Source organism: Pleurodeles waltl, chromosome 8, assembly GCF_031143425.1.
Source record: "Pleurodeles waltl isolate 20211129_DDA chromosome 8, aPleWal1.hap1.20221129, whole genome shotgun sequence".
NCBI classification, from domain to species: Eukaryota; Metazoa; Chordata; class Amphibia; order Caudata; family Salamandridae; genus Pleurodeles; species Pleurodeles waltl.
Genome location: NC_090447.1, coordinates 14222549 through 14353687, shown reverse-complemented (window position 1 = coordinate 14353687; position 131139 = coordinate 14222549). Strand labels below are relative to the sequence as shown.

Here is a 131139-nt window from a genome sequence, read left to right as displayed (position 1 = left end):
ATTAGTAGGTTTGCTCCCACCACCACTGCTATTACTAGGGGCACTAGGTGTAGCAGCAGGGGTTGTAGTGGTAGGAGGCTTGGTGCTTTTCTTTGGGCAACTGGGATCAGTTGTCCAATGGCCTTTTATTTTACATAAATAGCACCATGGTTTCTTTTCTTTGTTTTGATTTGAAGAGGATTTGGGCCCACCACCCCCACCAGAGTGTTTTTGTGTGCCTGATGAAGACTCATTTTTAGATTTGTCCCCACCCTTGTCAGAAGACTTACCATCCTTCTTCTTGCCATCCTTGTCACACCCTGTATGAACTTTTCTGTTCACCCTTGTTCTGACCCATTTGTCTGCCTTCTTTCCCAATTCTTGGGGAGAGGTCAGATCAGAGTCTACCAGGTACTGGTGTAACAAATCAGACACACAATTATTAAGAATATGCTCTCTCAGGATTAAGTTATACAGGCTTTCATAGTCAGAAACTTTACTGCCATGTAACCACCCCTCCAAGGCCTTCACTGAATGGTCAACAAAGTCTACCCAGTCTTGTGAAGACTCCTTTTTGGTTTCTCTGAACTTGATCCTGTACTGTTTAGTGGTTAAGCCATAACCATCAAGGAGTGCATTCTTAAGAACTGCAAAATTATTGGCATCACTTTCTTTAACAGTAAGGAGCCTATCCCTACCCTTTCCACTGGAAGATAGCCATAGGATAGCAGCCCACTGCCTTTGAGGGGCCTCCTGTACAATACAGGCCCTCTCAAGTGCAGCAAACCACTTGTTAATGTCATCCCCCTCCTTGTAAGGGGGAACTATCTTATGCAGATTCCTAGAATCATGCTCTTTTACAGGATGACTATTTGGAATACTGCTGCTGCCACCATGGGGTCCTAACCCCAACCTCTGTCTTTCTTTTTCTAAATCAAAGGACTGCCTTTCTAAATCCAGCTGTTGCTTCTTGAGCTTCAGCCTGGATTATTCCACTCTCAATCTATTGAGCTCCCTTTCTAACACTCTGTCATCAGGGTGGGTGGGTGGGGCATCCCTTGAAACAGAAGTATGGTGAGAATGAACTGAGGGAGACCTGGCCCTAACTGATGGCACTCTAACAACCTGGCTAACAGAAGTAACACTCCTACTGTGGTGAGAACTCACATCAGTACCAGCAATGCTAGGTGGCCTGCTAATGGGCAGGTTGGGAAGGTTCCCTTCTAAATCTTTTGCTAGGGGTGCCCCAGGGTCAGATTGGGAACCATCAGCTAATTTCTCAACAAAAGTGCCAACTAAGGTCTTATCTTGTTCAATGAGCATATTAACCAACAGTTCTCTAGAGGGATTCTTCCCTACCCCTAAACCTCTTTCAATGCTGAGACTCCTTGCTCCTTTCCAGTTAAGGTGATCATAAACAAGTTTGGACAGATCAACAGTTTGACCTGTGCCTGACATTATATAAAGTGTTTAAGGGACAGAAAAAGAAAGAAAAAGTTTTTGGGAACTTTTTAAAGAACAGAAAAAACAACTTTTTAAACGTTTTAAGAACTTTTGAGAAAGTTTAGAGGTACTTTTCAGCACTTAGCAAAGAAGTGAGAGAAGAAAAGCAAAACTTTTTGTTTGGTTAGGTGTACATACACTGAACTTGTTTTGTATATTTTTCTCTTATGAAAAGTACAATATGACAAAGTGGTAAGTAGTTGCAAAGTACTTATCCCGTCGCTGCTTCCAATGTAGGAGGCTGGACTGGCTTGTAGTGGGTACCAAGAGGTACTTACAACTTGCACCAGGCCCAGGTATCCCTTATTAGTGTAGAGGGGTGTCTAGCAGCTTAGGCTGATAGAAAAGGTAGCTTAGCAGAGCAGCTTAGGCTGAACTAGGAGACGAGTGAAGCTCCTACAGTACCACTAGTGTCACTTGCACAATATCATAAGAAAACACAATACACAGATATACTAAAAATAAGGGTACTTTATTCTTATGACAATATGCCAAAGTATCTCAGTGAGTACCCTCAGTATGAGGATAGCAAATATACACAAGATATATGTACAAAATACTAAAATATGCAGTAATAGCAATAGAAAACAGTGCAAACAATGTATAGTCACAATAGAATGCAATGGGGGCACATAGGGATAGGGGCAACACAAACCATATACTCTAGAAGTGGAATGCGAACCACGAATGGACCCTAAACCTATGTGACCTTGTAGAGGGTCGCTGGGACTGTAAGAAAACAGTGAGGGTTAGAAAAATAGCCCACCCCAAGACCCTGAAAAGTGCACCTAAGTTCCCCAAAGAGCACAGAAGTAGTGATAGGGAAATTCTGCAAGGAAGACCAACACCAGCAATGCAACAACGATGGATTTCCTGACGAGAGTACCTGTGGAACAAGGGGACCAAGTCACGATCAAGTCGGGAGTGGGCAGATGCCCAGGAAATGCCATCTGTGGGTGCAAAGAAGCTGCCACCGGATGGTAGAAGCTGTGGATTCTGCAAGAACGACAAGGGCTAGAAACTTCCCCTTTGGAGGATGGATGTCCCACGTCGTGAAGAGTCGTGCAGAGGTGTTTCCGTGCAGAAAGACCACAAACAAGCCTTGCTAGCTGCAAGGGTCGCGGTTAGGGTTTTTGGATGCTGCTGTGGCCCAGGAGGGACCAGGATGCCGCCAATTGCGTGAGGAGACAGAAGGGCGTCCAGCAAGACAAGAAGCACACTCAGAAGCAAGCAGCACCCGGAGGAGTGCTGGAACAGGCACTACGAAGTGGAGTGAACTGGAGCTCACCCGAAGTTGCACAAGAGGGTCCCACGAATCCGGAGGACAACTCAGGAGGTCGTGCAATGCAGGTTAGAGTGCCGGGGACCCAGGCTTGGCTGTGCACAAAGGAAATCCTGGAAGAGTGCACAGGAGCAGGAGTAGCTGCAAAACACACGGTTCCCAGCAATGCAGTCTAGCGTGGGGAGGCAAGGACTAGGACTTACCTCCACCAAACTTGGACTGAAGAGTCACTGGAATGTGGGAGTCACTTGGACAGAGTTGCTGAGTTCAAGGGACCTCACTCGTCGTGCTGAGAGGAGACCCAGAGGACCGGTGATGCAGTTCTTTGGTGCCTGCGGTTGCAGGGGGAAGATTCTGTCGACCCATGGGAGATTTCTTCGGAGCTTCTAGTGCAGAGAGGAGGCAGACTACCCCCACAGCATGCACCACCAGGAAAACAGTCGAGAAGGCGGCAGGATCAGCGTTACAAGGTCGCAGTAGTCGTCTTTGCTACTTTGTTGCAGTTTTGCAGGCTTCCAGCGCGGTCAGCAGTCGATTCCTTGGCAGAAGGTGAAGAGAGAGATGCAGAGGAACTCTGATGAGCTCTTGCATTCATTATCTAAGGAATTCCCAAAAGCAGAGACCCTAAATAGCCAGAAAAGGAGGTTTGGCTACCTAGGAGAGAGAATAGGCTAGCAACACCTGGAGGAGCCTATCAGAAGGAGTCTCTGATGTCACCTGCTGGCACTGGCCACTCAGAGCAGTCCAGTGTGCCAGCAGCACCTCTGTTTCCAAGATGGCAGAGGTCTGGAGCATACTGGAGGAGCTCTGGGCACCTCCCAGGGGAGGTGCAGGTCAGGGGAGTGGTCACTCCCTTTTCCTTTGTCCAGTTTCGAGCCAGAGCAGGGCTGGGGGTTCCCTGAACCGGTGTAGACTGGCCTATGCAGAAATGGGCACCATCTGTGCCCATGAAAGCATTTCCAGAGGCTGGGGGAGGCTACTCCTCCCAAGCCCTAACACCTTTTTCCAAAGGGAGAAGGTGTAACACCCTCTCTCTGACGAAGTCCTTTGTTCTGCCTTCCCGGGCCAAGCCTGGCTGGACCTCAGGAGGGCAGAAACCTGTCTGAGGGGTTGGCAGCAGCAGCAGCTGCAGTGAAACCCCGGGAAAGGTTGCTTGGCAGTACCCGGGTCTGAGCTAGAGACTCGGGGGATTTTGGAATTGTCTCCCCAATGCCAGAATGGCATTGGGGTGACATTTCCATGATCTTAGACATGTTACATGGTCATGTTCAGAGTTACCATTGTGACACTATACATATGTTGTGACATATGTATAGTGCACGCGTGTAATGGTGTCCCCGCACTCACAAAGTCCGGGGAATTCACCCTGAACAATGTGGGAGCACCTTGGCTAGTGCCAGGGTGCCCACACACTAAGTAACTTAGCACCCAACCTTTACCAGGTAAAGGTTAGACATATAGGTGACTTATAAGTTACTTAAGTGCAGTGGTAAATGGCTGTAAAATAACGTGGACGTTATTTCACTCAGGCTGCACTAGCAGGCCTGTGTAAGAATTGTCAGATTTCCCTATGGGTGGCACAAGAAATGCTGCAGCCCATAGGGATCTCCTGGAACCCCAATTCCCTGGGTACCTCAGTACCATATACTAGGGAATTATAAGGGTGTTCCAGTATGCCAATGTAAATTGGTGAAATTGGTCACTAGCCTGTTAGTGACAATTTGGAAAGAGAATGAAAGAGCATAACCACTGAGGTTCTGGATAGCAGAGCCTCAGTGAGACAGTTAGTCATAACACAGGTAACACATACAGGGCACACTTATGAGCACTGGGGCTCTGGCTGGCAGGGTCCCAGTGACACATACAACTAAAACAACATATATACAGTGAAATATGGGGGTAACATGCCAGGCAAGATGGTACTTTCCTACAAATATGGCACCTTCAAAACCAACAAGTGGTGTGAAATTGCTGAAGATCTTGAAACTCATCTTTAAATCATTTGGAAACTGAGCCAACACAGCACCTGCATTCTGGGATCGATTGCATTTGATCTGGGTTTTCTCATCGGTTTGTCCACTTATAACTGCTTACCACCTTCAAAAAGCTACTGTCTGGCCTAAGCCGAGTGTCTGACATCCTGGAGCCCTCACCAGATTAAAACTTTAAACCCGCTGGGTGAAGTCTGCTTCCTAATGTAACTTTGCATAAATGGCCAAGTAAATTAGTTATTTAATGACTTTTTGAAGCCAGTCAAGCAAACCTGAGGTGAACGCATAGGTAACCGTGTAATCTTCTAGATACAAGCAAGTTATGTGGCGTGATGGTGGTGAGGGTCCTTGAGATGGTAGTGGCGATAGTGGTGTTGGTGGCAGTGGTAGAGGTGGTAAAATCGGTGGTGGTGACAGTTATCTGTATATGTGACCCCTCTCTGTGTGATTCAACTCCTTCATATTAGTACTAGACTGTAGTAAAGACCTTCAGACCAATTAATTCCTGATAAACTGGCTCCTATTAAATAGGTTAATATACTGCGCCCCCCTATCACCTGTAGACACTCTACGATGGATATGATAGATGGGTGAACTGTCTGAATAGAATAAACATATCAAAGTAGTGTTTCAAGCTTGTGAAATGGAACAATGATGACAGCACCACGTTTAGACAATGCTGTAAGATGCTCATCTCATATTAAAATGGGGTTATGTGGACAACACAAACCATATGAGCAGTAATTTAAAATTCTTGCAATGGAAAAATTTTCAACATTTACAAGAAAAGTTACCAACTGAAAGGACATCAGATTACTCCTTTGTCATTGAATTTTCCCTCATTTAAGTTTGTAATAGTTGTTGTTAGAAATGCGGTCTGTAGTTGGCAATGGTTTACACCCTGTCCAAGTAGGGACCCTGACTCTAGTCAGGTTAAGGGAGCCACATAGCTAAGTTAACCCCTGCTCACCCCCTTGGTAGCTTGGCACGAACAGTCAAGCTTATCTCAGAGGGAATGTGTAAAGTATTTGTATACACACACACACAGTAACACAGTGAAAACATCACAAAAATACTCAGCACCAATTTAGAAAAATAACCAATATTTATCTGATTAGAAGAAGATCAAAGGCAATAAAAATCCCACATACACAAGTAAAGATACACATTTTTGGAGCTTAGATCTTAGGATAGTACTTAGAAACACAATAGCTCCAACTGGGGCTATCACAGTGTCTTGACAGAGCCATTCCTAACAGTCCAACGCCAGTCACAAGGGAGTTCAGGTTGGTCATGGAGTTGCATGGACCCCATGTACAGCACCTTTGAAAAGAATCAGGAAACAAAGACGTTACACAGAGTCAGGGAGGTGAGGCGGCGCTGAAGCCAGTGTGGTGGTGGTTCCTTACTGCTACTGGGGACGTGAAGCGTTGGTTCCTTACTGCTGGACATGGGATGTGAGGCATCAGTTCCTGGTGGTTGCCTGATAAATGGTGAGGCGTTGGTTCCTTATGACTTGGCGGGGTCAATGAATCCAGCAGGTCAGGATTTGAAGCATCAACTTTGCAGTGTCGTGATCACCCCATGGGGCCACAGGTGCTGCAGCAGAGTAGGGTGTCACAGGCGTTGGTGACACACCACTCAGGAATCACTCTGTGGTGGGGCTCCCGAGGTGCTGTAGTGGTTTTGGGCCTATGTTGTTGTCACGGTCGTTGTTCTCAGTAGGGACAACAGCTCCTGTGCAGGCAGCAGCGCTGAGTCGGACAGTGGCGGCGGTTCCTAAATAGCGCTGAAGTCCATGTACTTGGTTTCTTCTTGGCTGGAACTTAACTCTCTTCCAAGGGCCCAGGGACTAAAGCCCAGATTTATACTTGCCGGGCCAGCGCCTTGGAATGGCACTAGCCGGCGTTATACTTTTTCACGCAAAACTACGCTAATGCAGTTTTGCGTGAAAAAGAATAAATATGCCCCTAAATGTGTCACCACTTGGCAAGATCATGTGCTGGCAGATGAAGTCCCTTAGTCTTCTTAACAGGAGGCAAGCTCAGACAAAAACCCTTGGAGAACCTTTGGAAGCAGCATGTAGAAAGTCCAATCCTTTCACTCCAAGGACAGAATCAGAAAGCAGCAGGCCAGCACAGCAAAGCAACAGACAGAGGGGCTGATTCGGAACCGCCAGAAGACCGTACCGCGGTCAAAAGACCGCAGAGGTCATTCTGGGTTTCCCACTGGGCTGGCGGGCGACCGCCAAAAGGCCGCCCGCCAGCCCAGTGGGAAACACCCTTCCCATGAGGAAGCCGGCTCCGAATGGAGCCGGCGGAGTGGGAAGGTGCGACGGGTGCAGTTGCACCCGTCGCGAATTTCAGTGTCTGCTGAGCAGACACTGAAATTATTTTTGGGGCCCTCTTACGGGGGCCCACGACACCCCATACCGCCATCCTGTTCCTGGCGGGCGAACCGCCAGGAACAGGATATCGGTATGGGGTGTCTGAATCCCCATGGCGGCGCAGCGAGCTGCGCCGCCATGGAGGATTCAGAAGGGCAGCGGAAAACTGGCGGGAGACCGCCGGTTTTCCTCTTCTGACCGCGGCCGAACCGCCGCGGTCAGAATGCCCTGCGGGGCACCGCCAGCCTGTTGGCAGTGCTCCCGCCGACCCTGGCTCCGGCGGTCTATGACCGCCGGGGTCAGAATGACCCCCAGAGTGTCAGTCCCTCCTACAGCATCCAACTCTTCTTCCTGGCATATCTTCAGTACAAAAGGATTCTAATGTTGTGGGGTCAGAGGTCCAGTACTTATACCCATTTCTGCCTTTGAGGTAGGCAAACTCCAAAGAAAAGTCTTTGTAGTGCACAAGGCCCTTCCTTTCCTGCCCTGGCCCTAGACACACTCCAAGGGGTTAGAGGCTGCTTTGTGTAAGGACAGGCCCAGCCCTATTCAGGTGCAAGTATCAGGTCTCCCCACCATTCTAGCCCAGAAAGACCCACCAGGATATGCAGGGCACATCTCAGCTCCCTTTCTGTGACTGTCTAGAGTGACTTTGAAACAGCCCAACTGTCATTCTGACCAAAACCGTGCATTCCTCCGACAGGCAGAGGTACAGAATGATTAAGCAAGAAAATGCCGACTTTCTAAATGTGGCATTTTCAAACTTACAATTTAAAAAACAACTTCACCACAAGATGTATTTTAAATTGTGAGTTCAGATACCGCAAACTCCATATCTCTATCTGTTCCAAATGGGAAATTACACTAAAAAGATATTTCAAAGCAAACACCATGTTACCCTATGGGAGAGATAGTCCTCGCAATAGTGAAAACCAAATTTAGTAGTATTTCACTATCAGGACATGTAAAACAAACCAGTACATGCCCTCCCTTTTAAATACACTGCACCCTGCCCATGGGACTGCCTTGGGCCTACCTAGGGGTGACTTACATGTAGTAAAAGGGAAGGTTTGAACCGGGCAAATGAGTGCACTTGCCGGATTAAAATAATAGTTTAAAACTGCACACATAAATACTTGCAGTGGCAGGTTTAAGACATGTTTGCAGGGCTACTGATGTTGGTGGCATGGTCCATGCATCAGGCCCACTAGTAGCATTTGATGTACAGGCCCTGGGCACACATGGTGCACTCTACTAGGGACTTACAAGTAAATAAAATAGGCCAATCATCGATAAACCAATCACAAAACATTTAACACAGAGAGCATATGCACTTTAGCACTGGTTAGCAGTGGTATAGTTCCCATAGTCCAAAAGCCACCAAAAACAGGTCAGAGAAAAAGGAGGAAGGAGGCAAAAAGTTTGGGGATAACCCTGCAAAAAGAGCCAGGTTCAACAGTTGTGTATTCAAACAAATGTTTATTCAATGAAACATAAGGACAGTTCTAAGATCCTCATTGAGACATAAGTTCACAATAACACAAACATTTCTCCTTATCATCTTGAATGTCATTAGCTCCAAATACGATACACAAGTGACTCTTTCCATGGTAGCTAGCTTCGCAACCCAATCTTGATCATGACAGGACTGTTGCATTTCTCTTTTCGCAGAATTATTTTTTGGACCAGTGCACTAGGCTTTTCAATCCATACAGCTTTAGCGTAGCTCAGTTTCTCTTTCTTATGAATTGTTATTCCGAAAACACAGAAAATAGAATACCACTTTTCAATTAATTATTTTTCGCAATGTTAAGCTTATATCTCAGCCTTAAATAATAAGTGACAGGATGTATCTAAGTATAAGGTATTTCCATAGTGCAAACCTAGCCTAAAAACAGAGAAGAACTATACATGGTCAGAGAGAAGCATAAAGTCAACGAGTGATATACGAGGAAGCTGGGCTGTGGATAGTCAATGGATTGTGATGTAGTATTTTTTTAAAGAGGTGTGTTTTCCTCTTACCTAGATTGGAGTGACTTTGGACCTCACTACTGTTGGTAGGGTTTATTCACTGGTACAGGTGAGGTGGGGTCCCATTTGAGTCAGAAGTAAAATGTTTCTGTCTTTCCAGTGGTCTATAGATAGGCGTCCCTCTAGCAGAGGGTCAATGCCAATGCAAATTTGGGGCTGATTTAAATATTGGCGGAGGGGTTATTTTGTCATAATGGTGACAGATATCCCACCTCACGGAATCTAAATCCTTAGCATATCATGGGATTTGGATTTTGGCATACAGGATATCTGTCCCCTCCACTAGGCAGACACCCTGCACCAGCGGTCAGCTTCAAAGGCTTTACTGCCTTTGAAATCTGACCTTATATCTGCTGCTAGCAGCAGATGGCAATCCAATGGTTTTGCCCCCACTTTAGTTAGGCAAACTAAATAGGAGGAGTGGCCATCCCCAGCCTGCACATCCCTCAGGTGTGGAAGGCAAGGTGACCACTCCATTTCATTTTCCTCCATCTTCGATGGTCAAGAAAATAGCCAATTAGGTTTATGGATCACTTAGTGGGTGAAGCCAACCTGAGGTAGGTGGCCCTTTGGCCACTACCATGTACTCTCATAATGCCCCCTAAATGCAATATTTAGTTGGCATCCCTAGACCAACAGATCAGATTTGATGGACATAAGAAGACTAGGAACAGAGTAGACCCGAGTCACAAGAACAGAAATCCTGCTGCACAAAGAAAAAAGCGCCAAACTCTGCCTGCTGCTCCAATGACTCAACAGTCACGGCTGAGGTGTTGCCTGGTAACCTGAAGGACTCTACAAAACCCCAGCACAACCAGCCTTCTGACAATTGCCAGGAACCTCTCTCAGAGTGAAAGTATCACTCTCCTGCACCCTGCACGCAAGGCTCCACTGAAGTCCAGTTCACTGAACAGCTGCTGATCAACTAACTGGACCCAGCAGCCTGACCAAAATCCACACGACAGACCCGAAGGACAATACCTACCAATGTGCCAAGCTTGGTGGTATTGGGACTTTCAGGGCCAGAGATGTTATATTACCCAGGGTACTGGAGCCCAAATGTCAGACACCAGAATCAAAGTTCCCTCCGAACTCAGAAACGTCCAGAAGCAAGCACTAGTCGAGGGACTTCAGGACACCCAAGAACCACCCCCCAGAGTGGCCATGCTGACTTGTACTCTTCCCTCTAAGTGACCTGCTCCTGGTTCCAAGCACTCCAAGTTGCATGGCTCCTGGAAGGCCTGTCTGTACTGCACCCGGACTCATTGGCCCCTGCATTGACAAACCAGCTGTGCTCTAGGAGACCCAACCTCTTGCGACCTCCACCCTCCAAGGGGGCCCACCAGGCTTCCCTTTAAGTCCACCTGTGCAGTGTGTGTTTCCAAGTTGTCCCACTCTCCATTGTGCACCGGCTACAAGACATTCAGCCGCTGCTCCCGCTTGAACCGGGAACCACCCAAACTTCTCTGGCTGGCCCACAAGACATCTCAATGACCTCAACCTAAAAGTAGAAGGTGACACTTGTGAGAGCATTGCCTGATTTTATTCACATTTTTAAAGATTTTCCCATTGATTCCTTTGGTACGTAATTACACGCAAAAACAGAACTTTGAAAAATCATATGGAAAAAGATTACTTACCGTATATTGATGATTTTGGTCTTAACAATGTTAATAAAAATAGAAAGTATTTTTGTAAAGTAGTCTCACGCTATTCTTTTGCATCTATAGCCAGATTTATTGATACTGTGAGCACAACAAATGCTTAGCAGATCTCCAAGATAATCCTAACTGCTAACCCACAGTACCACAAAAACAGAGCATTAGGTGGTCGGCTTTTAACCTCTCGATACCAAAGTGGGATTGATTGGACTCTCTGCACAGTGCATGTCATTTTCTTACACCATATAGAGATCCAGCCTCCTACAGCGTCTAGATGTCTTATAAGGCCCCATAAATGGCCTGGTTACAATCAATGCATGGAGTAGTAACTACCTCTGAGAAGAGGAAAATTCCTGTTATTTGCCAAGAACAACAAGTAACAAGTAGTCCAAACAAGTTGTACAACAAGTAACTGATACGTGTTTCATGCCCAACTCTCACCCAAAGGTAAATCCCCTAAGGAATTTATTGGCAAGAAACTAAGGATAACCTGCTACCAGCTCTCAGGAATGCAAAACTGTTCCTCACACAAAGTGACTTAAGAACTGCTGTTCAAGCATTTGTGCAATTGCATCTGGATGATGGCATTACACTACTCCATGGCCTCCTTATTCCCACCCTTGCACCCTCCTAAAGGCACCCTACATTTGATAAAATGCCCCATCGAAGGCTTGAAGAAATATGATCATGTAAATCTCACACTGATGGCACTCTACTAACTTACTCTTTGCTGACTCGCTCAATTTTTAAAAATCGCTGCTTCATATTCAAACCATTCTGACTGTCTCTTGGCTGGCACGTTCATCACATCCAGGGGCATATTTACTAATCTTTCACACAGCGCAGGGCAGCAAGCAAAGTTGCTGTACTGGTTTGTGTGAGAGGGAGAGAGCAGAAATGCTCCATATTTACAAAGATATAGAGCATTTCTGCTCTCTCCTTGCTCTGGCACACTCGGTGCAGCATAGCTCCAATGCAGGCACCTCTACTCCATAGTGCAGGGATACCTGCATTACAGGCAGTATTGTTTTTGTGTAAGAAGATATACCGTCCTGCACAAAAAACAATCCTTAGAGGTGTTTTCCTCTTTGTATCTGTGCTGCAGAATTCAGCTCACATGAAAAGAGGAAATTACAAGGTGAAATAAGGTACTTGTATGCCTTACTGGGGAAGGCATCACATGTTTACATATTCTAAGATTTACTAGCTTTAATCATTCTGGAAATGTGCCAAAATCCATGGATCAATACATGAGAATGCACAACCCATGGAACGCCTCCCAAGTTGAAATGTACTGTAACACAGAACAAGCAGCTGTGCTGAATTACGTTTCTTTACAAAGCTACACAAGGCAGCCCAAATCTGGTCTCACCTTTCACAGTGCAAAGGAGATGCAAATGTTTAGGAAATTTAGACTGCCAGTGACAGTCTGCACATCCACAGCCAGGGCACCATCTGAATGTACACAAAGAAGTGCACAAATAAAAAAAAAATGCACATAAGAGCTGGAGCAACATCTGCATCCTTCATAGTTGCTGGAACTATGCCTCAATTTAGAAAACAACTGAAGACACATATTTGTTAAGAACGCTGGCCCATATTTATACTTTTTGACGCAAAACTGCGCTAACGCAGTTTTGCGTCAAAAAAATTTGCGCCGTCTAACGCCATTCTGAAGCGCCATGCGGGCGCCGTATTTATGGAATGGCGTTAGACGGCGCAATCAGACCGGCGCTGCCTGGTTTGCGTGGGAAAAAACCACGTAGACCAGACAGCGCCGGCGTAGGGGGAAAATGGCGCATGGGCGTCTTAAAATGGGGCAAGTCAGGTTACGTCGAAAAAATCGTCTTAACCCGACTTGCGCCATTTTTTAACGACGCCCATCCCCCATCAACATGACTCCTATCATTGTAAAGATAGGAGTCATGCCCCCTTGCCCAATGGCCATGCCCAGGGGACTTCTGTCCCCTGGGCATGGTCATTGGGCATAGTGGCATGTAGGGGGGCACAAATAAGGCCCCCCTATGCCACCAAAAAAAAATATAAAAAATAAAAAATTATACTTACCTGAACTTACTTGAATGTCCCTGGGGTGGGTCCCTCCATCCTTGGGGGTCCTCCTGGGGTGGGCAAGGGTGGCAGGGGGGGTCCCTGGGGGCATGGGAGGGCACCTGTGGGCTCATTTTGAGCCCACAGGCCCCTTAACGCCTGCCCTGAGCAGGCGTTAAAAAGTGGCGCAAATGCGCCGTTTTTTGCCACGCCAACTCCCGGGCGTCTCTTTTGCCCGGGAGTATAAATACCACGTAAAGGCCTGGGAGTCATTTTTTAGACGGGAACGCCTCCCTTGCATATCATTAACGCAAGGAAGGGGTTCAAGCTAAAAAATGACGCACATTCCGGGAACTTTGGCGCTATTCGCCTCTAACGCCATAGTATAAATATGGCGTTAGTTGGCGTTAGTTTTGCGTCGAAATTGCGTCAAAAAAAACGACGCAATTTCGGCGCAAACGGAGTATAAATATGGCCCGCTGTCTCTTATTTCACTTACAGCTTCCACACCAATCACTATTTGACTGTTTTGATGCATTAGACCATGTACAGTGCTATTCTGCCTTTCAGCTGTGACTGTGCTGCACACATTCCACATAGACACAATCATACAAGGCAGTCCAGCAATAAGGATGGGTACAATGCATAGCTGGTTGCCCATGTGGAAGTGGATTTTTTCTATGCTTATCGTAAGGAGAGCCCCATCTCTACCACATGTTTGCAACGCTAAATTACATCACATACCTTTGCCTATCACCTTCACACTGTCTTGTCAAGCACATGAAAAACTTACGTCAGTGTGTGGTCAGTTACAGGAAACATGCATGATGTATTTGTCTCATCACATGATGAGTAAATCATCTATGCTCAACGTGCAATAGCTTGCCTTTTTTCACCTTTCTTTTCTTCACCTGCTCTCCCTGATAGATTTTTAAATTTTTATATTCTGATGTATGTATTATTTTTGACCTTGTCATTATTTGTATTTGTTTGCTAGCAGCCATGGCACACATGCTTCTTCACAAGCTGCACACAATGTTATTCTGAGCAGCACTCAGAAGTCGACAGCACTGTTTGTTAGGTGCACAAACAAGTTCCCAGCAATTTACGCGAGGCATCAGGCCTGGGAATGGGCACACCCTCCCAGAAATGTTTGTCCAATAGGGCTACATGCATTGGTGCATCCATTGAATAACCGGAATTGAACACTGCCAGGGTCAGGTCCAACAATGCTGGGCAGACATGGTAAGACTGTTAGAGGACCTCCTGAAGAAGCTTTCAACTGCGGGGGACATGCTAGCTTGTCAGGTATAATACTGTTAATAAATTGTCATATATTGCCTTTGTGAGAAATTGAGCTACTTGTAGGATGAAACCATACTCAAGCAGCTACCACAATCCTTGTCAGGGAAAACTCCAAATTAAATGCTCAACCCTCTGTTAGCTTGGCTCAGAGCAGTCAAACTTAACTTAGAGGCAAAGTGTAAAGTACTTAAGCAGCACTTTAAATAGTAATAAAGTAAAAGCAAAACACAAGAAAAATCCCACACTAATTTAGAAAAATAGAGCAAAATTCAAATAAATAAATGCAGGCCAACAATGACAATAATCCAATCAATAGAACCATAGATTTGCAATTTTAAAGATTTAAGTGAAAAAAGCACCAAAAACCCCACTTGTGGCTATTTGGCTGTGTGAGACAGGGAGAAAAGCCCAACTTCAGGCCAACTGTGATGAAGCACGAGTTGGATACAGGGACCAGGTTAGTCCTGCTGAAAAGTTACCTTCTCAGTCCGGAACAAAGACATTCCATTGTTGATGTGAGTGGTCTGGCTGCAGCTTTGCGGTAGCACTCCAATGGACTGTCGATGCTGTCGCATAAATGTTCGGATAGATGGATCATCAGGTTGGCAGGCAGGCAGTGTCAGTGACAGCCTTTTAGCACCAAAAGCCCCGTTTGTGGTTGCAAGGAGCCCAATAAGCCCAAGAACTTCAATTTGGCCTCACTGAGGCCACACCAATGGTCCAGGACTTGATGGGCTCCCCTTGGGCATCAGGTGCTTACTCCAGCTGGATCTGAGTGCTGGTTTAGATGATTGGGAACCTGTTATGTCCTATGCCTCTGAACATAACAAGCCCTTCAAGTCACAATGGTTCAAGTGCAGGTTCAATCCCTTTGACAAAGAAAGGAGGGAAGCAAGGGCAGCAATACAGCAAGTGAGCAGTTCAGCAAGGCAGTAGTCCCACAGGGCAGCAGTCCCTCAGAGTGGAAGTCCTTTAGCAGCACACCAATATTTCGTCCTGGCAAGGTCTTAACAGTTCCAGAAGTGGTGTATGAGGGCCAATATTTATACCTGGTTCCTCCTTTGAAGAGGGAGAAGATTAAGAGTGAAGAGGTAGGTGAGAATGAATATGAATTGATGAATGTAATCAGTTTGATTGATTTACAATGTGGTGTTATGCTCACAAGACTGTTTTGGTCCTGGCAATTGTTGGCATACTGGAGGCAATTATTAACTGACAGGGACCTGGCATACTAGAGATAATATTTGATATATGGAACATCCATTGCAAAATGCTGGCATAAGCATACTGGCCGTAAGTGCTGGTACTAGCACATTGGAGATGGTTCTCCGTATGAGGGAGGACAGTTATGGCATATAGGATGGGGACAAACATGACAAAATACTGTCCCATTCATACTAGTGGTACAGTTTGACATACAGGTCACCCATTATTCAGGTTAACACTAATAGCAAAATTCTGGAAGGCAATTAAATGTAATTGGTAGGATAAGCGAGAAACCCTGGCCTATAGAGGGCACCAATTGCATAATTCTGGCCCTGGCACAATGGAGGTTATTTTGGCATATGGGGGCACACATAATACATTTTGGAAAAAAGGGGGTCAACTCCTCTGAAACGTCAGGTTTCTCTGGCTTTGTCATGCCATGAAAGGCCCATGGCTTGTGGTCCCCTCCCCCAGTCCAAAAAAAACTACTTTGCCCTATATTTTAAAACTAGCCCAGGGGAGGTGGTGGTCTCTGGGGCTCGGGGTGGGGGGACTCCATGCAGCACCCCATATATTTTTTTGATGTTGTCCTGGGGAGATTGTAGTCCTTAGAACTCTGGGTGTCTGCACAGCCCCCTAACTTTTTCTATGTTGTAGTCCTGGGGAGATGGTGGTCCCTGGGGCAGGAGGGTCCCACATGACCCCTAATATAATCATACAATGTAGCCCCCAGGAGATGGTGGTCACCGGGCCCAGGGGGGTCTACACAGACCCCTTATTCTTTTGAATTATGCAGTCCCGTGGAGTTGGTGGTCACCAAGGCCTGGAGGGTACCCGGGGCTTTTAAAAGGCCAAGGGGGATGGGGCCATGTACCACCTTCATTATTAATCTTAATGGCAATGCCCCTTGGGCCATGCCCCTCGGTAGAAAAATGAATAAGAAGTGCAGGAGACTTCAAACAACAATTTCAGCGAAATCTGCTGATTCACCTGCGGATTTTACCCAAATTAAAAAAAATAAACTTTTTAGCCTGGCGGGGCCCTAGGGGGGCTCCAGGACCAAGGCAAAGATGTAAGTGTATATGTACCCAGCTCTCCTTTTTTTTTGGTGTGTCACGAAGACCATGCATGGTGCAGAGCTGGGTGGTTATAGGGGGTTGGCTGTGCATGGCACGGGGTTGGGTTGTTACAGGCCAGGTCCTGTGGCCAACCTCCACCGTGCATGGCCAAAGGCCCTACATAGAGGTGGTTGGTTTAACGTATTGTAATTCACATTAATTTACTTTAAGAAAACCATAGAAATTCACTGAAAAAACTAAGGCCCTTATTTATAATTTTTTTGCGCCGCATTACCGTCATTTTCTGACGCAAAAATGGTGCAAATTTACAAAATACAATTGTATTTTGTAAGTTTGCGCCGCCTTTGCGTCAATAAATAAAGGTAACGCGGCGCAAAAAAAGTATAAATCAGGGCCTAAGATTATAGGGACATTATAGTTAAGGAATAGAATTTAAAAAAAGCATATAAATGTAATTAAAAAACCAAAGGCTACAGGGACATTATAGTTAGGTTCTGAACTTACTTGCACAAAACAAAGGGAATTCAGCAGTTATAGCTATGGTTAACTCAAGTAACTATAACTCTAAGGTAACTATAACCCACACCTTCGCTATTCACTGCTAATTTCCCCACATATTACATCAGTCATGACATTGTTTATGACATCATTGATAATATCACCACAACACTTTATTGATGAGAAAACTGTGTATGGCAGGGGCGCTTGGTCAAAGATTGTGTGCAACGGGGGTTGACTTTTCGTTGACGGTATGGCCCAGGGCTTGGTCAAAGGCAAGGCCCTCCAGCAAGCCCCCACTGCTAGTGGCACAAGATGTGGAAGCTGGGGTTGACCAACTGTGAAGGGTTGGTGGGGCCTCTACCAGGTCCAAGACTGTGCATATGGAGTATTTACCCACCAGCAGAGGTTTGATGGCCAGTCCCTGTTGGCAACCCCTGTTGCACTCAACCAAAGGCCTGCCTCTGTGGCCGATGGCCATACACAGTATGCTGGGTGCATGTTCTGCCCCCAGTCCCCACTGCACATTGCGCAAGGCTTTGGGCAGTAGGGGTTGGCTGTTCCCACTTAGTTAGACATAGGGCCTAGCTGTATGCTAAGCCACCTGGCTAACCCCCACTGTGTGTAGCTAAAGTCAATGTGTTTCAGGGGTTGACCCGCCACAGCAGTTTGGGCACAAGGTGAGGCCAACTGCTGTTGCACATGGCCACGGACCTGGCCGAAGGTTTAAGACAGAGTCCAGGCCCTGCTCGCATTCCCCTGCACAGGGTTGAGTGCAGGACGAGGCAGAAAGAATTTACCCACATCTTCTGCATCCCTCTTTTCTTCTCGACTTTGATATGTTATTCATGCCAAGATGCATGTACATTTATGATGTTCAGTAGCAGTATTTCTCTCAAGTGCCTCTGCTCAGCTTCTTTCGGCCCAAAGTGCAAGTCACATTCTTCAAGTACAATTGTTTTTTCAACAGGTGGAAGAGGGAACGTTTTCCAAAGGATAGAGTCTGGTGGTGACTTGGAACACTCAGCATTTACATCTTCCAGTTCATTTTCTTTGTGCCATTTTCCAACTGTCTTTCTTGTCCGGAAGCAATTGCAAATGAATCAACAATTTAGCTTCCCTAAAAAAGTCAACACTAGTCAATAAAGCAGTAAAATATCCTGTATTACAGACCTGTGCAGGATTGCAGAACTATTCAGTGGAAAACAGATCAAGGACATGCTTCTGATAGCCAAGAGCTATTTAAATGGGGATGAATACATCCTCAGGAACCAAACCTAAAAGGGACTTAAAGTTTGTTAAAAACAATGTATATTTTTGTATCTTTTCAAGTAGTTACAACATGGCTACTTGCAAATTAAGTAAAACAGTAGGTGAGGGCAGGGTATTTGATCAACCCTGCTGTACAGAGCCAATGGTTGTGTGCTGAAGGCATTGGTGGCCAGCAACAGGCTGTGTTCATGGCTTTGCAAACAATTCCAGCTTTGCAAGACAAAAACATTGTTTACTGGGGATTAGCAGTCCATGCCAGGTTTGGTCGTAGGTCTGGTCCTGTAGACCGTCCAGGCTGCGCATGGTCAAATGCCCTATGGTTAAACTCCTTTGGCTGAGCACAGTAGTGTTGGCTGCCCATAGCTGGTTGGAAGAAGGACCCTGCTACTATCCCGCTCTCCCCTCTTTGCACACCTAAATTCCCTCTGGCCAAATATGCCTTCAGGGGTATTTGTAGGGGTCGACCACTCTTGGAGGGTTGGATGTCAAAGTCCAGGCCCTACAGCCAACTCTTGCAGTGGGTTGGATGCAGGGTCAAGCTATAGGTCGGGTCTTGCAGCCAACCCCTTCCCCCCAAGAAAAGTACTGTGAGGGTTGGCCTCCCAGAGCTGTTTCACAGCAGGCCTGGCAATAGTGCAGGCCCTGTGGCCAAACCCCTGGAAGAACGGCCAAAGCCATGCTCAGCAGGGGTAGGCTGCCTGCACTGGGTTGGGCAGCACACCCAAATCTCTGAACATGATCAACTCTCACTGTGCATGGCATCAAAGATGACCCCGTCTCCATCTTTGGTCCTTCAATGTTCTCTATTGCCCAGAGTAGTCTCTTGCAGAAACATCTCAGAGATTAATTTAGATTGCGTTTCCGGGCAGGTGAGAGTTCCTGCTCTTTGGGGCCTGCCTAGTATTGGTGCAGTACCTACATGTGAATAGGGCACCTTCAAAGATCCTTATGCCAGGGTCTAGGTGAACATCTAAAGAGACATATAAGGAAACTTTAGGCAATAGGGGATGGCAAATTGAAGCAAAAGACCCTTCAGAGGAGTGAGAACTACTGCATAGTTGAGTACTGTTTGTTAACAAACTTACAATAAGTGGAATTCAGAGTAAAGTGTGAGGGGAAATTTAAAAATATGCTGGTTCAATAGTGTTGGGCAGCTTTTCAGCTTTAACCAAGACTCTGGTGAAAATATGAAGAGCATGCAAAGAGAAAGGCACCATTGTAATATTAGAGCTACATACTACGTGCATGAGTGTAGAAAGTGGTCCATCAGGTGTGAGGCCCATCCCCTGCAGTGAGGCTCTGCCAGACCTTCATTTACTTTCTGAAATGCCAGTGAGACTTGACCCTCATGGTTGGCGTTTCTAAGGTTGAGCACCTGTGCTAACAATGCACTGCTCTCCCAGATGTCCACCATGGCAGCAAACCAGAAGCTGCTTAGCTGCTGCAGTCACCACCTCCACCTCATGCTGCCATCACTCGGAGAGACAAAGGACCTGATTTACAGTTTGTCAGATGGGGTTACTCTGTCACAAATGTGATGGATATCTCATCCGTTGTATTACGATTCCATTATATCCTACTGGAATAGTAATATGGTGGACGAGATATCTCTCACGGAGTAACCCGCCCGCCAAAATCGAAATCAGGCTTATCATGGCAAAGCCCCCTTCCCCAGTCATGGGTTGAATATCATCTGACAAAATATAGAATGTTCTAAATATCATTCATAAAAATATCCCCCAAAGGAGCAGTATTTTTTTTATATTTGGGGCATAACAGCTATGTCAGGTGATATTTTTGGCATCAGAATTCTGACATGGAACCTGCCTGGGATTGCCATGTGCAGCATAGAGCTACCATCATGCTCTGTAGAGAACAATTGAAGAGAGTATGTGAGTTCCTCTTTGTCCTACATAATACATTCTTTCATCTCCATGTTCAGATGCTCACTTGACAATCCCACTCTTGTACTCAGAGATGGTGTGTGCTGGAATGGGGATGTGACTGCCCTACACCTGTTTGTACTATGGGCACAGGAAGGTGGCACAGATGACCTCTTGGAAGCATATTCTTTTTTGTTGCATCTTGTTAATTGTTGTCATATAAAGGAGTAACAGGTCAAGTTCAGTAGCTTCATGATACTGTATGTTTTTAAGTGATTGTTCAGCCTTACCACCTTGGTCTGCAGCAAAGTTAGCAATCAGGTGACTTGATGTATGGTACCATCTTGTCTTCTGACTTCCTGTGTCACATCCACAAAGGATGTGCAGCTGCCGGAGCCATACCTTTGGCAGACGCACCAGGCGTTCTCTTAAAAACACAGTCACTGAGGACCTTGTCCTGCTCGGGCAGGAGTTGTAGCGTGCAGAAGGTGGAGTTACAGTGGGTTACAACCCCTAGATAGATAACAACACGCTACCTCAGCATGACTCAAATCTATAAAAGGGATATTTGGAGGATAAAGCCTGGACGTGTAGAGTCCATCTGAATGTCTACTTAAAAGGAGTGTTCTTGGTGAACCGTAACCATTTAACGAACAGATTTAGCTGCCAATATTAGTTCACACAAATTAATTAGGGTTACAATTTCCTCCACATAGTCCCCCTGCTGATAGCACTTTATCCTTTGTCAGGTAGCCACCTTTGTTATGCAATATGGGGATACATATAGTAACCTGACACTCCTACAAATAGCAGTGGTCCCTGGGGTGCAAAAGAAAACACTGGTCTCTCTGAAAGAGGTGTAATCGGTACAATATGGACATTTAAAAGGTGTGTAGCTTCTAATCAGACGGCCATTTTTCATTGTTCTCCTGCTCAGTGGCCTGCTCCTATGATGCGTATATACAGTTCTAGGCACTACACTTGGATTTTATGAACTGCATGGCTCCAGCTCATGTAATCCAATTTGATTGCAGATCACACCATAATTTCACTTGTGTGGAGGTACCCTGAATGTCTGCAAGGCACCATCTGCCTTACTGTGTCTTCTGTGATCAGCACCACCTCTCCCTCATCCCCATTGTTCCTCTGGCTGGTCTGGCACTTTGCAAATATCTATATATAAACATCTTTGCAGCCTTCGTAAACAGAGTATCTAGATTTTTACCCAACAGGACACACATTCAAAATAATAGAGACTCACCACATGGCTTCTAGTGGAAAGGGCTCATTGGAACCTTCAACTTTAAAATGATGGCATGAAACACTTTGCATTACATACCTCTGGAATGGTAAGAGTCTGCAAGACCCAACCATGTGTTCAGTTAGCAGGAAGGCTATGTTGATACAGTGGGGCATAGTCACAAAGGCATTTTAGAGGACGTAAATTCCAAGCCCTGTAGTGCCTTTACATACACTTACATGGATTTTATGTTAATTATTTTCAAAACATCTTAACTGTGAATATCCAATTAATATGCATGTACAGGTGGTACAACTATAAAGGGCTCTATCCTCCTAGCACTCTTACTAATAGGGATGTGGATGTTTCAGGCTGGTTTACAAAGTTGAGTAAGAGTATGTGAAAGAGTACTCCTGTAATAACTACTTCCTAGACTTGTGAATGCTTTTGTAAATCAGCTTGCGTGAATACTCCAGGAGCATTAAGGGTAGCTATTCTCCCACACATCTGCATGGGGGACATTTGGCCAGATTTCGTGGAGGAACAGCTCTCCAGGACACATACACAGGCCCATCTAATGTAATCCCACATAGCTTATCTGCTTACCAATGCCCTATATGTTGTACCCTGTCATCTCTGAGTGGGCTCATCGTATACAGCCTCGGTGTGTACCAGTGCCTTCAGGGCTTGTGTTGCTGTCACTTTTGAGTGGACCCTATCAGAGTATATATCCTCGGTGTGTACAGTGCCTTCAGGGCTTTTGTGGCAGTCACTTCTGAGTGGATCCTATCATTGTATATAGCCTGGGTGTGTACCAGTGCCTTTAGGGCCAGTGCTGATGTCACTTCTGAGTGGACCCTACTATTGTATTTAGCCTGGTTGTGTACCAGTGCTTTCAGGGCTTGTGCTCTTGTCACTTCTGAGGGGACCCTATCATCGTATACAGCGTGTGTGTGTACCAGTGCCTTCAGGGATTGTGCTTCCTTCACTTCTGCGGGGACCCTATCATCGTATATAGCCTGGGTGTGTATCAGTGCCTTCAGGGCATGTGCTGCTGTCACTTCTGAGTTAACCATATGTTGTTTATTGCCTGGGGGTGTAACAGTGCTTTCAAGGCCTGCGCCTCTATCATTTTTGATTGTACCTCATTATTTGATAGCACAAATGTTTCATTGATCATTTATTGTATTTCGGAGGCTGTTATGCGACATGAGAACAGAGGCCTGTGGTTCTAGAGGAGCAAAGGCTCCAGAACAAGAACATTTACTAAAATGTTGCATTAGAGTTGCATCATTTTTTAAAATAGCAAAATACAAAATGAATTTTTAGATTAACTAAGCCACGCAAAACCCTATGTGTGTGACTTAGCATGGCTAAAAAAAGTAACGCATTGTAGTACATTGTTCTGACTTGCATTAATTTGTATCAGGAAAATGTTCAATGGGTGGAGCATGGGAGTTCCAAGTACCACTAAGTATTGTTTTTGTACAGGAAAGTATCTCTGTCTGCACAAAAGCAAGCTTGCCAGTAAAAAGGCATCTTTGGACTGTGGTGTGGGCGTGCCTCAACTTGCTCTAGGCTGCCTGAAATCTGCTGGCACTATAAAAGAGCGGAAGCGCAGCATATCTCAGTAGATACTGCACATTTTTGCCCTCTCCCTTTCACGTAACGCAGCACAGCACGCTGCCTTGCTGCACTGCCTTGCATAAAAGGTTAGTAAATCTGGCACCAAGGGGCCAGGTATAGTCGTTTTGCGCCAAATTTGCATCATTCTTTTACGCAAATTCAGTGCAAAACTAACTCCATATTTACACTTTGGTGCTAGACCTGTCTAGAGCCAAATCTATGGAGTTAAAGTCATTTTGTGGACATGGAAACCAACTTTGCGTCAATGAGATGCAAAGTAGTCGTTCCCGTGCAAAGAATGACTCTATTGCCATGATGCCATATTTATCTCCCGTGCTAAAATCACTCACGGAGGAAGAGGAGTCAAATAATGGTGCAAAGCTTGCTTTGCACCATTATTTAACGCCTGGTCAAGGCAGGTGTTAGGGGACTTGTGGGCCTATTTCCTTGGTGGAACACCATGGAATAACCCCACAGGTGCCCTCCCCAGTCCCCAGGGACAACCCCACCCACACCAGAGGGACAGCGGAGGATGGGGGACCCCATCCCAGGTAAGTATAGGTAAGTACAGGTAAGTACTTTTTTTTTAAGTGCCAGTGGGGACCCTGAAGTGGCCCTCCCTACATGGCACTGGGTGCAACGGCCATGTCCATGGGACCCTGGTCCTCTGTGCTGGCCATTGGGGTGGTGGGCATGACTCCTGTCTTTTCTAAGACAGGAGTCATGCGGTATGGATGGTTTTGCGTCAGAAAATGACACCAGGCTGGTTAGAGTTATTTTTTTCCACTCTAACCTGCCTAATGTCATTATTTGGTGCAAAACCCCCTTCTTCCATACCACCAGCCCGACCCGGCGAAAGTAATTTTCTTTTAAGCTAGCCTACACTTTGCACCGGCTTGCACCTTTCCATAAATATGGTGCCTGGCTGGTGCTCAGAAATGGTGGAAGCCAGTGCTAAACATTTTGGTGCAAGACTGCGTTGGTGCAGTTTTGCACCACAACGTATAAATTAGGGTCCAAGTGTGCAAACATGGCAGGCAGAGTGAGTAATCCACCTGAGTGAGTAAGCTCCTAAAAAGGCTAATAGAATTGTTTGAAATGAGATCACCGGTTTGTTAACTTTATATCAAGGTAGTTAAATAGTTGATGTAGTTTGAACTGCCGAAGCACAGAGGCACTATGAAGTTGAAAGTTACTTCTGCAACCTTTAAACATAAAGTGAATGGGACTCCAATAGATTTGTTTTTCTGTATATTCATTTTTGGTGTTTGATGGAGTACAGAATGGATGTTTCCCTTTTACAAATAAGTCCTACAGGTTTTGCTTTGTATATAATCAATCTTTTACGTAAAAAACTGTGCACACAGGTGATTGGACCAATAGAAAGCGCATAACGAGTCTAAGGATGGATTTAATAAAGGGGCTGATACACACTGGCAATCCTTAGCAATATTTGTGCAGTTACGTTTCTCATAATTCAGAGTGGATGGATAGATTCAGGCTGTATGTCTTCTGATGTGGAAGTCTTTAAGGTGACATGTGGCAGCTGAATTTAATGATGATTAATGTTAAATACCAATAAGAGTGCAGCTGTTGGGGTTACATGTCTGAGTTAATGGAGGCATTTGACCAAGATTATATAAGCTTTCGCATAACTCCACTCAGAAGATACAACACGAAAGCTGACTTCATGTGAAAGACACAGCTTGAGAAAGAGTGCATTGACAAGTAATATTCTTCCAGTCATCTCTCAATATCTTAGTCACATCTTCTCTAAAATAGGAAATGTAATGGCAGGGTGACAGGTACTCCAGAGAAGCACCTGCTCACAGACAGGTTACTACTCTATTTCTTGAGTTTGGAGTATATAGGGGAGGCAGGCGTGGGGCCTCTTCCACCCTCTGTTCTTCTCCCCTGTGTAAGTTTGTAACATAGGACCCTCCAGTGCCTGTAGATAAGGAGAGCACCAAGGGGCATATATAAGAGCCCCTAGCAGCATTCTGAAGCCACATTAGCGTCATTTTGTTTACACTAATGTGACGTTGGAAGGCCAAAAACGCTGCACCATATTTACAAAGTGGCACAATGCATGTATTGCACCACTTTGTAACCCTTTGCGCTACATTATGCCTGCACCAGGCATAATATATGCAACGGGGGCATTCCCCTGTTAGGGGGGCTGAAAAAAGGCGTAAATAATTCTTACAGATCTCCTTGCGTCATTTTTTTCAGCACTTTTAATGTCTGCTCAGAGCAGGCATTAAAAGGGGGCATGCCATTTAATACAATGGGCCCCTCTGTACTTTGTACTAACATGCTTGTTTCTGCTGCCCTTGAGCATCTTTAAACTAGGGTTATGTTTTTGGGTGATTTTCATTGAGTCTATAGGCTCATTAATTATGATCTATTCCAAAGAAGCAAAAGGTTAATTTTAATATTCGCTCACACGATTTTGAGTTTGTGCAAGAGCTCTTACATATAACAAAGCATTTTAACTTAGTATGTGTAAGACGGGTACATTTACACTTGCTTTCTCCCTTTTAATGGTTTCTTATCTTTGTTATTGAGTATGGAAATGTCAATAATAGGTCAATTGTTGCCAAATTGGTCCAGTATATAGTCTGAGCCATGGCGTTCAGCAGTTTCTGAGAATTAAAATTGGAGATCATTATCTGTTCAGTTGTGTCTAGTCTTCTAGACAAACCCCCCTGGATGTTCACAATATACAGAAGAGCAAGACCAGGGGTAAATAGAGATTACAGTGGGTATTTCTGGATGTTTATCTGTTCACTCTGATCTCCATAATAACCCTTTCTACACTCTTCCTTCCTCCAACCCTCCTGGCTCACCCCAAACATCAGTTAGTACTATGATCTCCCAAAAGCTCAACTAAATTCCTCCCTCATTTATCTCTCCTTTGAGTCATCCCAAACCTCATCTTACTACTATGATCTCCCAATTAACACTTTCTAGATTCTTCCCTCTTCTATCCCTCCATAATTCTATTCAATCCAACTAACAGACTCACATGTCCACTGCTAAAATTAACTCACATTTCCCTATACTAATTTACTACTAATACTTTTGGGTTGTGTAGTAGCGTGCTACTTGCCAAAAAGTGTTTTGATGCCTTGTCAGAGGTAATAAGTGGTGTAAAAGATACAATTATAGTCTATTAAACTTTGATTCTATCACCAGAGAAGTCTCACGCGTCCATCCTCTGAGATCTGACCATAGTTGCTTAAGATCAATATTTCAGAAGTTGTATCCAAAATCACTGTCTTTAGCAACAAAGGGCAAATCCAGCCACTATCAATGGCACCACCACTGCGCTTCTGGAACCAAGAAAAAATTCCATAGCCCGTTTAAAAAACATTACGGATTGAGGTGTTCAATTCAACCACATCAAAAACTTTGGTTGGATGCTGTGAAGTTCAAAGTAAAATCAGGCATGAATGGTTATAACTTTGTGATGGACAAGCTTGTTTGATGTAAGGAGACCGAGCTATATATGCAATGCAAACAAATTAGAGATCATGAAAACAGTCTGTGCGGGGTATGTTTGTAATTTGGGATACCTAAAGACATGTTTTTGGTACTATGCACTTTAAAAGAGGGCATCCCGCATTTGCGGGGCTTGGTCTGTATTGTGTTTAGTTGGTGACCATGACCAAATATGATGATGGTTTAGCTTGAAAACGTTGATTGAACTTTTAAGGTTTAATGTAGAGTCATAAACGGATGGTTACAAATTTGTGAGGGACATGCTAGTTTCACACAATCAGACGACGCGCAATGTTACAAACAGACAATATAATAAGTAAATAGAAGGGGTGTGTAGTAAAAGGTTTATGACGCTCTTTTTAGTTAAGTTACTATATAAACAATGATGAATAACATAGTTATTGGGAATGTCATAATGAGGAAATGTCTCTGTTTACTGAAAAGCAATAATGCATATTATGACAGAAAATTATCAAGTCTCGCTTTGAGTTATAAAGCAATTGCATTTTGTTAGTAATATATTTCTGTGCTCTATTGCTCGTTTGAAATGCACTGCATGTATGCACAGTCCATGCTGGGATGGGGATGAGGAGGATGGATCAAGTTAAGTTTAATTAAGGTTTGAAAACACTGCCACCTTATATTTTCAGTGAGGATGGTCAGGAAGAGACAATGTTATATATATATATATATGCATATGTATTTTTTAGGCCCTCACGAAGTCCCTGCATTTGGGATGAACTCGTTGGCTGGCTCTGCCTGTACTGGAGAGAAAAAAAAATCTGAAACTAAAGACACTTGAAAATTCCATCTGGAGAATTGGATTTCAGTGTAAATCGATTCGCTTTTTGACTATATGGCTTTAAGTGATGAGTGAGTCATAGTCCTGTTTCCATGGATCTTTGCAGAAACTTTAATGTATTATGACGGGAGCCCTTTTGCTGGCCTTATGTTTGGGACAGTCTGCATTTCATGAAATCAAAGGTTCATTTGATGGTTTATTTTCCACTCACATTGGGATTTCATAATGAAGGTTCCATTTTACAATCTGAAGATCATTATTTTTAAATGTAGGGTGCAGTGTACCTTCACATGAGAAATGATGTTTGTTTACCGAGGCATTTTATTTATTCTCTCAAATGAAAAAGTCATAAGAAACTTGTCGATCGAATCCCCCTATTTCAGAGAGGAGAGTGTAGAAAGAAGGAAACATTGAAATTGCAGCCAGTGGTAATATTTCTCTTTATAAATAAATACATTATTAGAATCATTGCAAACATTTTACTGCTAGCTACACAAAGGAGGGCTTCCCTTTTCTGTTGTGCTCCCTTTTTTCCAAAAGATCTTTTGTGGGGTACTAACATATCTCAACACAACTGTTGGATCGACTCCTAGGTAAATTAGTGGGATCCTGGAAGATCCATGATATTTTAGTAGGAGCCTCACCTACAGGTACCCCCTGTGGCACGCTTCATCACCGGATCCTCCCCACTACACCTAATATGAGTGGGTGGGCTCAATGCAGTTTGTAAGCGTAGCTCTTAACTAAGCATGAGGAATTTAAACTGCAGATTAAAATCGCCTGCCGGATCCTAACTCCATTTTACCATTGCAGTCTTTTGACAGCGATAAAAACAGAAAAAGGTTTCTGGGTATTATGACCCATAACATCAGTGGGTTGACATGTTTCAGACCTCTGTGTTCCACTAAGGGTCAGCAGGTTTTCGTCAGTACCAAAAATTATGTTTAATCCATACTATTCGTCATTGGCATTACCAACACTATAGCAATTGCACTGAACATATACCATGAATAATGCACACAACATGCAGACCATAATGGACCTTTTCCTCTTTACAGTATATGTAGCATATATGGCTGTATAGGGCAGTGGGGTGGGTGATTCATTCATTAAAGGACATCATCCTCCCGTAGCACAGAGTTGGCTCTCAACACACCGATGTACTTCAACATATTTTAACTATTCAAAACAGTGCAAATTATTTTAATTTTGATTCTTAAGAAACACCATTTTTGCTCTATGTGTTTTTTACTTTCGGTTTGGTTATGTTCAACTGATTTGTGATCCCTCTGCTGCTGCCCAGCCAATGCGTAATACGTTATCTCTCGTGTATTCTTCAGCCAATGCCTGTTTCCTGAGTGATCTGGCATTCCTGAGCTCAGACGATGCCTGATTTGTGATCCATCTGCTGATGCCCATCCAATGCCTGATTTTTTTAGCTAGATGGTATTCCCAGCCAATGCCTGGTTTGTGATTCCTTCGGCATTGCTCAACCAATGCCTGATTTATGATTAATCTGCTACTGCCCAGCCATTGGCTGAATCATGAGTGATCTGACTTTCCTCAGCTGATGCATTATTTGTTACCTGTCTGCTATTGCCCAGCTGATGCCTGATTTGTGATCAATTGGCTGCTACCCAGCTGACACCTGATTTGTGTGCAATTGGCTATTGACTAGCTGGTGCCTGATCTGTGATTCTTTGGCTATTGTCCGGCTGATGCTTGTTTCGTGATCCTTCTGCAGTGTGAAGCAGTCCTTTAGCCTGACGATGATGATCATGAGGACACATCTTCATGATGCTTGCTTGTTTTTATTGCAGTGAATAATTAGGAGTGTGTTTGCCCCAGGCTTGTTCCCCTTTGTGCCTGGGCTAACAACAGTACATAGGTTTGGTGGCACAGGAACAACTAGCCACTGTGAAACTTGCATCATCTATCTATCTTACTGGCTGTGCAGAGACCACCTTGTAATCACAGGGGCTCCAGCATGTCTCACAATGCACTTTATATCCTGCACTTGATGCCATGTATGCTGCTATTATATGAATTATTCTGTCATCAAAACAGATCATTTGTGCGACTTTAGAGCATTTTGCAGTTTGTATATACTGCACAACTTGTTTTAAAAATGAGATGCCTTGCCATTAATTTGGACATCAGAATGATACCTAGTTTCTGCTACTGGAAATTGAAACGAATGCCTATCTCTTATACCTAACTTGACCTTTTTAAAAAAAGAAAAAGAAAAATGTTTTTTATTGTTTTTAATTTTTATCTTGATTTCAAATGTTACAATTGTCTTGTGAAACTTGGATGGCTAAAATGGCCAAAATAAAGTTTGAAAATTGCATATCACCTCACAGGATCCTGTACCAAGCACACAGGGGAGCTTGAAGAGTTCTATTATATTTCTGCTTCCTTGTGTCGTATACCCCATCTTCCATGAGGCTCTGATTAGACAGCATCAGTAGTATGATTCTCTTTAGTTCCATGAGAGCTAGGCTCCAGAAGGGACAGATGGACAACAACTCGGGGCATAATTATTATTTTGGTGTACATTGCAGTGCAGCAAGGTAGCTTACTGTGCAGCGATGCGTGACATTGAGAGAGCAGAAATGCTTCATATTTATAAAGATTTGGAGCATGTCTTCTCCCTCTGTGTGCCGGTACACTTTGTGCTGTCTAGGAACATATTTATGAGAAGGGTTACATCACTGTTGAACCACGCAGTGGGGTGTATGCATGAAACAAGCCTAAAATACATTTTATCGCACCACTCAAGACCAGCTTGCATGGTCGTGAGTAGCTAGATAAAACCAGAGTGATGCAATGCAACGTAAATCACTGCAGTGCCTTACTCTGCCCCAGGGATGCATTCAATGGGTGCTGTGTGGGTCTTCCCACGCAACACTAATGGATTTTGACCCATTCCCAGATTTACTAAAAGTGGTAGACCTGGGAATGTGCCAAAATGTTAAGCCTTCCAGGTGAGCCATAACAAGGAGAAATATATTTATGCCTCAGGGACTGTTTTTGCGCAGGAAGGTTTAATAAGGTGATAAGAGTGTCATTTATCTGTTTACTGACTTAGGCAAGGGGATGTGTGGAAAGACTTAGCCCCGTGCATGTGATAGAGTAATTTTGTTGTCCTGACTAGTACAAACCTCTTAATAAATTGAATTCTATGTTGTTCAGTTCAAAAAGGCATTTATTCAAATATACTAAAAAGAAATAAACCACACAAATTAGATCATTTACAACAAGATGCAATCATTTTGCAAATATGCAATTCCTTTTCTTTAACACATGTAGAAATAATCTAAAAAAGGAATAGCATCAACAATCTCATAGTTAGAAAACTGATATCAACAACAAATTGCATCATTATGAGAATTAAAAAATATATTTCTAACAAGGTAATACATTCTTTTATCAGTGTACATGGATAGTTCCTTAATACATATGTCACTAGTTAAAGCTGACATACCTAGCATAAACCAGCTATCTGCCTTTGTCAACTGTTCCAGCAGCTGTTGACCTTACAACTAGCAGCTGGCCAAAGCATATATTCAAAGGCTCGCAGTCCATGGCTTTAGTAAGAAAATCTAGATGGCAGGGGTCAGATCTATGATGGCTGTACATGAGATACATCAGCCAGAGAGTTTTGTTGGTAGACTATTCTTCAGACCCTTTCTGCTAACACTTTGCATCATGTTTCAGCACAACTTGCGAACAATCCCATACGCAGTGTCATGTGAGCATTACAAGACTGTTTTGGTGAACTGGATACCAAAACAAGACAGATATCCCATCCATCATAGTTCATGTGCCACAGGATATAATGCTCTTGTAAAGTGGCTGCCGAGACAACAGCCAGGTTTGTGCTTGAGTATCCAGTCAGTCAAACTCTAAATGAGACTCAAAGACATCCGGAGAACTATTGCTCTTACTGCTTTAAGACAATGTTATTCTACCTTCCCAGATTCTTTAAGGATAGTGCTGCTTATGGCTTTAATTAGACATAGCAAATTCAATTGTCACCTAGTTCAGTGGTGGATTTGTCTCCTTTGAGATATTATGCACAGTGTCACTTGCCTACCATCTCTAAAGTCATGTTAAATGCTTCCACATTTCTACCTGCTCCTATGCTGTGGACAATCGGGCCTGTCTTAGATCTGGCAAGGGAGTAGTTTGGGGTGTGGGTGCTCTAGCATGCTGGGAAAAGACCACACCTCAGGCCAGACTACAAATTCCTGCAAATGTAGGACAGCATTGTAAAGCTGCATTTGTAACTTTATCTCATGGGACGACGCAGCTCATCCTTTGACCTGGGTAGATCCTCATGGCAGTGGGGACATTTTCCACTGTTGTAAAGAGCCTGTGAATTGCCTATTTTTTTTTTACTTCACAAGCTTTGCAAAGTACATCGCTCAGAAAATTATGACTTAACTAGTAATGTAGCTTCAGAGCATTGCACATCCTCTGTTTAGATGTACTTAATGTTGAAATAATTGGTAGAGGCTACTTGTCTATTGAAAACACTCATAAAAACAAAACGTACTACGGTACATGCATCTGTTTGACATTGGGAGTACCACTGTCAATATGCTCCTCCTGTCTTCTACTAGCTTGTGAAAGTTCCACTCAGTGGGTGCATTGCTGGACTCTAGTCTACTGATAAATTAATTTTATCTATAGTTATGTTCCCTCATGCAGCAATTTTAGCATATATTTTAGGCGTGTTCTGTCCATGCCTTCACCAGCTAACTCCTTCTTATTTTGTGATCTTCATGTTTTCTGATGGTGCCAAAATGTGTTCTTCCAATAATATTATGTCTGTTGTTCATTTCAGGCGTGAACAGAATAATATAACACTTTGGAAAGAATATACACCCCAGGAGTCCAGCACTGGAGCACTGAATCGCAAACACCTCCACAGCCACCATGAACTTCCCCTGTGTGCTCAGGTACGCCGGGATGAATGAGATCCACACACTGACAAACACCAGCATACTGAAGGTAATAAGCTTGGCCTCGTTGAAAGTTCCAGGCAGATTCCTTGAGAGAAAGGCCACAATAAAGCTGACTGTGGCCAGGAGGCCCATGTATCCCAGCATGCTGTAGAAGAAATGTGTTCCTTCATTACATTCAAGAATTATCTTTCCATTATCAGAAATGAGGTCAGGCTCTGGAAATGGAGGAGCGTTCACCAACCAAAGAGCACAAATAAGAACTTGTATCAGAGAGCAAAGAGAGACTATGAAACTTGGAGTCTTTCCTCCCAACCACTTCCTCGCTGGGCTGTTGGGAAGTTTGGCTTTAAAGGCAAGAACAGCAAGTATAGTTTTTGCAAGTACAATGGCGATGCTGATGGAAAAAACAATCCCAAAGACAGTTTGACGCAGCATGCAGGACAGGTTTGAAGGGTGGCCGATGAATATGAAGGAACAGAGGAAACAGAGTATTAAGAAGAAGAGGAGGAGGTAACTGAGCCTCAGGTTGTTGGCTTTGACGATGGGAGTGGTACCATATTTAAGAAAAATTCCTAGAATGCAAGCAGCTATGAAAGCCAAGAAGGCAGCAGTAAAGGAGAGTGTAAGTCCAAGGGGCTCATCAAAAGAAAGGAACTCTATCAACTTTGGGATACATTGGTCATGATTATCATTGGGCCAGTGGTCATCTGGACATTTCATACATTCATCTGTTTCTGAAGCAAAAAAACACATGTTATATGATTCCTTTCAAGAGTTAAGTAAACATATCTGTTTTATTGATTTATAAATATGCAGTTTTTTTACAAAAAGTTTGGACATAGTAGGCACTTTGACTTTTTTCCTCTCACAGATTTGTCATTAAGGAGGTCATTAGAAAATCTCACCTTGATGTGCACATAGTTTGGAATAATTGGGTTTCTTACTTTTACAGAATTAAAAATTGGGATCCAGATCATATTTCTTGAAGGTGTTCCCAAATTGAGTATTTCAGAAGTAGGTTTATTTAGCACTATGTTTGACAGTGACTGAATTCATCAGGATGGAAACAAGTAACAGTGGCCTCTCGTGTTTATATTCCTACACAAGTGGTGAGGGACGGTGGGTAGTCAGGTGGAAGTGGGTGTGTAGAAAGAACGAATCCACTTTGTTCAGAATACTAAGCTTTAAAAACAAGCTTGGGTCTAGCTACATCACTGTATAAAAAATGTATGTAATGACAAATATTGCTCTTTCTAGGATTAACCTTTTGCTGGTGAGATGAGAATATTAGATGAGAATATGATTCTTTCCACCTGGCAGTGCCGATAGCTCGTCTTCATCAGAAATTAGTCCCAGTCATTATGAAAACCTAATGACAACCTCTTTATTAACTTTTGATTTCAGTGTACAGCAATATGCCTTGTTCACATCATTTATTAGCCTTGGCCAAATGCAAGCCTGTCTGCACCTGTCCAGGCCTGGACCACACCCAGCTCCACCCCTCTGATCAGGCACAGGTAAAGACTCTCTTGTGCTACCTGGAGCAGCTTCTCTATTTTAACCTTGAGAGCCGGTCTTTGGATAAAGTGGTGATATTAAAGACTAATTCAGCCCCCTAGCACAGTACCTACCATAGCCTCATCTTCACCTCCATTTTCAAAACCCTCTCATTCTGGGCGACCTAAGGAACGTATCTTTAAATGTTCCTTATAAATATCTGTTCTTTACTGAATAATAAACTAGATAGTTAGGATTTTATTAATGGTCATAAGCAGGGTGTTATCTTCTTAACTGAACTGCGGCTTAACTCTATCGCCTCTACAGATGTTGGGGAAGCTATCCCTGGCTGCTCCATGATTCAACACAGCCAATCAGTAAGACAGGAAGGAGGGGTTGCTATTGTTTTTCAAAAAGCTTTTTCTCACTCCACTGTGCTGATAAGCTCAGTTAACAATGTAGAGGGATTGATCTTTAAGTGAATGCTAGCTCCCAATTTATTTTTCTCTACCTCTGTAGTCTACAGGGCTCTGGGATATGATTCAACCTTTACTTTGGCACTGATCAAATTGATTTTTTCATATGCCATTAACCCCTTCGCTGCCAGGCCTTTTCCCCCTCCTGTGCCAGGCCTTTTTTTGCCTATTTGGGGCAGTTCGCGCTTAGGCCCTCATAACTTTTTGTCCACATAAGCTAACCAAGCCAAATTTGCATCCTTTTTTTCCAACATCCTAGGGATTCTAGAGGTACCCAGACTTTGTGGGTTCCCTTGAAGGAGGCCAAGAAATTGGCCAAAATACAGTGAACATTTCGTTTTTTTCAAAAAAATTGGAAAAAGTGGCTGCAGAAAAAGGCTTGTGGTTTTTCCCCTGAAAATGGCATCAACAAAGGGTTTGCGGTGCTAAACTCAGCAGCTTCCCAGCTTTCAGGAACAGGCAGACTTGAATCAGAAAATCCAATTTTTCAACACAATTTTGGCATTTTACTGGGACATACCCCATTTTTGCAGTTTTTTGTGCTTTCAGCCTCCTTCCAATCAGTGACAGAAATGGGCATGAAACCAATGCTGGATCCCAGAAACCTAAACATTTCTGAAAAGTAGACAAAATTCTGAATTCTCTACGTTTTACTCTGTAACTTTTCCCTGCAATGTCAGATTATCGAAAGCAATATACCGTTACGTCTGCTGGACTCCTCTGGTTGCGGGGATATATAGGGCTTGTAGGTTCATCAAGAACCCAAGGAACCCAGAGGCAATAAATGAGCTGCACCCTGACGTGCGTTTTCATTCTATACCGGGTATAAAGCAATTCATTTGCTGAAATATAAAGAGTAAAAAATTGCTATCAAGAAAACCTTTGTATTTCCAAAAAGGGCACAAGATAAGGTGTTGAGGAGCAGTGGTTATTTGCACATATCTGAATTCCGGGGTGACCAAACTAGCATGTGAATTACAGGGCATTTCTCAAATAGATGTCTTTTTTACACACTCTCCTATATTTGGAAGGAAAAAATTTAGAGAAAGACAAGGGGCAATAACACTTGTTTTGCTAATCTATGTTCCCCCAAGTCTCCCGATAAAAAAGATACCTCACTTGTGTGGGTAGGCCTAGCGCCCGCGACAGGAAACGCCCCAAAGCGCAACGTGGACACATCCAAATTTTTGGAAGAAAACAGAGGTGTTTTTTGCGAAGTGCCTACCTGTAGATTTTGGCCTCTAGCTCAGCCGGCACCTATGGAAACCTACCAAACCTGTGCATTTCTGAAAACTAGAGACCTAGGGGAATCCAAGGAGGGGTGACTTGCGGGGCTCGGACCAGGTTCTGTTACCCAGAATCCTTTGCAAACCTCAAAATTTGGCTAAAAAAACACATGTTCCTCACATTTCTGTGGCAGAAAGTTCTGGAATCTAAGAGGAGCTACAAATTTCCTTCCACCCAGCGTTCCCTAAAGTCTCCCGATAAAAATGATACCTCACTTGCGTGGGTAGGCCTAGCGCCGGCGACAGGAAACACCCCAAAGCGCAACGTGGACACATCCTAAATTTTGGAAAAAAACAGAGGTGTTTTTTGCGAAGTGCCTACCTGTAGATTTTGGCCTCTAGCTCAGCCGGCACCTAGGGAAACCTACCAAACCTGTGCATTTCTGAAAACTAGAGACCTAGGGGAATCCAAGGAGGGGTGACTTGCGGGGCTCGGACCAGGTTCTGTTACCCAGAATCCTTTGCAAACCTCAAAATTTGGCTAAAAAAACACATGTCCCTCACATTTCTGTGGCAGAAAGTTCTGGAATCTGAGAGGAGCTACAAATTTCCTTCCACCCAGCGTTCCCCCAAGTCTCCCGATAAAAATGATACCTCACTTGCGTGGGTAGGCCTAGCGCCGGCGACAGGAAACACCCCAAAGCGCAACGTGGACACATCCTAAATTTTGGAAAAAAACAGAGGTGTTTTTTGCGAAGTGCCTACTTGTAGATTTTGGCCTCTAGCTCAGCCAGGACCTAGGGAAACCTACCAAACCTGTGCATTTCTGAAAACTAGAGACCTAGGGGAATCCAAGGAGGGGTGACTTGCGGGGCTCGGACCAGGTTCTGTTACCCAGAATCCTTTGCAAACCTCAAAATTTGGCTAAAAAACACATGTTCCTCACATTTCTGTGGCAGAAAGTTCTGGAATCTGAGAGGAGCTACAAATCTCCTTCCACCCAGCGTTCCCCCAAGTCTCCCGATAAAAATGATACCTCACTTGCGTGGGTAGGCCTAGCGCCGGCGACAGGAAACACCCCAAAGCGCAACGTGGACACATCCTAAATTTTGGGAGAAAACAGAGGTGTTTTTTGTGAAGTGCCTACCTGTAGATTTTGGCCTCTAGCTCAGCCGGCACCTAGGGAAACCTACCAAACCTGTGCATTTCTGAAAACTAGAGACCTAGGGGAATCCAAGGAGGGGTGACTTGTGGGGCTCGGACCAGGTTCTGTTACCCAGAATCCTTTGCAAACCTCAAAATTTGGCTAAAAAAACACATGCTCCTCACATTTTTGTGGCAGAAAGTTCTGGAATCTGAGAGGAGCTACTAATTTCCTTCCACCCAGCGTTTCCCCAAGTCTCCCGATAAAAAATGATACCTCACTTGCGTGGGTAGGCCTAGCGCCGGCGACAGGAAACACCCCAAAGCGCAACGTGGACACATCCTAAATTTTGGAAAAAAACAGAGGTGTTTTTTGCGAAGTGCCTACCTGTAGATTTTGGCCTCTAGCTCAGCTGGCACCTAGGAAAACCTACCAAACCTGTGCATTTCTGAAAACTAGAGACCTAGGGGAATCCAAGGAGGGGTGACTTGCGGGGCTCGGACCAAGTTCTGTTACCCAGAATCCTTTGCAAACCTCAAAATCTGGCTAAAAAAACACATGTTCCTCACATTTCTGTGGCAGAAAGTTCTGGAATCTGAGAGGAGCTACAAATTTCCTTCCACCCAGCGTTCCCCCAAGTCTCCCGATAAAAATGATACCTCACTTGCGTGGGTAGGCCTAGCGCCGGCGACAGGAAACACCCCAAAGCGCAACGTGGACACATCCTAAATTTTGGAAAAAAACAGAGGTGTTTTTTGCGAAGTGCCTACCTGTAGATTTTGGCCTCTAGCTCAGCCGGCACCTAGGGAAACCTACCAAACCTGTGCATTTCTGAAAACTAGAGACCTAGGGGAATCCAAGGAGGGGTGACTTGCGGGGCTCGGACCAGGTTCTGTTACCCAGAATCCTTTGCAAACCTCAAAATTTGGCTAAAAAAACACATGTCCCTCACATTTCTGTGGCAGAAAGTTCTGGAATCTGAGAGGAGCTACAAATTTCCTTCCACCCAGCGTTCCCCCAAGTCTCCCGATAAAAATGATACCTCACTTGCGTGGGTAGGCCTAGCGCCGGCGACAGGAAACACCCCAAAGCGCAACGTGGACACATCCTAAATTTTGGAAAAAAACAGAGGTGTTTTTTGCGAAGTGCCTACCTGTAGATTTTGGCCTCTAGCTCAGCCAGGACCTAGGGAAACCTACCAAACCTGTGCATTTCTGAAAACTAGAGACCTAGGGGAATCCAAGGAGGGGTGACTTGCGGGTCTCGGACCAGGTTCTGTTACCCAGAATCCTTTGCAAACCTCAAAATTTAGCTAAAAAAACACATGTTCCTCACATTTCTGTGGCAGAAAGTTCTGGAATCTGAGAGGAGCTACAAATCTCCTTCCACCCAGCGTTCCCCCAAGTCTCCCGATAAAAATGATACCTCACTTGCGTGGGTAGGCCTAGCGCCGGCGACAGGAAACACCCCAAAGCGCAACGTGGACACATCCTAAATTTTGGGAGAAAACAGAGGTGTTTTTTGTGAAGTGCCTACCTGTAGATTTTGGCCTCTAGCTCAGCCGGCACCTAGGGAAACCTACCAAACCTGTGCATTTCTGAAAACTAGAGACCTAGGGGAATCCAAGGAGGGGTGACTTGCGGGGCTCGGACCAGGTTCTGTTACCCAGAATCCTTTGCAAACCTCAAAATTTGGCTAAAAAAACACATGCTCCTCACATTTTTGTGGCAGAAAGTTCTGGAATCTGAGAGGAGCTACTAATTTCCTTCCACCCAGCGTTCCCCCAAGTCTCCCGATAAAAATGATACCTCACTTGCGTGGGTAGGCCTAGCGCCGGCGACAGGAAACACCCCAAAGCGCAACGTGGACACATCCTAAATTTTGGAAAAAAACAGAGGTGTTTTTTGCGAAGTGCCTACCTGTAGATTTTGGCCTCTAGCTCAGCCGGCACCTAGGAAAACCTACCAAACCTGTGCATTTCTGAAAACTAGAGACCAAGGGGAATCCAAGGAGGGGAGACTTGCGGGGCTCGGACCAGGTTCTGTTACCCAGAATCCTTTGCAAACCTCAAAATTTGGCTAAAAAAACACATGTTCCTCACATTTCTGTGGCAGAAAGTTCTGGAATCTGAGAGGAGCTACGAATCTCCTTCCACCCAGCGTTCCCCCAAGTCTCCCGATAAAGATGATACCTCACTTGCGTGGGTAGGCCTAGCGCCGGCGACAGGAAACACCCCAAAGCGCAACGTGGACACATCCAAAATTTTGGGAGAAAATAGAGGTGTTTTTTGCGAAGTGCCTACCTCTAGATTTTGGCCTCTAGATCAGCCGGCACCTAGGGAAACCTACCAAACCTGTGCATTTCTGAAAACTAGAGACCTAGGGGAATCCAAGGAGGGGTGACTTGCGGGGCTCGGACCAGGTTCTGTTACCCAGAATCCTTTGCAAACCTCAAAATTTGGCTAAAAAAACACATGCTCCTCACATTTTTGTGGCAGAAAGTTCTGGAATCTGAGAGGAGCTACAAATTTCCTTCCACCCAGCGTTCCCCCAAGTCTCCCGATAAAAATGATACCTCACTTGCGTGGGTAGGCCTAGCGCCCGCGACAGGAAACGCCCCAAAGCGCAATGTGGACACATCCAAATTTTTGGAAGAAAACAGAGGTGTTTTTTGCGAAGTGCTTACCTGTAGATTTTGGCCTCTAGCTCAGCCGGCACCTAGGGAAACCTACCAAACCTGTGCATTTCTGAAAACTAGAGACCTAGGGGAATCCAAGATGGGGTGACTTGCGGGGCTCGGACCAGGTTCTGTTACCCAGAACCCTTTGCAAACCTCAAAATTTGGCTAAAAAAACACGTTACTCACATTTCTGTGGCAAAAAGTTCTGGAATCTGAGAGGAGCCACAAATTTCCTTCCACCCAGCGTTTCCCCAAGTCTCCCGATAAAAATGATACCTCACTTGTGTGGGTAGGACTAGCGCCCACGAAAGGAAAGGGCCCAAAACACAACGTGGACACATCAAATTTTTTTATAAAAAGCAGTGCCTACCTGTGGATTTTGGCCTGTAGCTCAGCCGGCACCTGAGGAAAAGTAGCAAACCAGTGCATTTTTGAAAACTAGAAACCCAGGGGAATCCAAGATGGGGTGACTTGCGGGTCTCTGACCAGGTTATGTTACCCAGAATCCTTTGCAAACATCAAAATTTGGCCCAAAAAACACTTTTTCCTCTCATTTCGGTGACAGAAAGTTCTGGAATCTGAGAGGAGCCACAAATTTCCTTCCACCCAGCGTTCCCCTAAGTCTCTCGATAAAAATGGTACCTCACTTCTGTGGGTAGGCCTAGCGCCCACAAAAGGAAATGGCCCAAAACACAACGTGGACACAACATATTTTTTCACTGAAAACAGAGGTGTTTTTTGCAAGGTGGTGGTGTTTGGCCTGTAGCTCAGCCGGCCCCAGGGGGGGGGCAGAAATGCCCTAAAATAAATTTGCCCCCCCAACCCCCACCCCCTCCCGCCGGGAGCGACCCTTGCCTACGGGGTCGCTCCCCCTGCGTGACATTGGCGCCAAAAAACAAATCCCCGGTGCCTAGTGGTTCTGCCCCCTTGGGGGCAGATTGACCTAAACTCTGCCAATCTGCCCCCAGGGGGGCAGAAATGGTCTAAATACAATTTGCCCTCCTGGGGAGCGACCCTTGCCTGATGGGTCACTCCCCATCTCTAAAAAAACAAACAAACAAAAAAAAAAAAAACACAAAACAAAATTTGCCCTGGCGCCTAGAGGTTTCTGCCACCCCCCGGGGGCAGTTCGGCCTAATAATAGGCCGATCTGTCCCCCAGGGGGGCAGAAATGGCCTAAAATAAATTTGACCCCCCAACCCCCACCCCCCCCCCCCGGGAGCGACCCTTGCCTACGGGGTCGCTCCCCCTGCGTGACATTGGCGCCAAAAAACAAATCCCCGGTGCCTAGTGGTTTCTGCCCCCTTGGGGGCAGATTGACCTAAAATCGGCCAATCTGCCCCCAGGGGGGCAGAAATGGTCTAAATACAATTTGCCCCCCCAGGGGAGCGACCCTTGCCTGATGGGTCGCTCCCCATCTCTAAAAAAAGAAACAAAAAAAACCAAAAAAAAATTGCCCTGGCGCCTAGTGGGTTCTGCCCCCCCCTGGGGGCAGTTCGGCCTAATAATATCCTAATTTAAATCTGCCACCTTAATTCCAATAGAATGCCACTTTCACCACCCCACCATCAGAGTTGCTGGCTGGCTAACACAATTCCCAAAACAAGACAGCCACAGACGAGAAATAAAATATAAGGGTCGCCCAAACATATCAAGAGTGTTGAAACATATAAGAATTTGAGCATGTGTAAATGTACATTGCATAAGATGACGTAAACATTTAGTAACACGGATTTTGCACATACTAACTTTTTCCCACATGTAAAATATTAACCCCTGTGGGGGAACATTTTTTCTTACGTCCGCCAAAAATATATTTCCTGGTCTGGAACGTCACTTTCCACCCTTGGAAGCAGCTTTACACAACCCTGCCTTAATATTCCGTGCGAGTAATTTAGATTTATGGACACAAATTAAACTTTTATGAATTTTGAATTCGTACAAATGTACACATTGCTTTCCCTCTGTGAACTGAAATGTGTTGGAAAGACAACAAACACATATCAGCCGAGATTGAATCTTCAAAAAGTATGCGTTTGCTTGTGTGACCTAAAAGGTCGTTTCGCACTGTTTTAAACGGGCACGCATTTTTTCCATTAATCTTGAGAACATTAGGAAACTGCTGAAAATGAAGACGCTGAAAAATCCAGAATTTCCATTGAAAGATACAATTGCAAAAAAATTACAAACACAGGTGCCGTTGAAAAAAATGCTTGCAAGGTAAAATAAATCAAATCTATCAGCTCCTTCCGGCTGCCTGCTTCCTAATCCTGCAGGATGCCTCTTCTCACGGTGGGCTGGTCTCAATGTAAATATTGAGCTCATTAAAGATTCTTGTGTACATTTCGCAGCAGCGCGGGCTATACACGTTTAATAGGTTAAACCCGTCCTTAGCGGTATTGCAGCCATGATTCTGAAGGTTTAATTCCCCTTTCCAGAAGGCAGGATGAGCTGTTCCGATGCAAGGACCCCCCAGTCCTCGTGGCGAGCAACCAACAATCTGTTCCAAAAGCTGCAAGAGACGGAGGAACGCCAACACCGCCGACACAAGGAGCTGCTGCCCCCACCTTCATGGTGGGACCTGGCCGCAAGTTGGCACAGTGCTAAACATACATAAATAAAAGTGCCTGTAGGCTAGAAGCGAGGTTTACAGAGAGGGAGGTTTCTTAAGGTGTACACTAGCCTTTTGGGTTGGATGTGGTTTAAACAGGCGAGTGCCCATTAAAAGCAGATGACCTTCCTCAGTAACACGCTTGTGGCGGGAAAACACCCTGAGAATAACGATACAAATTCAGTAAAAAGATAGGAACGAAAAAAGTCTGACAAAATATTAGGCATTCATGTCACAGTGTGTGTGAGGAGAATGGAACACGTAGATTGTATGCAAGTACTAAAGACAAGTCTCTCAAATATGCTAAAAAAAGCATGCCATCTTTAGTTTCCACTGTGTTTAATGTTGACATATTTTTGATAACAAGATATTAAATGGTACATACCTAAAAAAGAACCAAAAAACAGCACTTCAATACCACCGCTAGAGCTGGCGCTGTTAGCACCATGGCCACCGTCAGGGTAAAGGGTACAGACAAAAGAGAACAAGCATTTACAATGCAACGGGTCTCGCGTTTGCTCATGTTAGAGCTGATAGCGTTGTAAACTCCTAACCCGACTTTTCACCTATCGGCAAAAGTGCATTTATGTACGTAAGCCGAAAAGATGCAATTAACTATATAAAGCGCTCAACTTCTTCCAAGCGAAATCGAGCTAGTAAATCAGAGAAAAAGTAGTCCAAGAGCTGGACAGAAAAAAGCGAGCCTCGCATGTTTTCTGTACTTGGTCGATGCACTCGAGGAGGGCTAGCCACCTGAAAAGGCATGACGTATGCGTGCCTTCGACTAATGAAAGCAAGCAGATTTAATTAGGCAAGCCCACGAACCAATAAAAAACACTGACGAGAAGTTGACAGGGCTCCGAGCCCTTTTCTAAATACAAAAGAGTCTCCCTGCGATACGCATGCGCGAGCGCATGCAACGCAGGCTCGACCCTAAAAATGAAAAGTAATGCAATTTCACATGTGAGCCAATTTAAAGAGCTACGCCATGAGCATGAAGGAGGCTAATCAGAAGAAAAAGACCAGTCCAGTTTCGCCTTTTCTGGCCGCCCATCATTAACTGCAGCTGTAATTGGGACCATATGGAAAACATGGATCTTCATATGTTTTCAGTACTTGATCAGTGCGCTTGAGGAGGGCTAAACAATGGAAAAGACATGACATATGCATGCCTTTCACTAATAAATCAAGCTAATTTTAAAAGAGAAGCACACAAACCATAGAAAGTGATTGGCATGACATGGGCATGGTTAAAAGCCCACAGAGAGATTACAATAGGGGTCAGAGCACTTGCACGCTCGACCCTGAAAAGGCTAACACGGGTTCTTGACTTCCAAGGAATTACAGGGGCATCTCATTAGCAATAACTGACATGCTGCAATCGTATGTGAACTTCACCCTCACTCAATATCTTGACACTAACAATACTTTGGGTGCCACACAATGTGGCTTTCAAAGTACTCATTCAACAGAATCAGTCTTGTTCAGGCGACAGACAGTTTGAAACATCAGTTGCATGACAAGGGTAATACATTGTTTATATTACTTGATCGCTCAAGAGCCTTCAACATCACCTCCCAGGGAGAAAGTTGACGAAGGTGCCCTCCTGGATTGCAACAGAATTTCTAAAACACCAATAGCAAACTGTAAGAGCTCTCGCCTATTCTTCCACTCCTATACTCATTGACTGTGGGGTACCACAAGGCTCTACCCAATCCCGACACTCTTTAAGATCTGTATAGCCTGCTTGCTAAACTTGTAAAGGGATATAGCTTCAAACGGTTCTCCCATGCTGATGACACTCAATTGTTCTGCTGACAGACGATGGGCAGATTACATGTAAATTCATCCAATGTATTATATCAGTGGCCACCTGGACGTCTCAAAAACATCTAATGTCCGTCCAATTTAGTATGTAATCTGGGAGTCAAATTTGACTCCCAATTATCCTTTCAACCACAGATTCTTCTTTGCCTTCACCTCTTTCGCCCAGGGAAGCATGGTAGAGGTACTGGTCATCTCTAGGTTGGACTGCTCCAATGTCCTATATTTAGGGTTTGCTAAAATACTCACTGACAGACTGCAGCTTGTTGAGAATGCTGTAGCTAAGTTGTTGCTTAGCCTTCCTAAATACTGCTCAGTCTCATCTAGACCTTCACTGTCTCCCAGTGTTGAAACACATTCAATTTAAAACACTATAGCATATCCACAGAACGGTCCATAAAGTTGGTCTGACAGGTCTATAGAATATCTTTTCTGTTTACATCCCTTGCCTTTGAGGTTGGTGAATACTTTTGTTTTACAAATACCTAGACCTTGAAGGGTTAGACAGGGTCAATGAATCAGGAATTTGTAAAGTGCACTTCTCACCCGTGAGGGTCTCAAGGTGCTGAGGAGTGGGGGGGAGATGCTGCTACTGCTCGAACAGCCAGGTCTTGAGAAGTTTCTTGAAGGTAAGGATGTCTTTGGTCTGATGCAGGTGCGTGGGAAGAGTCTAACACGTTTTGGCGGCGACGTGCGGAGCGGAGATGCCAGGTTGGGGTGTTGAAGGAGAGCCGTCTGTTGAGGTATTCTGGCCTGGTCTTGTGCAGTGCTTTGTGAGCGTGGGTGAGGAGTTTGAAGATGATTCTCTTGTTGACTGGGAGCCAGTGCAGGTTTCTCAGGTGGTCTGTGATGTGGCAGTGGTGGGGGATGTCCAGGATCAGGCGTGCAGAGGTGTTCTGGATGCGTTGCAGCCTCTTCTGTTGTTTGGCCATGGTTCCTGCGTGAAGGGCATTGCCATAGTTCAGTTTGCTGCTAACGAGGGCTTGAGTGCCTGTTCTTCTGGTTTTGGTGGGTACCCATTTGTAGATCTTTCGGAGCATGCGGAGGGTGTTGAAGCAGGAGGAGGAGATGGCGTTGACTTGCTAGGTCATGGATAATGAGGAGTCCAAGATGAATCCTAGGTTGCGTGCGTGGTCGGTGGGAGTCGGAGCGGCTCTGAGATTGGCAGGCCACCAGGAGTCATCCCATGCGGAGGGGGTGGAGCCGAAGATGAGGATTTGAGTTTGAGGCAGCTGCTCTTCATCCATTCTGTGATGGCCTTCATTCCTTCATGGATGTTGGTCTTGGCGGAGTCCTTGGTGAGGGAGAGGATCCTCTGTGTGTCTTCGTTGTATGTGATGATGTTGAGGTTGTGGGATCGGGTGATGTTAGCGAGCGGGCCATATAGATGTTGAAGAGGGTCGGGCTGAGGGACGAACCGTGGGGTACGCGCCAGGTGATTTTGGTGGCAGCTCTTCTGCGTTCCTGGGAGCAAAATTATGGAGTAGCCCGTTGGCTCTTATCTCGGTCCCAGAACAGTCCATCTTTCTTAAGGACTCCTTGTCCTATTAGGATTTTATTTGTATTTTTGGGTCCCGGTCGGGGGTTTTATCATGTAACAGGACCTGGAAGCTCATCCTTGAGCATATGCTTGCGCTTTATAAATTCAAGTTTTATGTAATTTCATTTTCCACTGGCTGGAAAACCTAGGACAATGACTGGCAAGAGTGAAGGAGTCCTGCTTGAAGAGTTAAGATCTGGGACCCCAAAAAGTGTTAGTAGTTCTAAAGAATTCACCCCTTGCCTCTTTAAATAATCATGTCTTTTGTTCCACATTCTCTTGCATCTGATTAGAACAGGAACAGTGCAGGATTTTCAGTACTCCTGGAAAAAAAGTAATATCATTTATGGGGTACTCCCAGTAGAATGATACTAAGGCAGTTTGTCAAGACTTTTGCTGTCCTTTGTCGACAAGATGAGGAGAAATCCTGCAGCTGCTGTGTTTAATCCCCTTTGGGAAGTGTTGAATGTACCCAGCATTGGAGACATTTTAGCTATGCAGTCATCAGGAGATTTAAAGGAGCTGCAACACAGTGTTGCCGCTAATTTGCTACAAGTGTTTATCTACTTTGTCTTTTAAGACATAAAAGATTGTGGAAATAATGAAATCTAACAAAAGTATCTATTGTGGATTACATACAGTTCTAAATATCTTACCTTCAGCAAAATGTATAGGAACAAACATTGTCAAAGTCAACATTGGAGAAGGGATCAAGAAGCAATAGTAGAACTTGTCTAAAAACAAGCAGCAAACACATGTAAGAAACATTAACAGTTCAACAAAAAATAATAATAAAATCAAACACAACCTAAATGAATGCATAATAAACATTGCAATTCAAAGGGAACAAGTGACAATTATTGAAAATGAAGATTAAGCAAGTGAATGACATATGAAGACCTGATTGATAAATTATTAGATAGTTGTTATCAACATTTACACTTCTATTTTCCTTGTATTTTTCCTAATACAACAGGCAGCATTATTCCAATATGGTGTGTTCAGTGTGTGTTTCATTTAGCCTGGCATCCACATGCTAGCTCTTATGTGGCGTACATTTACATTGTTCCTCATTAGGGAATCAGACCAAAATCTCACTGTTTGTGCCATCAGAGTTAGTAACTTGTATAAATGGTGCGTCAGTACTTTCCTTATGCCATTTTGAGAACTGTAAAACTGCACATTATGTCCCATCCATGCCTATTACATCATATGACCACGGCTTCCATGGAAAATCTGTAGTAAAAGTCCAGCTGCTAGCAGCCCTTTGATATTTCATCAATAGAACCTAGTGTTCAGGTCTTGCAGTTTCACTTTTCCTATTAAATGTACAGGTCTACAAGTCCCAGCATGGCAGCCAGTTTACTGCTTTGTGATTACCAATCCTCACCTTGAGAAACTGTGTTGTTGGCCGACTGAGGTGTAAGGACTTGTCTAGCAACAGCCACAATCCCTGCAGGGTGAACCACAGAAATGCACTAAATGAACCTGTGCTTAACCTTGCCTAGGCTTGGCACAAAAAACCATCAGGCTAAACTTAGAGGCAATGTGTAAAGCATTTATGTAGCACACACACAGTAATAAAGTGAAAACACAACAAAATAAAAATCCAAATCCAATTTAGAAAAATAGAGTAAATTGTAATAAATTATCACCAAAACTACAAAACTTTAATTAATAGAACCAGAGTTTAGAATTTTAGCACCGTGGGCCATTGACATCTGGTTGCGGTAGGCTGGAACAAAGTCAAAAGTTAAGATCGTCTGCGATAGAGTGCAGTTCGAATATACAAAGTGGATAGGGTCAGAACTTACCTTTGGAACTTTTTAAACAAAGGTCTCTGAGAAGGTAGAAGTTTAGTGGAACAAGGCTGCAGGAGTGCCCAAGGAGGCAGCATTGTTATCAGAAAGCCACAGTGAAGATTTTTACTTTCTGACTTAGTTGTTGTGATGGAAGTAGAAAACCTGCAGCGGGATGAACCAGAAGGCTGTAGCTAAACAAAGTTCCACGAGGTTGGAAACGCCTTTCATGAAGGACTGCTGAAAAGGATTTGCGGCTGCGGAGAAGAACAAAGCGGGAGAAGCTGCCGAGTTAACCTGACCAGTGATGCACCTCAGGCAGATTGGCGAGTAGGTTGGTCCTGGTCTCCTCCTGGTTCTCAAAGCATGTTTTGGCCACAATTTGTCTAAATCCTCAGTGTTAGAAATTAGCCATATGGGCACATTTAGAACCAAAAACCAAGGGTCCAAGCATGATTGAACACCTCTTGGGGGTTCAGGACTTTCTCAGGCTAGGTCTAAGTGCAGGTTTAGGATGGTGGGTGCCTGTTATGTCCCTGTGGCTCTGAACAGGAGACCAGTAAACTTACCCTTAGAGCCACATGTGGAAGTCCTGCATGCAGGTGAAGATGCAGGTCTCAACAGCAGGGTGGTCCGCTGAGGGTTCAAGGCAGGCTGCCGGCAGTAAAGCAGTCCTTCTAGGTACAGCAGCCATCTGGCAAAGAGTACCGCAGATAAACAGAGCAGGCAGTCCTATGAAAGTCCTTCCACAGGCCCAGTAGTGAGTTGAAGGTTAGTTCAAAAGCCCTATTTTTATACCCAGGTGCCCTACTCCTATAAGGTAGGACAAGTTTCCTGAAAGGTTCTTTAAAATTCCAGGTGTTTCCTGCCTCCCCTGCTCTGGTTTCTAGCTGGCTGCACTGACAATACCGAGTCATTAAACCTATTGTGTGGTGGCAGGACACAGCCTATTTAGGTGCAAGTGGGGCTATGCTCAGCTCCATCCCCATCCTTCCAGTTGAAGGGCCATTCAGGATCAGCTAATCCCGCTATTGTGTGACTGTCCGGGGTGAGTCACAACTGTCAGTTACACTGATTCATATGACTTAAGACAGGCAGCAGACAGAGAGGACTAAGGGCAGGAAAATGCCAACTTTCTAAAAGTGACATTTTCAAACTTGTAATGATAAACTTTACCATCAAAGAGGGCTTATCATTACAAGCTCATAGTACAGAGTGTGACATAGCTACCTCCTCTGGTTTAGGAATTACAGTTTATTAAATCTAACAAGGAATTTTGACTACTTCAATGCTAAGATTGCACATCACCCTATTATCAAAGCATCAGTTAATTGGGATGTTTATGAAAATACATTTGCACAGAGACTGTGATCGATTTCGAGCCTTAGCAATGTTTTGGAGGAATACATTGGGACAATTATGAAGATTCATCTGCATAGACACTGGGATCTATTTTGACTCTTAGTAATGCCTAGAGTAATTGTGTGTATACTGATGACTACATATACTTCGATTACAGATGTATTATTCACTATTATCAATGGATGTAATTAATTTGCTTTCGGCAATATACAAATATTTAATTAAGTAATTTCTTAGTGGTTTAGTTTGCATGCATGGTTGCCTCATTCCTTGCCTTTTAGTCACCACAGTAAAATTGACTTGGTGAGTGAGTGCACAAGGACATTTCTCAGTTTACCCATTCATCTATGTTAAAGGTATTACATTTGTCACAAATAAAGAAATCCATTCTCTTACTATCCAGCTAGTTTGACTGCTTCTTCTTATCAAAATGACTACGTGGAAAAATATTGTTGAGAGTCAATTTTAACATGTGAAAGCTTGTGAAGACCATTATTGGAGATCTGGATCGGCATTATATAATGTCCAATGTTTATTTGAAATATTTCTTAATTGCTTGTTATCACACATAAATTTAGCAAAGATCTAGGTTTGCCATTCTTTTGTTGCTGTTCCTGTTTAGTGCTAATAGAGTGCACCTACTAAGAGATAGACTATGGCCCTCATTATGAACATGGCGGTCCGTTCCGCACTGCTGGCGGTGGCAGCAGAAACCGCCAACAGAGGAGCAGTCCGGACTGCCAAATAATGTACCAAATGAAACTCACGCATCCCGCGCACCACCCACCGCCAGGAAAGGATTCCCGCTGACGACGGCAGAGGCTGCCCACAGGCCGTCGGAAAGGCCCAACCCACCCATCAAATTATGAACAACCATTCCGCCGCCAGTTCTGGGGTGGGAACCACCGCCACACAAAGCCAGACGGAAATGAAACAAATAGAAGGAAACACTCACCGGAGCTCAACAAAACGTGCAGTGGCAGCCATAGACAGAGAGCTGCAGATCATGCCAGCTTTGCTCCTTGCCATATATCTAAATGACCGAGACTGCCGACGAAGACGACGATGGTAAGTATCGCAACCTACAAAACAAGGGAGGAAAGGGCAAAGTTACATACCCACCCACTCCACCCACCCCACAAAGCCCCCCAACCCTACCCAGCAGCAATAGTCAGACACCCCACACCAGGAGGGACGTACCCGACCGAAGGACACTGCAACTTGGCCATAGGACATACAATAGCACCACAGCCATAAATTATATAAACAAACACCATGGTGGAACTGCATGCAGCCCAAACACAGGCCACACCGAAACTTTATTATGAAGCTCACTGAGCGAAATGATGAAAACAGGGCCAATGGCCAGTCCATAAAAAGTCCATTTTTCTTGGCCACAACTGGCCACACCTGACTCCCACAAGTGCTGGGTACTCCACTCAACAGGGCACCATAGGGTGATCCAGGCACCTCACGAAATGTGGGTAGAGGGGGGTGGGAGTGGGAATTTATGACAGGGGTGGGACTTTGACTTGTGTGAGGAGGTTAGGGGGGTGGGCTTCTCCTTAGAGGGGTGGGGGCTGTTTGGCAGGGGCGGAGCTGGATGCCTTAGGCTCAGAGCGGGCCTTCTTCTTAAGTGGAGAAGGGGCACGGGAATGGGAAGGCTGGACCGGGGTGGGCTGCGATGTGGAAGGAGCGGAAAGGGCAAGGAGGTGGGCACATTTCTGGACAAGACGGAGTGGGCCAGTGGGTTTGAACAGGTCTACACGGGAGAGGAAAAGTTTCTTGGGAGCAATTGGGGTTGGCGTGGATGAGGGCGTGGGAGTGGAGGCAGAGGGAGTTGATGTATGGGGTGTAGGTGTGCATGTAGTGGGTGCCGGTGACTGCTCAGTATGCTGTGGTGTGGTGGATGTCTGATGGGTGGGTGTCTTGCTGCGTTTGAGTGTTTTGGGAGTTGTGGTGTTCACAGTGGGAGAAGACAGACAGCTAGTGTGGATGTATGTTGGGTGGGTGTCTGCAAGTCGGATGAGTGTGCTGCATGTGTTAACTACAGTGGAGGTGGTGAGTGCAGGTGTGGTGTTTGGGGTGCATGTATGGCTGTCTGCTATTGTGGTGAGTGCAGGAAGAGGAGCAGTAACAGTGAGTGACAGTGCAGTGCATGAGGGTGTGCATGTAGAGGGGACAGACAGGGAGGCGAAAGAGGCAGGCACACTGGGGGAAGTGGACGTTGTTGTGTGTGCAGGTGTGTGTTGGCTGTATGAATGCTTGTGGTGGGAGGTGTGGTGCTTCTGTTTGGAAGTGTGTTTTTTGTGTGATGAAGTGCCTGACTGCGTGTCTGAATGTGTGCCTTGGACGGGTGAAGGGAGTGGGGTGCTGGAAGGGGTAGAGGAGGTTGGAGGGGGGACGGAATGGCCAGGGAAACTGGCTGCCGTCCAAGAGGAGGCCAGAACCTGAAAAGATCTCTGTAGGGCAGACACAGCACCGTGAATGCCATCCAGATAGGCATTAGTCTGCTGCACCTCTGATGCTAGCTCCTGGATGGCATTGACGATGGTTGTCTATTCTACAGAGATGGTTCTCAGGAGGTCAATAGCCTCCTCTGAGAGGGCAGCAGGGCTGACTGAAGCAGGGGAGGAGGTGCCTGGGGCCAAGGAGACGCCCACCTCTCTGGGTGGGCTGGCACGGCCTACTCGTTGGGGAGCAGAAGGGAGGGCACTAATGGTATGGGTGGTGGCGGAAGATGTCACGGTCGTGATTTGTCCACTAGTGTCCGCCACCGCTGGAGGACCCCCATCGGAGGAGGTTTCAGAGTCACTACCACCGGTGGTGGTAGCCTCCCCCGTGGAAGTCCCCTCGCCCTCCCACCCACTGGTCCCCTGGGCGCCCGTTTTCTCTGCCTCCGAGGATATGTGGGCCGTTGTCTCCCCAATAGCCGGTGCCTCAGCTCCCTCGCCTGATGTTGATGCTGTACCAGACACACAAAAGAGAACAGGGATGGGGAGACAAAGCAGGAGAGAAACTTGTAAGTAGCTGAATGCTGATACACAATGGCCAGGCACACACCTACCCAGCAGACACACCCAACAGGCAGCACCGTGTACTAGGCCCATGACCATGGCCCTGACTACTGAGCAGTATATTGACCTACACCCATATCCTGTCATTGCATTGAAGCTGAGGTAGGTGAAACCTGACAGGGACACCCCTACACCCTTTGGGGAGCAGACAGTAGCTGGACACCAGTCAAAACCCTGCTCTAAGCCCCATGAGCCCTATTGCACACACACTCATCCTTCCAGGCTGAAGTATGGGCTGTGAGTACTCACCCCCTTGTGACTGCTGTGCAGCCTTCAAGCGCCCATCCAGGTCTGGGTACGCCACTGCCAGAATCCTTCGCATTAAGGGGCTCAGTGCTCGACGGGCACCCCTACCACGTTGGGAGGACTTCCCCAGCTGGGCCTCACTGATCTTCGGCGCCCAGTGCCGCAGGTCCTCCCACCTCTTCCGACAGTGGGTGCTTCGCCGGTTGTAGACCCCCAGGGCCTGTACCTCCTTTGCGATGGCATGCCAATGTGCCCTCTTCTGGTGGGTGAGTAGGGAGACACAGAGAAGAAACACAGAGATCAGGCACCTGCACGCTGGCAATAGCTGGCTGATTGTTAGACATAGGACAGACAGTACTCCCAGACATGCAGGACAGTGGCACGCAGCATTCCATGCACCAAGCCCCATCCTGGCTCACAGAAAAGCACATCAGAGCAATCCACTCCATCCATTACACACACAGTGCCCCCCAAACCCTGACTAAGCTGTACCTCTGGCCGGCCGTAGAGTCTGCTGTACAGGGGCAGGATCCCTTCCACCAGTTTCTCCAGTTCTTCCTGGGTGAAGGCCGGGGCCCTTTCCCCTGCACCACGTGGAACATCCATAGCCAGAGGCAGGCCACAGTAGTATACGGAGTGGAGTACTTGTCCGCACAAGATCAGGGAGTGAAGTGAGCACACGATGACGAACGTGCGTATGTTCTTCGGCGGAATGCACCGTCACCGCCGGAGGTGATCATGATACGCCAAGATTCCCCATTGGCATCCATGTTATCCAATGAGGGTGCGAACAGCGGTAAACACCGCCAAACGTTGTGACATCAGCCGCTAGCAGTCTTAGGTCACTTCCACAACGAAGGGGCAGAACTACAGTGGGCAGACATTTTGCCATCACCCATGCATCTTGAAATTCAATTTAGTCACAATGCTGGGCCTACTAGCCATCTGATTCACATATGTCTCTATCCATAGAGTATATTATTACACATGATTTACTCCGTTCCCTCTCAGTGATGACAATGTACATCTGTCAGGTATCAGTTATTGTACAGACACTACTATGAAGAATGCAGTGAATGTGTTTAGCAAATATGCCTGTGTATGTGTGCACATGACTCCTCGTTCTTACCCCTCACAAGTACAGACCCTTATGGCGAGGAAGGGCACCTGTGTACAGACCACTTGTGGATATGGGGACCATGGTGGAGCGTCAGATCATTATCCCTTACAGACTCACACGTGCACCTATTCAGGATCTATGTGCATTACTGGATCCTGCACTGACCGGAAATTATAATCAGCATGCCATTCCAACAAAGGTGCAGGTGCTCTCCGCACTCCATTTCCTGGCCACAGGCTCCTTTCAAGTGACAGTGGGCATGGGTGCTGGTTTCCTCACAGCCAATGTTCAGCCAGGTACGTAAAAGATTTCTAAATGCATTTGTGTAACATCTGCAATCCTATGTGTGATTCCCCCAAAGTGCTGAGCTCCCTGCCATCAAGTCAGACTTCTATGCCTTTGCAAACATTCCCCATGTTATTGGTGCCATCGATGGAACCCACATACCCATCATCCCCCCAAGAGTGAGTGAACATGTGTACAGAAACAGGAAGAACTTTCAGTCCATGAACATCCAATTGGTATGTACAGCAGACCAGTACATATCCCATGTGAATGCCATGTTTCCTGGTTCAGTCCGTGATTCATTTGTTTTGAGGAACAGTAGTGTGCCACAAAAGATGGAACAACTCCAAGAGGACAGAGGGTGGATCATAAGTAAGTGTGCCTGTCACTAACTGACACATTGCTGAAAAACAGCCTGTCAGACTAAGGACATTCCAATGACGACTCTGTATTGATCATTTCTCTAGGTGATTCTGGCTATCCAAACTTGCGTTGGCTCCTAACACCAGTGAGGAATCCCAGGACGGATGCAGAGAGGAAATACAATGAGGCCCATGTACTGTAGTCAGTGATAGAGCCTACGATAGGTCTCCTGAAGGCTAAATTTCGCTGCCTACATATCTCTGGGGGTTCCCTGGCCTATCGGCCTGATAAGGTGTGTAGGATAGTGGTGGCATGCTGCACAACATGGCAGTGAGACATTCAATACCCCTTTTGGAGGTGGAGGGTGCTATGGGTCCTGATCTGTTACCTCAGAGAGGTGAGGAGAGTGATGGTGAGGATGAGGAAGGGAAAGATTTAAATTCCAGAAACCAACTTATACAACTCTACTTCCAATAACTGTCTGGGACTTCAGCCTGTATATGTGGTTAGTGACTGATACTGTAAGTGTGCCATGTCAACTAGGTGGAATTGGTCATGATATGCGAGTCATGGACCTCTTCAGCATGGTACAGACAGACAACATAAGCATTCCCTTCTTGACTTTTTAGAAACACACTGTACCAGCAGCATGCACAATTTGACAATAAAGTGTATCCCTGCCTGTTGCATTATTACTCCACTTTGTTTAACATTGAAGATAGGGGACAGTGTTACAGGTGAGCTATGTTGTTTATTGGTGGAATACAGTGAAATGTGCTATGTACAGTGATGAAAGTCGTTATGGTTCGTTGTCCTCAAAACCGACTTGGTGGCAGGCCTGTTTGATTTCATAGGTGGGTCCTATTTGTAGTTCTAGTCATCATTTAGCCCTCAGCTAAGTGCAGTTTGTGAATGGCTGTGTTGGTTGCTTGGCAGTAGCAGCAGTGTCAATTGTTGGTAGGGGGCTTGTTCTTTGCTGGGTTTCCAGTGCCATATCTTGCCCTGAGGCTAGGTTTGGGCGCTTGCTGTGAACCCACTTGGGGTGACATGATCGGCCCTTGTGATTCCTGGGAGGGTTTTTACTGTGCTGTTTCAGCTGCTTGGGACAACTGTTGCTGTTTGTCCAGGGCTGTTGTGGGGGCCTCTTGTCCAGTGTGGGTGCCTGAGGGTTTGTTGACCAACTGCAGCAGTGCTCTTGCAATGGTGGCCATTTTGGCATTGTGTTCTTTCCACTGCTCCATGGCCTGTTGGTGGTGTTCCAGCTGTATTCTCTGACTTTGCTCCAGGGTGGTTACAATATGTGCCAACCTGTCTTGGGTATGTTGGTATGCCCCCAATACCTCTGCAATGACGTCCTGGGCTGCTGCACCTATCCAGTGCCCTACCCACGATCCACTGGGGCACTTGACCTTGCCCTGGCCCCATGTGCCTTTGTCCCCTGTGCAGGTCTGGACGTGCCACTAGTACTGGGGCCCTCGTCTTCCTGCATGTTGGGTGTGGGATACTGTGGCCTCTGTTGCTGTGTTCCACCTGTTTGTGCCCTGGGTCCACTGGTGTGGGCACGCCTCCCCTGGTCTGCTGGTCTTGACTGGGTGTTAGGGGTGGCAGTGTTTTCCTGGGTGGGGCTGCTGCATGGTGAGCATCCAGGGCTGTGTGAAGGGCCTGCCTGCTCATCAGTGTCCAGGGATCCTTCACCAGTGTCCTGTGATGTGCCTCTGTCTCCCTGGAATGATGTGGCACTCCTTGTCCCCTCCATTAGGGTTGCATGGGTGGTGGTGCCGATTGGGGGACATAGAAGTGTTTGTTACATATGCAGGAGGGTCTGAGGTGGGCAGTACCGTACAATTTAGTGCTGGTGTGCCTTTCATTGGCCTTCAGGGGTGCCTTTGTGAGGTGGACATAGCATCAAGTGGCAGTGGTGGCATTACATTGTGGTGGGGTATATTATTCCATTGTGGGAACGTGAAGGGGTGGGTGGCTGTGCACATCAGGAGTGATGTGGGCCTGGTAGTGAGTTGTGGGTGAAGCAGGGTGGTGGATGTGGTGGGTAATGGCTGGGAGGTGTGTGGGTCTAGGTGGGTGTGGGTGGGGTGGGGTGGTGCATGCATTACAGGTATGGTGTATATGTGGTAAATGTAGACGACTTACCCAAGTCCATTCCTCCAGTGAGTCCAGTGAGTCCCTCTGGGTGCAGGATGGCGAGTACCTTCTCCTCCCAGTTCGTGTAGTTGGGTGGTGTTGGTGGTGGCCCTCCCCCAATCTTCTGCATTGCGATGAGGTGCCTGGATGCCATGGCCCGGACCTTCCCCTGCAGGTCGTTCCATCTCTTGCAGGTGCCGTCCCTGGTGCGTGGATGGTGTCCCACTGCATTCACCCTGTTGACGATGGTCTGCCACAGCTCCATTTTCCGGGCGATGGGTGTGTGCTGCACCTCGGAGCGAATATTTGTGGCTTCACTTTTAGGATCTCGTCCACCATGGTCCTTAGCTCCCTTTGGGTGAAGCGTGGATTTTTGGGGGGGACATGGTGAGGGTGGTGAATGGCGTTGGGACTGGGGACGGTGTTTGGGTGCTCCTGTGTGGGTCGCTATGCGTGTCCTGTCTGCTGGCGTTCTCTGTCTGGCTCTGGTGCTCTCCGTCTTCTGGTCATGGTTTCCTTGCAAGGGATTGTGGGGTTTGTCTGGGGGTGTTTTATTGTGTTCTGGATGTGTGTCAGGTGTGTGGGTGCTAAGCCTACCCAATGTGTGCAGTGGTTGCTGTTGGGCCCACTTGCCGCCCGTGGCGGTTGCAGCCGCCAATGGTCGCCCGGCCTCCACTGTCCGCCGAGGTGATTTGTGCATCTTTATTTGGAGGACGGGATGTGGGTGTGCTTGGCGGGGTGGGGTGGGCCGTGATTCCCGCCAACAGGGTCCTGGCGGGGAGTGGTGGTGTGGGAATGTTTGGCGGTGTTGGTTTTTTTGTTCATTATATGGCGGGTTTCCATTAGCCGCTGCCAGCGGGATTCTGTTCTCCGCCGCCACAGCGGTCTTTACCGCCATGTTCATAATGACCGCCTATGTTTTTAGCTCTTTATACTTGTAATTTCACAGTTGTAACCTCTGGTTCAGAGTCTTTCTTCCTTTACTGAAGCATGGCAAATTCTAGAGCAATAACACCTTGCTCTGTTCATCTCACCATACCGTATACTTGTAATTAATTTTGGGATGATAACTATGAGTGTGTAATATTGGGTTAGTAGTGGTAAGATTGAGAAACAATTTGTTATGCATCCCTTCTTTTTATGCTAATAATAGCCAATACAGATATTCCACTTTCTGAAGTATAAACATAGGTGGGACACAGATTGAAATCATTATGACTAAGATATATTCCCTTAAAACACCAGCTACTCACCTGCGCTTCAGAAATATATCTTAATCAAAATACACTAATCTTTTGTTGTTTCTCCAAAAAATATCAAGCCATGTTACATTCCCATTAAGTCATCATAGGATTCACAAGAGTGGAAGCAGTCCATCCCCAACTCTACATTTCTGCAGAAAATATTTCCGATTATACAGAAAGAAATTGTTGCTAAAGACAAACTGTCATTTCAAGGATCATAGGGTGATTGACAAATTGCCCAATTTTAAGCTAACATTCCCATGGTAGCCTATGCCATGTTGCTTTAGCGGACCTAATCATGTTTGCCTATGATAACCCCTTCAGTGCGTTGACTCCCAGCCATCTTGGCACCCAGCCAAGGGGGTAGCGCTAGTGCTCCCCATGTGGCCCAGCCCACAATAAGTCTCCCCTGCCCTGAAAAGGTAGTGAAAGCAATTCCGCTGCCATCCCTGCCCCCTCCCTGATGATCTAATGACATCAGCACGCACATGGTGCTCTGCCGTCATCAGAGCAGGCTGGAGTTCCTGGAAATCATTTGCTTCCAACACCGGTCTGGAGAAGAAGGTGAGTGTTCCTCCTGGGAGGAGTGAGGGCTGGAAAGAGGCCCTAGCCGGAAAGGAAATCATTTTCCCTTTCTGCCAGTGTCTCTTTGAAATGTATTCTTGCTGCACGATCACACAGAGTCGGCCATTCGGCCACCAGGAACTTTTCTTTGTGTGTGTTTTTGTGTGTTTTGGTGCTTTTGCGAGTGACCCCTTGGGCAAGGGTAACTCCCCTTTGGGGGCAAATATTCTAGCCATCTATACCCCACTCAGGGGCAGATCAGGCATTTTTTAAGGCGGATCTGCCCCGAACTGGTCAAAAGCCACTAGGCCACCAAGGGCCAGATGTACGAAAAAAGCAATTTGCGACTTGCAAATTGCGAGTCCCTGCGACTCGCAATTTGCAAGTCGCAAATTGCTATGCAGTACGGTGTCTCAGACACTGACTGCGACTCGCAATGGGGTCGCAAAGACCCACCTCATGAATATTCATGAGGTGGGTCGCAAATTGCGGCCCCATTGCGAGTATAGGCACTCGCTAACATGGAGGCCTGCTGTCGTCAGCAGACCTCCATGTTAGCGACCTGCTTGTCAATAAAGCAGTTTTTTTTTTTTGAAGTGTAGCCCGTTTTCCTAACAGGAAAACGAGCTGCACTTCAAAAAACCGAAACCTTTAGTTTCGTTTTTTTTTCAGGGCAGGGAGTGGTCCCTTGGACCACTCCCTGCCCTGAAAAAATAATTTGGGGTCCAGTCACAAACTGGAAGGGGTCCCATGGGGACCCCTTCCAATTTGCGAGTGGGTTACCATCCACTTGAAGTGGATGGTAACTGCGACTCCATTTGCGACCGCGTACCCGGTCGCAAATGGAATTGCATCCCACTGCGAGTCGCAAATAGGAAGGGAACACCCCTTCCTATTTGCGAGTCGCAAATGCATATTGCGAGTCGGTAACGACTCTCAATATGCATTACTGAATTGCAAACCCACGTTTGCGAGTCGCAAACGGCGATTTTCGTCGTTTGCGACTCGCAAAAGGGTTGCTACATCTGGCCCCAAGAATTTAAATTTCTGGCCATATTAGGGAGCAGCCCGTTTGGGCAAGTGTTGCTCCCCTTTAGGGCAAATAGTTTGGCCATTTCTGCACCTGTTGGGGGCAGATCTTTGCTTTCTTTGGGCCCAACTGCCCCAAGGGGGGACAGAAGCAACTAGACCACCAGGGATTTTATATTTTGGCCCTGATGGAGTGTGGCCACTCCCCTTTAAGGAAAACATATTTTGGCAGTTTCTGCCCCCTTTGGGGGCAGATCAGCCTTTTGTTTTAGCCTGATCTGCCCCCAAAGGAAGAAAGAAATCACTAGCCACCAGGATTTGATGTTTTGGTCAAGTTGGGGAGCGGTCCCTTTGGCAATGGTCGCTCCCCTTTGGGGGACAAATATTTTGGCCGTTTCTGCCCCCACTCCCCTGGGGGCAGATTGGCTATTTTTAAGCCCTTCTGTTTCAAAAGGAGACAGAAAACCACTAGACAATTGAAACGGTTTCTGAATGTTTGGTGAACTAGAGTTCAGTTGATGGTCTGCGTGTACTGCCACTTGCCTGGCTGTGTGTGTACTTGCATTTGGATGGCAGTGTGTGTGTTGTCTTCCTCTTGGCTGGCGGTGTGTGTAGACTGGCATTTGCCTGGTAGTGTGTGTGTATGTGTGTGGACTGGCACTTGCCTGGCAGGGTGTGTGTGGACTGGCATATCATTTGCATTGTATTATTTCTCCTTTTTATTCTAGTGCTGAGCTTTTAATCCCTTTGCTGAGGCTCCCGCTTGCCACAGGGACATCTGCAGTTTGTGTAGCTGCAAGTGTTTGGTAAGACAATCTTTTTTGTACAGTTTACTCCAAATGAGTATCATTGCCATGCACGAATGGCTTTTTTGTAAATGGTGTAATAATAATGGCATATCTAGATTCTGGTTTATTGTGTGCGAAATTCTCCTTGGATTTGTGGATGATGTATATTGTGTTATCTTGTGTGTAATTTTCTTCAATTTTTCATTTCTAGTGGGATATCATTGGTGTTTGCTTTCTATGTGCAGAGTAGGTGCAAGTGAACCTGAGTTTAGCTGTCTCTGGCAAGTGAGTGTTATCATATTTGAGTAAATAGGTTTTTGTGTGCTTTGCATTGAATGGCTTTTCCTTCCAGGTTACCTCATGCCAGTAGTTTTACTTTCTGTTTGATAAGCCACACGTTATTACTAATTTTACTCAGTGTTGGTTATTGTTGACTTATTTGTCAAGTTAGTTTTATTAGTAAGGATTATGGCCAGCTGCAGGATTACCACTCAGCAGGTTGTTGGTATGCTTTTCTATTCTTCCTCCGACCATTATAATGAGGCTGACTGAATCTGAGGCAGAGGAAGAAGTGCAAGCTTCTGACAGTGAATTTTCTGTCTGAGAGGAATCATTGATGATGAAGCAACTCTCAGTTCAGAGGAAGTGCCTCTTTTAGAGGAGGACACTGATGTGCCAATAGTGCAGCATGAGGCATCTAGATTGCAGCCTGGGCCTGAAAGGCTTCCCATTGAAAAAGCTGAACTCTGGGTTTCCCCCGAACATGGTGCAGTCAATACTGTGTCCTTTTAGTGATGTTGCTGGGTGTAGAGTTTATACTGAAAACGCTTTTCCTATAAAACTCTTGCAGTTGGTTATTGACTATGTTTTTTTGGATGAGACTAATTTGTATGCTGAATTGTATTTGAGGGACAACAGTGCCAGACTTAAGCTCCACTCAAGAGCTACCTGTTGGACTACCACAAACCTGGATAAATTGAAGAAGTTCTTAAGTTTATGGGCCAGATGTAGCAAAGTCCCAAATTGCGACTTGCAATTTGCGAGTCCCTGCGACTCGCAAATTGCAAGTCGCAATTTGGGATGCAGAAAGGTGTCTCAGACACCTCCTGCGAGTCGCTATGGGGTCGCAAAGACCCACCTCATTAATATTAATGAGGTGGGTCGCAATTTGCGACCCCATAGCGAGTCAGGGCACTCACGGACATGGAGGCATGCTGGGAACAGCAGACCTCCATGTCCGTGACTGCTTTTAAATAAAGCAGTTTTTTTTTTCAAAGTGCAACCCGTTTTCCTTAAAGGAAAACGAGCTGCACTTTGAAAAATAAACCGAAACCTTTTGTTTCGGTATTTTTCAGGGCAGGTAGTGGTCCATTGGACCACTGCCTGCTCTGAAAAATTATTTTTTAGGCCAGACACAAAGGGGAAGGGGTCCCATGGGGACCCCTTCCTGTTTGCGACTGGGTTACCATCCACTTCAAGTGGATGGTAACTGCGAGTCCATTTGCAACCGCTTTTGCGTTCGCAAATGGAATTGCATACCAGTGCGACTCACAAATAGGAAGGGAACACCCCTTCCTATTTGCGACTCGGAAATGCATTTTGCGAGTCGGTTCAGACTCGCAAAATGCATTTCTACATACCAGATGGGCTTTAGCGACTCGCAAACTGCATTTTTCGCCGTTTGCGAGTCGCTAAATCTTTCCTACATGTGGCCCTAAATTTGTTAATGGGCTTGATTAGGAAGCCGCGTTCATTTTGGTCCATTAGTGCAATGGCCATATTTCCTGCAATCATGAGTTGTGATTTCCTTTTGCCTCGGAGCCTGCATTTTGTTGGTAATGCTTCTGCTTTGCCACAGGATCACCCGTTGTGACTGCCTTTTTGATATTTGACGTGACCTTGATGACTTTGTAGATCCATTTTCAGAGATCTATGTTCCAGAGAAAGGAATAGCTGTGGATGAGTCTGAGTCTTTGGTCCTGTTCAAGGGCCATTTGGTTTTTAGGCAGTCCATTACTAGCAAGAGGGCATATTATGGAATTAATATGTATATCTTGTCTGAGAGTAGTACGTAGTATACGTCTAAAGTTTCAGGGTGTACACTGGTAGGGATTCCACTACTGACCCCCTCTTTCCCAGTCCACTTTTGAGGTTAGTGAGAAAATTGTGTGGGAACTTGGTAGAGGACTTTTTAACAAAGGTCACCATTTATACACAGATAACTTCTACACTGGTGTGCAATTGTTCAGGGTATTGTTCTAAGTAGACACTGTTGCTTGTGGCACAGTCCACCCTAACCGTAAAGGCTCTCTAAAGGAGCTTGTTTGTAAAAAAGTTGAGCATGGACAGTGTCTTGCATACGGGTGAACTGCTAGCTGTGAAATTTTCAGGCAGAACAGTGTCTACATGCTTACTACCATCCATGATGAAAGTACTTCGCCTGTGCCCGTTTGGGGTCAGGTTGCTGAAGTGTGCAAAACTGTGTGCTTTTTAGACTAAAATAAGCACATGGGTGGTGTAGATAAAGTAGATCAGAGATTGGAACCTTACGCTTCTGTTTGTAAGGTTTACATTCGATATAAGAAGTTGGCTATCCATTTCGCTAATCTAACAATCTTCAGTGCTTTTGTTGTATTCAAAGAGTGTTCTCCAAAGTCAAAGATGACATTTGTTCAGTTTCAGCAGTCTGTGATGGGCAATCTTATTGTAGTGGAACAGGCAAGTGTTTTTAAAGTTGTAGTGGTGGAGGATGTGGCTAGATTAAAAGATTGCCATTTTTCTGATTGCATCCCCCTAGCCCAAATAAACCAATCCCTGTAGGAGATGTTGAGTCTATATCCAAAGAGCGTGTTACTCACCAAGGCGCTTGGGGGGTTGGAGGGAGAGGGAGGGGAGATCACTGTTCGAAAAGCCAGGTATTAAGGCTCTTCCTGAAGAGTAGGAGGTCCTAGGTCTTGCGTAGGTGAGTGGAGAGGGAGTTCCAGGCCCTGGGGGCCAAATAGGAGAAAGATCTGCCTCCAGTGGTGGTGTGTTTGATGCGAGGAACTGTGGCGAGAGAGAGGTCGGCGGAGTGGAGGTGGCGTGTGGGAGTGTGGAAGGTCACTCTTTCGTTAAGGTAGGTTGGGCCGGTCTTGTGGAGGGATTTGTGTGCGTGGATGAGGATCTTAAAGGTGATCCTTTTGTCTATGGGGAGCCAGTGGAGGGATTTGAGGTGTGGTGAGACGTGTTCATGTCGGGGGAGGTCGAGGATGAGTCGTGCTGCTGAGTTCTGGACTCGCTGTAGTTTGCGCTTGAGTTTTAGTGTGGTGCCGCCGTAGAGGGCGTTGCCGTAGTCAAGCCTGCTGCTGATGAGTGCGTGGGTGACTGTCTTTCTGGTCTCTGTGGGGATCCTTTTGAATGTTTTTTTCAGTGTGCGGAGTGTGTTAAAACATGAGGAGGTGAGGGCGTTGATTTGTTGGGTCATGGAGAGGGAGAAGTCCACGATGATGCTGAGGTTGCAAGCGTGGTTTGCAGGGGTTGGTGCGGGGCCTAACGTGGTGGGCCACCAGGAGGGGTCCCAAGTGTTTTTGTGTGGGCCAAAAATGATTATTTCGGTTTTGTTGGAGTTGAGTTTAAGGTGGTTGGTTGTCATCCAGGCAGTGGTGTCAAGGAGTGCAGCTTGTAGGTTGGATTTGGCGGTGTTGGGGTTGCGGGTGAGGGTTAAGATGAGTTGTGTGTTATCAGATTATGAGAAGATGGTGATGCCATGGGGTTTGAGGATGTTGGCTAGTGGAGCCATGTAGATGTTAAAGAGTGTGGGGCTGAGGGAGGAGCCTTGTGGGACTCTGCAGGTGATTTTGGCGGCGGAGGATTGGAAGGGTGGGAGACGGACTTTTTGGGTTCTGTCGGTAAGGAAGGAGGTGAGCCAGTCCAGGGCTTTGTGGCGGATCCCGGCTTCGAGAAATTGTGTGCGGAGTGTGTGGTGGCAGACAGTGTCAAAGGCTGCGGAGAGGTCCAGGAGTATGAGTGCTACGGTCCCGCACATGTCGACTCTGGATCTGATTTCGTCGGTGCATGCGATAAGAGCGGTTTCTGTGCTGTGGTTCTTGCGGAACCCAGATTGGGAAGGGTCGAGTGTGTGGTTTGCCTCAAGGAAGTGGGATAGGTAGGAGTTGACTATTTTTTCTGTGATCTTGGCTGGGAAAGGGAGGAGGGAGATGGGGCGGTAGTTGGAGAGGTCGTCTGGGTCGGCTTTGTTTTTTTTTTAGGAGCGCGGTGACTTCCGCGTGTTTCCAGAGGTCTGGGAAGGTGGCAGTTTCGAATGAGCTGTTGATTATGGCTCGGAGTTTGGGGGCGATGGTGAGGCTAGCCTTGTTGTATATTCGGTGGGGGCATGGGTCGGAGGGGGAGCCAGAGTGAATGGAGTTCATTGTTTTTTCAGTTTCTTCGTCGGTGGTGGGGGCCCAGGTGGTGAGTAGGTTGGGGGTGTGTGTGGTGGGTTTGCGTTGGGTGGGTGGAGGGTGCGTGTGGAGGGTGTGTGTGGTATGAAGCTGTTGTGTATGTTCAGGATTTTGCGCTGGAAATGATTTGAGAGGGAGTTGCAGAGGGTTTGTGTGGGTGTGGGGTCTCGGTTGCTGACTTTTGGGTTTCAAGAGCTCTTTGATGATGATAAAGAGTTCTTTGCTGCTTTGGGAGTTGTTGTCAATGCGTTCCTTGTAGTGTGCTCTTTTGTTTGTGCGTATGAGTTGGTGGTGGTTGCGTGTGGTAGTTTTGAGGGCGGAAAAGTTTGTGGTGGAGGGTTCTTGTCTCCAGGTTTTCTCCGCTTTGCGGCATTTGCGTTTGGACTCGTGGAGTTCAGTGATAAACCATCGGGCGTTCTTGATATTGCGGGTGGTGATGTTTTTTCTGAGGTGGCGCGAGAGCGTTGGCACAGGTGGTGATCCATTTGTTGAGGTTGTGTGCGGCGGTGTTGGGGTCGGTGGTGTTGGGGGGGTTTGTGTCAGTTGGGAGTTCAGGTGCTCAGTGGGGATCTTGTCCCACATGATCTAGGGGGTGGTGTGTTGGTGGTGGTGTGTGGGTGGTTTGTTGTAGGAGAAGTGGACGCAATGGTGGTCCGTCCATTGGAGTTTGGTGGTGTGGGTGTAGGTGACGTGTTGGCTTGAGGTAAAAATTGTGTTGAGTGTGTGTCCAGCCGAGTGGGTGGGGCTGTGACCAGTTGTTTGAGTCCCAGGTTGGTGAGGTTGTCCAGGACGGAGGAGGAGCTGTGGTCGTGAGGGTTTTCCAGGTGGAAGTTGAAGTCGCCGAGGAGTATGTAGTCTGTGGAGGTGAGAGCATGCGTGCAATGGTGTCACAGAAGGGGGGGCGTGGTCCTGGGGGTCTGCATATGAGTGTGCCTCTGAGGGTGGTGGTGTTGTTGATGTGGATGAGGAAGTGCATGTGTTCTGTGTTGTTGAGGGTGTCGAGGGTGTTGGTGGTGACCTTGATGGTGTCTCTGCGAAGGATGGCGATGCCGCCTCCTGGTTTGTTAAGGCGGTCTTTGCGTTGGAGTTTGTAGCCCTCTGGGGTGGCTGTGGCTATGTCTGGCTCGGATGTGAGGTTTGTCCATGTTTCTGTGAGGAAGACGATGTCGGGTGAGTGTGATGTGATGAGGTTCCAGAGTTCTATGGCATGTTTGTGTAGGGACTGGGTGTTTAGTAGCAGACAGCTGAGATGGTTGCGGGTGGTGTGGTTGTTGTGATGTGAGATAGTGTTTGCGGGGGTGCTTGTGGTGTTGCTGTGGGTAGAGGTGGCATTGGCGTGGGGCTTGTTTAGGTTGTGGGGTTTGTTGATGGGTGTGCGGACGTTGTTGTGTGGAGGCTGTTGTGTTTGGTGTTGGTGTGGGGTGCATGGGAGGTGAAGCAGGAGAATAGGCAGGTGCGGCAGGAGAAGGGGCCTTGTGTGTGTGTGGGGCTGGTTTGAATGCAGTTGGGGCGAGCTCCGGGGTTGAAGGAAAGGAGGGAGTGGGGGTGGTAGTGTAGTCTGGGGGGAGTTTGGCTGGTTGGGCCAGGGGGACTGGCGCTGGGCACGGTCCGGGCGTGGACGGGCGCAGACAGGCTTGCCTCTGGCGCGCCTGCTGCGTCCAACCGCCATTAAGAGGGGGAGGTGGGAGGGAGGGGCAGCTGGGAGGCGGGTGGGAACAGGAGAGCGAATGGGGGCGGGAGGGGGCGGGGCCACAGGGACGCAGCGGCGGGGAATAAGCAGAGCCGGGGGAGCGCACAAGGGTCGAGATGGCCCAGAAAAGAAGAAATGGCGTGGCAAGAACAGTGGAGAAAGGCACAGAAACAATAAACAAGGCACAGATTAGCAAAGAACAGCTGAAGACAGAAGCAACAAAGATACGGACAGAAACAGTGTAAACGGCACAAAGGCAATAAACAAGGCACAGAATAGTAGAGAACAGCAGAAGGCAGAAGCAAGAAAGACACGGTCAGAAACAGTGTAAACGGCACAAAGACAATAAACAAGGCACAGAATTGTAAAGAACAGCGGAAGGCAGAGGCAAGAAAGATACGGTCAGAAACAGTGGTAAAGGCACAAAAACAAAACACAGTGCACAGAATGGTAACACTTACGAACGTCACTGGACACAAGGGATGTGGAGGAGGGCCTCGAACACGCGATCGGTCGCGTGGGCGGGGGTCGGGGAGAAGCGGCACAGCAAGGTGGTGCTGTCGGCGCAGGGGAGAGAGCTCCGGCCAAAAAGGTCAGGGGACTCTGTACTGCCCCAAGTGTCCTTCTAAAACTGGGCTGTGTGTGCCCACATGTTTTAACTTGTACCACATGCAACAGAATTTTTGGGAGCAACTGCGAGATTAAAAGTGAACTGAATGATCTGTATCCTTTTACATTTTTTATTCAGTTTCACAGTTGGCATTAGTGTGGGGTATTTATTTAGAGCTGTTCTGTATGTAGTTATAGTTTTGTATTCACTTCCAAATGGTTTGTTTTTTCTTTTTTGTTCAAATAAATGTGATGGTGGTGGTTGTTGACTGGTGCTTTACTGGCGGTGTGCATGGACTGACGCTTGGCTGGCGGTGTACATTGACTGGCACTTGGCTAGTGGTGTGATGGGCCCTTAAATGTGGCTACCTGCTGATGTGAGTGTTGTAATGTCCTTGGCTATCAGTATGAATGGTCTTGTGTGTGTGACATATGAAAGGTGCGTGAATGGCCTGCAAGGCAGTTGATTCTTTGATGCAGCTTTACAGCTGACATGCTGTGAGTTATCTATTCAGTTTTTTAACCTTTCAATTGTTAATAGGGTTTCATTTTTTGTGAAATCTGGTGTTAATAAAATTAAACATTGTGAACCTTCACTCACCCTTGTGCCAAATCCATCCAGCATGTGTGTGTACTTGAGGAATAGATTGTTGTGTAGGATTTTTTGTCATTTCTTTGTTTCTCTGTCATGGTGTACATTATAGGTATACACTGTAGGGATGGTAGATATTTTTGTAAACTAGGCACCAAGGGTAGCACAGGGTGGTGTGCCTCTTGTGGGTTCCAGCAAGTTTTTTCTACCCATAATGCCCTGCAAACCTCAAAATGTGCCTAAAATCACACATTTTCCTTGCATTTCTGTGCCATATTATTCAAGATTCAGAAGCAAACTTCCTACCACCCAGTGTTTACCCACTCGCCCTAATAAAATGCTGCCTCGCTTGTGTGGCGGGGTCTAGTGCCCGTGACAGGAACAAATCAAACTAACAAAATGGAAGTCCTCACAAAGGGACCCTCCTTGACATTGGTTTGATTTGTTCTGGTACAGGCATTAGGATCAGCCATGCAAGGGAGTTAGCCTTTTTACCTTGAGACTTGCGGGAATGCCAGGTGGAAGGACGTTTGTGGCTCCCTGTAGATTCCAGAACATTCCATCCACGAAATGTGAGGAAAACGTGTTTTTTTACTCATTTTGCAAGGGATTCTGGGAAACAAAACTTGGCCTGAGCCACGCAAGTCAATGCACCCTGGATACCACTAGGTGTCTACTTTTAAACAAATGTACAGGTTGGCTAGGTTTCTCTAGATGCCAGCTGAGTCATAGTCCAAAATCTAGAACTACCCACATTGGAAAAAGATGGTCAGTTTTGGGTAGAAAAATGTTTCGCATCCATGTTGCTTTTTGAGACACTTCCTGCTGCAGACACTAGGTCTACCCACATAAGTGAGGTACCATTTTTATGTTGAATCTTAGGGAAATGCAAGGTCGAAGGAAGTCTGTGGCTCACTATGGATTCCAAAACCTTTTATCGCAGAAATATGAGGAAAATGTGTTTTCTTAGTCAAAGTTTGCAAGGGATTGTGAGGGAATAAACCTGGTGAGAGCCATGCCAGTCAGCCCAATCTGGATACCCATAGAGGTATAGTTTTCAAAAATGTATAGTTTGGCTAGGTTTCCCTAGTTGACAGTAGAGCTAGAGTCCAAAACCTAGAGCTACCCACACTGGAAAAAGATGACCAGTTTTGAGTGGAAAAATGCTCAACATCTATGTTACGTTTTGGGTCGTTTACTGTGGGGTGCATTAGATCTACCCACACAAGTGAAGTACTATTTTTATTGGGAGACTTTGAGGAATGCTGAATGAAAGGAGGATTGAGGCTGCCCTCGGATTCTAGAACTTTCCATCACAGAGATGTGAGGAAAATGTGTTTTTGGTCAAAGTTTAAGGTTTTCAAGCGATTCTGGATACCAAAAGGTAGCGAGAGCCACAAAGATCAGCCCACCCTGGATACCCCTAGGTGTCTAGCTTTAAAAAATGTAAAGGTTGGTTAGGTTTTCCCAGGTGCCAGCTGAGATAGGACATAAAATCTAGAACTACACACATTGGAAAAAGAGAGCTAGTTTTGGGTGGAAAAATGTGTTGTATCCATGTTGAGTTTTGGGCCATTTCCCGTCACGAGCACTAGGTCTACCCACACAAGTGAGGTACCATTTTTATGACAAAAGTTGGGGGAAAGCTGAGTGGAAGGATGTTTTTGGTACCCCACAGACTCTAGAACTTTCTAACACAGAAATGTTAGGAGAATGTATTTTTTAGTCAATGTTTGAGGTTTACAAGGGATTCTGGGTAACAAAACATGGCATGAGACACGTGAGTCAGCCAACCCTGGATACCCCTAGGTGTCTACTTGTTTCCCCAGGTGCCAGCTGAGTTAGGGTCCAAAAACTAGAAGTACCACAATGAAAAAAGATGGTCAGTTTTGGGTGGAAAAATGTGCAGCATTCATGTGGTGTTTTGGGCTGTTTCCTGTTTCAAGCACTAGATCTAACCACCTAAGTGTGGTACCACTTTTATCAGGAGATCAGGAGACTTGGAGGAATGCCAGGTAGAAGGAACCTTGAGGCTCCTCATGGATTTTAGAACTTTCCATCACAAAAGTGTGAGGACATTGTGTTTTTTTAAGTCAAAGTTTGAGGTTTCCAAGGATATAAAGGGATCGCAATATGGCAGCCACAGTATCCATCACATTTGTGACAGAGTATTACTTTCCGCCAAGATCTAAATCAGACTCAAGGTCTTGAAGATCTTCTCTGAGTTTAAAGCTGATAATGAAGGACCCTCTCCCACGTTGGCACTGGAGGACCGTATGAATTATCACCCATCCACTGTTATGTCTGCTTTCCTCCTATCTCCTCACTCAAAGTTTGAAACATTCTTATAAACCTGAAATCAGGCTCACCTGATGATCTATGCCCTCCTATAATTCTTAAACTGGCTCTGGATTTGATTGTTACCTTCCTGATGAAGGGTTTTAACCAGATACTGTCAAAAGAAGTGCTTCCCACAACCGCGGAAGAACGCACTAGTAGTAATTCTTCATAAAAAGCCTGATGGGGATATAGTATATCTTAAACATCTGCATGCTATCTCGTTATTGGCTGCACCAGTTAACAATTTTAGAAAAATACTTATACCAAGAACTTGTTGTGTTCATAACTGCCCATGATCCTCTCAAACCCTCACTAAATGGATTTTGCAGCAAACACAGCATGGAGTCAGAATTGTTTGCTGCTGCAGATTCCATATTCCGCCAGGTTGATCAGGTAGGTGCCACTATTCTGGTTATGTTAGATCGGTCTGCAGCTTTTGACACAATCTCCCCATCTCGCCTGGGGCAAAGATTGCATCTGCTGGGGAGGAGAGATACAGCTCTGGACCTTATAGAGTCCTTTTTGACCAATAGGGGTCATATAGTCAGCTGTGGCAAGTTCGGTGCAGAATCATTCCAGCTTCCCTGCAGGGTCCCTCAAGGATCCTCCCTAGTCCTACCATTTTTAACTTGTATGTTGCCCCCTTAGGTAAGCTGGTGAGAACTTTTGGCTTTCAGGTGCTGTCCTATGTGGATGACAAGCGAATCATCATCTTCTCAACTGATGATTTGCCAGAAATAGAGGCTGTATGCTCTGTGCTAGTAACTGGATGAAGGAGAACGATTTGAAGCATAAAGCCGATAAGAGAGAGATCTTGGTCTTTGGAGTACAGCAATCATTATGTTTGGAAAGCTGGTGGCCTGAGGCATGAGGCCCATTGTCCTCTCGTGTGACCTCGGCAATAAATGTAGGGGTCATTTGTGCACTTACTTTTGACACCCATAGCAATAGGGTGGTAAGTTCCTGCTTTTTCATTATTAAAATTCTGAAAAGGCCTTTCCATTCATACCAGCAGAGCTCAGATCAGCAGTGGTCATCACATTAATTTTTTCGTACCTTGACTACTGCAGAGCTTTAAATTTAAATATCAATATGTCCTCTTTTAACAAATTGCAGGTCATTCAGAATGGAGCAGCTTATCTGGTTCTCAATGTTCCCAAACAACTCTCAATGAGGGAAGGTCTGTGCTCCCTTCACTGGCTTCCTGTCAAAAAGCAGGTGACATTTAAGGCACTCTGTATGGTATTCCAGGCTCTTCATCCTCAGAGGTCTGTCCCCTTGAGATTAGATTTTTGCTGGTACACTCCAAATAGACTTCTTAGATCATCTTCCCTTAGGAAAGTGATCATTCCTCTATTTCAAAGAGTCAGATGAAGAAGTCGCTCTTTTTCAGTAATTACAGCTAAACTATGGGACACACTGTCTGCTTATATTGCACGGACCATACCGCAGCCTTTCAAAAACAATTGAAAACTTGGGTACTTTCCTTGCTATGATGGCAGCTCTTTGCTTTTAGTGGGTGCCCCTTTCTCCTGTAATTTTTAGCGCTTTGACGCCTCATCATAATGCACTTTATAAGCTTAAATTTATTTCATATTAGAGCATCATGCCGCTTGTTCAGTTTTGCTCTAGCATGAGCCTATAACTCATGGTAGCATCACATCTTAACTCCTCATAACATTTGTAGCCATGCAACTGTCTGTAGGCTTTGTGCAGATACAGTCCTAAATGGCAATATCACCACCCTTATCTGAGGGTTTAATGACTACATGAGGGTCATTTGTCAAAGACTGCAATGCTGCCCTTTGTTCTTAAGTCAAGTTGGGCAAGGAATACTCATTTGTGGTTTATATAATAAAACATTCTCAACAACCCATCTTTCAGATATTGTGATCAGATAGTCACTGTAGGTATGAGTAGAAAATCTTATAAATGGCCACTATGAACTGGGTGAATATTGGTGAAACACCAGTTGGGTGGCACTGGGATGCTTGACCTTACCTTGCGACCTCAGTCACTCTTTAGATGTCACAATCCCACTAAACGCTGCATCTAGGGTAGGGCAACTTTCCTTGCGCCCCATGGAGCCCCCGAAAGCCACCATGTGTGCACCGTATTTCATATATGGCACACCATGGCGGTAGTTAGGGTGACTAACGTTATCATTTTTTATGCTAGTCCAGTGCTTTGCAGAGTTAGTGTAAAACATTAGGATGCTAATCCTGGAAAGCACCCAGAGGCCCATTGTTATCAATGGGAGCCTCTTTTAAACGCCTGCACTTAGCAGGCATTAAACAATATTGATGAAAATGGCACAAAGAAATCTCATAGATTCCTTTGTTCCATTTTTAAGGCCCCCTAGCGCTGGAAAACTCCCCTTTTACATACATTATGCCTGGCGCAGGCATAATGTGGCTCAAGGGGTTACAAAGCGGCACAATGCATGAATTGCGCCACTTTGTAAATATGGCGCAGCGTTTTTGCCCTTCCAATGCCACATTAGTGTTAAAAAAATGACTAAGTAACTAGTAAACTATTCTTAACTTTAACTCCACAGTGGGTTTGCTTTAGGTGCGTGGATTCAGCTGGGAAGAACTCAACACCACAGTAGGACAGCACCTTATAACTGCGGCTTCTGAGTGTGGTCTGATACACCTACCACTGTTATCTCAAAATGGCGGTCGCCTATCTAGCAGATGCCATGTTAGATTACTCATCTTGCTAACATAATGTAACAAATACAACACACAATAGGACAATGAGTTTGCTACAGAATATTCAAGAGTACTTTCTTTCACATCAGACAATATATGCATATATGTAAAACAATAGTGCCCACTGTGAAGTTTTGGAGCGCGCTGAATACTTTAATGCTGCTGCTCTGCAGAGGGCACTGGTGCACAGGTCGGCTCTAATAAATCTTTCTTCTGTCAAGCCTCTGCCTTGGAGATAGTTTGGATCAATATTATTTGTCAAATAAAACCTACAGTTTTCAGGAATGCAAAAAACTAATCTTTAAAGAAAGAACAAGATTTGTCATTAATTTAATAGACGGATAGTGTTAGCTGAAAATATTATTTGCCCCCCAAAAAATTGAAAATTATTATTTTCGCAATTTTAGGGCCTCATTTACTACAAACTGGTGCATAGCTCAGGATGCAGCAGTTTGCTTGCGCCGCCTTGCGCCCCCTAATGACACCCTGTTAGTGGTGTATGGCGCTCGTTAGCACAGCTGCGTCAGAATTTCTGACAAAGTTGTGGGGCTTTGCTGAACTAGTGTCAAAAATGTTGACGCAAGCCCAGCAAAGTGCAGGAAGGCCCATAGAACAATAGCACAGTGTCACTTTAACACCTGCCCTGAGCAGGCATTAACAAATCATGCAAGAATGATCTTTTAGATTTCACTGCGCAATTCCGAAGGGCCTCCTTGTGGGGGGACACCTCCCTTGCATACATTATACGTGGCACAGGTATAATATGGTGCAATGGTTTACAAATAGGTGCAATGGTCCCATTGTGCCAGGTTGTAAATACGGCGCCGGGTGGGGGACTGTTCTGCGCCACCATAGTGTCGGAAAAAATGATGCTACAATGGAGCAAAGTGCTTGTAAATGAACCCCTTAGAAAGGAGGCCCGCAGGAATGGTGCAGTGAAACATACAAGATTTCACTGCGTCATCCTAGCATAATTTTTTAACGGCTCCTCAGGGCAGGCATTAAAGTGATGTTGTGCTGTTTTCAATGAGGCCCCCTTAGCATTGCTGGATTAACATCAACATTTTTGACGTTAGTCCAGCAAAGTGCTAAAACTGCATCAGAAATCCTTATGGGGATGTACTAACGAGTGCCCTGGTGCATTGTAATGTAAATACAGAGCTACTATGGTGTCATTAGGGGGGAGCAGTGTACCACTTTGTTGTAAATGAGTCCCATAGTCTCTACATCATTGAATCATTTATGTTGCAGAATATTAGTCAGTTCTGTAACCTGCAGGGAGTTATAAATGAAATAGAAAAGTGTCTATGGTGTGTTCTGTGATGTGTGTGGACTGCATGGGAATATGGCTCATGACATGAAGTGTTAAAGAGGGCCTTCTTTGATAAGGTTGTCTGAACAGTGCTCAGATGCTCAGACAGATGAATTCACTGTCTCTAAGGAAGAGATCACTGACATTCACAAGTAATTTCAATTGGTTCTATTCGCATAGTAATTATTAGAAATATCTACATATGTCAATGTTGTCTTTATTGTATATTTTATCACAATATTTAATGGATGGAAGGCAGATGAGGAGAACTGGTAAGTGAACCCCGAGTCATCTGTGACACCTTCAGTTAGAGCGACCATCTTAGTGGCAGAACACAGACCACAAACCTTAATTCCAGGCCGTGTAGATGCGGGAGTGCTGCTGATCCCCCATGCCCACTTCTGCCTATACCCGCCTACGCACATGTTACGTCGTGGCGAGACACGCAGATGGGGGAAAAGGGAAAAGGTAGAGGAAGAAGGTCAGGGAAGTTGCAGTCTACCAGAAGTGTTGACATACTGCATTTTGTAGTACGTTGTAGAACTACAATAGCACTTCTAATGAACTACAAAGTGCTATTGAAATTAAAACCTACATGCAGATGTTCCTCTTCTGCCTCTCATATCTTTTGCTGTGCAGAAATCTCTACCCTGACTGCAGAGTCCCAGAACACATTGTCACACATTTATACATTTTAGCAGAAACTATAAGCGGGGCAGAGGTGAGTCACAAAAAATTGGGAATTCCTACTACAAAGAGGTGTCAAAAAAAGAGAAAGGAGGGATTAAAGGAAGGACATACACCCATTCACAAAATTAAGTCAGCCCATTCCTATTAAAGAAAACTTTGCTTCCAAAGTTATAGCAGCCAAAAAGGACCTAAACAGATTAAGTGTACTCCAGCTCATAGCTGGAGTAAGTCCAGCACCGCACATGGCAAACCACTAGTACTGCAACATCCTCTAATAGTAAAGAATGGGATATGAGCATATAATAAACCCCCATAGGAATTAATGTTAAAATAAATTTCATTTTTTAAACTAGTTAAAATATACATACATTTAACCTAATGATAATAAATCAAAAAATAAAATATATTTTTAGTTACATTTCTTCTAGTTGAATAATAATTATGTTACATTATTTTTGTTAATATAGTTAATTATATTTAGTTGATTATAGTTATCACTTTTAATGTCTTTAATGCATAAGAAACATATTTTATTTTACTTTAGGTGGGAGTTTTGTTTATAATTTAAAATAAAATGAATTTTAATGTATTTTATTACTTTCAAAATAATTAAAACTTGTTTTTAAATTAAGTGAAAAATGCTGTAACATTTTTTTTTGTTCTAAAATTAAAACAAATGTACAAAATTATAATTAGTTTTGTATTAAATGGTACTGTGTATTTGTTTAGAAGAAAAACTACTACAAATCAAAACCAACATACTGATATCCGACACCTGCTCCTCCCAGTTCACCAGTGTACATGCACATTTACAAGTATCTTGTTTGCATTACATTTACATCTTCAAAACTACCATCCCTTATACAGTTTATAATCTCCCTAGTAAAGTCCATTCATGTGAATAATTGAATTTTAATGTTTTCAGGCTCAAGGTCGTCAATTATTTGATGGAACTGTTAAAATGTCAGCCCGATCGACAAGGTCCTTTGCCAGTTTCTCATTCGTACTTGTATTTTTCAACAGTTTTAGTTATACATATTTTTGAAAGGTCAAACAATATTTTAACCTAACATTATATCCTATGGAGTTGTATTTTAAGTCTATGGCTCCATTATTTTCTGTGTGAGATTGTTGGTGTGTCAGTAGTTGGGCCATGCGTGATGCTGGATTTACTGCTGCTCCTTTTTGGCTGTCGAAAGTTACCTATTTGGCTCCACCCCCTGTAACAGGGTCGGAGACATTTGTTTGTACATTTGAGTAACTTCACACTTGTAAGTTGTAAATATCCAAAAGTAGTGAACATACTCAAAGGTGTAAGTGTAAACTGACATGAGTAGATTGACTCGTATAAGTTTACCTTTGTGAATAGGCAGCTCCCTGAACTCACTGAGATCCATGCAAAGATATTATGGTGGACAGCAGTGTACCAGATAAAAGGGGAATGGGACATGAGAGTGACACACAGACACTGGGTATCGTCATTGTGCCTGTTCATTTCTCTCAGCTCCAACTACACTGCAGTAGAGTTAATGCGAATGACATACCTCTTTAGAATGTCATCATTCTGGTTAAAGTTAACTTTTCTCAAAATTAATATCCCTTGTGACAAATTCATGTCTCTACAAAATAATTGACTAATGACTTGAATTTTAGCTGAGCCCACTTATCTAAAATTTATTGCTGTTAGGTATGGTTTTCAGGGTGCTGCAACATACAGTATAAAAATACAAAATGAACATAATGGATGCTGACAACAGGAAAACCTAAAATTAATACAGACATACATTAAAGCAGAAATAGGTGGGCCTCTAAAATTCCTACGTGAAAAGAATGGATGGGTGTGGGGCGTTAGCCTGCCACTGCATTACCCAGTGATTCTGATTGGTAAAAAGTATGAACTAAGGGGAATATTTACAACCAGAGTTATGTCGCTTGTGCACCACGCAAGGTGGTGCAAGGGCAATGCAAGCTCAAAATGTGATTTATGAAGCCACACAATACCACCTTGCGTGGCTTCATAAATCTGGAGTAAAGCAACACAGTGCAAAATGCTGCACTGCGCTGCGGTACTCTGCCCAGGGAGGCATTCCATGGGTGTTCCGTGGGAAAAGACATACAGCATTCATGGATTGTGGCAAAGGGACAAAGGCAGGAATGTGCCATACTCTTTTAAATACAGTACATTCCCCCCTTTTCTCTGTCGCTCAGCAAGGTGAATTGCTGCACTGGGATTTGTGACTTGGCCATAAATATGGCCCTAAGTCTGGGTGATTTTCCTAGGAAGCCTGGGAGTTCTTCAGTTGCGTGGCCATCAGGGAAAGCATTACAAATCCTGCTGAATGCACTTTCTTAACTCATGCGTATTGTCAGACAGTAAAAGGTATCTGCCCTCATTCTGAGTGGACTCTTCATACCACTTTGAGATCAAACATAGTTCAGCTCCAACACTGTTATGAGACTGATGTCTGTGAACAAATCAATCCTCAAGGTCAAGATGTGGTGTCTGGCAGACATAACAGTTTTGATAAACGTGCTCATTCTGTGCAGGGTGGAGCACAGGCTGGTGGTCTCACCCCATATACTAAACACCCACCTGCTATTACTTGTTTTCCTCTTTAGATCATTTAAGTGACCTCCCATGCAGTTAGTGTTGACGCCCAGGTCAGTAATGTGCATACTGACTTCATGGAGAGTAGCTTAGTTACGTACCTCACTGATTACATTATATCTTACTTTAGTAGACACAATTTGCAACTTTTGGAAAACAAAGTGGGAATAAAACCTTTGCAGAAATTGAATTGATCTACTATGTTCAGGTTTAGTGTCCTTTTTGTGTCCCTTTTATTATTTTGTTTGTGCAACCGTGCTTGTATATAGTGAGGGATAGGATGAATGTATATGAAAATTCTAACAAATACGTCCTCCAGTGATTAGAATCCTTGTTAACTGAGTAAAAACATGCATGGAAAGACTAGCAGCAAAGTATCAATAAGCAATAGAATTGTAAAACTGCTATGGCTGAACAAGTAACTCCCTAGTTGTGCCTCTCTTATCTGATGAAAATATTCTTCACCTGCTGAGTTAAAAGATACTGCTTTTACACCCATAACACACACCTGATCCCCACTTTGTTCTATTTTCAGGAAAAAAGCCTACTGAATACTGGTCAATATCCACTTTTAGTCATATGTGTTCAATAATTTGTGGGTACAACAAAGATGGCTCATTTCATTGGGTGTTCATGGCTCAAACAAAGGACATAAAACCCAGTATCAATTACCTCATCCCCCTTCCCTTGCTTCCCTTCATTAAAATATTGAGGCAATCCTTCCTCACCAGACACTCAAACCACGTGATTCTTCACACCAAAATAAAAAGACCCCCCCTCCAATCATCCTGTTTTCTTCTTGTCTTACCAGATGTGCGGGAGGTCTGGTAAGACAAGATGGTGGATGTGTCTTCTGACACGTTAAAGACTTCGGCTATGGCTACAGGTTCCATGGTTTTGACTAGGAGAAATTTGTGGATGAGGGATTGTGTGGCAGACTATTCCGAAAAGTCTTCTTTGTTGAAAATGTCTTTTGATTGAAAGGTGCTGTTTGTGGATCAGTTGGATTCCATTATTACCAAGGCATTCAAGGATAGGAAGCACGTACAAGGGGTTAATATGGAGGAAACTATTGCCAACATGCTGGCGGTACTTTCCTCCATATTATGACGATGGCGGTTTGGCTGAAGCCAAACCACCAATGTACCACACTGACCGGCAAGGCGGTAATGACCGCCGTGCTGGAGACTTCAATCTCCAGCCCGGAGGCCGCCTCTTGCCCGCCTGCGGGATTATGACCCCGCCTACTGCCATGGTTTTCGTGGCATCCTTACCGCCACGAAAACCATGGCGGTAGGCACTATCAGTGACAAGGAATCCCTTCCCTGTCACTGATAGGGGTCTTCCCCGCACCCCTCCCCCTCCCCAGGTGTCCCCCCCACCCCCTTCCTCTCCAGATCCCCCTTCAGACATGCCCCTCCCTTTACGCACACACACATCCTTTCCAACATTCCTCAACGCATGCATACATCCGTTCACACACACATCCACACACACTTACACGCAGACACTCATTCACACAACTCTACAAATGCACATGCACACCCCCAAACATGCACACACATACAACACGCAACACACACCCGCATACACGCACGAACAGACATACACGCACACAACACCCCCTCCCCTCTCGGAGACCCGACTTACCTGTGTTCGGGGGTCCTCCGGCAGGAGACGGGACAAGGCACTGCTGTCAGCAGCAGCGTCCACCAGCCAGCCAGTCGGTATTATTCTCATAATACGGCCGGCGGCAGTCTACTGGCATAGCGGTGCTGCTGGCAGAAGTGCCACCTTACCGCAATCTGCCGGCATGGCCTCAGCTGGATTTCCGCCATCCTTCTGGTGGAAATCCGGCTGTGGTCATGCTACAGTGGATGGCTGGTAGCCGCGGCAACGGTCTTTTGGCAGCCGTCGCCACGGCTGTAGGCAGTATATACCCCCACGGTCCTAATGGGGGCCTTTTTCTTCTCCACACTTCTGGAATAAGCCTTTTTCTTCTTCTTCCTATTTTTTTTCCTCCAAGAAAGATGCAAGGCCATTTTCAGACCGTAGGAGAAAATTAAAGCTCAGGAAGGCTTCTGCCTTGGGTAGGTGATAAAAGGCAGCATAGTTCCTCAAAACAGAAGTCGGATTTGATTCCGGTAGGTGGCAGACTTTCGTTTTTTTTTCAGGAGGCCCGGAAGAAGGTGGTGAAGGATCGATTGGCCTTGAATATTGTCAGGCGTGGCTATCTTATAGACTTCCCGAGTTGGGCACCATCCATACTCCTGTCCCCAAAGATCAGGTACAGATGCAGGCTCTTTTGTGAGGGGTTCATGCCCTTTTGGTGAAAAAGGCTATAGTTCTGGTGCCCATAAAACAGTGGGGAAGTGCAATTTATTCAACATATTCAATTTATTTTCTTGTACAGGAGATGTCCAGCCAATTTAGGCCTCTTCTGGACCTGAAAAGGGTGAGTAGGTTGATTGAGACAGTTCATTTCAAGATGGTCACCATAGACTTCATAATTCCCTTTGTAAGTGTCAATGTCTTTATGGCTTCTTTAGATCTTCAGGAGGCTTACTTTCATGTTCCAATTGTTCCAGTGCATCAAAAATATCTGTGATTCAGGCTGAAAACCACCGGAGGGTGCTTACAAAGATTCTGGCCCCTTTGGTGGCATTAGCTCACCATCAAGGCACCTTCCGTCTTCCTTACCTGCACGATTGGCTGGTTCATGCTCCTTCCAGGCTGTTGGCCCTCGAACACACAGAGGTGGTTCTTTCCATTTTGAGGGGGCAAGACATTTTCTTGTAAATCTGGAAAAATACAACCTTGTTCCAGAACAAGACTGTCAGTTTACTGGGGCAAGGTTTCGTACAAACTTGGGGTTGGTCACCTTGCCGGACATAAGAGTGACAAAATCAAATCCCACATTGTGAGTCTTTTGGCCAACCAGTTCAGGAGGCTGCTCTTTGTCTGAAACCTGTCCTATTATGCTTGTTTCTGGTCCAGGGAGGACCTGGCCTGGCAGTTTGGGCTGGACTGTTCCCATGGGGAGCAGGTTCAAAACTGATTTACAAGCTGCTCTCAGTAAAAACCAGCACTAAGAGGAAGGCCTTCCTGTCATTAATGCCCAGACTTCGGAAATGGGTAATAAAATATGGTCTCCTGGAACCAGCAATGATGTGGGTGACAATGGATGAGAAATCTAGAGTCTTAAAAGTCCTCAAAGATCTAGCACAATTCTTGGACATCCTGGGTGGTCAAACCATGGATAAAAAGAAGGCAAATCATCTCCAATGACTAACATTCCCTCCATCTCGGCAGAATCCATGATTGTACCTGTTGGAAGCAAATGGAGAAGAACAAAGCAATTAGAAATATGGAAGAACAGGACAATTCTAGAGGCAAAATTAAGTTGTCTTTGAAACCTCTGCCACAAACAGAAGGGAGGACTGGTGTACAACCCCTTGTTGATGTCCAACAGAGTCAGATGAGTATTTCCTGGAAGTGAAAATTCTACAGACTCCCTTATGTTTAGTTGTTACCCATTTGTGTTGCTTTTATTGTGTTAGCAGTTAGAAGCAATTTCATATTGGACCCCTTCCCCTTTGTTAATGCATGCACAAATGTTTTTAAGAGCAGGCAGTGGCCCCCAAGACCACCACCTACTCTAAAAAACTGAAATGTTTCATTTTTTTTAACACATCCTGTTTTCCAAATAACGAGTAAGGCGGTGAACCCAACGCAATACAGACAACTCACCCCCAGCACCGCCACTGCCGATGAGCAGCATCCGCCGGCGGAAGGCAACTTCAGGCAGGTGGCGTGCAACATCCTGCCCTCCATATTCCGAGTAACCACTCCACCAGGATATCCGGTGGGGCCTTACTGCCATGAAAAACCTGGCAGAAACAGAAAGTACAAAAGGAAACACCAACCTCCAGACACAGAGACACCGCCACGTCCGCCATGGCAAATGAACTGCTAGTCTTCCCAGCAAATCGCGCCATACACCTTCAGGACCACCGACGACAACGAAGAAGGCAACTGCAAGTATACCTAGCACAGAGGGGAGGAAAATGGCAGTGATACACTCCCACAGAGGACACACATACCCCACAGACAGAGTGAAGGCCACACACAACATACGTCAATGCCAAGTACCCAATACACACACAAAGCCATGCAGATACGTGCCAAACATACAGCACAACGCACAACCACACCACCAACACACCCCATAACCACATAACGATAACTACCCCACAAACACCTCAACGCTGGCATAGACAGGCATGTTGTGTGACAGCACACATACACACACACCATGAACTCGATGTAGCAATGACACACAATCAATAGCTGTGAGCACACATCCAAACAATCATACAGGTGACACAACACGTACAACCAACAATCAAGGAAATACACACATGCAGCACTAGACACACGGACACACACAACACCCCATACAAACACACAAGCAAGCAGACACACACATCACAACATCCCCATGGCCCAAACCATCTACCAAGCGCATGCAACAACACAGACACAATCCACACACAGACCTCACACACCTTTGCACACAGATGTCACACCATCATGTAGAAAGAAACCAGGACAAGCATCTTATCTTGCCAACCACAGCAATGTGGGCAGTTGTATTCAACCAATAAATAAACTATATGCAAAATGTGCCGATGGCAAGTCTAATGTCGACTTCAGCAGGACGCATTGTCCATTAATATGGGCAGCTTGACTCCTGATTGAAAATAGGCCTCAACTTCATAGGGGCAGCAATGGGACAGGCAGGCACCTCAGGGGTGTGGGGGTGGTGGGGGAGACTTGGAAATGGAAGGGGCACATTTTGGCTTGGGCTTGGGAGGGGTGACCTTTGTAGTGGGAGGAGTAGATTTTTTGTTGGGTGGAGGAGCAGGGGAAACACCAGAGGGGGTACCCAAGGAATGGGAGGTAGAAGGGCCTGAGAGGGGAAGGGGGACACTGTAGAAAAGTACCATCTTGCCTGGCATGTTACACCCATTTTCACTTATATGTCAGTTTGTTTTTGTCTGTCTCACTGGGATCCTGCTAGCCAGGACCCCAGTGCTCATAGTTTGTGGCCTGAATGTGTGTACCTGTGTAGTGACTAACTGTGTCACTGAGATTCTGCTAACCAGAACATCAGTGCTTATGCTCTCGCTGCCTTTAAAATTGTCACTATAGGCTAGTGACCATTTTCACCAATTCTAATTGGCACACTGGAACACCCTTATAATTCCCTAGTATATGGTACCTAGGAACCCAGGGTATTGGGGTTCCAGGAGATCCCTATGGGCTGCAGCATTTCTTTCACCACCCATAGGGAGCTCAGACAAATCTTACACAGGACTGCCATTGCAGCCTGAGTAAAATAACACACATGTTATTTCACAGCCATTTTACACTGCACTTAAGTAACTTATAAGTCACCTACATGTCTAACCCTCACTTAGTGAAGGTTAGGTGCAAAGTTACTAAGTGTGAGGGCACCCTGGCACTAGCTAAGGTGTCCCCACATAATTCAGTGCAATTTCCCTGGACTTTGTGAGTGCGGGGACACCATTGCACATATGCACTACATATAGGTCAATACCTATATGTAGCTTCACAATGGTAACTCCGAACATGGCCATGTAACATGTCTAAGATCATGGAATTGTCCCCCCATGCCAAATCTGGTATTGGGGTGCCAATCCCATGCATCCCTGGGGCTCCACTATGGACCCCAGGTACTGCCAAACCCCCTCTCTGGGGTTTTCTCTGCAGCTACCGCTGCTGCCAACCCACAGACAGGGTTCTGCCCTCCTGGGGTCTCAGCAGCCCAGTCCCAGGAAGGCAGAACAAAGGATTTACTCTGAGAGAGGGTGTTACACCCTCTCCCTTTGGAAATAGGTGTGAAGGGCTGGGGAGGAGTAGCCTCTCCCAGCCTCTGGAAATGCTTTGAAGGGAACAGATGGTGCCCTCCTTGCATAAACCAGTCTACACCAGTTCAGGGAACCCCCAGTCTCTGCTCTGGCGTGAAACTGGACAAAAGAAAGGGGAGTGACCACTTCCCCGTCAATCCCTACCCCAGGGGTGGTGCCCAGAGCTCCTCCAGTGTGTCTCAGACCTCTGCCATCTGCCAATGTGGAGGTGTGAGGGCACAATGAAGGCCTCTGAGTGGCCAGTTCCAGCAGGTGACGTCAGAGACCCCTCCTGATAGGTGCTTACCTGACTAGGTGGCCAATCCTCCTCTGAGGGCTATTTAGGGTCTCTACTATGGGCTTCTCTTCAGATAACAAATGCAAGAGCTCACCAGCGTTCCTATGCATCTCCCTCTTCCACTTCTGCCAAGGATCGACTGCTGACTGCTCCAGGACGCCTGCAAAACTGCAACAAAGTAGCAAGAAGACTACCAGCGACAATGTCGCGCCTAATCCTGCCGGCTTTCTGTCCGCTTTTACCCTGCACTGGAAGCCAAGAAGAAATCTCCCGTGGATCGATGGAATCTTCGCCCTGATAATGCAGGCACCAAACTTCTGCTTCACCGGTCCTCTGGGTCCCCTCTCATCTTGACAAGCGTGGTCCCTGGAACACAGGAGCTGGATCCAAGTTACCCCGACAGGCCAGTGGTCCATCTGTCCAAATGTGGTGGAGGTCCTTGCCTCCCCACACCAGAAAGTAATCCTGTGTACTGCGTGAAATGCAGCTGCTAGGGCTTCTGTGCACTTTTGCAAGGAATCCCTTGTGCACGGCATAGCCCAGGTCCCCAGCACTCCATCCTGCATTGCTCAACTCACTGAGTTGACCACCGGCTTCGTGGGACACTGCTTTGTAGTGTTGAGACAACTGCCTTGCTCAGTTTTCTTGAACCCGTGTTCAAGTGCTTCTGCGGGTGCTGCCTGCTTCTGCGTGGGCTCTCTGTGTTGCTGAGCACCCCCTCTGTCTCCTCCTCCAAGGGGTGACCTCCTGGTCCTTCCTCGGCCCAGGCAGCACCCATTTTCTTCAACCACGACCTTTGCAGCTAGCAAGGCTTGCTTGTGGTCTTTCTGTATGGAAACAACTCTGCATCCTCCAGCACGCCGTGGGACATCTTCTGTGCAAAAGAGGAGTTCCTGGCATCTTCCGTTGTTGCAGAATCTTCAGCTTCTTCCACTGGAGGCAGCCATTTTGCGCCTTCATCCGGGGTTTAGTGGGCTCCTGGCCCGCCCGGACACTTTCATGACTCTTGGACTTGGTCCCCTTCCTTTGCAGGTCCTCCAGTCCAGGAATCCATCTTCAGTGCTTTGCAGTCAGTTGTGGTCTTTGCAGAATCTCCTATCACAACTTTAGTGTGTTTCTGGGGAAGTAGGGTAACTTAACTCCTACTTTTCAGGGTCTTGGGGTGGGGTATCTTGGACACCCTTAGTGTTTTCTTACACTCCCAGTGACCCTATACACACTACACTAGGCCTGGGGTCCCTAAGTGGTTTGCATTCCACTTTCTTAGTATATGGTTTGTGTTGCCCCTAGGCCTATTGCATCCTATTGTATTCTACAGTGTTTGCACTACTTTTCTAACTGTTTACTTACCTGATTTTGGTTTGTGTGTATATTTTGTGTATTTTACTTACCTCCTAAGGGAGAATATACTCTGAGATTTTTTTGGCACATTGTCACTAAAATAAAGTACCTTTATTTTTAGTAACCCTGAGTATTGTGATTCTTATGATATAGTGCTATATGATATAAGTGGTATAATAGGAGCTTTACATGTCTCCTAGTTCAGCCTAAGCTGCTCTGCTATAGCTACCTCTATCAGCCTAAGCTGCTAGAACACTACTAATCTACTAATAAGGGATAACTGGACCTGGCACAAGGTGTAAGTACCATCATGTACCCACTATAAGCCAGGCCAGCCTCCTACAGTAAGTCCTTGCCTCCTCTCTCCAGACAGTAATCCTGGGCACTGCGTGAACTGCAGCTGCTAGGGCTTCTGTGCACTCTTGCAAGGAATCCTTCGTGCACAGCCTAGCCCAGGTCCCCAAGCACTCTGTCCTGCATTGCTCAACTCGCTGAGTTGACCACAGGCTTCGTGGGACCCTCTTTGGTTGTGTTGAGATGACTGCCATGGTCTGTTTTCTTGAACCCATGTTCAAGTACTTCTGCAGGTGCTGCCTTCTTGTGCATAGGCTCTCTGTGTTGCTGAGGCCCCCCTCTGTCTCCTCTTCTAAGTGGCAACCTCCTGGTCCTTTCTGGGCCCGGGCAGCACCCTTTTTCTTCAACCGCAACCTTTTCAGCTAGTAAGGCTTGTTTGCGGTCTTTCTGCAACTCTGCATCATCCAGCACTCCGTGGGACATCTTCTGCACAAAGGAGAAGTTCCTAGCACCTTTCGTTGTTGCAGAATCTTCAGCTTCTTCCATCCGGAGGCAGCCATTTTGCACCTTCATCTGGTGTTTAGTGGGCTCCTGCCCCCCCCCCCCGGGCACTTTTGTGACTCTTGAACTTGGTCCCCTTCCTTTACAGGTTCTCAGGTCCAGGAATCTGTCTTCAGTGCTTTGCAGTCTGTTGTGGTCTTTGCGGAATCTCCTATCATGTGGTTAGTGTGTTTCTGGGGAAGTAGTGACACTTTACTCCTACCTTTCAGGGTATTGGGGTGGGGTATCCTGGACACCCTTAGGGTTTTCTTACACTCCCAGCGACCCTCTATACACTACAATAGGCCAGGGGTCCCTAAGTGTCTTCACATACAAACAATGCAGATAACAGTCCCTGCCTGTGAAACAATAGACCAGTTAGCAATTATTCCCAAATAGAATCATGCAAGCTATGTCCAAACCCATCTTAACCCTGCAGACCAAACCCCTGCATGAAGACAACTACATGCCCATTAAGGCCAAAATGACTACTACTAGAATCAAATCCAGGACTATACCCAACCACATGTCATGCATTACAGGATGATACTGTTGGAAAATGGGTTATTGGTAAGGGCAGGTAGGTACCTACACCTAGCAACAAGCCACTAACCTCCACCTAGGTACAGTTAGGTCTCAATAAATTAATCCCAGCTCAACCCTTGGTAGCTTGGCAACGAGCGTCAAGGCTTAACTTAGGAGACAGTGTGTAAAGCATTCAAATATCACAAAACAGTATTCAAATAAAACACAGGAAACAGTTTAAAAATCCAAAACCAATTTATAAAAATAGTTTATATTTTTATCTTTAAAATGACACAAAAGTGAATAGAATTGGTTCAGGGGAACCGGAGATATGAATTTTTAAAGTATTATTATTTTTCTAGCGCTTAGAAACAAAAAGCGCCAATCGGGTCATCTGGTTGCACCAGGACCGGGGCAAAGTCAAAGTTTCAGGCCGACCGCGATGGAGCCCTGCTCGGCCACAAGTCGCGGGAGGCCTCGGTTAAAAAGTTACCTTCTGACTCAGGGCCTCATTCCGACCCGGACGGGCGGCGGACGCCGCCCGCCGGGCGGAAACCGCCCAAACACCGCCCCGCGGTCAGAAGACCGCGGGGGGCATTTCAACTTTCCCGCTGGGCCGGCGGGCGATCTGCAAAAGATCGCCCGCCGGCCCAGCGGGAAAGCGCCTTCCACGAGGATGCCGGCTCCGAATGGAGCCGGCGGAGTGGAAGGTGTGCGACGGGTGCTGTGGCACCCGTCGCGCTTTTCAGTGTCTGCTAAGCAGACACTGAAAAGCATTGTGGGGCCCTGTTAGGGGGCCCCTGCAGTGCCCATGCCATTGGCATGGGCACTGCAGGGGCCCCCAGGGGCCCCACGACACCCGTTCCCGCCAGCCAGGTTCTGGCGGTGTAAACCGCCAGAACCAGGCTGGCGGGAAGGGGGTCGGAATCCCCATGGCGGCGCAGCTTGCTGCGCCGCCTTGGGGGATTCCCATGGGCAGCGGGAAACCGGCGGGAGACCGCTGGTTTCCCGTTTCTGACCGCGGCGTTACCGCCGCGGTCAGAATGCCCATGAATGCACCGCCAGCCTGTTGGTGGTGCATTCGCTGCCCTCGGCCCTGGCGGATTCAATCCGCCAGGGTCAGAATGAGGTCCTTAGTCTTTATTTTGAAGTTTTTCTTCACCGGGACGAACCTGCCAGTTGAATCCGACCTCCTGGAGCCCTTGTCCGGATACGCGAAGTGGGTTTCCTCGGTGGAGACTTTTACCTTCGGACTTAGTCGTTTTTTCGAGATGAAAATCCTTCGACCGGGGTAAACCTGGATCTTGATCCGACGTCCGTGGAGCCCTTCTTGGATACGATGGCTGGGAGGTCCCGGTCAACTTTTTACCTTCGGACTTAGTCTCTTTTTTGGAGGTTTTTCTTTACCGGGACGAACCACGAAGTCAGGCCGGGTCGCGGTTGAGGCAAGCCGGCTAGAATTTCCGCGGCGGGTCGGTCCCTCTCTGGAGCTTTTAAAAAAAAATTCTCAAATCTTTTCCAAACTTCTGGGGCTTCACCCAGATGTTCTTTTAAGGTTCTTTTGGGGTCCACAGCTCACCCCAAGGGTCCAGAAGTTCTGTGATGGTCCTTGGGGGGGTGCGGACTTCAACTCCCAGAATGCACCTGGCGCAAACTCCTTTTTGGCCACTGGACAGTGGTCAGCTGGTCGCTTTCTTCAGGAGTTGGTGCAGGGGACTCTGGTTTAGCAATTTTTCACCTGTAGCAAACAGGGAGTCCCTCCTTGAACCAGTTGAAGCCAGGCAAAGTCCTTCTTGTGGTGAAGCCCAAGTGTGCAGCTGGTGCAGTCCTTCTGAGTGCAGGTTCCAGGTGCAGGCCAGGGGTCCAGCAGGGCAGTCCTTCTTCTCCTTTAGTTCTTTCTTCTTGAAATTTGGTGGGGATCTGAGGTGTGGGTGCAGGTCTGCCAGTTTTATCCTTGCTCCTGGGTGAAAAGCAGGGGGGTTCTGGTTCTCCAATCAGGGACAGGGTCGTCCCCCTGTGATGACCACTTCCTGGGAAGTGTGGCAAAAATCCATCCCAGAAGGCAACAGTCTCTAAAAATCCAACATGGATGAATCTGATTTTTGGAGGTTACATCTGGCTGAGCCCACCCACTGGTGTGGCTAAAAATCATAAACACACCCCTCTCCTGTCCTCTCCTAATCTAATCAAGGGGGCACCTAATTGTCTGGGGTTGCAGGATGTGGGGGTGTTGCTGGGTGCTCCAAATGTCCTTCTCTGCCTTTGAAGACCAGTTTGGCCGCCCTCCCCCTTCCTGCCTCACCATCTGCTGAGGGGAGATTCTCTCCCCCAAGCACATTCCTTTGTGTGAAGCCAGGCCACTTCACACCTCATCAAGGCAGCCTGGCAGAAGCTGCGGCAGGCTGGCCAATCAGAGCACAGCAGCAAAAACAATGCAGAGCTGAAATTGGCAACTTTTTAGGTAAAGTCTAAACTTTTTACCTGAACAAGTTATATTAAATCCCACAACTGGAAGTTGTGGGATTTATTACAACAATTAATTTAATACCAAATTCTTGGTATGTACCATTTAAGGAGACTTTAAAATTTAAAATAAAGTCTGCCCATTCTAGCCTTTGAAGGCCATTTACTTCAATGAGGGAAAAACGAATTTGGCTGTTTTTACCTCACCAGGGCTTATAAATCTATTTTTATAAAGTCCCTGCTTATAGTTACATGGCACCCAGCCCTAGGGGCACATAGGGCACACTTTAGGGGTGACTTATATGTAAAAATAAGGTAGTTTAAGACTTTGGAAGTACCTTTAATTCCAAAGTCGAATTTGCATATAACTTTAATTTAAAAGCAGCCAGCAAGGCAGGCTTGCTTTTAAAATGACACTGGGCACCTCAGCAATGCACCTAGGTGTGCACCACCTATGCTGTGGTCCCTAAACCTACATGCCCTACCATATACTAGGGTCTTATAGGTAGGTTAACTTAGCCAATTATAATTAGCCTAATTTGCATATCCATTTTACACAGAGCACAGGCCCTGGGACTGGTTAGCAGTACCCAGGGCACCATCAGAGTCAGGAAAACACCAGCATAAAGGGGAAAATGGGGGCAAAAAGTTAGGGGGCCTCTGCAATCAGCCCTGTTTTCTCACAGATACTAATCTAAGCAGAGAGGGACTCAGGAAACTAACTAACTGACAGTAATGTGAGGAGTACATGTGGTACAGAGGATCCATTGATGTAGGAAGTGATGCAACTGCAACCTTCATGTAACATGCCTGTCATTACCCATATACAGTGCCATCATGACCACTTCGTACTACTACAGTAAACGCAGAGATGGAGGATGCAGCCATTGACATGATAGCAGACTTGAGAGGCCCATACCTATAGCAGAACATGTGTTACAGTACCACCATTTCTTATCCTACATGGTCCAAAATAGCGACCGTCACACACTCCTACTTGATGGATGTGGCAACCAGGACTGTACATTCCCTAAATCAAAGCAGACTATATTCATTCCAAGTCCAAGGAGGGTGGCAAAGAACAACCATGCAGTAGTCACCTGACAGTCAACACTTACCCCCTTGTGGCTGCTGTGCTGCCTTCAATCGCCCATCCAACTCAAGGTATGCCACCACCAGTATGCGGGCCATTAGGGGGGTCATGGTCCGAAGTGCACCCGTCCTACTTTGGGAGGCCATCCCCAGCTGGGCCTCTGCAATCTTGCGGGCCCAGCGGCACAGGTCCTCCCAGCTCCTCCTGCAGTGGGTGCTCCGCCAGCAATGGACCCCCAGGGTCCGTACTTCCTTGGCGATGGTCTTCTGGTGGGCGCTGACCTGAACGGGAAACAGTGAGAAAAGGGGGGACATGATGTAACTAATACCAATCCAGCAGTAAGCTTTGGTGACACATAACAAACACTGCTCATGCACACTTGCAATATCCCACACATATCATGTGCATGCTACATACCTGATCAGTCATGACATGTCAATGTGCACACACATACATTGTCAAACACCACCCAACATGGGGGACAAAGGATGTTGTACTGACCTGTTGTCCTGAAGCTCCGTACAACCGCCCATACAGGGATAGGACCCCTTCCACAAGTTTCTCCAGCTCCTCTGTTGAGAAGGCTGGGGCCCTTTCCCCTGCAATACGTGCCATCGTTGCTCCAAGAGACAGGACACAGCAGCACACAAAGTGGAGGTCTGTCTATCCCGAATGCCAGGAGTCAAGTGAACTGTCCCACACAAAATGGCGGTTATGACCGCAACGGTCATGACTGTCACCGCCGGAGATGATCGTCATTGGTCCCAGTCTCCCATTGACATCAATGTTAACTAATGAGGAGTTGCACAGCGGTTCAGACCGCATTCCGCCATAACGACTTCCGCTGGCAGAACGAGGTCACTTCCAGCAGTCCAATGCATGCCGGATACCCGGATGCCATTTTAGTCTGTGACATTTCTGCCCTGAGTTTACACAGCGTAACTACCTGCATGTCATCACAAATACATACTTCAGGTCTGACATGGTGAATACAGACACATGTAGTGTGTGTCTAGTGACATTTCCACATTTGTCACAACAATTGTCAGCATATATGATCGGTATAGTGGAACACATGGAAGGTGTAAGTGTACATGTCCTGTATACGTCCATTCCCACAGGAATTATGTGCCATCGTCTGGTTAGGTACGGAGGGTGGAGTAATGTGTATTCCCACAACATGACAGGCAACTTACATGACTATTACCTAATGACTGTCGTGTGCCACACTGAATAACCTACATTGTGAGAGATTCACAGATTGTTGTTTGTGTCCCCGAACAGATTTGGCCACAATGGAGCGATCTTGGAAGCATGGAAGAGCGCCACATCATCATGACCTATCTACTAAACTGTTTGTGCATCAAGAAACTGGTCGCTCAGTTGAAGCCAGACCTCCTGCCGGGTTTGAAGAATCCCCATGCCATCCCTCCAACAGTCAAGGTGTTGTCAGTCCTGCATTTCCTGGCGAGTGCCTCTTTTCAGGTCACAGTGGGACTGGCTGCAGGGTTTTCGCAGCCCAAGTTCGGTAAGGTGTTGCAGAATGTGCTGGATGCCCTACTCAAGCATGTGCACAGGTATATTAGGTTCCCACTACCTCCAGATTTTCCCACTGTAAAAACAGCCTTCTACAACATCTCAAATGTACCAATTGTAATTTGGGCCATTGATGGGACTCACATTGCCCTGGTACCTCCGAGGATCAATGAACAGGTCTACAGAAACAGGAAAAGTACATATTCACTCAATGTACAAGTGGTGTGTCTTGCAGACCAATACATTACACATGTGAATGCTAAATTTCCCGGAACAGTACATGATTCTTACATCCTGAGGAACAGCAGTGTCCCTGCAATGATGTCATAGCTACAGGGAGAAAGGGCCTGGCTCATAGGTATGTGTCCTGCTCTCCATGTCAGACGTTTATACCCCTCATGACACTGGGGCTGACGAGGATGAGGCACATGACAACAGGACTGACATGATTTGTCACTACTTTCCTTGATGTACAGGTATGTCTGCATTACATATCATCTGCGCATGGGAGATGTATCGCTGAAGCCAATCTGTAGCCAGTATTTGCATGCATCAAGGTATATGTGGGGAATAGAGCCTTCCATATTGGTTAACGACCTTGAAGGGTAGGTGACTCCCCATGAGAAGTAGTGGAAATGCACAGCTGCTAAGTTCATTTGTGGAATGCTGGTGCCATTGTGGTACAGCCTTCTAGTTGTACTAAAGGTTTAGGGTCCTCAGGCTTCCTGTTTGGGGATACGTTAGGGGGACTTAGCAGTCTTGTCCTGCTGCGTAGGCATGTCATGCATTGTCACCTGCTGTGTGTCAAGTACCTGTTCCTGACTTCTCAGGGAGTTGTGCAATCAAGGATGGTACCTATGTTTCATCTTTCCTGTACCACATGTGTGTGAATGCCAATGCAGACCCTTACATATAGTGCAACATAGCTGCTGGGACACTCATCCTGGGTTTGTGTTCAACTGCTATTGATGTATGACTGTGGAATACATTCCTTACAACAGTGCACCTCATTCCATTTATGTATTACTCTTCAGGTGACATCTCTGTTTGCAGTCTGCTTGCTGATTTGCCCGTTGGCATAGTTGACAGTGGATGTTAAAACAATATGGATGTACTTACACACCTGCTGGATCATCCCACTACATTAGTAACTTTGCCGTTATTGTTGTGTAGACATGTCTATTCTTTTGTTGTTCTGTAACAAATGTGGCAATACAAACAATAAAGAGACATGCACCATGACTTGTGATAATAGGTGCTTATTTAGTGTAAAATTTCACAGTCCAGAGTAGTAGGGTAGTGCTCTAGGGGATGATCAGAGTGGGTGGTCCAGCTGTTATGTTCACAGGTCCTGTGTCCATTTGCCATGGAATGATGTGACCTTGCTATTGGACAGCCAACAGGGTGTAAAAGTGGCACACAAGGGTGACATTTCAGAAGAGGGATCACTTCCTGGTGGGGGGATTGGTCTTGGCCTGAGGTCCTGCAGGATGTCTGGATGGGTGACCTCTTTTATGGGGGGGGTGTTCCTCAGCTGCAGAGGTAGGGGTGCTGGTGGCCTGTGGGTCCTCCTGCTGTGCCTCCATTCCAGTAGCAGGTGCTGATGTTGAGGGCAGTGGTGTTAACTGACTATTGGATGGGGCCTGCTGTTGGGTGGAGAATGTCCGCAGGATGCTATTGAGTTCCTTGAACTCCCCTAATATGGAGGCCAGGGTGGCATTGTGTGCCTGCCACTGCTGCCTGGCCTCCTGGTGGTTTTCCTCCTGCAGCCTTCGTGTGTCCTGCATGATGGTGAGTATCTGGCCCAACTGGTCATGGGTTTGCTGGTAGGCTCCCAGGACTCTGGAGACGGCCTCCTGGCCAGTCGTGTCCTGTACCTGCCTCGTACCTTGTCCCACGATTGGCCTCCCACTGGCCCTTGCTCCCTGTGCCTGTGCCCCTGGTGCAGTGTGCCTCCTCCGAATGACACCAGGACTGTCATTGTCTTGGGTTTACACCCTTAACTCCTGTCACTGTCCTGTGGGGCTCACTGATGATTGATGTGACCTTGGGACTCAGGTATGGGAAGGTGGGCTCTGCTGCGCACTGGCTGCCACAAGGGAGGTGGTTTAAGTTGTGGGCAGGGTGAGGCTGGTGCTGGTGGACTGACCACACATGCCTGATGAGCCAGGTTCGTTGTCCGATTCCAGGCTTGCAGGTGAATCCTCCCCTATTGGTGCTGCATCCAGGCCTGGGCTTCCTGTGACTGGCCTCCTCTGCTGTGTGTCAGTACTTGGGAGTCCTGTGGGAGGAGAGGTATTGTGTCAGATGATGGTATTGCAGCGGTGACACAAATGGTTGTGTGCCATCATTTACTATATGTGCTAGGCAGTAATGGCATTAACAGTTTCCAGTCCACTGCTTGTGTTCCCATCAGTGGAAGGTTGCAGTGGCCCTATTTTGGAGTACAGTTTACATTTGTCTTGCGACTGTCATTTCCATGTACTGATGTGCATTCCTACTACATATTGGTGATGTGGAGTGACATGGTTTAATGTGCAATTGCAGAGATGTGATATGGGTGTAGCAGTCAGGCAAGGGTAGGGAGTGTTGCATTGTGGTAGTTGTGGTACTTACTGCTGTGTGAGGCATACATACACTAGGTGGGGCTGTGAGGGAATGGTGTCAGTGGGGAGCTGTGGCATGCAAGGGAGGGTATAGGGTCAATAGTGGTTTTGTGCACGTTTGGGTGGTTTGAGGGGGTGAGAAGGTGGTGGGGGTACATGCTGTGCACAGGGACATGGTGGTCAGTGAGTACAGCAGACTTACCAGTGTCCAATCCAGTAGCAATTCCATCATCCCTTCTGGATTTAGTATGGCCAGGACCATCTCTTTCCACGGTGCAATTTCTGGGGGAGTTGGTGGGGGTCCTCCACAGTCCTCATGATGGCTACTTGGTGCCTGGAAGCTATGGCCCGTACCTTCCCCCCTAAGGTCGTTCCACCTCTTCCTAAAGTCCTCCCTTGTGCGTGGATGGTTCCCCACTACATTCACCCTGTTGACTATCCTCTGCCATAAGTATTCTTCCGGGCTATGGATGTCTGCTGGGCCAGTGCTCCAAACAGTTGCGGCTCCATTTTGATTATTTCTTTGACCATTACCCTGAGCTCCTCTTCTGTGAATCTGTTTTTTTTTTTGTGGTGCCATGGTGGTTGTGTTGTAGGTGGGGGTGTATGGTGTGCAGGGATTCTGGGTGTGCTGTTTGTAGATGTGAATATGTGTAATGGTATGTACATGTGCTCTTTGGTGTTTGTATGATGGTGCCTGTGGTATCTAGGTGCAGTGCCTCCTTCCAGTGTGCTCTTCTCTCGCTCTGTAAGGGTGTCTAATTGGAAAGGGTTCAGGGTATGTGTGGGGGGGTGCGCGTATGTGTTTCAGGTGTTGCTATTGGTGTTATCCCATCTGGTGCAGTGTTAAAGCAGTGGTGGCTATTTTTTTCCTGCGGCGGTTTGGACCGCCAATGTATTTTCACTGTGTTGGGTTCTGCGATGCTGATTTGTGACTCTGAATTTTGGCGGGTGGCATTTTCTCAGCGTGGTGGTGGTGGTGGTGCGGCGGTCGCCTTCATACCGTCGTTTGGGCCGACGGTGTTGTTTTTTCGGTCTATTTTTGGCGGTGCTGTGTGGGTCACTCATAATGCGGTGGTCTTCACTCCACCATCGCTGGCATTGTAACGGCTGCTGTTTGCATGGCGGTCTTCGGTAATGACCGCCAAACTGGTAATGAGCATCTAAGTGCTGTAGGCCCACTTGTAGCATTTGCTCTACCAGCCCTGGCTATACACTGTATCACTGTACCAGGGTCTTACAAGTAAATATGATATACAAATAAGATGTAACCCAATTTTTCATACTTTAGGGAGTAAGCACAAGAGTTTTAGCACTGGTGAGCATTGGTAAGTGCACAGAGTCCTAAGGCCAACAAAAAGAAACTCTGAAAAATAGACGGGTGAAGGCGAAACGTTTGCAGATGAATGGATAGAGAGTTAGGGTCGAGAGAAAAACTTCTATACATTTTCAAATACCTTCCTCATCCATGTGAGTACACATTTCTGACTTGCTGAGTGAAAGCATGTAGTTGAATCTGTTTGTTAATTCCCCATTGTTCTACTCTCGCTTACCACATTGTTTTACTGAACTATTATAATGCAAACTTTCTATATTGATGATAAAAGTGAGGCACTCCATGATGTCTTACTAAACAGGATTGTCTTGGGGACTCATTCATTTCAGGGTCTTGTAGCAACAGAGATTAGAAGTATTACTATGTTTGTATCCAGCCTTGCACTTATGAGCATCAATGATTGTAGTCTCCTCCTGTGCAGGTACAGACGGGGAGTAAGGTGAGCAGTCTAGCTTTTTATTGGAACATTCTGTGTTCTTCACAGAGAGCTGTCATGGACGAATCTCCTGGATAGGTATTGAACGACTAAGAGCCAACCAAAAGGCAATGTGTTTTTAGTGCACAGCTGTATGACTTACAACTATTAATTGTCATTTGCTTTGCAGAGCACTAATGCCAATTGTAAAGATGTCACCACATTATTGTGAGTGTATGCATGCATACTTTTTGTTATTATAAATTAGAAAGGGTACATATTTCCTCCTTGAAGTTCGCTATCAAAGTAGATCTATAAGGATCATCCTTTGCCTCAATACATCAGTCATGGTTTGCAAATATCATAAAGGGTTGTTCACATTCACAAACCACTATGATTTGATATTTTTATCTATGGTCTGTTTCTTGTATACCGAATCATCTACACTAGATTAATTTGTGTTCTTATTTTTCTGACGGTTAATGTTTACCAGATGAGTTTTGATACTGTATTATTTTACACTTCAGCAATTGTTATTGTGAGGTGTGAGACCCTTCTATCCCCTTACATTTCCCTACCCTCCTACCTTTTTTATCTTTTTCCTAGTGTCCCCCTCCTATTGCGGATAAAATAAAAAAGCTACTTTTTTCTACAAGTACTGATTAGTACTTGGGCTCAGATTCTTAAAGCTTTAGCATCGGTTTAGCGTTTCTTTTTTAATGGTAAAGCGACACTAAACTTTTTTTGCCATTCACAAACCAACACAAATAGGCTGCTTTGCGTTACTTTCCGCCAAGGGTGTGTTACATGGGTGTACCGTGCTACTACCCCTACTTTTTACGCAAACCTGATTCTGAAAGATCAGAAGAAAGGATTTAGCACCAACAATTAACGCCTTTGAAAAGCAGGCGTAAAACAGAGAAATGCTTTAATTTCTCCCTGCTTTTCTGACTTTGCAAGGGTGCTGCACTGTACAGAACGCGTACATGGTGGGAAAAACATTTGCACTTGTCTAGGCATAGTATTTTGTACAGGAAGGATTCTCTTCCTGTACAAAACCTATGCTAGACTCACGCACACATCCTAGCACTATGGCGTTAAGGTGTGTGCGCAGCGCACGGGAGCTGAAAACCGTGTCAGCGCTAGGGAGAGGGGAGGAGAGTGCCATTCCTATGACAATACGGCACTCTCCTGCTCTCTCCTTGCCACGCAGCGCAGGAAGTCTGGGTGCTCGGCTGCATTTCCTGTCACCTACCAGAATGTGGACCTTAGTTTGTTGATTACTTGTTTGGTTTTTCACTTTTCCTGACTCAATCTAACACTGCATCCCTATCTTTGTCCTTTCTGGTTACATGGTGCCGGGTGTTTTACCGGTTTTCTGTTTTATAAGCCAGTACTTTGTATATTGTGTTTTAATAAAGGTTTTTAAGGTTTCTACAAACTCAGGAGTTCTTTTGGTTTAATTTTAACTGCTGTCACTGGTTCCTTCATAGTCCTGCTACGAGGTGGAGACATATCACAATCCAAGCCTCTACAAATCATTAAAATAAATAAATGAAATAATTTAAAGCATTCATTCACTCCAACGTATCTACGTGCCACAATACTCTCTAAATAAAACTTAATTAGAACACTCAATGAAAGAACAGTCAGTGATGAAGGCAGTTGAAGCAGGGCACATAGCACATCCATATCTTAGCACAAGACCAGTCATTAATGATTTGAAAAGGTTTAGAATGTGAAGGTTATATGAGTAAGTATATATGTCACTTATGAACCTGTTGGTCAGTGCAGGTAAAATTTAACATGGAACCTGTACTTAATTGTCCAGCATAGGTCACCAAGGTTGCTTCTTGGGACTTTGGCTGATGACAATCAGCAAATACAAAGACGACCATGAGAAGAAGGTCACAACACTGCATGCAGGAAGACATGTGGCATCATCAAACAGTGTGTTTGCATACTCAGATAACGGTCTGATGCTTATACAAGTCTAGGGTAGACTACGTTAATGCCCCATTTTTATGTTTTTCACATTATTCAGCTTAGTAGTGTGAATTCTTCTTGAGCAGTGCCCAGATGTAATTGTGCAATTGGCAGCCCATTTTGCACCAGTGCTGGGTAAAAGGACAGGAATGTGGCATAGGGTGCATTCCTGCCCATTTCTAATGAAGCTGTGCAGTACAAGAAGGCTTTTGAATATGCCATTAAGATTGCACAACACAGATTCTAATAAATGAAAGTTAGAATTTGTGCTGGACTTTTTGCAAAGAACAGGTTGTATGACCACAGGTTAAGAAATGCCAGTGACAAGTAGTAAAAGCTTCTTGCTATGAAATGAGAATATGTACCACAGATGTGGGTTATTATTGTGTCAATAGTAATTTTTGTAAAGAGATTGCATGACAATAAGATTACAACACTGAGATTTGAGAGCTGAACTGAAGGCAATGGAATATCTTTGAGCCAGTAATGGCCGGTGTGCGCCTTCTGCACCAACAGTCCAATGCATGTCTTTCTTATTATGCCTTTATAATTAAGGACAATTTTTACCCAGTGGGTGGAATGTTCTAGGTTCTTCACAACCCATTCTACTTCAGGCATTAATGGTTGATAAAGACCTTCAACACAAATTCCTCCTGGTTATAATAATAGGCATACCTTCTAATAGGCATGCTTTCAGGGCCTATGCAAACCAAAGACAATGCTGCTTCAGCAAGACTTTCTTAATGGTCTTAAATAGACAGTCTTATCAAATGCCAATCCCACCCCTACATTGAATTTAGATTGGGTAACTTCAATATCTTGGTTTTTTCTGGGTCCCGGCAAAGTTCATTAGGATTCCTCTGGGTATCAGGCCAAATGAATATGTGCTATGTACTGCAGCGTCAAGGTAAAGTTCCATGGGTCCACCCTCATTTGCTTGGTAAAGATATAGGCAACCGGGGAAAGTAGTGATCTGTACAGGTTGGTGAAGCACAGTTTAGGAATACAGAGCTCCCATTCAGGCTGAAACAACAGGGGTAGGGTTTGTCACTAATGAGAAGAGGACATTTTTCTCAAAGACCTGAACAACCTTCTGGTGACCTTTATATTTACAATTGGAAGCTGAAAACAAAATATTAACAGCATTATGCCCAAAAAATCTATTAGACATAGCACTTGAGAACACATTGGGCCTTATTACAACTTTGGAGGAAGTGTTAATCCGTCCCAAAAGTGACGGTAAAGTGATGGATATACCACCAGCCATATTACGAGTCCATTATATCCTATAGAACTCGTAATACGGCTAGTGGTATATCCGTCACTTTACCGTCACTTTTGGGACGGATTAACACCTCCTCCAAAGTTGTAATAAGGCCCATTGTGTCAAATTATAAAACTGTTATGTTAAAAAACAGCCTAAATGTAGATAATCTAGATTAAGGATATAGGACTGGGAGGCCAGAGTACATATTTCATATGACTGCAATTACACAAAGCCATGTTGAATTTTTCCTGTCCAAAAAGCATTGTGAATGATGTTGAAATCCAAATAGATCCAGGTTTACTGTTGGTCAGGTATACCTGAAGATCTTACATGAGTTACACCTGTGGAAATACTTACCTTGGTTGGTGATTTCTCCTTGCGGACAGGGAATACATTCAAAGCAGCAAACTGGCTTTCCTCTTATGACTGCCTCTCTGTAGGCAGGAGGGCATTCTTCACTACAGACAGAGCGTGGAATCTGCAGGAAGGACAGGAGACAGCGTGAGTAGACATAGTAGAGTAATTGAGCCAAAAGAGAAGGATAAAGAAACTATTAAAAGAAAGGAGGGCCGATGGCATGGAGCCCTAAATGAGCGACTGATAGGATGTTACGATCAGGGCCTTTTTCATACACTTACAATCAGTTTTGTTTGAACATTTTTCAAAATCTGTGTGCATATTTACCCCATCTTGCTCGTAAATTACCAATCACATGTAATGTCTTAGGTCATTGATTTGCGAGGTACACAGGTAGAAAACATGTTCCTTTAATGGATTCCTTTAGTGGGTGTTTTTAGGTCAAGCGTAAGCGTTCAACCTTTTGTATACTTTTAGTATATTTCCGATGGTTTAAAGCAATTTAATTTGTTGGTTGCAGTGTCTTTTAAAAATTCTTGCTCACTATTGGCCTTTTTCTCCCTCTTTTTTCAGTTTCAGAGCAGTGACCAACCGTGATCATTGGTATTATTCCACTTTGGTTTCTTAACCTGTTGCTGTGAAGGACTATTTTTGTTATTTCTTTGGAGCCCCCCTTCTCACTGTGGCTGTTTTAGGCTGGTAGCTGCCTGCGTTTTATTGCAGCATACCATTCTTTCCATCTCCTCCCCTGTCACTGACATTTGTTTCAGCTTTATTCCAGTGCTGTCCTCATTTACCTCTAGCTCCTAAATTAAGCTTGTTTTACAAAAGAAACACCCAGTCATTTAGCTCACTGCTCACGAAAGCCACAATATGCTCTTTCTGGAAGAATGTAGCTAAACCTAAAAGCAATGATGTGAAACTTCCTGAGCCTCGCATTGCATCTCAAGTCTCTCTCTCCAGGGCCCCTCTCTGCCAGCACTCATGACATTGCACACAGGGCATTGCTAATCTTCTTTTTTTGGCCCATAAATCTTCTCAGGCTGCTCTGCTTGTTGAAATGCAAGGCAAGAATGCTTGCAAGACTTTTCATTCTGTTAAAATAAAAATAAAATATTTTTCCAGTCTTATTTTCCAGTTTCTGTTCAGACATTTAGACAACGAGAGGTAGTGCAGTCATCTCGTCTCTCCTCAAGGCCTTGTGATTTCTGATGCTTTATCAGACTTTTACAGCACCGTTTGTTGCAAATTTAGCAAAACGCTACATACATTTAATATGGTTGATTCTGCACCGGTATGTACCAAATTAAATTTATGGTGCATTGTTGCTAGCTGGCACTCTGTGCACATGTCATGCTCCGTTTAGCAATGTTTTTACATGGGATTTATAACATTTAGGTGCTATAAAATGTATGTGCCTTACTGGCCATTCGGTAATAGCACATTCTTATATATAACTGGCAGAAGTACTATCCCTGCTTACATTTCACTCATTTTGACTTGCTTTACTCGCGCTTGTCAAATGCAACATCATGATATTTAATGCCACACAATTCCACACCACGCAACAAACTTCCAGTCCACACAATTCCACTCCACACCACATAATTCCACCCCAAACCACATAATTCCACTCCACGACACACAATTCCACTACACACCACATACATCCAATACACACAACAAAATTCACATCATGCTATATAATTCAATGCCACACCACATGAATCCTCTTCACATCACTCCTCAACACATACCACTCCACATAATTACACTCCATGAAACACAATCCCACTCAACAAAATTCCACTACACATGTTACTACATAATTCCTATCCACATAGTTCCAATACACATAGCTCCACTCAACGCCACACAATTCAAAGCCAAACAATTCCATCCCACACAATTCCACTCAAATCCACATAATTCCACTCCACACCACATAATTACAATCCACACAACATGATTAAACATAATTACACATAGTTGCAATCCAAGCCGCTCCAGCACATACCATACAACATAATTACGCTATTAAATGTTAACCCTCCAAATAGCGAGGTTGCTTGCTCTTGAATTCACCCCGGGACTCTTTAATCCACTGCCAGACAAGGCAATAGGCAATATTTATCTAAATCGAACAAGACCAAAACAACAAAAACCCAACATACACAAGTTAAAATATGAATTTTCAAAATAATTCGAGTCTTACTCCATAGGAAAAAATGGAAAATATGATTTTGTACAAAGTATCTGGTTTGCATAAAAAATAAAGCTGCACGGGCAACCGTGCGTCGGGATGTCAATAATACGTCGATTCCTTCTTCGCAAGGGAGGCTGTGCGTTGTTTTTCCTCTGGTCGGGTCAGTGATGCATCTTTTTTTTCCAATGCAAGAGATCGAAGCTTCGATTTCCATGTGGGGCATCTCGGATCCGTGAGTCAGGTTGACTTTCACGCCCAGGGATGATGCGTGGAAAATCCAGTTGCACGGTGTTAGAAAACCACGCTGCATGGGGTTTGCGTCATTATCAGCAGCCGCAAGTGGGTGTTGCATGTCGTTTCTCCAGCCGTGACACATTGATCTCCCAGCCGTGTGCAGGTGGAGCATCGATTTTAGCTTTGAAGTAGACGGTTCATCGTTTGTCAGCTGCATTGCAGATGGTGCATCGAAAATACCCCTGCATGGCGTTCTGTGCGTGGATTGTCAGCTCTTGGTCTGCCAACTTCACATCTCAAGGGCCCAGGGACTGGATAGGGCACCACCTGGCAGGTCTGGAGTGTCAGCAGACAGAGAGTCCAGGTGCTGCCAGAGGAAGTCTGTGGTGGCCCTGAAACTTCAAAACAGGAGGGAAGCTCAGTTCAAGCCTTTGGAGATTCTTCACAAGCAGGAATATGCTACAAAGTCCAGTCTTTGTCCCCTTTCACAGACAGAAGCAGCAATTGCAGGATAGCCCAACAAAGCACAGGCAGGGGCAACACTTATCCTTAGCTCTTCTCCTTGGCAGAGGTTCCTCTTGATTCCAGAAGTGATCTAATTTTCAGGGGTTTTGGGCCCAATACGTATATCCCTTTCTGCCTTTGAAGTAGGCATACTTCAAAGGAAAGTCTCTGTTGTTCACAAGATCCTGCCTTGCCCAGGTCAGGCCCCAGACACACACCAGGCGGTTGGAGACTGCATTGTGAGAGGGCAGACACAGCCCATTTAGGTGGAAGTAACCACTCCTCCCTCCACTCTAGCACAGATGGCTCATCAGGATATGAAGGCTACACCCCAGTTCCCTTTGTCTCACTGCCTATAGGGGATTCACAAACAGCCCAACTGTCAAACTGACTCAGACAGGCACTCCACAAACAGGCAGTCACAGAAGGGTTTAAGTAAGAAGTGGCATTTTAAAACTAACAATCTAAAATCCAACTTCACTAAAAGATGTAATTTCAAATTGTGAGTTCATAGACTCCAAACTTCATATTTCGATCTGCTCTCAAAGGGAATTTGCACTTTCTATGAGAGAGATAGGCCTTGCAACAGTGAAGACTGAATTTAGCAGTATTTCACTGTTAGGACTTGTAACACACATCAGTACGTGTCCCACTTTTAACATATTCTGCACCTTGCCCATGGTGCTACCTAAGGCCTACCTTAGGGGTGCATTACATTAGGCCTTGTAGATGGGTACACTTGCCAGGTCGAATTGGCAGTTTAAAACTGCCCACACAGACACTGCAGTGGCAGGTCTGGGCCATGTTTACAAGGCTACTCATGTGGGTGGCACAACCAGTGCTGCAGGCCCACTAGTAGAATTTGATTTACATGCCCTGGGCACCTCTAGTGCACTTTATTAGGGAGTTACTAGTAAATCAAATATGCCAATCATGGATAAGCCAATTATACATACATTTTACATAGGAGCACTTGTCCTTTAGCACTGGTTAGCAGTGGTAAAGTGCCAAGAGTATCAAAAACAGTAGGGGAGACCACGCCAAGGAAGCCAAGTCTAATGTATATATATAAATATGTATATTATATATTTGTGGTTATGTATATGCCTCCATTCAATGTCTTTTTAAGTTAAGCTCTCTCATCTCTCATGGCTGGAACTATTGTTTTACAGCTGAGAGTAGTTTGTCTTTTAAGTGCCTTCTTGTTTGTAATAGTATTACAGTAAACCTGCTAGGCCAGAAAATGTGTAAGGAACTACACCTTTTAGATGTTACATATATGGTTACACTGCATTACTTTCTGCCGTTCTGTTTTCATGTTGTTATGCCCTCTAGGGACTGACTATATGGATACATGACCATGTTTATAACAAATGCTATTTTCATTATGGTGTCCTCAAGGGGCTGTTCTGAGCATTACAGTCAAGATACTACAATATTTTCTGCACTCTGAAACTTGCTCCATAATGTTTTGCAGGGCATTTGTTTTACAAAACATTTGTGCCTATAACTCACCATGTGGTGGCCCTAGGACAATGGGACCAAGCACTCTGTCTACAGCATCTCTGGGTCCCCACACTAGGCTGGGGGACTGCAAAATATTAACCCCCCACCAGTCAGTGTCTTTTTCAGTTCTCTCATGGCCAGAACCTTTTTTTTACAGCTGGGCATAGTTTGTAATATTATTCTAGTAGGCCTGCTAGGCCTGAAAATGTGTAATGCACTACACCCTCCAGGGGCTAAATATATGGTTACACTGCATTACATTCTGCCATTCTGTTTTTGTGTGGTTAAACCCTTTAGTGGCTGACTATGCGGTTACATGACCATGTTTTTTACAAATGTTATTTTTATAGTTCTGAGCATTACAGTCAAGATACTACAATACTCACTGCACTTGGAAACTTGCCCCATAATGCTTTGTGAAGCATTCCTTTTACAAAGCTTTTTTGCCAGTAACTTACTGCACAATGTGCTGTTTCTGTATTGTTCATCTCTGGGTCCCCACACTGGATCAGGTGGACCCCAAAATAATATTATAAAAATATAATAAATAATGGCAAACTTTTAATTTTTTGCTGAAGATAGATGAAGAAAGTAAATAGAAGTGCTTTATGTATATGTTGGGCCACTGGTTTATGTGGCACAGATGATCTCATGATGCGGTAGGGTTGACCAATTTATGTGGCAAGAAAAGTCCAGTTATGCATTTACGATGCCAATAGCTGTAACTCAAGCAAATGCGAGACCTATTGCATTGCAAATGCTTGTTTTTATAGCAGTACAAATTTGTTTCAAGAAAAGCATAGGCTTGAAAAACCTGTAAACATTTACTGAGATCTAGGTTAGCTGGTGAGCAGCTGAGGCAAATATCTTCTACATTTCAAAAAGTAGAAAAGGTCACAAGAACTGAAAGGCCCCTTACACAATAACTCATTCCTGCCTTCAATGAAAGCTACAAAGTAAAAGCTAGCAGCAGCTTGGGTTTGACATCAGGCAGGTTATAAATAGATCTCTCTACAGTCAGCTGGTCACTTCTCCATTTAAGCAGCAGAAAATACTGAAGTTGCAACCAAATGTGATCCCTTTCACATTGGGGAAATGAATCAATTCTCTTGCTGTTCAATATGATCTCCAGATGGAAAGTCACAACAACCATGGCACTGACATTTTCATCTCAGTGACTTTTGAGATAGTTTACTGCTTCTTGGCACTTGTTTATCCCCTTTGGACCGGGTGACACTTTCAAAAATAATGTAGTTCTTTTTAACCAGTTTGTCTCCAAGGACTACTAGAATGCTGAAGGGACTGAAGCCTTGCCAAGTGGGTGCTATGTAATTAATGTCTCTACTTTGCAAATTATTGTGTGTCACCTTCGGAAATATGGAACCCCCTCACCAGAACCTTCCAGTAAATGATGTCACTGACCTTAAATCTGAAAACATGGCTCAAGTTCTCTAATACCTGCATGGTTAATATCAAAACACACTACACATCAATGCCAATTTTAGATGCCACTAATGTTTTAATTACGGTGCTAGCATCATAGGCCAAGGGAACTTTACTATTTTTTCATGTTACATGAATAATCGTGTGCTCATTTCAGGGAGATGCAGGATGCAGAACAATGTCAGGAATCTAAATTATCTATACCAAAAATTGTCATGATTTAATTGTTCTCCAAAGTCATAACTCAATGATAAATGTAATAATAAATCATGGAGAGAGACAAAAAAGAGGCTTAAACATATGTTTGAGATCAAACTGACCTCACTTGTGTCTGACAGGAATTAAAAAGGTATTCCCAAAGGTAAGCCATTTTACCAATGCAGAGATTGCACCACAAGTTTGCAGTTCAGGGAAACTTTAAGTCCCATTCAGAGAGTGGAGTAGGTTGTTTGCTGGGTAATCCAATGCATGCTCTGCTTTGGAAGTTTGTGAATGGCCACAAAGTCGTGTGTTTTGGGTATTCATACACTCCTATCACTCCCATTTGCATGCAGGAAATAATTCTATTTTTTCTTCAGCTAAGGGCCTATATAAATCTCTTACCATGATCACATTTTGTTGGGGTTTCAGGGAAGGAGATTCTCCATAAGGAAAATAATTTTCCACACAGAAAAAAGTGTGCCTTTAAATAGGAGATTTGATGCACCTGTGTTAAGTTTTCTGCCCTAGAGAAATCTGTACCATCGAAATGGATTCCAAACTTGAATATCGTGATCTTCCAACAAATCTGCATGGAAAAATGCTCCAGGCGCAGCTTTCTCAGCAAATTCCAATCGACATTTGTAAATTGCAAGTAGTAAAACTACTCTGAGATGAAGATTTAAAAATGTGTATATTTAAGTTGTATCCATTATGAGCTCTGCTATTTCCTTTAATTCAATGTAATTGTTAATACATTTTGACTTATTTTGACTTGTTTTGAAATATCACTGATGAGGAGTGGAGGGCTGAGTTCAAACATCTAATTTTTCAAGTATTCACATTTATTAAACCTGGTGGAATGTTGTTTCATTTAACCAAACGATTGTGCATTGCACTACTCCATTTGAGAATTTTTCCAAAACTGAAAAGGGAATGTCCTGCGTCCCAGAAAAAGGTACAAAAAGTAAACAGTGCTAATGGGGTCACTGTTTACATTCTGTTATTGGCACAGATGTTACCACCTCTGAGGCCTGCAGTGGCAAAGGCAGTGCCAGGGGTCGCAAGGAGCAAGCCAACTGTTGACGCTGCAATCCCTGGGGACCCAAGCATGTGGGGTCACATGGACCAAGCCATGAACTGCTCTGTTTTTTTTAATTGAGGGGGCACAGAAGGATGACATAGGATCTGTGGGAAGTTATATGTTTCACCGGAAATATTGTTACCGAAGGTAAGTAACCTTTTCTTCTGATGGATGCTTCTTATCACAGATTCCTCACCTTAAGGATGAGTCCTAGAGCAGTACTTCTTCTGAGAGGGGGAATTGAGTATTGCTCACTAACAAAGGAAATTGCGCAACACAGACCTGGCACATCCCAGTCACTCCATGTTGGAGCTCTTACACAGTGGTGTTTTGCAAAGGTTTGATCTTTTGGAGAGTCATTGGATGAAAATGAGAAGTTTTTATGTATTGATTTATGTGTGCAATCACAGTCAGGTGAAAGCAAGGAATTAAACAGAGGATTAAAGGAAAGGCAAGAAATGGGCAACTCTGAGTTCCTTGAGAATCAGATCAACTTTGTTTTTTAGGTCTGTGAAGAACTAACTAATTCTTGAGAGAGCTGAGATTAAGGAATAACCCAGGGCCTGATTTATATCTTGGCAGAAGGGAATACTCCATCAAAAACATGACGTATATCCCATCTGCGCATTATTATCCCATTATATCCTATGGAGATCGAAATGTGGTAGACGGGATATCTGTCATGGTTTTGACAGAGTATTGCATCTCCCGAGATCTAAATCAGGCCATCAGTGATCAAGGATTGTAGGTTTATAAGTACAGTTTGCAGAGTGAGGATGTCAAACAGTGGGGAGACTTTGATTTGTGTGTTGTCTGCATAGTGAAGGACGGAGACACCTGTCCCTCCACAAGTTTCACTCAAGGTATCCATATACTGATTGAAGAGTGTAGGGTGCAAGAGGGCCCCTTGTGGAATCCCACAGATAACTGGGATGGAATCCAAGATATTGAATCCAATCCTCACTGATTGTGATGAATTGAGAGAAAGTAGGCTAACTACCTGGTCCAGAACTGCCCCTTTGATTTCCATGCAATATTGCAACAGTGAAATGAGGTGACCATGTCAGCTAGTACCAAATGCAGCTGTCAGATCAAAGAGAATAAGGAGAGAGGACTCTCTTCCATCAAGAATTCAATAAAGATTATCAAGGATCCTTGGCATGGCCTTTCTTTTTTACTGCCTGCTCAAATTCCAGAGTGATGGAGCAACAAGAGATTGGTAGCTAAATATAAATGCATGTTTCAATTGTTTTGCTCAGCCGTGGATGAATGACCAAAAATAGTTTTTTTCATCAATGGGTCATTTGTCAACTTTTCAGCATATTAGAGAGGATTCCTTCTTCAAGGCATCCATCTAAGAGCTGACACCAAGTAGAAACAACTGGCAAGACATTTGGTTCAACAACATAGGAAGCTTTGAGAATCAAGTGAGCTCATGTGTTCCTAGGTTTTATCATCATTTACCTTGAGTAGAGAAAAGTTTGTGTTATTTTGTTTTTGAAAACTTAAATCTTTTGTGACACGCCATGACTAAATTAATTACAGGACAGTGTTACTAACATTTTGCACTGGGTTTGCACCACAAAAGTTACGCAAATCGATACAAACCTTTTAGTGATTTACTTTCCAGTGCAGAACTTTTTTTGCACTGGAGAGTAGTCTGAAAGTAGTGCAAACCAGCACTAAGCACTGCTTCGTGTTACTTGACATCAAGAGGGTATTCCATTGGCCATACATCGGTGTTCCCATTAACCACCCATGGATTCTTGGCTCAAACATTAGTAGACAGAGTTTTGCATAAAAAATTACCGTCACTTGAAAGCAGGCATTAAAAGGGAAAAAAAAAAAAATCTCCTTTCTTTTCCAACTTTGCATGTGTGCTGCTCTATACAGCACACATACAAAGTAGGGACACTTTTGAAAGTTATCTTGTCATAGTTTTGCTAATGGAAGGGTACTCTTCTTGTTAAAACTTATGGTAGACTCACACACACACTCTGTGGTGCAAAGGTGTGTGCATCGTGCTCAGCAGCAAATGTTTGCTGCGGCACTAGGAAGAGGGAAGGAAAATTCCATATTTCTGCAGATATTGTGTTCTCCTGCTGCCTCAGACACACAACGCAACACAGCATGTTTGGCTTCTGTGCTGTGTTGGGTGCAGTTTGGTAAATCTGGCCCTCCATCTGTTGATTGCTGATTGTGAAATATGGAGAAGATAAAACAGAAGAGTGTTGGGTTTGGATTTTAAGATCTGTTCATTTCATTTTGTTAGGAAACTGGCCTTTGCTGCTGAGACTGTAAGTTTGTATTGTTTTCCTTAGAGGCTTTCGTTTTGTAAGACAAGATGTTGATTTGTTCATTCTCTAGGTGTTTTTTTTTCTTACAGATTTCTCTTTTTTTGGGTATATTGCTTATCTGTGGTTCATGCTTGAAAATATATTTTCTCATCATTGGTTTAGCTTCAGGGGGCAGGGTCATCTACTGATGAGGTTATGGTTTTGTCATAATTGATTAGCATTGTAGCATCTAGTTGATTTTGCTGCTGCTCGAGTAGAAAATCTACTTGAGTGATAGCAAATCTGCTCCAGAAGCAGCACTCTAGCAGTGACCACCCATGTTAGAGAACTGCTCTAGGGGTCTCCAAATCTCGCTGGCACCTACCAGCTCGCACTTTTGGAGCCATGTAGGAAAATAATTCAGCCACATGGAGATTGGCGGACTTCAGCAGTAACTCCGTATAGCAAGAGTAAGACATTTGCCAGTTCCACAGGTGTAATAAAACATTCCGCCCACCCCTGATATTTGACCTTTAGCTTGCATCAGTCAGTATAACTGCTGGTCTTGGATATGCAGACTCAAGTTGTCATTAGCCCAGTAAATATCATAGTCACCTAGCAATGTATTGTATGGCAAAGTTTTGTGGCATTTAGTAAAGTGTTCAGGTACTCTTCAAAGTCCTTACACGTTTTAGGTTGGTGATAAACGATAGGTAGATAGCAACTGTAAATGGAAATATAACATCCAAGGCATTTAAAGGAAGTGAAAAGGAGCCAAGAAGACTGCACATCCCAGTGAACCAGTATGGTTCACACTCCCATATGTCTTTAAATCTTTGGGTCCCTCTTATTCCTTTGAGATCTTATTTTTGTTACAATCACCCCAACTAACCATGTTTTCAGCCTCTTGCACTTTTAAATAGCATAAATGATTAATTCTGCAAAATTTTAAGTAAACACATGGTTTTTATTATGTTTTTATTACTTTATTCTGGCAACATGCTTATTATCTCTCTCATTTGTTACTGCTGTCAGCTGGTAATTTTTGGCTCATTTACTACAGTTGTCTTGGCCATGCAGTAAAAACAAGCGTTGAATGATTTGTTGTGATAAACGCATTATTTTCTTCCACGTTCCTCGAAGATTTGAAACCAAAAACCAAGGGTGAAGCGAGAGTGATTTGCTTTGTCATTACTTGTTTAAATTCATCTTTGTTCTCACAGGGTAAAACATGCTTTTGTTAAATTGGTTTAATAGATGCAAACCTGTAGAGGGATACATATTTTGTTAACTGTGGCAAAGCCTGAGTGTGGAGACTAGGACAGCCGATGGTCTACCTGTTCAATCCTTTCAAGCAGTACATCAGAGCTGTGAGTGCTAAAGCAGAATATTGCTGTGTCATATCTCATACGCACCTGGGTGTTTTCAGCCCATAATATAGCACTGGTGTTGATATGGATATATTTGCTTTGTTGGGAGTCAAAGCTGCCCACATCGACCATTCGAATGTCCTCATAGTTAAGTACCTGTACATTCACAATGTCATACGCGCTTGGTGCATCACCATTTTGATCAAAATATATTTTTGCCCCACTTTTTATTGATATATTCATCCTTTTCACATAGTGAAGCACCTATGAGAAGAACACACAGATACACTTTATTTTCGTATGATTTAATACCAGGAATATGGGCAATGAATTAATGAATAAATCAGAAGAAAAATCATTATTGCATTGCATTTTGACAGCATAAATTATATTAGGTGGTGAAGGATCTTGCCAAAGAAGGAATGGAAAACAAAAAGATTATAATTGAGACGCATCAGGGCAGCACAAAGATTAGTAGATTGGGGGAATGATATTGTATACCCACATATTTAAAGGAAAACCAGTTGATGGTCACTAACTATGTTGTCGTCTCTCCTGTGTGTCTTCCTGAGTTGAAATATGGAGATCTGAGCATTGGAATTTGTTATACATCAGTTGTTAGAAACTTTATAACTTCTCTGGTTGGCTGAAGCCTATAGACCTTCCAGAGCTACTGGTGCCTGTGGCCAACTGCATGACTCCAGCACAGACAACCCCTCTTTCACCTGGGCACACAGTATTGCTAGACAGTACCTGCACAGCAACAGAGTCAATACTAAAGATCATTGCAAGACACAACTACTTTATCAAGCATCAATGTTAAAACTCAATAAATTATAAATTATCATGACATTACTAAAGGAGAGAACAAAGCTAGGCCTAATTGATGTTGTTTTAAACTCTGCACGACTTATGTGGCCTGACTTGCTGAACTGCTGTTAATGCTAACAGTCTTTGCAAAACAATTGTTTCACTTCTAACCTTTGCATGGCCAATGCATGTTACAAAACTTCTTCCGTATTGAACAATGGAAGCAATATTATGTATACTGTTTTGCTTGCTACCTGCTTTGGAATGCACAGAGCTGCACAAATTATATACAAAATTAAATCTTTTATTAACCCCTTCGCTGCCAGGCCTTTCCCCCCTCAGGTGCCAAGCCTTTTTTGGCTATTTGGGGCAGTTTGCGCTTAGGCCCTCATAACTTTTTGTCCACATAAGCTACCCACGCCAAATTTGCATCCTTTTTTTCCAACCTCCTAGGGATTCTAGAGGTACCCAGACTTTGTGGGTTCCCCTGAAGGAGACCAAGAAATTAAACAAAATACAGTGAAAATTTCGTTTTTTTCAAAAAAATGGAAAAAAAGGGCTGCAGAAGAAGGCTTGTGGTTTTTCCCCTGAAAATGGCATCAACAAAGGGTTTGCGGTGCTAAAATCACCATCTTCCCAGCTTTCAGGAACAAGCAGACTTGAATCAGAAAACCACATTTTTCAACACAATTTTGGCATTTTACTGGGACATACCCCATTTTTACTATTTTTTGCGCTCTCAGCCTCCTTCCAGTTAGTGACAGAAATGGTTGTGAAACCAATGCTGGATCCCAGAAAGCTAAACATTTCTGAAAAGTAGACACAATTCTGCAAGGGGTCATTTGTGTAGATCCTACAAGGGTTTCATACAGAAAACAACAGCTGAAATAAAAAAATATTGAAATTGAGGTGAAAAAAACAGCCATTTTTCTCCACGTTTTACTCTGTAACTTTTTCTTGCGATGTCAGATTTTTTAAAGCAATATACCGTTACGTTAGCTGGACTCCTCTGGTTGCGGGGCTATATAGGGCTCGTAGGTACATCAAGAACCCTAGGTACCCGGAGCCAATAAATGAGCTGCACCTTGCAATGGGTTTTCATTCTATACCTGGTATACAGCAATTCATTTGCGGAAATATAAAAAGTGAAAAATAGGTATCAAGAAAACCTTTCTATTTCCAAAAAGGCCACAAGATAAGGTGTTGAAAAGCAGTGGTTATTTGCACATCTCTGAATTCTGTGGTCCCCATACTAGAATATGAATTACAGGGCATTTCTCAAATAGACATCTTTTTTACACACTGTCTTACATTTGGAAGGAAAAAATTTAGAGAAAGACAAGGGACAATAACACTTGTTTTGCTGTTCTGTGTTCCCCCAAGTCTCCCGATAAAAATGGTACCTCACTTGCGTGGGTAGGCCTAGGCCCGCGACAGGATATGCCCCAAAACACGACGTGGACACATCACATTTTCAGAAAGAAAACAGAGCTGTTTTTTACAAAGTGCCTAGCTGTGGATTTTGGCCTCTAGCTCAGCCAGCACCTGGGGAAACCTAGCAAACCTGCGCATTTATGAAAACTAGACCCCTAGGGGAATCCAATATGGGGTGACTTGTGGGGCTCAGACCAGGTTCTGTTACTCAGAATCCTTTGCAAACCTCTAAATTTGGCCCAAAAAACACTTTTTCCTGTCATTTCGGTGACAGAAAGTTCTGGAATCTGAGAGGCGCCACAAATTTCCTTCCACCCAGCGTTCCCCCAAGCCTCCCGATAAAAATGGTACCTCACTTGTGTGGGTAGGCCTAGCGCCTGCGACAGAATATGCCCCAAAACACGACGTGGACACATCACATTTTCAGAAAGAAAACAGAGCTGTTTTTTACAAAGTGCCTAGCTGTGGATTTTGGCCTCTAGCTCAGCCAGCACCTGGGGAAACCTAGCAAACCTGCGGATTTCTGAAAACTAGACCCCTAGGGGAATCCAAGATGGGGTGACTTGTGGGGCTCCGACCAGGTTCTGTTACCCAGAATCCTTTGCAAACCTCTACATTTGGCCAAAAAATCACTTTTTCCTGTCATTTCGGTGACAGAAAGTCCTGGAATCTGAAAGGAGCCACAAATTTCCTTCCACCCAGCGTTCCCCCTAGCCTCCCGATAAAAATGGTACCTCACTTGTGTGGGTAGGCCTAGCGCACGTGACAGGATATGCCCCAAAACACGACGTGGACACATCACATTTTCAGAAAGAAAACAGAGCTGTTTTTTACAAAGTGCCTAGCTGTGGATTTTGGCCTCTAGCTCAGCCAGCACCTGGGGAAACCTAGCAAACCTGCGCATTTTTTAAAACTAGACACGTAGGGAAATCCAAAATGGGGTGACTTGTGGGGCTCGTACCAGGTTCTGTTACCCAGAATCCTTTGCAAACCTCTAAATTTGGCCAAAAAATCACGTTTTCCTGTCATTTCGGTGACAGAAAGTTCTGGAATCTGAGAGGAGCCACAAATTTCCTTCTACCCAGCGTTCCCCCAAGCCTCCCGATAAAAATGGTACCTCACTTGTGTGGGTAGGCCTAGCGCCAGCAACAGGATATGCCCCAAAACACGACGTGGACTCATCACATTTTGAGAAAGAAAACAGAGCTGTTTTTTACAAAGTGCCTAGCTGTGGATTTTGGCCTCTAGCTCAGCCAGCACCTGGGGAAACCTAGCAAACCTGCGCATTTTTGAAACCTAGACACCTAGGGGAATCCAAAATGGGGTGACTTGTGGGGCTCGTACCAGGTTCTGTTACCCAGAATCCTTTGCAAACCTCAAAATTTGGCCCAAAAAACACTTTTTCCTGTCATTTCGGTGACAGAAAGTTCTGAAATCTGAGAGGAGCCACAAATTTCCTTTCCACCCAGCGTTCCCCCAAGTCTCCTGATAAAAATGGTACCTCACTTGTGTGGGTAGGCCTAGGCTCGCGACAGGATATGCCCCAAAACACGACGTGGACACATCACATTTTCAGAAAGAAAACAGAGCTGTTTTTTACAAAGTGCCTAGCTGTGGATTTTGGCCTCTAGCTCAACCGGCACCTGGGGAAACCTAGCAAACCTGCGCATTTTTGAAAACTAGACACCTAGGGGAATCCAAGATGGGGTGACTTGTGGGTCTCTGACCAGGTTCTGTTACCCAGAATCCTTTGCAAACCTCAAAATTTGGCTAAAAAAACATATTTTGGTGACTGAAAGTTCCGGAATCAGGGAAGAGCCACAAATTTCCTTCCACCCAGCGTACGCCCAAGTCTCCCGATAAAAATGATATCTCACTTGTGTGGGTAGGCCTAGCGCCCGCGACAGGAAATGCCCCAAAACGCAACGTGGACACATCACATTTTCTGAAAGAAAACAGAGGTGTTTTTTGCAAAGTGCCTACCTGTAGATTTTGGCCTCTAGCTCAGCCGGCACCTAGGGAAACCTACCAAACCTGTGCATTTTTGAAAACTAGAGACCTAGGGGAATCCAAGATGGGGTGAGTGGGGATCTGACCAGGTTCTGTTACCCAGAATCCTTTGCAAACCTCAAAATTTGGCTAACAAAACACATTTTCCTCACATTTTGGTGACAGAAAGTTCTGGAATCAGAGAAGAGCCACAAATTTCCTTCCACCCAGCGTACCCCCAAGTCTCCTGATAAAAATGATACCTCACTTGTGTGGGTAGGCCTAGCGCCCGCGACAGGAAATGCCCCAAAACGCAACGTGGAAACATCACATTTTTTTAAAGAAAACAGAGGTGTTTTTTTCAAAGTGCCTACCTGTAGATTTTGGCCTCTAGCTCAGCCGGCACCTAGGGAAACCTACCAAACCTGTGCATTTTTGAAAACTAGAGACCTAGGGGAATCCAAGATGGGGTGACTTGTGGTGCTCTGACCAGGTTCTGTTACCCAGAATCCTTTGCAAACCTCAAAATGTGGCTAAAAAAACACATTTTCCTCACATTTTGGTGACAGAAAGTTCTGGAATCAGAGAGGAGCCACAAATTTCCTTCCACCCAGCGTACCTCCAAGTCTCCTGATAAAAATGATACCTCACTTGTGTGGGTAGGCCTAGCGCCCGCTAAAGGAAATGCCCCAAAACGCAACGTGGAAACATCACATTTTTTGAAAGAAAACAGAGGTGTTTTTTTCAAAGTGCCTACCTGTAGATTTTGGCCTCTAGCTCAGCCGGCACCTAGGGAAACCTACCAAACCTGTGCATTTTTGAAAACTAGAGACCTAGGGGAATCCAAGATGGGGTGACTTGTGGGGCTCTGACCAGGTTCTGTTACCCAGAATCCTTTGCAAACCTCATAATTTGGCTAAAAAAACACGTTTTCCTCACATTTTGGTGACAGAAAGTTCTGGAATCAGAGAGGAGCCACAAATTTCCACCCACCCAGCGTTCCCCCAAGTCTCCTGATAAAAATAATACCTCACTTGTGTGGGTGGGCCAGGTGCCTGCAACAGAATAAGGCCAAAAACTTGTAGAGATAGAGGGGATGGCACAGCGAGTTCATAAGGACATATTCTTCTTTTATACATCTTTAGGCTGACTCTGCTTTGGGGACCCACACAAGTGAGGTGTCATTTTACTTGGGAGACTGAGGGGAACGCTAGGGAGTAGGAATTTTGTGCTGGAGCGGTGATCGTACAAACAAAAGTCAGAAAAATATGCTTTTTTAAGCAAATTCTGCGGTTTGCAAAGGCGTCTGGGTTAGAAAATGTTGGGGGATCCACGCAAGCCACATCTCCCTGCGCTCCTTGGGGTGTCTAGTTCAAAAAAATGTCTAGGTTTGGTAGGTTTCCCTAGATGAAGGCCGCACCCAGGACCAAAAACACAGGTGCCCCTCCCCCCCAACACAGGTAGTTTTGTAATATATCATTTTGATGTGTCCACATATGTATGTGATGTGCCAAACACTAAAATTGTGAAGAGAAACGCACTTAGGTTATGTGAAAAAGACCCCTCACCCACCAACCAAGTTGGTGGCATGCTTCATCATCGTAGTTCCACCTGCGGAGCAGGTTTTGTCATTTGTACCACACATACTGGTTGGATTTGGCACGAGGGTGAGTGATGGTTCAGTAGATCAAATTTTATTAACAAGAGATTTCACAAAAGTGAAATGCACTGGTAATAACTGAAAGGCCAAAAAACTGAACCAATGACTCACAGCTCGTGAGCTGTAAAGCCACGACAAGGCACCAACCGCTTTACAGTCCATTCACACACCTTTCATACATGAAATGCACAAGACCATTCACGCCGCCAGCCACGGGCCCAGCACATTACAAGACTTGCATCGACAGACTGCGCCAGTCAAGGGCCCATCACTTTCATACGCCCACATGCCTGATACAGCAATCACACCAGCTGATGAGTGTGTGGACTGGCGTTTGGCTGGCACCCCCAGCCAGGCGCCACCCCACCCACACCACCAGCCAAGCCCCACGCACACCGCCAGCCAAGCGCCACCCCACACACACCACCAGCCAAATGCCACCCCACCCACACCGCCAGCCAAGCGCCACCCCACGCACACCGCCAGCCAAGCGCCACCCCATCCACCCACACCGCCAGCCAAGCGCCACCCCAAGCACACCGCCAGCCAAGCCCCACGCCATGCACACCGCCAGCCAAGCGCCACCCCACACACACCGCCAGCCAAGCGCCACCCCACGCACACCGCCAGCCAAGCGCCACCCCACACATACCATCCCTTTTTTTGTTTTTAAACAACAAAGAAACCACTAATCATAAATAAGTACAAAACTACAAACACAAAAGCTCTAACTGAATACATGACTAATGCCAACCGTGAATCTGAACATATAAAAATATAAAACAGCAGTTTACGCTCACGGAATTTCCTAACAATTCTTCTGTGTGTGGTAGTTTCTGAAACAGCCACCCACACACAGCCCAGGCTTTGAAGGACAATCAGGTCAGTACATCCTAGTCTCCTTCCTGATACCTCTTCGAGCACAGACTCTACATCTCTTAGCAGGAAAGTTTTTTTGGGCCGTGGGAGGAATGTGCTCAGCAAAGTGACGATCTTTCAATCTAGCCACATCCTCCACTACTGCTTCTCTATGAACTCCTGCCTGTTCCAGCACAACAAGGCTAGCTATGATAGACTCCTGAAATTTCACAAATGTCATCCTTGACTCTGGAGAACTATCCTTGAACACAACAAAAGCATTAAAAGTTGCCAAGTGGAACAAGTGAACCTCTAATTTCTTATACCACACATAAGACTTACGAGCAGCAGTGTAAGGTTCTAACCTCTGATCTACTCTATCAACACCACCCATGTGCTTATTATAGTCTAAGATGCACACAGGTTTGCGCACTTCGGCAACCTGACCCCAAACAGCCACAGGTGAAGTACTCTCATCATGGATGGTGCTTAGCATGTATACATCCCTCTTGTCTACAAATTTCAGAGCTAGCAGCTCATCATTCTGCAAGGCACTGCACTGTCCCTTCTCAAGTGTTTTACAGACAAGCTCTCTTGGATAGCCTTTCCGATTAGAGCGGATTGTGCCGCAAGCAACAGTGTCCACTCTGAACAACTCCTTGAACAACTGAACTCCAGTGTAGAAGTTATCTACATGTAAATGGTGACCTTTGTTAAACAGTCGTCTATCAAGTTCCCACAATATTCTCTCACTAACTCCAAAAGTGGGTGGACAACCAGGGGGGTCAATATTGGAATCCCTACCAGTGTAGACCCGGAAATTATAAACATATCCTGTACTACTTTCAGACAGCATATACAATTTAATTCCATACCATGCCCTCTTGCTAGGAATGTACTGCCTAAAAACCAAACGACCCTTGAACAGGACCAAAGACTCATCCACAGATGTTTCTTTCCCTGGAACATAGATCTCTGAAAACCGATCTACCAAATGATCAAGGACAGGCCTAATCTTAAAAAGACGGTCAGAATCAGGATGATCTCGTGGCAAGGCTAAAGCATTATCTACAAAATGCAACATCCGAAGAAGAAGCTCATACCGGTTACGACTCATGATGGCAGGAAATATAGCAGTTGCCATCAAGGGACTAGTAGACCAATATGAAGACAGCGATGGCTTCCTTATCAGCCCCATCAAAAAAGTTAAACCCAAGAACTTTTTCAACTCTTCCAAATTTGTGAGAATCCACCGGCTAGCTCTAGAGTGTGGCCTAAGTCTGGCAGCGTTGTCCCTCAAAAACTGCTCTGCATACAAATTAGTCTGCTCAACAATCTCTTCCAAAAATATATCGTCCATAAACAACCCAAAAAAGTTGACGGGCAAAACGTTTTCCGTATTAACTCGACACCCTGGAAAACCAGTAAATGCAGGCAACTGTGGCTGCTCCATGTTTGGTGCAACCCACGTGTCAGGTCTTCCAATGGGAAGCCTTTCAGCCGCTGGCTCCTGCACCATTGGCACATAACTGTCCTCCTCTAAAACAGGCCCTTCATCAGCACTGAGAGTGGCTTCATCATCAGATGATTCATCTCTGACAGAAAATTCACTTCCAGAATCCTTCACTTCCTCCTCTGCCTCAGATGCAGAGTCAGTCTCATATTCATGGTCAGAAGATGACTCAAAAAGCACACTAACAACCTGCTGAGCGGTCATCCTACGGCTAGCCATGATCCTTCCTACAAAAATGAACTGGACAAATACACCACCAACAACCAGCACTGTGTAAGATAAGTAACAAAGTGTAGCTTTATCACTAAGAGTTATAAACTCTAAAACTATTCTGCTCACTTGCCTGAAAAAGCTTGACTCACCAGCAACTACTCTACACAGCCACACCAATGATATCCCACTAAAAAGAGAGAAACAAAAAAAGCAAATTAGACATAAGACAACACAATAATCATTGTGCATAAATCTAAGGACAATTTCACACACAATCCTGCAGTCAGTACACCACCTACAAACATGTCATTCATGCATGGCAACAATACTCACTTGGAGTAAATTTATTTACTTACCTAAAACATGCAACTACGCAAACCGCAGGACAACTACTGCCAAAACTGCAACAAGCCACAGCAAAGTCAGCAAAAGCTTTGAACTAGAACAAAAAGGAGAAAAACTGTTATTATCATAAAAGCAAATACTTCGCCAGTTGACAAACACTCCGCCACCAACCATTTTTTAATTTTCCCTTGTGTCTAGTGTTCTCTGCTTGGGGGAAGATGGGCCTAAAAAGAAATAGGCCAATCTACCCCCAAGGGGGGGGCAGAAATCGCCCAGATTACATTGCCCCCTTTGGGGGGGCGACCCTTGCCCAAGGGGCCACACCCCCACACAAAGCACACACATATAGTATCCCTGGCGCTATGGGGATTCTGCCCCCCTTGGGGGCAGAAAGGCCTAAAAAAAATAGGCCTATCTGCCCCCAAAGGGGGCAGAACTACCCAATAATACATACAGGCCCCTGGGCGCGACCCTTGCCCAAGGGGCCGCCCCCCAACACAAAAAAAAACCCAACAATAAAATCCCTGGTGTCTAGTGGCTTTCTGCCCCCCTTGGGGGCAGATCGGTCTAAAAATAAGGCCAATCTGCCCCCAAGGGGGGCAGAAACGGTGATAAATTCATTGGCCCCCCAAGGGGAGCGACCCTTGCCCAAGGGGCCACACCCCCACACAAAGCACACATACACACATATAGTATCCCTGGCGGCAGAAAGGCCTAAAAAAAAAATAGGCCTATCTGCCCCCAAGGGGGGCAGAACTACCCAATAATACATATGGGCCCCTGGGGGCGACCCTTGCCCAAGGGGCCGCCCCAACAAAAAAAAATAAAAACAACAATAAAATCCCTGGTGTCTAGTGGCTTTCTGCCCCCCTTGGGGGCAGATCGGCCTAAAAATAAGGCATCTCGATCGGGCAGCAGGAATGCTCAAAGAGACATCGAGGGAAAGGAAAACCCTTTCCTTTCCCTCGATGTCTCTTGCAGAGGCATCCCCACCGCACGAAGGTGCAAAACTCACCTTCTCCTTTAGACGCGCTGGAAGCAAATGGCTTCCAGCGCATCTTTCCCCCTTTCATGAAATCAGCGCGCTGACATCATGGGGAGGTGGGGGGGGTGGAGGTGAAAGTGGAAGGGATTCCCCTTTCAGCCCTGGCCTGAGGGTTGGGGGGCCGGCCCTTGGGGGAAGCACTAGCACTTCCCCCAACGGCCAGTCCCAGGACGTAATGGTTACGTCCATGGCGCCACACGGGCACTGCCATGGACATAACCATTACGTCCATGGCGGGGAAGGGGTTAATTAACTTGCAGAGTGAAGGCTATGTGAAAGGAAATTATGACATTCAATCCTGCATGTGTTTTACGTTTTCAGAAGCAAAGTATGCATAGGAATACAGGGCAGAATTCTGCTCTGAATTCAAGTTGATTCTGCTTGAGAAGGTTTGCAATACATGAATAATGAGTTATATTGTATGATAAATTGTGAATGTTGTATCAATTGTTTGGTTATAAAAGGTATCCAAGGGAAAGTGAAGGGGTTCACAAGGCAGGACAGGTTAGAGACGGAAGAGAACTGCTTGGGGTAGTGGCATTTGGACAAATCATTTTAAGCTGCTTTTCTTCTTAGCAGAACAACCTTCCTGACTATTGCTAGACAGAGAGTGAGCTAGATAGATTGTTTCAGAATAGTGTGATACCAGTAGCATATTGAGCTGATAATCATGAGAACTGTCCTAGAGACAGAATAAAGAATTACAGCATTTTCTCAGACTACTTCAGTCAGACTAGACCAACCTTTTACTGTATTCTTTAATACTACAGTGAATACTCATCAAATAGAACTAAAACAATAGAGTAGGGAAAGATGCAGGATACGATTCATGCAATGTTTTGTAAACTGCATTCATTAATAAAATGTATATTCTTATTTGAATAAATACTTTAAACCAATCTAAACTCTTTTGATTGTTTCATAAAAGAATCAACTCACACTAACTATGTTTGTTGCAACTAATTTTTATACCTAACAGCCATTCCAAAGGTCAAGGTGGCACAAGACGTAATTGATCAAATTCGCAAGGGTGCGCTTCCCCAAATAAATTGGTATCTAGTAGATGGTTATGACTGCTGGGAAAATATAAGAAGCAAAACTTTTAAAGAAACTCAGGAATAGGAAGTAATAAAATGTAGTGCCCAATTCCTGAACCTGATTGTGAAGATTGATGAGGTGTGGTTTTCGAAGCAGTTGCATTTGGAGGACCCAGAATAGGTGAAAAATGTGACGGGTGTGACTATCAATAGGGTTGATGTGTTGATATATGTATGGAATAATTATAATGTCTTTTGCTAATTTGAATTGAAACTTCTGCATTAAGTCGAGATTGCTTTGTTAAAAGATAAAGATATTATTGGACTAATAAGTAGTCAAAGATCCCAGGTGAGGTAAAAATAGTTACAAAGAAATTGTCTGTTTGGTGAAGTGTGAAATTGTGAGACATTGTTGATTATGCACAAACTAGAACTTTGTAGTGGTTGTAACATTGGATTGGTGATTGAGGAACCTAATGTGAAAAGGTGACTCCGAACTTATTGGGTGACTTCCTGCAGGTCGAGAACTCATCAGTGTGAACATTGATTTCTTTTCATGGTCAACAATGGGAAAAAGGTATTAAAGCTGGTTCTTATTGTTGAGAGTGTACCTTTAATTTTCCTTAGAAGACACAGACAAGAATTAAGTTATTATACGTTGTTTATGGGAAAAAGTTTGTTTTTTGTCAGTAAGGAGAAAATTGTAAAGAAGGGTGAACTGCTGCAAGGAGTGAGTTGTGACGTAACAATAAGTCTCATTGGTATTGGTCGTCGATGTGAAGTTGTGCTGTGATTAGTTAAAGTTCGGCAAGAGGTACATGGTTATTGGTGACTGGTATTTCCAAATTGTATTCAGATTTAACTAACAGGTTTTAGAGCTTTGACGTATAGGGAATATGTTCTAAATACTTAAGACTCTGTGATTTTGACATAAGATTATATTATGAGGCTGAAATCTTGAAAAGGTTAAAAGCTATAAAAGCTATCAGGAGAATAGAGAGGAGTGATGTAGTGATTCATGTAAGAAAAGGTGAGGAGACACCTCTTTAGTGTATGCCAGCATATCACATGACAGTTGAGAAAGGGTTACATACTTGTCTTTGGCTGAGGAAATTGTATAGAATGATAGAAAAGGAAGAAACATTGAAATTTTCAAGATGGGGGTCATTTAATTTGGGAATCCTTGGAAAGCTCAGAGATGTTTTGTATGATATGAAACCACCTCCAAGACCTATGCAATTAGAGGCACTATGTGAATTGGAAAGAATGGCATTAAAACATGACAAAGAGAGGTATGAAAGGAGAACTAAAAGAGCAATAAGAAATTATGCAGATGTAGTTTGCGATTATACAGCACAGGTTTGGGGAAAAAGTAGAGCTGAGGGAACTAGATTGCATCCCTTACATATACAAGAAGACAATGTCAGAGCAAAAGATTGTGAGAAACCAGCAAAAAAGAAATTTAAAAGTGATAATAAGACAAATATGGAACAAAAGACCAACACAGAATTAGGTTCTGGGTTGACACATAAGAAGAGATGTTATGGAAAAGTCCACCACCCTATGTAGAACCTATAACAGATGGTGGAAATTCCATAGTAAGGAATGTAGTTACTGCCACAGCTCCTTTAGATTCTGAAATTCTACAGATTACTAGTAATATGCAAACAGTAATGTCGGTAAAGATGCAACCTGTATTGACCCATACAATTAAATCCCAACCAGTTCAACACGATCAACTGATTGCTGGGCAACCTGTTATTGCACAGCCTATAGTCCAACAGGCAGTTGCATGTGCTCCAGAACAAATCAAAATGCCTCAGATGATACCAGTAGCAAATGTTCAAGTTAACGTGGTCACAACTGTGCAGGTAAGAGGGTTAGTCACACAGCACACAGTACCTGCACAGATTACACTGACTACAGAGATTTAACAGACAACTGAAGACACTCCAGTAACTAGGTTTCTCCTGACCTCTCAAAATTCATAGATTGTTGTGTAGACTCCACCACAAGCCATTCAGGCATTAGGGGAAGGAAGATGTTTTGCCTTTACGACAATAAATTACTAGGGGAAAGAGATGCAGATAGAAGGTTAATTCTATGTCTGGACCAGAGGCTCTGATTATGCTATCTCTTTTTTTTACTGATCCAAACAGCAGCTAATCAAATAACATTAAACAAAAAACTACACATTACATGATGCTCTTATCCCAGTATCACATGCTCCAATCACCGAGCATGACCTCTGTCCATAACAGCCATAACCTCCAACGTCACATCCTCTTTCTTTGCTGCTTCGCAGCAGATAAGTACCACTCTATTTTTGCTCTTGTACATTTGTTTTATTGTGTTTGGATTTATTACTTAAGTGTAGTGACGCGATTCCGCTCGCTCCTCTTTCTAACTTTATCCCGTTATCGGCTTCTTGCCGAACTCTTGTGCCCTTGGTTTAATTTAGTGGAGCGGGAGCACTGTACGCGCCTCACGCGTAGTCTGTTTTCCATTTTTAGCACGTACCTGTCGGGCGAGCGTAATTTTACAAGTCAGTTCTCCTTTCCCGAGTTCTTTCTGGCGATCAGCTCGTGATTTCCAGCGCGCATTGACAGAATTCAGTGCCCGGTATACAGGCTTCAAAAGTGACTCCCAGACGCCCAGATCATACCATATCTGGGTTGTAAAATCATATCAGGCAGTGCCTAGAGTGTCTTGCAGGCAGCTCCCTCCACATCTTACTGGGCTTCTTTAATTTCCTATTGTGTCTGTAAGGGGTTCTTACACTCCCAGTTCTTTGTTGATTCTGATAGTCTACATAGCCTTTATATAATTGAATATTATGGCTCAAAGGAGTGACCAAGATGCAGGATATTATCCTGAGGATGCTGATAACCAGTTAGAGGTAAACCTAGTGGAAGCGCTAGACTCAAGTGTTCAGCAGTCAGTGAATGATGCCTTGGTGAGAGCATTAGGACCCTTCTCGGGGCAATTGTTTGATTACGCTCACTCCCAAGGCTGGTTGTCTGATAAAACGCCACCTGTCCCAGAAGGGGCTAAGCTTAAGGTAACCTCTAAATCAAAGGCTAAAACAAAGAATCTGGAAAGTTCAGATGCCCCCTCTGGGGAGTTGCATGTGGACATGTTTGAAAAACTGCACAAGAAAAGAAAATCTGAGCATAACTATAGTACTAAAGATAATTCTTCCTCTTCAGATAAAGACTCTACAGATGGGGACTCAGACAATTTAGATACCCCAGGTCCCAGCAAGAAAACGAAAATACATTCCCCCACCCTTCAGATGTTAGACTTCGACCCTTCAGAGATCGTACACTCCAGGTCTTCAAATTGGCTTCCGTCATCGGAAGTTGCACAATATGTCCATGCTAATTTGAGAAGGGGTTTTGATAAAGAGGTTCGCTCGTGTCTCAGGGTGGAATGCCTTAGATCAGATTTGGACAATAACGTTTCTGACACTCCGGAACTTGACCCTACAATGGTTACCTTCATGTTACCTTCCTGAAGAAGTTTGCGAAGGATCCTAAAAAAGGTCTGGATAGATCATGGAGCCTTTGTCAGGACAAACTTCTCGATCTGACCAACCCGTTAACTAAGATTCTAGACTTGGCCGTCGTTTCTAAGGAATCAGGCATCCCTGTGGACACGGATGTCTTGATGGGCTGGGCTCAGAGAGCCGTTTGCCAGTTAGGTAACTCTAACTGTGCAATATCAGCTGAGCGCAGGAAATCCATCCTAATGCGTATGGATCCTAAGTTAGATGATTTCACTTCTTCGGAAGCAGGACCAGCAGCAGGACTTCTATTTGGTTCCTCATTCATTAAGGAGTTGGCGAAATTCTGTTCCACCTTTTCCACTCTGGACAAAGCTCAAATGTCCCTTAAAAAAGTATTTAAGCAAGGCCTTTTTGCCAGGGCCAGGAGTTATGGTGATCGAATGCCCGGCCGAGGATCTTTTGTTAGTCCCCAAATCTATTACCCTAGAGGAAGAGGTAACTGGTACGGAGACCAATCCGACGCCACTTTCTATCCCACTTGCTCCAGAGGAGGTAGGCCCAGATTTCGCAGAGGACATCGCAGGGGTCAGCAAGGAGCAATATAGGAATCAACCTATACTGGTAAGAATTATTCCCCATTCTCAGGTTATTCTCGGGGGCAGAGTGGGTTTGTTTTTAGACAACTGGAGGAAAATCAATGGGGATCCTTGGATTCTTCAGACGGTTTCAGGTTTCCATCTGGAGTTTATCAGTACTCTGATTCAGCTGTTTCCCCCTATTCAAATGAATTTTTTCCACGCAAGTCAGATGTTTATAGATGCAAAAATACAGGCATTAAAAGTCAAAGGAGCAGTAGATTTCTCAGTTCTTCACCCCTCCGGGTTTTTGCAATCCCATTTTTGTGGTAGACAAGAAAGGCGGGGGTCATCGACTAGTCTTAAATCTAAAAGATTTCAATTCTTGGATTGTGTACAGACACTTCAAGATGGAGGGGATTCACATTTTGAGGGATATCCTTTTAGGAGACTTGTTGGTCTGTCTGGACCTAAACAATGCTTACCTCTCAATTCCGGTCTTTCCCCCTCACAGGAGATTTCTCCAATTTCTTTGGAACGGTCATTTTGTTGGAATTCACAGCCTTGCCGTTTGGCCTGTCATCGGCCCGTTGGTGCTTCATAAAATTGTTGAGACCAGTTGTGGAATGGTTGAAAACCAAGGGGGTACGATTAATCCTTTATTTGGACGACATCTTAGTTATGGCACAGGATCCCCAGTCTCTGCTGATGCACTTGAACTGGACAATCAGTCAATTACAGGATTTGGGTTTCCTTATCAATGTGTAGAAGTCATTAGTGAATCCCACTCAAGTAATCGAGTTTTTGGGTTTCAAGATCGACTCAGTACACTCGCAACTGATTCTTCCCTAACTAAAGATTCACAATATCAAGAGGGAATTAAGATCGGCCTTAGCCAGTCCGACTATTTCTCTAAGGAACATTGACCGAATAGTGGGTCTATTGGCCTCTTCCATTCAGGCAATCTTCCCACCCCTCTGCATTATCGAGCTCTTCAGAGATTGAAAATCAGACACTTAAGACAGGGTCTGAGTTACTCTGAATTGATTCCTTTTACCACAGAGGTCAAGGAAGAGATTCAGTGGCGGCTTCATCACATGGAGGCATGGAATGGCAGGGCCATCTTCGGGTCTCACCCAGAAGTGGTGATAGAGTCAGACGCCAGTCAGTGGGGATGGGCAGCCCGCTGCAGGTCTCTAGTGACCGGGGGTCGCTGGTCAATGACAGAGGAAAATCTCCACATCAATTGTTTGGAGCTCCTGTCGGGGTCTTTTGCTATAAAGAGCCTCTCTCCCCTAAAGACAGACTGCTGCATTCTTCTGAGAATGGACAACATTTCGGCAATGCGCTATGTCAACAAGCTTGGGAGAACGAAGTCCAGGGTTCTAGCGGAGATAGCCAAGGAGTTTTGGCATTATTGTTTGAGTCATCGGTTGGTTGTACTAGCGGAATACCTGCCGGGAGTCCAGAACACTATTGCGGACTGGAACTCCAGATACCTGACGGATCCCAGCGATTGGAAAATGGATCCGATTATTTTCAGATAGATCCGATTTTATCTACAGATAGTCCGGGAATGGGGCCCTTGCTAGGTGGGTCTTTTTGCATTACGCCTCAATGCTCAAATTCCAAAATTCTTCAGTTGGCGCCCGGACCCTCTGGCTCTAGCGACAGATGCTTTTCTGCAGAATTGGTCCCCCTTTCAGGGTTATGCTTTCCCTCCTTTTCTGCTGATTCCCAGGGTCCTGTCTCAAGTTCAGAGACAGAAAACAGATCTGGTTAGGGTGATACCATTGTGGAGGTCTCAAGCCTGGTTCCCTATTGCTCTTCAATTAGCTTGTGCTCTCCCGCTGCTCATTCCTCCTCGTCAGAATCTTTTACTGAGTCCGGAGGGCCTTCAACACCGCTGATTTTATCAGGGAAACTGACGTTGATGGTATGGATGGTTTCAGGGCAAGATGGAAAACCCCAGGTCTTTTGCGACAAGCTGAGAACTTTATCAAACAGGCTTGGGCCTCTGGCACTCACAAGAGATGTGCATCTGCATGGCGCAGATGGGATAGTTGGTGCAATGGAAGGGGTTGTAATCCCTTGGAGTCAAGTATTGAGCTGATTCTTAATTTTCTGGCTGAATTGGCATCTTCAGGACTGGCTTATAGAACTGTTAATAATTTGAAATCAGCCATTTCTGCGGGTCATGCGCATATTGATGGTAAACGAGTGGGTGAACATCCGCTAGTTTGAAAATTATTGAGAGGTATTTGGCTCTCTAATCCCCCTCAAGCCAAATATTCTGTATTATGGGATGTGAACATTATTTTAAAATTTTAAGATCTTTAGCCTAGAACCAAGTATTTATCCCGCAAACAGATTTCAGCGAAATTAACCATGCTGTTATGCCTGATTTCATGTAAGAGGGTTTCGGACGTCGAGGCTTCGGATCTGTCCGGTAGAGTATACTCTCCAGATGGAGTTACTTTCAATATTTCCAGAAGGACTAAAACTAATTGCAGGTCAGTAACTTATCCTATGTACCCGGATAATTCAAAACTTTGTGTTGTGCAATGCTTAAAAGATTATGAGGTGGTTACTGAGGAGTTTAGACAAGCCACGGAAGGGCAATTATTAATTTCTTTACCGAAACCTTTTAGACCAGTTTCCTCAGCCACGCTCTCGAGATGGATAAAATGGTTAATGGGTGAAGCAGGTATAGGTACCAGTCAATTTGGAGCCCATTCTTTTAGAGGGGCTATGGCTTCTAAAACGTATGCCTTAGGGTCGAGATTGGAAGATATTATGAAGGCGGCGGACTGGTCATCTGAATGTACATTTCGAAAGTTTTATTATAAACCTGTGGTAGATGTTGCCTCTGTTGTTATTGATCAGCTTTGAACTAGCATAATCAGAGCCTCTGGTCCTGACATAGAATAAAACAAATTCTAGCTTACACGTCAAGAATTTTCAATTCTATTAAGGACACAGAGGCGAGGATTATCCCTCCTTTAAATGCGTAACAATGATATACTCAAGTGCATATAATTTTATCGATTTTGTATTTTTATGCCCCCCCTTTGTTATCTATTGGAGAGTGTAAATATTTTGCTGGATACACTAGCAGTATGAGATATTACCTTTTATTATTGTTCATTTTAGGTTCTGATCAGAAGAATACCTGATTTTATGTCCTGATGGCCTTGGTGGAAACTGTTCTTCTGCCACAGTTCGAGGGAAGTTTGTTGCGATTTCCAGTTCCTGTTGAGTTGCCTTTGACTCCTGTTTCGGATTGGAAGAGTCATGGATCAGCATCTTCGGAAGAAGTTCATAGAGGAAGTTGAAAGGTTATCAGTTTGGACAAAGAAAGAGGATGTGACGTTAGAGGTTATGACTGTTATGGACAGTGGTCATGCTCGGTGATTGGAGCATGTGATACTGGGATAGGAGCATCATGGGATGTGTAGTTTTTTGTTTGATGTTATTTGATTGGCTGCTGTTTGGATCAGTAAAGAAAGAGATAGCATAATCCTCGCCTCCATGTCCTTCACAGAATTGAAATTTTTTGACACTTAAGCTAGAACATTTTTTATTCCTCCTTGGTTTGAATAAGCTCTTTGAATCTCTGGAATGGGTGAACATGCAGAAAGATAGAGTACCTGCACGAGTTCTGAAACTAGGACAGTTTCCCAGGGGGAAAGACCTTTAAATGTGCCACAATTTAAAGAAAATATAATTAGAAGAAATTTTCAGGGGCTGTTTGAATCTCGTACACATAGAGCAGTATCACGAAAATTAACAGGTTTACTTGTGTAGAGAAATCACAAGAAAGGTTGCCATAGTACATGCCCAGTTAAACAAATTTAAAAGCAACAGATGATGGACGGAATGCAGAACAAATCAAACATTCACCTCCACTCACAGATCTGGGTTTAACCATCAGTTTTTTTGCTTGCCATGCCATTCCAGTTTGGACCCAGCCATATGCAAATCAGTCTTGACCCTGTTCCCCATGGGAACAGTCCAGCCCAGCCTGAACAGCTAGCCTAGCTGATGAAGGGTTATACCCTGAAACCGGTCCTAGGATGCTTGTTTCCGGTCCACGGATGACCTGGCTTGGCAGTTCAGGCTGGACTGTTCCCGTGAGGATCAGGGTCAAGACTGATTTGCATATGGCTGGGCTCAAACTGGGGTGGCGTGGTGAGCAAAAAAACGATGGATTAAACCCAGATCTTTGTGACTAGGGGTGAATGTTTGATTTTCTCTGCATTCTGTCCATCATCTGTTCTTTTTGGATTTGTCGCCCCAAGTGGGAAGGGTATGCACAGACGTGGGTCCCGTGCTCACTGCGCCACTGGATTTAAGCTAGCTTAGCTGATGAAGGGTGATACACTGAAACTGGTCCTAGGATGCTTGTTTCCGGTCCAGGGAGGACCAGGCTTGGCAATTCAGGCCGTACTGTTCCCATGAGGAACAGGGTCAAGACTGATTTGCATATGGCTGGGTCCGAACTGGGGTGGCGTGGTGAGCAAACAAATGATGGATTAAACCCAGATCTTTGTGACTGGGGGGAATGTTTGATTTGCTCTGCATTCCGTCCATCTTCTGTTCTTTTTGCATTTGTCGCCACAAGTGGGAAGGGTATGCCCAGATGAGGGTCCCGTGCTCACTGCGCCGCTGGATTCCAGCTAGCCTAGCTGATGAAGGGTGATACCCTGAAACAAGTCTAATGATGATTGTTTCCAGTCCAGGGAAGACCAGGCTTGGCAGTTCGGGCTGGACTGTTCCCATGAGGAACAGGGTCAAGACTGATTTTCATATGGCTGGGTCCAAACTGGGGTGGCGTGGTGAGCAAAAAAACGATGGATTAAACCCAGATCTTTGTGACTGGGGGGTGAATGTTTGATTTGCTCTGCATTCCGTCCATCATCTGTTCTTTTTGCATTTGTCGCCCCAAGTGGGAAGGGTATGCCCAGACATGGGTCCCATGCTCACTGCACCACTGGATTCAAGCTAGCCTAGCTGATGAAGGGTGATACCCTGAAACCGGTCCTAGGATGCTTGTTTCCAGTCCAAGGAAGACCTGGCTTGGCAGTTCGGGCTGGACTGTTCCCATGAGGAACAGGGTTAAGACTGATTTGCATATGGCTGGGTCCAAACTGGGGTGGCGTGGTGAGCAAAAAACGATGGATTAAACCAGTGGTTCCCAAACTGTGCGCCACAGCGCCCAGGTGCGCCATCAAAACAAGACAGGGGCGCCATGAGCTGCATCATTACCAATAGCAGTGACCTAATTCTGCAGCTGCATAATCAAACTTAGATAATCCCCTCTATTAAAAAAAGTCAGAAGCCGTTTTCCTTGTTTAGAGTGCACAGCTCGTGATTGTGGAATTTCTAGTGAGAAATTGAAATACAGCAAGGAAGGGCCTTGAAGTTTAATCCTCAAACACCATCTAGAGGTAGTAATTATAGTACACACTAGTTCTCTTCACAAAAACCTGCAGGCTCAAGTTTACTGAGATTTCACACAATTTGATGAAACTTCAAATTTTGCTGTGCATTGTTGCATTAAAGAGAAAACAGAGTGCAGCACATATATGCAAAACTTTGCATGCTGCTGGTGTCACTCCCAGATCTAGCACACAAATAGGCTGCTTTGTGCGACGCACAGTCAAACACCAGAGTGCAGAGGAGAGCATATGCTGTCTAGCATAGGATTAGCACTGGAGACATTCCCCTCTGTACAGATTTCTAAGCATAGTTTATATTGTTTCTGACTTAACCAATTATATATTTTTTTAATTAAACAACTGTTATATTTTTATGTTGTTACATCTATGATTATAATACCTTCATTGGCTTTATCCCAATTATTTTCAGCCTGAAAAATGTAAGTACTCCTGAGGCCCGGCTCACATCCCCCCCCCCCCCCAAAAAAAATAGCATAATGGGGAGCCGCGGCCAATAGCCAATAGGTCAAGGGAGGCGCGGGTCAAAAAAGTTTGGGAACCACTGGATTAAACCCAGATCTTTGTGACTGGGAGTGAATGTTTGATTTGCTCTGCATTCCGTCCATCATCTGTTCTTTTTGGCTGTGGGTCCCGGGCACACTGCACCACTGGATTCAAGCTAGCCGAGCTGATGAAGGGTGATACCCTGAAAGCGGTGCTAGGATGATTGTTTCGGGTCCAGGGAGGACCTGGCTCGGCAGTTCGGGCTGGACTGTTCCCATGAGGAACAGGGTCAAAACTGATTTGCATATGGCTGGGTCCAAACTGGGGTGGCGTGGTGAGCAAAAAAACGATGGATTAAACCCAGATCTTTGTGACTGGGGTTAATGATTGATTTGCTCTGCATTCAGTCCATCACCTGTTCTTTTTTCATTTGTTGCCCCAAGTGGGAAGGGTATGCCCAGGCGTGGGTCCCGTGCTCACTGCGCCATTGGATTCAAGCTAGCATAACTGATGAAGGGTGATACCCTGAAACCGGTCCAAGGATGCTTGATTCCTGTCTAGGGAGAACCTGGCTTGGCAGTTCGGGCTGGACTGTTCCCATGAGGAACAGGGTCAAAACTGATTTGCATACGGCTGGGTCCAAACTCGGGTGGCGTGATGAGCAAAAAAGCGATGGATTAAACCCAGATTTTTGTGACTGGGGGTGAATGTTTGATTTGCTGTGCATTCCGTCCATCATCTGTTCTTTTTGCATTTGTCGCCCCAAGTGGGAAGGGTGTACCCAGACGTGGGTCCTGTGCTCACTTCGCCACTGGATTCAAGCTAGCTTAGCTCATGAAGGGTGATACCCTGAAACCGGTCCTAGGATGCTTGTTTCCGGTCCAAGGGAGGACCTGGCTTGGCAGTTTGGGCTGGACTGTTCCCATGAGGAACAGGGTCAAGACTGATTTGCATATGGCTGGGTCCAAACTGGGGTGGCATGTTGAGCAAAAAAAGCGATGGATTAAACCCAGATCTTTGTGACTGGGGGTGAATGTTTGATTTGCTCTGCATTCCGTCCATCATGTGCTCTTTTGTATTTGTCGCCCCAAGTGGGAAGGGTATGCACAGACGTGGGTC

General features: G+C 45.1%; 1 protein-coding gene across 1 annotated transcript; it reads right to left on the bottom strand.

Moving 5' to 3' along the window:
* Nucleotides 1-32060: 32060 nt before the first annotated feature.
* LOC138249286 (vomeronasal type-2 receptor 26-like) lies at nucleotides 32061-122499 on the bottom strand. The gene is made up of 3 exons (XM_069203241.1): nucleotides 122425-122499; nucleotides 98268-98388; nucleotides 32061-33004 (listed from the first exon to the last, which is right to left on the bottom strand). The coding sequence occupies exons 1-3, from the start codon at nucleotides 122497-122499 to the stop codon at nucleotides 32061-32063; spliced, it is 1140 nt and encodes a 379-aa protein (XP_069059342.1).
* Nucleotides 122500-131139: the final 8640 nt, after the last annotated feature.

Coding starts and splice junctions, on each gene's coding strand:
- LOC138249286 (XM_069203241.1), bottom strand. CDS start 122,499: ATGGAAAACAGACTACGCGTGAGGCGCGTACAGTGCTCCCGCTCCACT. Junction 98,389..122,424: donor ACCAAGGGCACAAGAGTTCG/GCAAGAAGCCGA, acceptor TCCTTCCTGCAG/ATTCCACGCTCTGTCTGTAG. Junction 33,005..98,267: donor AGGAGAAATCACCAACCAAG/GTAAGTATTTCC, acceptor TTTTTGCTTCAG/AAACAGATGAATGTATGAAA.